Source organism: Poecile atricapillus, chromosome 2 (assembly GCF_030490865.1).
Source record: "Poecile atricapillus isolate bPoeAtr1 chromosome 2, bPoeAtr1.hap1, whole genome shotgun sequence".
NCBI lineage: Eukaryota > Metazoa > Chordata > Aves > Passeriformes > Paridae > Poecile > Poecile atricapillus.
Window position 1 is genome coordinate 92,248,259 of NC_081250.1, and position 124,494 is coordinate 92,372,752.

Genomic DNA, 124,494 nt, shown 5'->3' on the forward strand with positions numbered 1-124,494 from the left:
TGGATGATTAGAGAGGTCAGTCAAGTGCCCCATTCAGCTGTAATTGTAGAGTTTTCAAAAATTCTTTTGACATCAGAAAATATCATATGTTTTTTTAACCCAGCTTTTTGCTATGATTAGTTAATTCATGCAGAATCAGTGAAGAAACAGAATGGGAAATTAAAAGCAGTAGAACAGGAATGTCATTTTGCAGTAGTGATAAGTAATCAGCAAAATCTGTTCACTTCAAAATTACTGATACCTGCCACCATTTAACCCCACATGCACAGGACCTCAGCAAATTTTGTTTAAAATAGTACTACCTTGCAGGTCTCAAAGGTCTTTTGAAAGAAGTGCTGGCCCATGTACACTTTTGCTTCAATCAGTATTCTCTCTTTCCCTGCTCTACCTAGAACACTTCAGAAGATTTTCCTATCTCACAAAGAAAATCTGAACACACTGTTTTACTTAATTAACATTAATTTTGAACTATCATGCCTCGTAAAATCTGACAATCTTCCTACTAAGGAAATTATGTCTACTCTCAAATAGTATTTGAAAATAAATCGTTTTCCGGTTCATCATTTTTGTGCCTGGATCTTAAAAGAGAAGTTTTTAGTAATGAATGGACATATACTTTCCAGTTTTGAGGTAAGTTTTCATTAGAGAATATATAAATTATATAAAACTATATAAACATATAATCTGCCACAAATCAAATAGATTCTCATTTCAGTAATATTACTCAAAACAGGGAATTATTCCAATTACTTATAGTTATTTAAAAGTGGAAGAATCCTTCAGTCCAGGTGTGATTAGAGTTTTCAATCCAGGATCAAGGAAAAACAACCACATGACATCATCCATCACACCAGGTGAAAGTCCTCATTATTTATACACTTTCTTGCTTCAGAAAAGTGGGAAATTGAAATAGAAGAAAAACGTGGTAGGAGAGATGTGGAACTGGTAAAGCAAAGAGACAGTCCTGTGCTGACTTACTGGTGTGAAGGAAGAAAAATAAAGGAAAGCACTCTGATGATCAAAACTTTAAATTTTATGTCACTTCTGCAATTCCAGACCATGAGAGAGCTTTTGGCAGGCTTAGATGTAATTTAGAATTTTAGAAAAATTTCTCTGTAGTACAGTCCTGGTGACACTTCAGCAACACATTCAGAGCTCAGTGTGAAGGATTTGTCCTGTGAAGTTTATTACATAATAGGAAAAAATGATGTTAAACATATTAGGTTGTAACTTTGACATGAAAATGTGCTTTCAGTGCACCTGAATTTTAGCACTGGGCTTCTGGCATTGATTAGGGAGAATGAGGTAGTTCAACTGATCCCCAGACAAACATTTGTAGCATCTTAAATGTTGTGATGACACTTAATGCTTGCAGTCATTTCAGTTCTTCAGCTAATGGTTGTTTGCCTGCCATCAACAACCATTAGGATGGAGTCATAAGCTCTTTGGGAGAGTTAATATTTCTGCCTTGCTTTTTATCTTATTTTATTTTAGGACACCTTTTTTTTTTTTTTCCAAGAGCTTTATTTTTCCATTTAGGATTTCTACAGAAGTTCAAGGTAGGAAAAGGCTTTAAATGTCAATGTCTTGCCTACTGAAGGCTTTGCAAAGAAAATTGTGAATAGTTTCATGTGCAGTGCATCATAACACAAGGTTGTTTGGGTTTTCTTATTTTTTTTTACAGTGTATGAGATCAGGGGAAATGCCTCACATACAAAAACATCAGTGGGAGAAAGTGAACTGAAGATTATTTCTGTGGCCACTGAAATACATAGCAGAAGTCATACATCACCAGGAGAAACAAAAATAAGCTTTAGGAAATTATTCAGATCTCCCCAAAGTCCTTCCATGTACAACTCTACTTTTCAGTCGTTGAAAGCATTATTTTTCCTTATATAATAATCATTATATTTCTGCATGAGACTTTTACATTTGTTATTCATATAAAAGGAAAATGGAAAAACCCACTGGGACAACCAGGTACAGAAAGCTACGTCTGGGTTGATCTTAGTTTGGCTGAAGTTCAAATCCAATCTTTCAAAGTAGAAAGGAAAAATAGCTTCCAGTATTCCAGCATTTTCTGTAAACACAGCAGAATGTAGGTACATGCATCTCAGAATAGCCAATAGCAGGAGTGCTCTGCAGTACATAAACAAAACAAGTTCTCTTAGAATCATATACAAGATCCTTGTGTTCTTTTACAATGTACATCATTAACGAGCAGTCTAGGAGTTTGACCAAACCCTAATATCTTTCCTAATTGTACAAAGCATAGTATCTAGTAGCCCCTTTTGTTCCTTCCCCTGTCCATTAAAAACAAAAAGTGAGTAGGCCAAGGGGTGGTTCTTGCAGACTTCTCTGAGTCTTCGTTATCTTCATTATTGCTCCTCCTTCATACAAACAGTTCTAATAGCCTCCAAGCCCTCTTGATTCTGCAATATTATACAACCTCCTTTTCAAAATAAATGGAAAGCTGCAAAGCTTCCAGCAATATTTCATTTTGCAAGGGTAATCACTGGCTCTAAAAGACTATAATATTATTATTATTATTATTATTATTATTATTATTATTATTATTATTATTATTATTATTATTATTATTATTATTATTATTATTTATGATCTCTCCTAAGCTACTGGTATAGTTTCCATAGTAAGTGGTCTTTGATTTAGTTCATGGTTACCAATGAAAAACCACCTGAAACACAGCAATGCTTCATAAATTGTTTATCAGCCATTTGCCAGTGACACAAGAACTGCAGGTGAAAGAGAAATTTAAGTATATTATTTTTCATGCCTGTGCTTTCAAGCTGTTTGCCTTATAGAAAAAGTAGATGTCCTAAAGCTGATAAATATGACTGACACTGTTAAATACAGAGTGACTTCAGATGTTTTCTTTCAGGTTTGCAGTAGATGTGACCTCACCAGGTAGCAGCTATCAAGCAGCTGTTTCCTCAGATCCTTGCTTTTCACTGTATTTCTCTGCAGGTTCATTGGTCTGCTCTCATCACATGCTGTCCACTCTATATCCTACACAACCTCAATCTACTGAAAATAGAGATAAGTACCATTGATGTGTGAAAGGAAATCTAAGCCCAAATATTTCACCTTTTCTTTTTGCAGCCGGACCCTGCGGGCAGAGATATCTCCATCCGACCAATCTTGGAGCACTGCGAGAACACCCACATGACCATTTGGCTTGGGATTGTCTATGCTTATAAAGGGCTGCTGATGGTAAGCACAGCTTCTTCTGCACAGCACTGACTGCAAGCTGCTATTTACTGATAGGCATGAACTGAATTATATTTGCTTTCCTGATGGCTGGGAGTGAGTAAAAACTGCCTCAAGTACAACTTCTATAATCACATCTGATCATTAGATACTAATATGTGGATATATTCATACATAAAATAAATAAGACATCAGTAGCATTTAAGCTGAATATTTTAGATATACCACAAACAGAAGTTCAGTAATGAAAAGATGGGTCAATAAATGAGACAACTTTGTAAATAAAGAGGTCAAATCATCCAGATTCTTGTAGGTCCTCCAAAAAGGTAGAAATAGGTTGTTCAAGATGTTTGCCTCTTAGTTGCTAATGTATTTGAGGAATAGTCATGAGATGAGGATTAATCTGGGGCCTAAATCAAAATAACCTTTTTGTTGCTGAGGCTCATCTCCATAAAAATATTTAGTAACTGAAACAGGCCTCAGGAATCAGGAACTCTGAGGCTTGATAATATGAAGAAAAAAGAAACTGTATAGGTGACTATTAGTGATTAAAAACTCCTGAGCCTGAAGGTTTTTGAAAACATCTGATATTGACAGCACTGACCAGCAGAACACCTATCTCAGGTTGAGCCCCATCTGGATCCTAAGCCTGATAGACATTATTCTACACTGCCTGAAGGGGTCAATCTGTTCTGTGCATTTGGAGCATGCTGGTTCGTTAGGACACTGGGGAAAGACTGAACCAGCTGCTTCCACTTGGCGTGGTTGCTGCTGCTGCCCAGAGGGAGCTGCTGGTGCCTGGAGTCCTCTTCTTCCCTCTCCTCCATGAATGACTGCTTTGACAAGTCCTGCTGCTCTTCGTGCTGCTTTTTTCAGGCTGAAAAGTCTTTAAATATCCAATAAGAGGTTCAGCAGGGAAGGGTGACAAGTTTTGTTTCTTTAAATTCTAAACAGTTGCTTTGAGGGTCAGACCACTCTGCTGGAATGAGCCTTCAAGCAAGGTGGCACTAACATCAAGTGTCTCAGGTGAGAGCTCTGATCCTTAAGCTACTAGCCAAAAAGAAGCCTTCTCAACTTTCCATTTAATAAAGAAAAAGAAAAAAGAAAAAAAAAATATAAAGACAACTTTATGTGTAGATGCCTCCTTTTCAGAGAATGTCCAAGCAGGCTGTGAAATAAAGAGCTAGGACATATGTGCTCCCTCCAAAGGGATCAGGAATTAGGAGTGATTCCACACTTCAGCATGTCTTATTGGTTGGTCAGCTCAGGGATGTACATTAACTTTGGCATGTAGCACAGCATCAAGGAATTTGTGTCCTGAAGGATGCCACAAGTTGGGAGCCATGACATTGACCAGCACTGGGGCCATGGTAGGATTCAAACAAATGGTAGGGGTTTTTTTGTTTTTTAAATAACTTCATCAATGTTTTCAGTTAAAATATTTTAAATACACATTCTCAGGCAACTTTCTTTGAAAGTTTCAAAGTTTAAGAGGTGTTAGACAGTAGTCAAATCTAGTCCTTTGCCCTAGATTGGTTTGTCAGCATGTATGTTGGACTATTTTCTACAAGGTATGTGACTCTCTTTAAGTCTGCGAGTGTGATTTGCAAACTTATTTTGCAAATGCCATTACATTATTTGACAATAATATGTGCATATATGTGCATATATGCATGCTTGCGTTATCCAATTCACTGCTGAATTCCTTAGTTTGTGGTATATCTGTAATATTTAGCCTAAGTGCTACTAATACCTTATTTATTTTACTTATGCCATTCCTCACTAATTTCAGACACAAAGTGTTTCATAACCACCAGTGAAATACACACTTTTTATTACTCCAGTGCCCTCTTAACACACAAATCACTACATATTTAAAAGGAAGGTACTCATCTGAATCATTTAAATAATTGCTATGATGACTGAATGAGTGATATGAGGACAACAGAATTGATGCATTTTATCTCATCACCAAAGACGTTTCTGTACATGTTTCATACACAAAGATGTTTCATACACACTTTGCCTTCAGAGCAATAAAACATAACCTCTCATGTTACTGTATCATTTTATATAGGTTTAGCTAATAACAAATTCTGTGATTTTTAATAACAAAATATGTATCTAATTTAACATGCTATATATTTAAGAGCTAGTATTGCTAATTAGAGCACAGTGCATTATTTAAGGTGAAATGGCTTGGGCCAAAATTATTTACTGTGACCTCTTGTCTCAAAATGGGAATACAAAAAATGGGGTTAACCTAAAAAAGTTCCTTTCTTTTTTGTCTTGAAGTAAAAGCAGTCCTGTCCGCTCTGATGTCTTAAGCATACTGATGCAGTGAATAAATCATTTAGGGTAGGGCAGGGCACAGAAGGGCAAGAAAGGGCAGGGAATGCAAGGAATGGAAAAATAAGGGAAGGCATTACTTGACAGGATACACTCGTTCCCTCTACATTAAAGTAACCAAACTCTAAAAGTCAGATTCACAATTCTTCAATTGCCTCTGAAGGAATGTCAGGAAATGCTTACTCTGAATGAAGGCTTCTCAGTTATTAGATTCAGATTCCTCAGGTGACTATAGAATTACAGGAAAATTACCATCCTAAATTTTGCCTTTTACTATTTTATTAATCTTCTTAATGACCAATGTATTGGTCTTCTCCAGTTTCTCCATACATAGAGGACTCACTGTTTTCTCCCATCTCAAGTTCAGCTCCAAAAAGGCTGCATACAAGTTCAAGGTCTGTCTGTGTGTACATGTTGACCATCACAGAATTACAGGATCAATTAGGCTGAAAAAGGCTTCTGAGACTTGAGTCCAGCCTGTGCCTGAACACCACCATGTCAAATAGATCAGTTGCATGTTGACTGGTCAGTTGCAGTATTTTGATTTTTGATGAGGCAGACATAGTTGAAAAGCACCTTTCTTTCATATATTCCAAAGGATGATAGAAAGTACACCATTTTAAACTTGCTGGTGGTGCAATATTAGGGAGTCCACTAACATCTTTCTGAGGGGTACAAGTTATTTGTCTCACCTCAGCCAGAACAATACCAGACTGGGCTCCTAGAATGTTTTGCTTATTAATCACACACATAGTAGTCTTGTCTACTGTTTAATTCCTCTCCTCCTGATAATGCTTTGAGTTAACATCACACTCAAGCTGTGCATGTTTCCTTGTGTCCCTGACATGTTATTGTAGGTACTTGTTATTCAGCTACTGAGAAACAGCCTTTTGAGGCAAAACTATATTTTGAGCTTCACTGTTGCTCTGTATGAAATCCTACTTTTGCCCTGTGCTAATTGAGGAGGTTTTAAGCCATAACTAGAGTGACCATTTCTCATACATCATTTTTAATGTGTTGTCCTTAGCTAACCTTGCCAAGAATAAAAATATCAGTATTTCATGACTAAGATAGGAAAAAAAATAATGCATATTCATCATGGGACTTGATAAATGTCAGTAAGAATAAGAAATCTATTTTCTTCTAATGATTCATATTGCAACATTTCACTATAGTTGATATACTGCCCAAAACAACCCTGTAATTTATTTAGGAGCCAAATAAAGTTTTAATTCAACTAATATTAATTGGCATAATGTTCAATCTTAATTTCAAGTCTGAAAGAATCCTCTGTTTCCTGAGGCTTTCTAATTGCTAAGCTGAATTTGTCTTACTTCCAAGCCTTGAACATTGGTGGGTCTTGTATATATGTTATCCCTCTTACTCTAAAATGACCTGATGTTCTTATTTCTAGGCAAATTTCCTTGCATTTGGCCAAATTTCTGTGATTTCTCTAACAATCTTTCTGTGAATTATCTACCATTCTTCCCCTCTGCCTCCTCTGTATCATTTTCAGCCATGTTATTATCTCCTCCAAATCAATGTACATATGGGACAGCTTAAGTTAGAATTTTTTTTAAAACTGTCCTTTTCTTTTCAGTAGCTTCTCATTAATAGTTCTATGTAGAGATCCATCACATAGATTTCAATCAGTTTAAATTTGTTGTGTTGATTTTATAGCATTCTGGATTTAAATAATGATACTGTGCGGTATTAAGACAAACACTATTGAGAAATCCATCTATCCTGCATGAATGTAATTACCTTTATTCAGTCTTGAAAACCCATTTAAAAAAAAATAATAGCAATTTAAATTATATTTCTATCCTTTTTTTTTTTTTTTTTTTTTTTTTTCCCACTTACTGGCTGAGTTCATGTGTCAGCCATTTCATTAATTTGCTTAGATAGAAATTACGGTAATAGCTCTGTAATCACTGGGGCTGTTCCACTTTCTCTTTTCCCATATGGCCTCTTTGTATCTTAAGTGGAGCTTTGCCAGAATTCCAATAAATATCAACAATTAAGCCCAGCAGTCCAAAAAACTTCTAAATCAATTCTTAAAACTACTGCATGTAAGTTATGGGATCTCTGTAATTATAACAGCTTGTCTTGACAGAGTTTTCAAAGAGCTCTGTCTTACTGCTGAAATAAACTGCACTTCACTGTTTTGGCAAGGTGTGAATGGACTCTTCCATCTCTTTGTAAATATCGGATAAAACCCCTTGTTAAGCACATCTTACTGCTATTGAATTTGTCATCTTCCAAGGAATGAATCATTATTAAGATTAATTTTTCTCAACTTACATTTTTTATAAGTCCTTATGAATTCTGTTAATGCCCCTAGCCATTCATTTACCACTATACATTTAACTTACCTTTCCACTATCTCTATTTCAGATCTTTGATTCATAGTCATTATTATGAATTTCCTCTTTTTAACTTTTTTTTACATTCTGTCCAGTCTTTGGCCAATTTTATTGCTTGCTTGTTTTACATTCCATAACAGCCAAAACAATTTTTAAACAATTTTTAAGATAAGAATAGCTTTTTTACACATGTGCAGATTAGGAATGGTTATTTACAGCATATACACAAACATCTTTCAGTTGCTGTTTGTAAATACACCTGTTGTTATCCCTTCTCCCTTCTCCAATGTATTCCTTTGCTGTGTTGGCTAATACAAAAACATTATTTTACCATTTTTTTCATGCACTTGCAAGGAGATTTTCAAAACAGGTTTAGATCTTGGGTTCCAGTCAGTGCCCTGCAGCCCAGTCTTCAGTCAGCACTTGGTGCTCTTGGCTCAGCAGGCAGATGCTGGTTGTGTGACAGGCACCAGTTCGCAAATATCCTACAGAAAACTTGGCCACTGACAGCATTTAGGTACCTGCAGGTGGTACTGAGGGATGTTCTGGCTGTCCTTGCTCGATGTAGCTTCTCACTGCTGCTCCAGGTGCTTTAGCCCTCTGTGTGTGTCGAGCCCAGGAGCTGTGTATGATCAGTATAGCTGTGGTGTGCAACACATGCTCCTCCCTTTATTATTTTACTATTATTTTATATTTTACACTCAATGAAAGATGGATGTAAAGAATTTATTTTGTTGTCACTAAGGAAAGGGAAGCAGTTTAGCAGCTCACCCAGGGAGTTTGATCAGCCTTTGTCCTTAAAAGGTTTCAGAGCCAGACCGGATAAAAGTATGAGCAACCTGGACTGAACTCACATATGAGCCTGCTTTTTGAGCAGGAGGTTGCACTAGATTATTTCCTCAAGTCCCTGCCAGTTATCTTATGAGATTATATCAACCATATTGTTAATTAATTCCTTAATAAAATTAATAAATTTGATGTTTAGAAAAATTGAATAGTTTTCAGATTCTGTTAAAATTCCCAATCATTTTCTGATAATACCTTTGATTTTTAACAGATATATTTGCATTCTTTCCTAATTCTCTTCATGTTCAAAAAGGGAAATCAGAATGACATACCTCCTTAACAATTAACTTTCATGATTCCAAATCATATATATGGTGGGACCCATCTGTCCCATCTTATAGTGATTAGAGAGGAAGATAATTGAGCTTTGTGGTGGGGGAAAGTAGTTTACAGTGGTACCAGATATTTATTATATCTTCAATAAAACATGGATAGTATTTTAGCATCCAAAACCACATTTCCATATGGTTTTGTTGGATAAATTTTTCCCTAATATGACCATAAGGAAACTTCAGAGATATTTTTTAAATGTTGCAGATAGTGCAATATTCCTTTACATGTCTCTTGGCATCAGTTTTTGTACAGCAGAAATTTATTTAAGCTGTAGTGCACACACTGGCTTTTAGCAGAGGTGCTTCACCTCTTTACAGAGCTGTGATTGTGGTAATCTTATGCCAGAGATAATATAAACCTATTCCAAATGGATATTTGCTAATGACCAATTGTGTATTTGTTTCAACTGAGTATCTATAATGTGCTTCATGGCTAAGCAGAATTTTCATGGAAAAAGTTAAATACACTCTGAATGGAAAGAGGGGAAAATATTTTATTGACCTGTTGATTTGGGAGGCTGGAGTATAAAGCAAAATCTGGATGCCTTTTAGTGCTCATAGCTTGGTGCAGCTGCTTTTTTGCCTTGCATTGGGACTAAAGGGTTTTGCCAAGAGCGTTAAGAAGAAAGTCCTTCAGCTGAATAGCTGAATATGCATATCTTGCAATTAAAATCAATATTTAGCTCTGGTCCTAATGCTCAATAGAAATATTAATCTCCCCCTTAGTAATGTCTATCCAGAGCAGCTCTGTGAAAATTAACTAAATACACAGCTGACTCATAGCAGATCAGGGGAGTGAGCAATGGCTAGCGTCAGATTGTACTGACAGTGAAGGTAAGAGGCCTACAAAGGGAATAGTTTGTCTTTCAGCTTTCTAACCTTACTTAATGTACAGGTAATTAAAAAAAAAGTCACTTTTCCATGAATCTTCCTGAAAGCTGCTCAGTATTTTGTACTGCACAAGTCTCCAGTGTAAACATGAAAACCAAAAGTCCTTTTTTTTATTTTATTTTTATTTAAAAATATCTGCAGCCATTTCACTGAAATAAAAATGTGTCTGTGTCTGCGATGACCTGGATTTAATGAATGAACCTGAGCAGAGAAATGCACAAGTCAAGCTTCACAGGCACTTCAGGCTGAAAGTTCTTTACAGGCCAGAGTCCAGAACTGCTTTGGTTTAGAGGAGCCAGGAGGAGAAATCTCACAATAATTTAGCTAGAAGAAAAAAAACCAAAACAAAAATCTCCATATGAAAAATCTTTGAAGAAAAGGCTTGCTTTTATTTTGTTATGTTGCACACAGCAGGGCTACAAGCCACAAGAGAACAGGGTCAGTGCCACTACAATACAGCAATTAGCTGCAAAGTAGCAGGTCCAATATATAGTACTTCCAAAACCATATCCCCTAGTTATTGGCAAGCATGACTTCTGACAGACTTGAGATTTTTCCTCTGGTATTTCTCTGCTCTTGTCAGATATCTTTAGTGTAATTTTCTCTATCTCTTTTTCCTAATGCTGTTCATAACCTAAGCTCACATTATTTTGAAATGAAGCATTTAAAAAATGGTTTAATGACAGTACAGGGCAATGGAGGTGAATAAATAATAGTATTCAATAGATAATAACATTTTAATACATTTTAAAACATTTAAAAGATTTATTTTACTGACCACTAATCTATCTTCCTGTCACGTGACAGTCTGTGCAATCCAATAGCAAATTAGGCACTTGGTTGCATCAATATATGTTGTAGATCTAAGCAATTGTTACTGTGTTAAGCAGTAATTCTCATGAACAAGATTTAAAAATAATCACCTGGTAGAGTTTTAAAAAACAGTGTTAAATATTTTCCAATACATCAACTACAAACACTTTTATTATATTCCCAGGTATCAAAATTTGGTCAGTACAACATTTTTTAAAATTAAAGTTTGCCTGTTGAATGTCAATACATGTATAATTCTCCATACATCTCTTACACCTCTAATGTTTTAATACAGATTTCTTTTAGTGGCCACTAAGCTATCTTTGATCAGAGTGATACAATCCTATTGTCTTCAGATGCTGTTTTCCCCATATTTATACAATTTTCTCACAGCCTTTTTAGGTGTACTGACAACACAGCCTAAACCTACCATACCAACAGCTGCAAAAATAATACTCTAAATCCGTGTCAAATGGAAGCTGCCTATCCTCAAGCAAAAGATGAAACAAACCAATTCTGCCTGTACACCTCCCCATATCTTATGAGAAAATCCAAACCAATATTTTATGTCACTTTCTACCACAAGAAGATGTGTGTATTAGACCATCAAAATTGAGGAAGGCTTTAAATTAATGAATAACAGTGTAGGAAATCTTTCTAGCTGCATTCTTAGTGTCATTGCTTCCAAAAAGGGATTCAAAAAGGACTAAAATTAGGCCATTAGACTTGACAAGAGGCTGAGGTGTCCTTAAATTTTAGACAACAGCTTTCTATAAGGCAATATGTAGCCCTGAGTTGTTCAAACTCCTTTGGAGATGTGTGGAATCCATCAGCAGCCTCAGGATGGGAATTGTGACTGGTATAAAGCAGTGGGGACAGATGTGTCCTACACCTCCCAGAATCCAACACTTTAGGACTCCTAAGAGCTGCCTGCCTCCATCCCAATGTGTATTTGTGCACGCCTTGTCTAGAGACTGTTTAATCAAAATTCTCAGCAGAGATCAGAACATCCCACGCAAGCGCCCAATTAATTAAGACAGTCACTCTCTCGTTACAGTAAATCCAACAGCTCCAGAAGAAGTTTGAGGTCTCCTTCTGAAGCCAAACTCTGCTGTGGGGTTAGGGAGCACATCTCAGGCAAAATTTGGAATTGTGCTTTGTTCTCCAAGCATGAAGCTACGCAGTGGTGATCACCAGTGTCATTGTCTTGAATGAAGATGGCTGCTGATGTATTATGTGTGGGGCTCAAGCCAGTAGACAGTCTGAGAAACCTTCACCAGCTTGAGCCCTCTAGGAGCAGTAGGAGGAGAGACAGCTGCATTTCAAATCCCGGCAGGCAGCCTAAAAATATCAAATAGTCCTTAAATTCCACAGCAGTCTCAAGAATTAGGTGCCCCCAAGCACAATTTGAAATGTAATGTGGGGAAGATGGATGTTTAAAGTTTAGGTACCTGGAGTAAAGAGAAGCTGAGCTAGGTACTATGAGTGTGTTTTTAACTCTAGCTCCCAAGTTTCACATTCAAAAGTTGTCAAGGGATCACAGAAATCTGGACCTTTCACTAGCAATGTTTGCATCCCACTCCTCAACCAAGCCATTTCACAGGATTTTACCAAGGGATTTACAGGATTTTTGCAGTCATAAAACTGAATCTTTCATGTGTGCATATTTTCTGAGCCTCAGGAAGGGGTAAAATAGGAAGGGCAGGTGGAAGAAAATCAAAGCATCGTGTTCCCTCAGGAAGGCTTTATCAGAGGAAAAACCTTGCCAGCCCCCACTGAGGCCTGCAGGCATCTGTGCTAGGCAGACAGGGAGCACCTCTGCAATCACCACTGCCCTGGCAGCAGGATGCAGAAAACTTTCACCTTTTATCCATGTTTGAGTCTCAAAGATGAGCTGTGACTCAAAGATGATGCTTCTAGAAAAGAAGATCTCTCTTCCTGAGGCAAGCATTTTATCCAAAATGCTAATAAAAATTAAAAACAATGCTTCCAGATTTATAGTGCCTCATTCTGAGGAAACCCACTTGCTGCAAGAGCCTCTCCCTTTCTTTAGTTATCATATAAATACACACATATCTTCCTTTCATCCAGAAGATATTTAACCATTTTCCATGCTGTTCTCAATTATAAATGAGAATGGGCCAAACCAAAACCCCCACAACACTCTTCAAACGATCTTTTTTCCATTATAATTTATATTTTAGATCATTTTATAACCACTTCAGCTATAAATTCATCCCCATTATTTGTAATAAGTGCTGGTCTCATGTAAGTATGTTGGCTGTTTTCCCAGAATAATGCTTTAGGAATGGAATTTGTTCATACTGGGGGAAGTGGAGGAGAGTGAGGGATGACTTCCAACCCTAAAAATCTCATTAATAATTAACTATAGTACGATAAGATAGAAATGTTCTCCATAGTTAATCGGGATCTCATCCCTTTAAAACTGTGATGAAGAAATACTGACAAGGATTCCATCTACCCCTTAAAACATCTCGGCCCAGACCAGCCTGTTTGTCAGTTCAGGGCTGACTAAATGTAAATTTGCAGCAGAACTGAGTAGTGCAGCACCAAGAGTGCAGGGAGTGGAGAACAAGCAACCCCAGAAATGGTGGGGTCTGGGGGGAACAGGTTTGTGCCCTGAAAAAAGGTACCACCACTGTATGTCCCCCCATGCACCCAGGTGCATAGAGTGACAATTTGCTTCTGCAGAGCCCGAAAAGGAGTCTGTACATTCCTGCTCTGCCTGTGCACAGCACCAGACCCTACAGCAAAGGAGTGCTGCCTGCATCCTTCCCTATCTGAGGGGTCACCTGGTTTACCAGAGGGGCTCTGAAAATGTATCAGAGGATGAGTTGTTGCTCAGGCACAAAGTTTGATAAGGGGCTCACTAACCTCAGCTGTCCTACCTGAATGGCTGAGACCCCTTGCTGACCCAGGTAGCTGCATACAGACCCCTTAAGAGCATCCCCTTCCCATGCTCTGCCGGCAGCAGCCACTACTGTTCTTCCTGCAATTCTTGGGCTGCTGGGAAGGTGAGTAGAAGAGGCAATGGGCCAGAGTGAGGTATGGGCTCTAGTCCAACTAAAGGAGATTAAACTGAAGAGGCAGGACTGCAACAACAAGGCAATGGAGTGCCCTGAGCAGGACCATCTCCTGCAGCAGCATGTAGAGGCATAGGATAGGAATGTTGCTGAGAAGGATTTGGGTAGGGATTGCAAGGGCAGCTACTGCTGCTGTTGCTGGGAAAGGCTGCCTATGGAAATTTATCTTGACAGGGATTGCAGCAGTGATGGCAGCACTGGGAAGTGGGTGAGCAAATGGTTCTACATCCCTTGCCTGGACTGGGAATCCCCTGCAGCCTGCCATTCTGCATGGGCTGAGAGCAGATGCCTAATCTGCCAAAGCCTCCTAGCCAGCTCTGCTCATGACCATGTGGCAGGGTGACATATGTGCTGTAGGCAAGAGAATGAACTAAGCCAGCAGACAAGCTCAGGGTGGGCAGGGCTGGCAGCTCAGCAGCATGTCCTGGTTGGAAGTGCCTGGATGAGTAGGTAGGTTGCTGCAGCCTGCAAGTGCCTGTGGGAGTGCAAAGTATCTGAGTCACAAGTGGTTGGCTTTGTTGCCATTGTTATTTGAGATTAAAACTAAGCAAATAGTCAAGGAAACTTATATTACTAGTGTCCCAATGTTACTACATAGGTTGAAACACAAGCTTGTAGAGCAAACATCAATCTGCCATTTCCCTACTCTCTTTTGCTTGTCTGGCAACCAAACACTGTTCTTCTGGTACAGGTTATTTGCCATAGGAAAAGACCAAGCAAACAGAAGAACAGAAGGAAAACTATACTAGACAACTGCAATTCGTCACCCAAATGGCATTGCCATTGACCTCCAATTTCCTGGACTGCACATAAATTGAAGTTGTATAAAGAAGAATATTATCTCCATGACATGGCCATGGACAAATGTGAGGGGCTGGGAGGAAGGCTACTAAGGTCAATGGGAGTGGACCTTTGTTCTTTCTCCTTCTTGTCTGTCCCTGCATTCTGATCAGAAAAAAAAGCTAGAAAACATGGAAACCATGTCCTGGACCTTAGTGGTGGTTCCTCTCTCTTTCCTTCCCTTCATCCAATACCATCTGCTCTCTGTCATGCTTCCCAGGGCACCATACACTCCTACAGGGCTTTGCCTAGGCTGCAGGCTGGGTTACCTATTTACAACATCTTGAGTTCATTTTGGCTTTCACTGCATTGCCAGAGCTCCTCTGAGGAATGCAAGAGGAAGAAAATAATTGTCTGCAGCAGTTCATGTTGCAGAAAAATCTAATTAAATTTCAAGGGATGGAGATGGCTTCCTTCCACTAAAGGCTTTCCCCTGCTGAATTGCAAAAGCATATTGCAAATAACAAAGGGGCTAAAACTTAAAAATACACCAAAGGAAAAAGGCAAACAAAAAATTGCCACAAGAATGTTTTATGCCAGAAATCATTAGACAACTGCAATTGAAAGGCCATTACCAACTCCCACTATAATAAAAGACATTATAATTGTAATCTGAACAACTCGGGTGACACTTTCTACATTGTATATTTATCTCTCATGGGACACATCTTGGCACTGCTGCTTATTAATGTAGGTGATAATCATGTAATGAATAGCTGGATTGATAAGAGTATATTGAGAACAGCTGCTAAAAATAGCTAAAAAACAATGCACATTATATCTTTACTGAAATCCTTGAAAAGAAACAGGAAGGGCAGTCTTTAAGAATTATTTAAAATAAAAAATAAAGATAACCATAGCATTTAGAAAATTTTTTTCCAATCAGGACTAATTTTAAGTTTCACATTTTTCTTGTTAGAGCAGGAATCTGTCCTAGTGAGCAAAAAAAATCACATAGGTAATTAGATATTGAGGAAAAGGTAGGTGTATATCTCTGAATTGTAATATCACCTATATTTGTCAAGTTGGAAAACATACCTGTTTTAAATTAGTGCTTTTTTTCTGGATGACAGCCATTTCCTCCTAAAACTATCATAATTTCTCCTTCTTTTACCGTTTCAGTTATTTGGGTGTTTTCTCGCATGGGAGACACGAAATGTCAGCATTCCTGCTTTGAATGACAGCAAGTACATCGGAATGAGTGTATACAACGTGGGGATAATGTGCATTATCGGTGCTGCTGTCTCGTTCCTTACTCGGGACCAGCCCAATGTTCAGTTCTGCATCGTTGCTTTAGTCATAATATTCTGCAGCACCATTACTCTCTGCCTTGTGTTTGTACCTAAGGTAGGTGAATTAGTTTTGCATGGATCTGGATTATTTTCCTGCTGTTCTGTAATTATGATGTAATTTGTACATGGTTATCACCTTTTCAAGTGCAGGGGACAGGTATGAGTTCTTAACTGAGCCCATCTGAAAACTTTGTTCTTTGGACCCTGAAGGAAAAACAAAGCTTCATGACATTTTGGAGAAAATGTGAATACAGGAGCTTCTAATGCCTATATTTTTACTGAAATTGTGACTGGGGAAACAAAAGTTGTTTTTTGTAGTTTCAATGGAATAGTCTCTATTTCCAACTTTCAGGAAATTTTTTGAAAGAGTGAAGATATAAATGGAGATTCAGGGGGGACAGGTCCTGTTGTCTACTCTGCCATGTTTCTTCTCTTCCCTCTTCTTTTTGGTGACCAGTTATAGGTACCAAAGGAATGGCATAAAGCTGTCTCTGGGGAGTTTTAGGTTGGATATTAGGAAAAGGTTGTTCACCCAGAGGGTGATTGGGCACTGGAAAGGGATATCCAGGGAACTGGTAACAGCACCAGCCTGATGTAGTTCAAGAAGCATCTGAACAGTGCTCTTGGGCACTGTTGGCTCTTGATCCTTGGGGTGTTCCTGTGCAGGGCCAGGAGCTGGACTCCCATGATCCCAATGGGTCTCTTCCCAGGATATTCTGAGATTTTTATATACCCTAAACAAGATAATCAAGTTCTCTGTTTCTATACCTACAAAATAATAAGATCTTTCATTTATGGTGGTACAATAGGCTTTGTCAGCACCTATCAGAGGAAAACTATATGTATGCTGCAAATGCTGACACTGAAGTTATATTTGTTATTTGGTATATTAAAAGACTAAGTGAGGCACAGACTGGGAGACGTGCTTTCATTTGCCTTTGCTCTTCTGGGCTCTGAGGACAGGTTCATTGTGCTTTGTTGGAAGAATCAAGAAGATACTTAACAGAAGGCTGGAACCTGATCAGTTCCCTTGCAGAGTTAAGCTTTAGACATGAATAAGACAGATCTTGAATGAAGGGAAAGCTGTTTTTTATGTAAGCTTACTTAGCAAAGCCTCAAGTACTAGGGAATGCATTTGATGGTTTTGAAGTAAAATGTTCAATTGTATTCATTTTAAGTGGCTTGCGTAAACATAGCTGGTTTTAGGTTTTTCAAGTGAGTATTTATAAGAGGTTTGTTTGTCTTTACTGTCTTTATTGGACAATGTTCAGTCAATGTACTGAGCAGATTGTAGTCAGTCAGACATCTGGTGATAAGTGGCATGCTACCTACTGAGGGGCCAAGAACTATGTGTACAAAAGAAACAAGAGAAACAAGCTAATAATATTATATCAAAGTGTAAACACTGAAAGAAATTAGAGGTGCAGACTAGCAACAGAAGCTGATTTGTGATCTACAAAAAAAAAAAAAAAGCAAAGTATTTCATTCTCCAGGACTGACTAAACAAGATGTTTTTGCAAGTTCTGCAATTCATTTCTCAAATATTAAAAATCCATACAGACATGTATAGTCATATTTTTGTTCTGGATCTTAGGGAAGAGTCACAACTTTGTTCTAAATTAAGGGAACATTCACGAACATGCAATAGAATGTACTTTGAAACACTGTAAGATTTAAGTGGGTAAGCCATATGAAAATGCATATTAAAACTCTGATGCCAAAAATATCTCCAAAGAATGTCAGAACTCTCTTCAAAGAGAATTATTAATGCTGTCCATGCCCTTTTCCCCTTTGCTTTCATGCTCCTTTGCCCATCCTTTCATTCTCTTGTCACAGGCTCTGAAATTACTTTTCTGATTCCTTTTTTAACCCCTTCCTCTGATCTTCTTTTAAACCACAATTACCCTACTCTCATTTTTCCTCTCAGTTCTTTTTTACCCAAAATACAAATATGAATCAATGCACCCCAGCATGAAGTCCCTAACCTCTTTCCATGTACTGTCAGGTTTCCAAATGCTTAGCTATTTAGCAACAAAATTCATCATTGGATAAGGTACAAAATGATGAATTTTCTAGATGTTGAAGCAGGGGCTGGAATGCAGCACTTCCAATGCCCATGTGAGTGTTTTCACAGCCGGAGAGTTCTTCTATCACTCGTATATATTGTCCTACATCTCCTCTGGCTGTGCTGTGCCACAGTCACAGCAGGACAGCTGGCAAGCACTCTCCCCTCAGCTCCAGCACAGGTTGAAAAATACCTCATCTGGACACCACAGAAGATTATATCCAACACTACCTAGTTTGTACATCTAGGTAAGATGTTAGTGTGAGAGAGGCACCAAATCTCTCGCCTCAAGCAATTATGTCATAAATTAATACAATCTTGGTGACTTAGGAAGATTTCTGGTGAATACTAAAGCCCATTGCTCATCAAGTACAGGGGATGATAATGAAGACCTGGAAACTGCACTTTCTCATTTATTAAACTGACCAGACAGATGCAAGCAGTAATGTGGTTCTGAGCTAGATGAGTGCCACTACTTTTCTGCTACACCAAGTAAAGTGCATTCCTTTTAACTAATCTTCAGCAGTCTCCTGTGTCAACAGTGCTGAAATTCAATTTTATCCCACAGCCCTTTTATGAATCTAAATAGGCAACTACTCAACGATGTAGACACATTAAGGAATGAAACATGACATTTTCCCCTTCCTTCTTGTCAGCTCCACTAATCTTATTTACTTATAACATGGCAATTACTGTACTTCTCCAGTTAAAGTGGCACTTCGTCCACTGCCATTTTGTTCAGTATCGAGTGCCTCAGAAAAAAACATGAGGAAAATCCCATAGCAGAGTAAGAGAGATCAGAGGAAAAAATGCTCATTACCATCTCCATGTAAAGGTACAAATGTTGATAGGATTATACTGCATCATACTTACATTAACTTGTACACATTCATGTTATCCAGTCAAAAACTTTCCAAACATTGTTAAAACTATTATAGATTTCTGCATTCAAGGTTAATTTGTAGAAGTTATCTGCAGAATTCAAACACCTGTTATGTATATTTTTCCTCTAAGAAATTAACTTCTATGTCTAATTATCTTTTTAAGGACCAAGATGTCCGTGGTTCTTTCCAGAATACTCTTCACTTCTTTAAAAGAAAAAGTCCTAACATGCATTCTGTCTTCATGAAGGAATTTTCACAAGCTTATCCATGTTTTTGAAGCTTCCATGTCCTTCTGTTTTTTTCTACTCCATCCATTTTGAGACAGAACACTGGCCTCACTTCTAGTTGCCCAGCAAGTGTATACCATTTCTGGCTGCAATGACATTAACACATTAATTCTGATCCAGTTTCCTGAAGAGCAGCAAGACAAAATCAGTTCTAGGGATTAAAACATTTATTTTCTGTATTGGTAGCATTTTATGTCTATTTGCAGTTGTCTCTGTGGATATTCAGCATTGATCCTTTGTGAAAATTGAAACTGCACAGATGTAAGACAACAAGATATAAGTTCCACTGACTTAATGGTAGAAAAAAAAATTAAAAACTCATCTTTGTACAGCATGAGCCAACAATATTGCCCATAGACTTTTTAATCTAGTCCACACCATGTGAATGAATTCATTACACCTTGTCCCTGTTGCAAAACACCCAATCTTTAGCTATAAACTCCCAGGTGAAGATGATTCAATGGTAATACTTCTCTTATATTCAGTTTGAACTTAGACCACATCAAATTCCAGAACTTTTATCTTGTAACACTTCTGCCTGCTGCTTTTAGAAGCATTTTAATTACCATTTTTCACCCTTAACTTCATTTTCATATAGTTTTTAGTCTGGGACTTAGGCACATCAGTCATTACAACCAGCCTAATTGGAAACAAAGAATTGTGAGAGTGAAGACACTTCCCTCTAAGAAGGCTCAGGAAGATAACCAGGACCTTAAGCAGTTGGGTCTTGGTTACTTCCAGATGAATAATTCCCAATTCCTCTGAGTATCTCTACCAGCATTTGACCATGTTCACAATAGGATAAGTTTTTTCTGATGTTTAAGTGAAATTTTTTGTTTTTCAGCTTGTGTCTCCCTCCTTTTCACTGCAAAACATTGAGAAGAGTCTGGCTCCATCCTCTTTACTCTCTTCCATCATATTTTGAATACACATGAATAATGTCATCACCCTGCAATGTCTTCCATCTCAAGGCTAAATAATCAGTCTCTACTAGTATCATAAGGGCTGTGACCTTCTTTGCCATTCTTGTGACCTTTCTCTGGTCTTTCTTTACTACACCTGTTTCTCTTTTGTTCTGGGCAGCCCACACCTGGACATGACACCCCAGGTGTGTTCTTGCCCAGGCTGAGTAGAAAGGAAGGATCACCCAGGGTACTGTAAGCTCATACTAGAAGCACTTTCCAGCCAAACAGCCTTTGCGCTGTTTGGGTAGGTGCTTGGGGTGTATTTCTCCTCAAGGGAAGGACTTAGTATTTCCCCTTGCCTAGCCTTAGGAGATTTTTGTTGGCCCAGACCCACTTCCTTCCAGATTGAGGAACAGCATTGGTGACTGGCTACCACAATCCTCTGAGCCTGTCAGTTCAGCTCAGTTTGAATCCACTTCAGAGGTCCCTTGCCCAGTCACTTTATCAGTTTAACTATGAGGATACTCTGGGAGACAGTGCTAAATCTTTGCTTAAGTCAAAAAAAATAACTCTCTTCCCTCATCTACCAGCCCAGACATCTCACTGAAGACAGCAATAAATCAGGTTGGTCAGGCAGGATTTCTCTTTCATAAATCAACGGTGACTGCTTCTAATCACGTTCTTGCTCTTAATATGTTTGGAAATGGCTCCCCAGAGGATTTACTGCAGCATCCCCCACGTACTGAGGTGAAGGTGGAGAGGAGGCATTTCCCCATATTCTTCTCTCACATTTCCTGAATGGAACTGTGACCTTTTTTTTCTTCCAGTCCTCAAAAACTGCTTGAAATCAACTTCATCTTCCAAAAGTAACTGAGAGTGGCCTCATGATGACATGGACCAGTTCCCTTAATCCTCAGGCATACAACTTTTCATGTTGGCTGAACTTGATGTATTCAATTACTTTAGAGATCTGGAATTTTTGAAGGCAATTTTTACCAGTAAAGATTAAGGTGAAGAAGCAGAGCACCTTAGCTCTCTCCATCTACTTTACCACCTGAAAAATTAAATGCATTATCTACAAGCATCATCCCAAGCTGCGGCTTTGGTCTGTAAATACAAGCCAGGGACCATACTCGTCAGAGTCTGAGCAGTCAGATGTCTCTTGACCAGAAGTTAGGGCCTTACTTCATGCCACTGAAGCTCCAGAACAGTTCCAGGCTCTTAAGAATAAGAGGGATCAATTCCAAAATGGAGCTATACCACAAAATTTGTCTGGGCTGTGCATACAAAATGATTGTCCATTCTTTCTTTTCAGACAACTCAGCACCTTTGGATTCATGATTCCATGCATATCCTCTTGGGGCAGGGAGCTCCTTTAGCTTTGTCTGTATCCAAATATATATGTATGCTGCTTGGTAGCATAAATTCTGTGTTCTCTAGAGTAATCTGAGAATCTCTCTCCCCACTGCCAAACAGCAGTAGCTTTCTCTCCTCAGGTCGAGGTGATATTTTCACATTGTCACTGAGTGTTATATTTTACTTATATTTGCTTAAATTAAATATGTTTAAGGTTAACCTTTTTTTAAAGTGGCTTATTTAATTTGTTTGAACAGATTTGGTTTATTTTGGGTTGCTAAAAACTAATTAAGTTTCTGTTATCTCCAGAGTGCAATCTCCCATGAGTTCTCTCTGTTAATACTCCTGCTTCATGTCTCTCGCTGCTTGAGTGTTACTTGTAACAGTAGGAAAGGAAAAATTTCAGTTAAAACTGTTCTTGGGAAGAGATAGGTTTTGCTGATTTTTTTTTTTCTTGAAGAAGGAATATATCCTTTGAAAGTATAAACATATCGATGAAGGAAAAAAATACATTTGATAGAATATTAGATGAAATTTGATAGAATATATTTTAATATATTTAAAATCTGGATAAATATCTTTTGAATGAGTTTTTTCCCAATTTTTTTGAATCCTTCCTTTCTCATAATCATTTTCATTCAATCTATTCTGTAAAGTTATTTAGAAATCATCTCAAGTAGTGCACATGGCAACAAGATCTCACTTTCCTGAGTTTTATACTTGAAAGTCAAAAAGAAGCTCTTGGTTTGCCTTTCAGTATTTTGAGATACAAAATAAATAGCTGCAAAAATAAAACAGGATTTCTTAAGGCTTTTCAACCTTTCAGCTCATCACACTGCGAACAAATCCAGATGCAGCCACACAGAACAGACGGTTTCAGTTCACTCAAAATCAAAAGAAAGAAGATTCAAAAACGTCAACATCAGTCACCAGCGTCAATCAGGCCAGCACATCTCGACTAGAAGGATTGCAGTCAGAGAACCACCGCTTGAGAATGAAGATTACAGAGGTATTGTTTACTGTATATACTGCCTAGGCACTTCACTTTTCATTGTTTTTTGTTGCAATTCTGCAATCTGCTTAAATGCTGATTACTTTTTAGAGAAAAAAGTTAACTTTCCCGGTAGCAATAATAGGAAAGAGACACTTTATATGGATTGCCAACTAGTACAGCAGATACATAGCAGGTGTGATGAAATGAAAATGTGCCTTAGCAAAATGGAATTAAACTTGCCCTATTTATTTGTGACAGGCCAATTACCCTGCTGCTTCACATGGACATGCTGAGCTCCGCAGCTTCAGAAGCATAACCTTTACAAGCGAGCATAACAGAGATCCGCAGCCCCAGGGGCACTGAAGGGCTGTCTTTGTTCCTGTTTATGGTTGAGTTCTGAGGCTGCTGTTGCTGTTATTTCTCGACCTCTCTGAGAGTTTGCTCAAAAACTTGCTAGACAGATTTTTACATCTTCCATGAAACAGAATTACATATTTTCTTAAGGTAGAAAAATACCTTTATGAACATGTAAGCTGACTCTTTTGGCACAAAGGTGGTGGTTTCTTCAGTACCTACTGAGGGAAAGGCTGAGTACACAACGTGCATGAATTCGATTAGAGCTATAGCATGTACATTCATAGTTGTGTCCATCCTTGCTCGGCAGGCCTGAAACAATGACAAACCAGTCTTGGAGACTGCCCAACTTTTGAGAGAAGATAACCATAACTGATCATATCGTAAATAAATTAACATGTTCTTGTCCAATCTGTATTCTTATACCTTGAAGAAAACTATTTTTTTGCAACAGTTATTTCTTTGCCCAGACCTTAAGTAATGACAATTGCCTAGGTAACTAAAAGGTATTTACTCAGGCTACCAAAGAGTACAAAAGTAAAAGTTATCTCTGCCTTGTTAAAAAAATTTAGTTCAGCTTCCCAGGTCCCTTTCATGTGAGAGCCTTGAAAATTTTAATGAAGGCCTGCTGCCTGCTGGCTATTTCTGTTCCTTTACTCTACTGTAGTTTTTTTTTTCTACTAAGCCTCCCAACACAGGATCTCAGCCTGTGCCTTGGAAGTCTCATGATGGTGAGCACAGGTAAGGCTGATCAGAGCAGCCACATTAGTGCTTGCAGGCCCTTCTTTTGGATTTTGCTTAAATAGATTAAATTCCCAGAACCAGAGGGTCCAAATCAGTTTCATTGTCAATGAGATTTGGAGCTTGCCCTACCATGGCTAGAATCTACATCTCTGGCTCATCTAATTTGAGTTGCTATGTTCCAGTTCTATAAGGAATAACACAAAACTACATTCAGCAGTTTTAAAATTCAGTTAAGCTGGTAGTGAGTGGGACATACTCTGGACACCACACCCTGCACAACTGTTCACAAAGAGGATTAGGAAGGTTGTTTCTTGTAATTTTCTATTGGGGCTGTAGACAACTGAGTACAAGTCAGCCTCTGGGGAGAGTACACTGTGCTCTGCTCAGTGCTAAAAGTGCATTCCTGGAAGAGTTGACTGCAGTCAATCACTGGAGGTGCCATAGTTCCCTTATGGCATAGTTCCCTTGCAATATTCTCCTGTTTGATAATTTGATGGATGAAATGGTTATAGCTATGTATGCCACAATTTTACATGTAGGTAATAAATAGTTAAGAGGTTTTCAGACTGGGCTTTCTTGCACCCATATCTTTCTCATTTGTCAGTACACCTGATTTGCTTCTACTGTCAACTACTAAAGCTCATTCCTCTCCTATGCCCTGTGTGCAGTATCACAGCTGAACACAATTTTTCACTTGTAGCATTATTTTTAGAGGCAGTGTAGTAGTGCTACAAGAAAACTGTGTTTGTCACAGGGTAGTAATTGCATTACCACCTGCCTTCCTGTCTAATTATAGAAAGCTCTGCCTCAGTGCTGATACCTGAAGAAAGGACTCTTGAATTTTGAAGGATTTGTACTCTCCTTATTTTGCAGCTGGACAAAGACTTGGAAGAGGTCACAATGCAACTTCAGGACACTCCTGAGAAAACAACATACATTAAGCAGAACCACTATCAGGACCTCAATGACATTCTTAGTATACGGAACTTCACAGACAGCAAAGGTGAGTGTTAATAAAATCCATTTGTAGTTTAACATGCCAAACCTTGGAATAGCAATCTCATTGAATTGGTTTCAGAGCACTTAGAAAGTGCTTTCTTGGTAAGACAGTTTAAATATTTTGGTTGAATTACTGAGAGTATGCAGATTCACATAACAAGCTACATGGTACTCACTGAGTAGTTATTTCTGTATATATGTCTTCTATTGTAAAACACATGGTGAAGTGGGAAACTTTTAGAAGTGTACTTATGTTCCAAAGTCAAGTTTTTTTGTGCTGCATGGAGAGAGGAAAGTCGCAGAATTTTAAGCCCAGCTTAATATGTGCTTGCCTGACTAGGATGCTGAAATCCTGCTTTTGGACACTGCTATCAAGCACATAAAAGAGAAGCATGTAAATATTTCAGTGCTGATTTGGATTCTAAATGCAGAATTGAAGCCACTCATGTATGAAAATTCTTCCCTAGGAACTGATAATAAAGGATTTAATGACAACTGTAATATTCCTAAGTTGTTTCTCCTGTGTCTCCTGCATCACTCCCTGAAGAAATACATGCAAGAGAATTGCTTCCATTAGAGCCATTTTGCTTTTTGGAAAGCAGTAAAATCTGGTGCATAGTGCAATAAAAGTGGAAGCCAGGACACCCACCTTCCATATCTGACTCTAGAATGGATCTACTTTGTAACTTCTGGCAAATAGCTTTATACAGCTGACTATTACAATAGTGTGTGAAAAACTGGATGCTCTGTGTTTGGAATCTGTATTTTGCATGTTGGTAACACTGCAAGGCTCAGGGCTCAGCCTTCCTATTGATGTGGTACCATAGGCTTGATTCAGTGGGACAGAAGTTACTCCTATGAATAAATCTGAAGAATAATTTTAGAACAACAGCAACAGTTCATATATGTTTTTGTAAGTATACTGAAATTTTGGTTGGATAAGGTTACTTTTTCTTGCACCTTTTGTTTTAGCCTGGGTATACAATAGGTTGCATAACTTGTGGCAAAAAGGAGAAAAAGGGAGAGTTCCCAGTGTCTTTTTTAAAAGTAAAAAAAAAAAAAAAAAATAGGGGAAAGGAGGAAAAGGAAAACGTAAATAGCTGCTGGAGGCGTGTGATTATTGGGCTGAGATCAGGAGCAAGAACTAACATCAGTGAGTGGGATGAGGCAGTTTGAAAGGAACACATAGAATGTTCCTCTCATGTCAGATGCTCCAGGAAAAATGATAAATCATGAATAATATTTCAAGCAGAAAAGATACATTGCATTGTGCCAAATGCCCATCTGAGTTTGGGTATGAGAAACAAAAAATGATTCTCAAAAAATACACTGGGTATAATTTTAGGATGGATGCTTCCCACAGCAAGATGCACTCCATTAGCAGTAGGAGGCTGGCAAAGAAATCCAGGATAAAATATAACCTTTCTGCACTTACTTGTGGCTATGTCTACAAAAGACATTGATGCCTAACTGCTGCTTTAAGCAACAGCATCCAAGATCGTCTCTTTTCCTAATTTTCCCCCAGTGCAGCTCCCCAGCTTTAACATTCCTGCTGTGGGGTGCATATTTAAAATCATCCATAAGCATGGAGCCTTAATGTCTAGAGTAGCTAGACAGTAACTATTTATTAGTTGGATTTACAGGACTGATATTCTGCATACTGCAGCTGCTGCTGGACACAATTTTCTCAATGGACCTACCACATAAAGCTCCACACAAAAAAAATGGGATAGGTGGAGAAAGATGCTTTCCCTTGTCCAGCTTTATATGGAAAGGTTAGAGCATTCATTCTCCTGGGAATGAGGAAGACCTGGATCCCAATTTGCAGAAGTGGTTTGAAGCTTGGTCCCACACCTAGTGGCAAATAATCTTTGCATGCATATTATAGTGTATCCTGATTCTGGCACAAGTGACATTAAATATTCATACTTCCAGGCTCTGAGCCACTGTGATCAGCAACCCTTGCTAGCTTTTTCCTGTCCCTCCAATTCCATTTCTTCTGCCTCTTATCTTTCCATATTTTCCTGTCCCTTATCTACGTCTGAATCTCCTGTCTGTTTCTCTCACCATCCCCATTCCCAATAGCCAACCTATGCGCCTAATATAAATTTGCCATTCCAATCAAAATAACAAGACTTTGGAGAATTCACGCTGCTGAGTCACTGCTGCTTTTGTGCAGATTCAAACAGACATCACTTAAATGGTACTTAAAAAAATTCTGGCCCTTACGGCTACAGGAAAGCTAACTCTGAATGACATGACTATGCTTTCTGTAGCTATGCATTTCATGAGCTTTCAGTAAAGGAAAGTACAGAAACTAGAAATTATGCATCCCTGGTGGTGCTTGAGTGAAGCTTCAGAATTGTAAATAATCTATTAGAGTGACCTAGAAGTGACCATCTCTCTCACACCCACTGTGCAACAGGGGAAGCCAGTCCAATATTGGTTTTAAGGTGATGATGAGGTTTGCACCTTCCTTGATCTTGTGAAAAAAGTGAGCTGGGAGAGCAGGAACAGAGTAGAGAGGCTCAAAATAGCAGCTGGCTTGGATCTAAAAATCATAGCTGATAATTTTTCACATTCCCTTTGTGGTTCACTTCTATGTGAATTGTTTTTATAAAACACCTTGCTGTTTTGGAGGAGCTCATATGGAGAATGTCATGTAGCATAACCCCATTGCTATTGCTTACACAAACTCAGGGCACTGCTCTTCACAGAACAGATCATAACAGAGGATTTAGGCAGTGCATCTTGAACAAACCCTAATCAAACTTTAATGTCATAGTACGCTTCAGTAGGCTTCTAATCTATAAAAATTGCCCAGAGTTATTCCTGATTCCTATAGCCAAATGCAGAAGGAGGTTGTTTTATTAATCTCTTCCTTCCCCACCACCCTCATTTTCATCAAACATATGGATTTAAGACACGAAAGTGAAATTACTTTATCCGAAATAGGTAGATACAGCTGTGAACTTCTGTATCTGCCTGACCTCAGGCAGCATTTCATAACTTTGGGATTCCTGGTTAGTTATTAACAGCAACAGCTCCTGGTGTATCCCAGGAGCTCTTTGCTGGCACAGGGTCTCTTTCTTTACAGCCCATTTCAGTACATCTCATTTAAAGAGAGATATTATCTGAGACACTCATTTCTTGTTCACAAATGCATAATGTCCCTGAGACATCTACAGCAATTGGCTATGTAAGAAAAGCAATTAGGAAAATGTGATTTGTGGTTTATGGTTTGATTGCTTTCTTTTAGTGCAGGCTTTTTAGCTGCACTGCTACATAGCTTTGTGTGGTCAAGCAGTTTTCAGCATGCTCCATGCACTATGGCTCTGAGACTTCAAATGGCTTCCCCAGATGAATTTAAAAGGGCATCCCCTGAACTTCATTTCCTACATTCCTCGGATGACTTTGAGTCACTGTGCCTGCTAGTGACCTCAGCTCAGGTCAGAAGTTAAAGTTGCACAGGGCAACATTAACTTCTCAGTTGGCATTTCTGGGATCTGGTGGCCTTTCTGGAGTGGCAGAGCCACATTATAGCCTGGGTTTTAGGCAGGGACAGGGTGTGGGGCAGGCCAGCACTTGGCTCAGGCCACCCCTAAAACTGACAGAGCCATTCAGCAAGAAGAGCCATGCTCGGAGGCATGGCTGTGTTTGCCAGGCTGAAATTAGGAAGAGGAGGACAAGTGCCTCGGCTGTGATGCTGTGCAAAGAGGAAGGTTTTGCCACACAGTTCTAGGGAAGAAATGTCCTTATGTGGTCAAAAACCAGAGCTTCCCAAAAGGGCTCCTTGCACCTATGTCTGTGTCAGAAACAGGAGAGAGTTCATGAAGATAGAAGTTATTTCTGCTGTGCAAGTTTCAGCAGAGATAAAAGCTACTGAAGAGACAAATACTCAGAGGAAAGGTGCTGTGTGGTTTGTGGGAACTGGATAATTTTGATATGCTTGGAATCTTACTATTTTACTCAGCTTCGTTTTGATATTTTAATATATGAAATTATTTGCATGTGGCATAATTCACAAAATCATGGATTGAAAGAGTTTCATATAAAGCAAAGCTCAGAAGAAATCCTGCAGAAGAATCTCCCTCTGGCCAGAACATTTCAGAGAAGCATAGTAGAGAAGTTAAGGAGTGACAGCCATTCTATGGGATGTACAGAAGAAGCAAGAGACAGCCTTGCCACAGTCCCCTCTTATGAGCAAACCCATTTTGCAGGTTTTCTCCCATCCTTGCTCAGAAAACCTTGCCTGTTTTAAGCCAGAAAGAGTCTTTACTCATTGCTGTAAATGAGCTGGGAGCATTCATTTACATGTCAGATATGCCTACATACTGTCACTTGTCACCCCACTCCGATGTTTCCTGGTGTTAGTTTTTCCCCGTGTAAAAGCAGCTCAAAGAAAAACAGTTTTCAAAGGCATGTTGCTCACAAATGCAAAGCAAAACAGAGTTCATCTGTGATAGATGGGGGAAATATTATTTCTATGAAGTTCATGCAATTCAAGCATTAAGGTTGAGATTGAAAAATAGATTCAAAGGTTTTCAGAAATAATGCCTTTAAAGGGGTGCTGTTTTGAAGCAAGGCTATAGTTCCTTTCTTTATAGAGATATATAGAGATATGTATGCTAGTTTCTATGAAGCCTAACAAATGGATTCAATCCTGAAATTGGAGGCTCTTTCTATTTCAACAGGGAGACCAACCTGTCAGAGGTTCAGTACATGCCCTTTTTTGCACAGAAACAAATCTGTAGTAAAGGGATTTTCTTCTGATTTAGAGTAGTATAAGTCAGAGCTGAATCTCACTGGCTCTTCTTTTTAAAAAATCTTCCTCTCAAAACACAACTATCAGAAGATATGATTTAGATTGCCAGTGCAGTGTGCTTACTTCAGGAGAACTTTTTTCTGATTATCCAGCAAATGGTGTGATGACTTTAATTTTTCCTTTCCGTTTACTTTCTTAATACCCTATTCACATTGAAAACAGAGACTGGCTAGTCATGTTTCAGTCCAAACAACAGAACAGGGGAAAATTACAGCAGGTTTTTAAAATCTACCTCTAGCTTTAAAGTTTCCTGAGCTCTTTAGTAAATCAGCAAAGTTATCTCTGCCATATGGTATAAGACCTTATTAAACCACACTTGCTCCTTTGTGAAGCATAATATATGCTTTCTAGCAAAGAGAAACAACAGTAGAATTGAAAGATATTGGATGAAGAGTAGTTCTGTCATCCAGTTCTAAGCCATCAGAGGAATATTGCCACTAAAGTGTAGTGATGAAGATGTTCAATAAAGCTACAGTGTACAAACATCAACAAAACAAGCCTCTAGTTAAAAAAAATATGTTTTCTAAGCTCTTGGAAGAAATTGAAGCATCATCAGTCACCTGGTGCTTTCTGCCTGCAGCTGAATGAGGGTTGTTAAAATGCATGGCGCATTTAAGCCTGCCCAGGTAATCTTGGTGGCAGGAGGTTGCAGAGTGATTTTGAGTCACCCCTGGCAGAGGGAGAGGAGAGCAGCTGGGAGCAGTGACCCTCTGGCTGAGCCCCTGGGCAGTCTGCATCAGGTGTGCTCTTGCAGCTCACAGCTCTGTAAATGGAAGCTGTTTCTTTGCTACAGGTAGGCAAAGGTCCTGAGGTAAAGCCTTCTGGCTCTCACCAACCACTGGCAGCGAGCTTTGTTTTATAATGAGCCCATTGCTGAGTGCTCTGTGAGGCCCTTGAGATGTATTTGTCTTTTCTCCCGACAGCTTTCTGAATGGAAAGTGCTCAGGCATCACTCATCCAGGCTTCTGAGTCCAGTTTGAGGTCTACAAAGGTGAAAATTATTTAGAAGGTGCTTCTGGCCAATGTAATTTCAATTTAAAAGGTAGTTACATCATCCTGGTGCAACTTACTGAGTAGAATCTGCAGTGGCAGACAGTGCCCTGAGAATGAAGGGCGTTTTCCTAGTGACATGCTTAATGGACAGAGGAAGAGACGATAAGAAATTATCAAATACACTGCTACGCTTTCCAGGGGAAACTGGGAAATCAAATGTTTACCACTACCCTTAATTTCTTTTCTTGTAGTTGTCACGTTTATAAAACTAGTTTTCTAAGTTTTTTAAGTGCATATGGCAATAGTGTTTTTTCTTTAAGCTCCAGCTCCCAGAAGCATATGACTAAGTGAGAATCTTGTTCTTCATTATTTAAATGAAAGGTAAATGGAAAATAAAGATATTCTAGTTTCCATAGCTGCAAAATAAAAACTTAACGACTCCTCTCCCAAAATGCTTAACAAATAAGAATTACCTAACTTTTTTTTTTTTTTAATTTTGAAAGAAGCAAATTTAAAAAAAAAACTGACAATTTTAAGTGCATTTTGTCTGTATTTTCTAGATATATATATAAAACCTGCATTTGGTAGCCTTGTATGCAGAAATTTATTCAGTGTATTAAGGGCAAGTCATCTGCAAGAGTGGTAGAAAAGAGTCTATTAAGAATAACACACGGTGATATATGGGCAGTTGGTGTTGAGAGGTGAGTAGGAAGAGAATATATGATTTCTGCTCTACTCTAAACTAAATCCCCCACCTTTTTGACAAGGACCACCTCCTTCTCTCTCTCTCAGCACATCTGAAAGTACATGGAACTCCTTTAGTGTGTACAACACAGATTATTCTATTAAGTAACATACTCCCAAACAGCAACAGTTGCATTTTCCAATCATTTGAGGAAGAATTATATCTTTAGCAGCTTTGTAAAATGTTAAATTGCTTATCTTGGCCAAAGGAGTTAGAACCCTAAAGGAATTAAATTTAGAGCTCTTCCATCCCTAATTACAAGGATTACTCCAATTTTTACTTTGGTCTATATCAAAAAGTCAGCAGTTTCCATTGTCAGCTTAGATCAGCCCAGGACCGAGTGTTGGTTTTAATCATGGAAGTAAAAACTGTTCTTTTCTACATGTCTGTTTATAGACATCACAAGACTTTTATGCAAATGTCAAATTTGATATACAAAGAAATGCAATGTGCCGAAAATTAAAACTGAACTCTTGTGACAGCAAATGCCATACCAGCAAACTCCAGGCTGCCCTGAGATGATAGACTGAATTGCTTATCTTAGCCACTTTGCTGTGCTCCCTTCACATCTAAACCATCACTGAATTCTGCCATCTCTTAATTTTAAGCACTCCTCTTGCACAACTGAATTCCTCAGCTCTCTTTTACTGCCGTTTTTTTGCCCCAACCAAAGAAGTTTCATGTGTTCTGGTCACCTCCTTTCTCACACAAATCCTTCTCTTCACTGCAACATGGGTGAAAAACCTTGTCTCCTCTTCTGAGCTAGTGATGCCCATGTCTGCACTGTGTTGCCTTCCCACCTGCACAATTGTTGGTTGCTTGTTAGGCTTTTCACAGCATGAAGTGAATACTATCAAATAATTGCTGGGAAGGCCATTACAGATGTTGGAGTTTGCCCTCAAAACATTAATACTTCCAGCTTCTTTCCTCAGTTTGTGTTTATGCTGCTTGTTTTGTCCCCCCAGTGCCTGTTGATAACACATATATTCCTAGTATGCTGGGAGCTGTTATTTGGGGCTTCTGAACATGAGCACAACAGAAAAGCAGGTTAACCTTTCAAAATGTACCAGCTTTTTCTCGTAGTTTTCCTTTTTTCTTCACTCTTCTCCTGCTTTTCCCCCTCATACCTACTTTTATGTTCAAATCCTCCAGTACCCTCTTCAAGAGCTTACCTCAGACTCCTCTTCCATGCTGCCTCAATGCCTGCAGCAATCACTGCTTCTCTGTTTGTGTGGCAAACAACTGCTGGTGATGGATTTGGAGCTCTCTGTAATTATTTATGAAAACTGTGAACTGCCCTCATTATTCAGATGCTTTCCATGTGATTTTATTTGGCTTACCACAGAAAGAGACTTTGAAAAAGCAGGCAGGAACAGAAAGGATCTTCTCAAAATGGCTGTGTTTGCCCGTGTTTCTCAGGGGGAATGATGCTGCGGGGTTCAGCACAGCTAGCTGTGGACTCCCAGGACACCTAGGGGAATCAAGAATTATGAACTGTTTTGTTATCACTATGCAGAAAACAAAAGAGTGTAATGACATAATTAGTTGTCGTTGCTGCAGACAGCCTATGGACCAGTCCAGTTGATATGAATCATGTTTCCATGCTAAAAATTATAGCAGTGGCAGACAGTCAAAATATAGCACTTAATTGCCTGTGTGATGGTAGGAGTGTCAAGGGTTTATACATCAATGAGATTATAGTTTTTCTAGGAAAAGCCTTAAGAAGGGTTTATGAAAAGGTTACAATCTCTAACTGCAAGAACAGTATAGTTACATTATTTTTTCACATAGCCCAAGAGAGAGTGTAACATCACTTTTGTCACTTTTCTGTTTCTTCATGGCGGTTCCTATGGAGGAACACATCATCCAAAACATAAGAGTACCAAACTCTCACAGCAAAACTTGAGACTGTATTGGAATATAGGTAGTATGAGTTTACTTTGTGGCATTATGGATATCTGGAAAAAGGTAAAATGAAACAATTTTTAAATAGTCCCTTGGTCACAGTAAAGTAAAATTGAATGTGTTGTCCATCCAGATGGTGAGAAAGCCATTCTGAAAAATCACCTTGATCAAAATCCACCAGCACAGTGGGGCTCATCAGACCCTTCCAGAACAAGCAAAGATCCCATAGAAGACATCAACTCTCCAGAACAGTAAGTATACATCATTACCTTGCTGACAAGACATTAAGTTCAATTCTCACATTTCATCAAAGCCCGTTATTCCCCTTCCATGATTTTTTTTAATGGACAGACCTTCACTATAACCCCCTTTCAGCCAGCCCAGGATACAGAAAGAGCCTGAAACATCAGCAGCAAGGAATGTGAAAGGCACCTCCTGAAGCTCCAGTAGGCTGTGATGCCTCCCTGCTACCAGCTCACCAGCCCAGTGGAACTTAGAGGATATCAGGGGCTGTAGATTCTAAGGTGACCCTAAAGCAAAACAACATGCTTCTTTTCTCTTGCTGGAAACATCCATAGCTTGATGTCCAAAATTTCTGTAGAGAGTTACAAGATGAGCTGTGCCAAGCCACCAGTGTGTGGAGGAGAGAAGAGGTTGTACATATGTGCACAAATGTCTTATGACTCTTGTCAGAAGTCCAAGTCCTTCCCCACACCAGCTAGAGGGGTTCATAGTGTACATAGACATTTTGTTCCTTTACATTCTTAAGCTAGATGAGAAATAAAAAATGTCCTGAGGGCTTTTCAATGTTGCCATAGCAGCTGGACCTGAGTTTTGGCACAGGAAAGCCTGCACTAAGTAGTTTCCCTTAGAAACAATGCTGCAGCTACAAGGAGAGGATGGCACAAAACACTGGCTAGATTTACAGAGGGGAAAGAGTGTTCTGATGTCAGCTTTTGTCTCCAGGAACCTATACAATAAACTTGTGTCCTACCCTCCCCTAGCTGAGCAGGACCTGCCATGGGCCAGAGCTCAGGGAAGAGCCCTTCTCGGGTGTGCCCGGATCAGCTCTTTCCCCACGGCAGCCTGGTTACATGAGCATCGCTACATCAGTGTCTGAGCTAATAGCTGTCAGACTCCTGGGCAATTTAAAAGCTTATTTAAAAAAAGAATAAATTAAACAGATTACTAGAATGAGTCACGTTACATCAGCAACAGCAACCTTGATTGCAGATAGTAGCTACTGTCTTGTATTACCTGGAGCAGGAAAACACGTGGATTTCTAAATCTGTCCTTGCACTCAAAGGAAAAACCCAAACCAAACCTGCAAAGAAGCTAATTCACACACACACATGCACCAAAACGAAATCCCACAGTAGATGAAATATCTTGTAATTTCACAAAAGCAGGGCTCTTGCTGAGAGAGCTCTCATGACTTCATGGGGTCAGCAGAGTGCTTTAATGCATAGCTATTAAAGGCCTGGGTTTTTTTCAGCATCATTTGTCAGAAATAATGTAGTGTGAATGCAGCCTCATCCACATGTGGCCCACTTACATTAAGAAAGATGCTAAGAAAAACACAGACACTCCGATAATCCAATTGTCTCTATACAGATTTAATACAGACAAAGAAAATGAAAAACATTTGGGGATGACCGAACTTCCTCTAGGCTAGTGATAACTGATGAGAAGACTGAGATTTCCTAAAGGTTTTGGAGAGTGGGTCAGTACAAATCCAAACAGTCTCTGATATTTATGGAAAGCAATTAATAAACTCCTGATAAATATAAACAGTGTCGTTCAGCATTTGCACAGTTGTGACTGTGCCAGGTCCGAGGGTCAATGCTTTCCCTAAGAATGAGTACCAAAGCCACACTGCCCAGAAACAATGGATCTTCCAGGGAGGAGAGGTATAGCTGTCTTCAGGACTTCCCTCTTTCTGACAAGAGATTGCCTCTCTCCAAAGTTTGTACTCTTTAAGATATACTTCCACACCTCTGGGCTTGTTTTGCAACTTGTCTGGCAGCACTTCTGTCCTTTGATGGTTGCTAAATGTATAATTTTTGAAAAAAAAAAAAAAAAGGAGCTAAAAGCAAGCTGTAGTTTCTGTCTCATTTCACTTCATGATAGGTAGTCACAGTCTGAGAAACTTATTTCTTATTCAAGAACACAAATCTCAAGGTCATTATTCTAATAAATATTTCCTCTTGGTCGTAAACCTGGGAAAGGAGGATGTCAAGACAATCACTTGCCTGCAGAAGTTTTAACTATTTAATGGCTGTGGGAAAAATAAAACATCCCAGCTTCCTGTGGTTGTCAGCACTCATGAGAACTGGCATCTTCTAGTATGAAAGCTCTTATAGAGTCCAGAAAATAACTGATTTGGGATTTTTTCATTCTTTCTTACCATTAGTGCTACATTTGGCTCATTGTAAGAGTTATTGTTCTTATAATTTATTCTACAACTTTGCCCTTATTTTACAGCTGTGCCCAAAGTAAAGGCACAACAATATACGCACACCTCAGTGAAGGAAGTTGTTTCACATTTGTTGTTGAGGTAATGTTGACGTTGTCTCAATCAGAATGTTGAAAACAATTTTTTTGTGCTTGGCTCAGATTTGGAACCCTGCACCTAGGGAAAATGCAGTTTGTATGACTGTAAAGCAGCCTTAGAGCATGAATATAGAGGGTTCTCAGTTCCCTCGGCAGTTCCTGCTGGGCAGGACCCAGTTGATTTTCCATACTGCATGCAAAATGTTCCATACCCAGCCAGACCATAAGATAAGAGGAGCTGGGTGCTAGCTGCTTTCTTTCCTGTTTACACTGTCTACACAGTATAAATTAACACCTCCAATAGCAGGCAAAGCAGTGCCAGTGCACAGGCATTGTACTTTGATTTCCCATTTTTTAGCATGTTCCCCAGCACAGCTGTATCCATTTGTACTCTCCCAGGTAATGCTCAGCAACAATCCTGGGGGATGCTTAGCTGTGTGGATAGACACTGTACCATGCCAGCACACCTCAGGTCCAGAGAACAGCCTGAAGCAGTTTAAAATAGACATAATTCTTTTCCCAGCAGGATGAGTTGTCTCTCATGCAAAGTCATCTGCTTTGATGAGCATCAAACTGCTCATATCTCCTGATGGGCAGTTCTGCTTATCTGAAGATCACATCAGTCAGCTTATCTGCATGATGGCCACGTTCAATGGTTTATCTTCTGTGACCCTTAAAGACATCCATCTCTGTGCTTTCATTCCTGCATGTTGTCCCTTCTCATCAGTGACCTACATCCAGTCCTGGTCATTAGTTTTTGGCACCATTAAAATTTAATCCATTCTCATTTTAACAGCAACCACATGTAACAGTCTTCCAGATCTCTAAGTAGAGGTGATGACAGATTTCTGCAGGACCCCACTAAAACTTATGATCTTAATAGACTATTTCTATGTGCGGGGTTTTTTGTAACCTTCAAAGTGTAACTTCAAAGCATAACTGGAGCCAGTTATGTTAATTTAAGTAACAAAAAATTCTCATTCAAAAGAGTTGGTTGTGACTGGATCATTGCATTGCAGCCATATGCCTCAGCATGAACAGGCCTTTGTTATTCAGTTTCTTCACCAAGAGTGGTTTATCTGTGATCTATCTATGGCCTTACTCAAATGTGTCATTAAAATAAGGTGGGTTTAGAATGGTTAGTTCACTACTAGCAGAACATCTTGCTCCACTGTAGTCTTTTAGAGCTTCTCCAACTTCCCTGCATTTGCTAAAATTCAACATTAATGTGCTGTAGAATTAACTGAAATAATCCCTGAGTGCTTAGACACAGTTTATACACTCCCACAGAACTTCAGATGTTTGATTGTTGCAAGAATTTGTTTCGGTCCCCCACTTACTGATGAATCTTATTAGTGGTTTCCTATAACAAAACCAAAACATATTTCAAATGCCTTGACCCCCATGTGGTATTGTGCATTCCCATGTGCATTGCATTGTGTTCCTATGTGCATTGTCATTGGAGCTCAAGGTTTTACCTCATTTTTTGTTTTCTTAATAAATGGTATTTGTGTACAGAGCTGAGGACACTTGCCCTAACACAGAATCCGGATGAGTGGGTGCTCTGTGTGTGTGGAATCATCTTTGCTTTCCATCTCCTTCAGTGAAGAAGAAGCTCCTGTGATTCTAGACCCACTTCTACCAACCATTACCTCTCCAAAATACTTGACCATACATATGTTTTCACATACATATCTTTATAGGATGAACAACTTCAAACAAATTCCTAGAGTCACATAATGGTTTGGGCTGGAAGGGATCTTTAAAGGTCAACCAGTCCAATTCCCCTGCAATGAGCAGAGACAACTTCAAGTAGACCGGTAATTCCCCATCCAGTTTGGCCTTGAATGTCTCTGGGGGTGGGGCATCTGAGCCACCTGTGGCAGTGTTTCACTGCCCTCACATAAAAATTAATTATTTTTATGTACTCTAAATCTACCCTCTTTTGTTTAAAACCTCACACAGAATCCTCTTACTCCTTGCAAAAAGGCCCTCTCCAGCTTTCTTGTAAGTCCCCTTTAGGTACCAGAAGGAAGCTTTAAGGTTTCCCTGGAGCTTTCTCCTCTCCAAGATGAAAAACCAGCTCTCTCAGCCTGTTTACATGGAAGACATCCCTCAGCCCTCTGATTTTCTTTGTGGTCTTCTTCTGGACTCGCCCCAGCAGGTCCACATTCTTCTTATGAGAAGAGCTGAACACAGTATTCCAGGCGGGGTCTCACCAGAGCAGAGCAGAGCAGAGCAGAGCAAAGCAGAGCAGAGCAGAGCAGAGCAGAGCAGAGGGGAAGCATCACTTCCCTCATGCTGCTGGCCACACTGCTTTTGATACAGCCCAGGATATGATTTGCTTCCTGGGCTGCAAGTACACATTGCTGGGTCATGTCCAGCTTTTTATCCACTATCACCCCAGTTTCCCCTTGGCAGGGCTGGTCTCATCCTCCAGCCTGTATTGATACCTAGGACTTCCCCCAAAGCATTGGCAAAATGTGTCAGGAGTGGAAGAAGGGAAAATCACTGATATTGGAGGAAAAAAAGCTAAAAAGAGTGAGTCAAGGCACAAAATTTACTTTCACATGAGGCGAAAATACCAGGTTTGTTTGGATTTTGCTACTCGTTTTGTTTTGTTTTGTGTTTCACTCCAGGAGTTTAGTCTGCAGTCTTAATTGTGTGCAAGTCTCCAGGCTACAGTTCTCTGCCCCAATTCCAGGAACCAAGTTTTCAAGTGAAAGTAAACTTTTAAGTACAGTTAAAGCAAAATTTGCCACCCACTGCAGCCCCCACTGGCATAGCTAAATAAACATGCTTTGTCCATGGTATGGCTAACACTGAAATGGCTGAAAAAAAAATCCTGTTCACTTGATTATGCAACTGGATTCTCTTGGAGTAGCTTCAAAAAGCCCTTTAATGAGAAGTCTATAACAGTTGAACAAAGTAAGCATTTCCACTGGTGGGAAAATAAGTTCAGGCAATTCTGCATTTGACCCCTCAACAAGAGACAGAATGACAATCCGCAGCATCAGGCTCATAAGGATTCAGCACAGGGAGACAGCAAGCCATGCCCCCTCTGCAGTCCTTGGGAACAAGGCATGACTTCATTGATAGCATCAGGAAGAGTCGAGCACAGTAGCAAAATAACAATGAACAGATTATGTTTAGTTCCAGGAATGCTTTGCCAGCACTAGAATGATCACCACTGAGGGCTAACATTGCATGAAACTTTTAAAAGGGGTCTGAGGGGGAAAACACTGAGAAACAATGAGAAAGAGTTTCCTGGGTAGGCAGACAACAACTACTTCTACTGCACCTCTGTATAAACAGGCCAAAGTTTGTAGTGAAGAAACTAAAGAGAAAAACTCAAAATTTCTTTCTGTTTGAATTTAAAAGCTATGCTGCTTGGTCCCCAAACAGTGTAATGGATGCCTTAGTATCTGTCTTTGCTGCCTAACACAAAGCAAAAAAGCTATTAAATGTAATTTGAATCAAAAAGGCTGTCCAAAGGCTAGCTTTCAAACACCTCTTATAAAGACCTTTCTGTACATTGTCATTATATCAGATAATGAGCAAACATAAATTTAAAACTCTATTTTTATCTTTAAAACTCTAATATATATTTTTATACAAAGCTTTCTATGGATATTTTTGTTCTGAAATCCAACAGCCAGTCTTCAGCTCAGTCACTTTGATATCTCTCTTCTCTTAAGGAAGTGTCTCTGTGTTTCAAGGGTGAATGACTCCAAATATAAAGCCATCCTGATGATAAAATGACTAAAAACATTTTTTACATTAGCAAACCTCAAGAGGATTTTGATTTTGTGAAAGGTGCTAGTATATCCACAGCACAGGAGTAACAGAGCCCTTTTCTCATGGCACCATGCTCTGCAAGAAAAGGCCTTATATGAGCCTGTGAGCATGACTTAATATTCATTTTTTTAAAAAAACTATACCTGTTATCATGATGCCAATCCACTTGGAAATACAGAATGTTGGGTTCCAGAACACTGAATTTTAGTGTGGGTGCTGAGTAGGTCTGCTTTTAGAATGCCAGCTCCTCAGTCCCATAGCACTGACTGACAGAACTCAAAAGCATCTATCACCTCAAAAGCACAGACCCAAACTTTAAAGATGAACTACTTAAAAGAGGAAAAAAGCATCAGTCCCAAATCCCTCCCACCGTGCACCTGTGTTTGCTGTAGCTGGAGTTGCAGAAGTGCCATCCTTAGTACTGACATCCTTGTGCTAAGTGATGCGTGGCTTCACTCAGTCTGTGACCTCATGCACATCTACACAGTTGGATGGGGCTCTGCAGGCAGTAGATCGCTTTGCAAGGGGTGGGGGTCACCAAGCCATACACCCTTCTTGCAAAATCAAGGTCCTCCCTTTTCTTGGTTTCAGCAGTCTAACAATTAACCTGGATGTGGCTGGGACTTCAGAAGGTTGTGGGATGTTGAGAAAGCCCACTTAGTTTTTTAAGTGTCACGTCTAACCCATCAGAAAAATTCCCCAAGAGGAAAACATCATGGTGGCAGAGTTGAGCATCAGCGAGCGCAGTGCTCTCGGCATTAACCCTGTGGGTCACAGCGGCAGGCCCAGGGAGCTCCCTTGCAGCAGCCTGGGAGCACGTCAGCCATGTGATGTATTCCATCTGCCCCTGGGCTAACGTTCCTCTCCCCGTCTCTCCCACAGCATACAGCGCCGGCTGTCCTTGCAGCTGCCCATCCTTCATCACGCCTACCTGCCGTCCATAGGAGGAGTTGATGCCAGCTGTGCCAGCCCGTGTGTAAGCCCCAGTGCCAGCCCTCGGCACAGACACGTGCCACCCTCCTTCCGAGTGATGGTTTCAGGGCTGTAGGAGGGGGAGATCAGTGCTTCCTGAACTGCTTTTAAGTACTCAATGACTGGACTAAACATCTGACCTTGAACTCTGCTACAAACATGTTACATTGGCTCTTACTGCAGAGGAACTTCTGCTGAGGCCCTCGTCACAGGAGTGCCCACGTAACTCGTGTGAAAAAGCAAAGGAGGACACAAAGAGTTTGATCTGTAGCCTTATTCATGGAGTTTTTATTTCTTCACCTAGAAGTCACTGAAAAATGTTTCTTCCAAAATTTCTACTAGCAACAAGGAGGCTGGGATATATGGATCTTGCAAAAAAGACACTAGGAAAAAAAACAAAAACAAAAACCACTCAAATGTCACAGAGCTTTACGTGGCTGCTGAGAACATGCAATTCTATACTGTATCCATGTAAGGAAAATGTAGTGGTCGAGTTATACCATGTTGGAATAGATACACTCATTTTTACAAGAGTTGTGTTAAATTGCTGGAAACATTCTGCACTGGTTAGTCTTGCTTTTTTTTCATTTCAGGGGCGATGTTTAGTAGGAAAGATGAATTGTGAGAAATGATTCCTCGGGTGCCATTGAGACTCTGCAGTGCTGTGAGCAGGGTCACCTTTACCTTGCAGCTGTACATGTAACCCAAGCAGAGCCTGAAGCTCCAGCTCTGAGTTGCCACCAGCTGGAGAGCTGCTGATTGCAGGCAGAGCACTTCACCCTTCTCCAGGGCAGTGGTAGTGACTGCTGACCATCTGCAGCTTCGCTTTTAGCAAAGTTTCTGCACCTATTTCAGGATAAACATCACCAACCATAACACACTAAACTGTCTGAAAAAGTCCTAGGGCTGACAACTCAGGAAACTGAGGACAGGTGCGTAGTAAAGTCTTAATGCCACAGGATGAATTGTTTTTCCTAGTTTGTTTGAATTGTGTCACACATAACTACAATAAAATTAATTTAGTGGACTTGGGGGGGAGGGATTAGGGCACAGCACTTTGCTGCTGCGGGCAAAGCCTGCAGGGCACATAGATGTGAATATACACTATGTTTGCTTCGTACCTGCGTACGTGTGACAGTTGTAGAGGATAGGAGAGGACAAATCAAAATTTGCCAACAGAATATTTTACCTGAATCCTGAAAGGACTGTGAAAAAAAAAGCAATGGATTTTATACTTCATCTCCTTTCCCTGAACCAAAGTAATTAGGAGGAACGATAGTGATGTACCGTCTGGACCAACTCTGGAGCCAAACCCTCAGGAACGGGTGAGACACACATGCAGCTTCTTTTTCCAAGGGACTGGAAATGTGTCCTCTCACTGCCAGGGCTGTTTGCTAAAAGTAGGGGGAAAAAAACCCACATGAAGCACCCACTGGGCTCTCAGTTTTCTTTAATCAACACTTGTGCCCCTCAGACAAAACCTTTGGAATGACATTGGTACAAAGGTCTACAAATCAGCAATGACTGAAGCACAGCCGAAGGGGTTCATTAGCTGAGGGATTTAACTGCAGCTTTGACAAGCTAGCATAAATCTCCATTAAAAACAAAATGCACCTCATAGTGGCCAAAACCAACATGAATATGCATCTGAATTGTACAATCAGGAGCATCACAAAATATTTCACTTGGCACATACAGTAAGAGAGGTTATGGAAATATCTGTAGCTTTTAGAACAAAAAACCATGTAAGTATAAACACAGATAAACTAGAACTCATTACTCTGTTTAAGCACTAAACACTGACGTCGTCACTCAATGTGTGTTGACAGTATTCTCTTGCTTTATTAATATCATCAGGGCCTGGTTTATTTTAAAAGGAATGTTAATTTTTAAAAAGAGAAAATTACAATATTGTATATAATGTATACACAAAGATCTCTGTAGAAATATTATTCCAATTTAGCAGGAAAAAAAAAATAATTCAGAAGTATCAGACCATTGGAGGTGAATGTGTGTGTGTGTGTGTGTGTCTGTAACTTCGTGAATACTGACTGTGTGACGTTTATTAGGTTTAAACCATGCAGTACATTCTTTGTCTCAATGATACTGTAGTTTCTCCCATAACATTTTTTTTTTTTTACTTTACTGCAGATAACAAGACCAACCAAGTGAATATAGCTATTTACTGTTTCTGTTCTTTTATACTGCAGCAAAAATGTACTGTAAATTTATGAAGAGGCTGTGCCCCAATGGCATTTTCCAATGATGTTAGTGCACAAAATGCTTTAAACTAGACTGGAACTGCCAGAATAAAATGTAAATGAAGAATTTCTTGTATAACCTTATACTGCATGAGATCAATTTTTAATAAATTGTTGCAAATCTGTTTTTATGAATAAAATATATAAAACTTAGCTTTTTGGACTCAATGCCCTCCTCCCCCATTGCAAAATCATTTTTAATGAGATGTGTGTGTGTGTATATTTATAAGCACAGGTATATATAAAAGCCTCCTTGGAGAAAGTGGAATCCTATTAGAACACTACATTTTAATAAAAGTACACATCCTAGTTGTTGAACAGTTTGCATTTGGAGATAATAGATAGATGAGCCTCTGCCCTGAAATACAATTACTGCAGTACACAACAGTGAAGTCTAAGACCTTTTTTAAATGGGAAAATTATCAAAACATGTACTGAACATTTATATCCAAACCACACTTAGCCCACACACTGTTCTGTCTTGCCCCACAGTGAATGTGAATTCAGAAGAAAAAGAAATATTTTACTATTTCACACAAGTTATTGGAGTTGAGCCAATGTTCCAGCTCATTAGTAAAATCTCTGCATTGACAAACGAGAACTTTCTGAGAATAAACACCAATTGCAGCGTGAAGGCAAACACTAAGCCCCTCCATCTAGTTTTGTGAATGTGGTGGGGTTTGTGTCTTAAAGCAGATTCTTCTGCATGCCAAAACAGGAAGAGGGCAGGAATGTTGGACAATGAGAAATAAGAGGAAGGCGCATTTTGAGCTTCTTGCTTTTCAACAGGGGAGCATCCTCAAGCCAGCACAAAATGTCATAAAGCCCAAGATGTGGGAATTAGGACCACTACAAATGGTTTTCCAGTAGATTTCTGATGCATCTTAGAAGTCCCTCTGAACATATGCAAAAAGACATGATGCCGGTGAGGAGTTAACAGTGTGGATCGTGGCTCTCAGTGCAGAACACCAGATGGCAGGAGAAACTTAAACAGACACATCAAAGCTCATTCAAGAAAGGAAAAAGTACAGAACAACTTCAATGTGAAACCTATATTCAACCAGAAATTGTGGGAGGATGTGAAGAACTTAGAATTGCTCATGAATAATAGAAAACCAGAAAAAAGTGAAATATTACTTTAAAGGGTCATGAAAAAAAGAGGGAGATGCCAGCAGAACAACTTTACCTGAACCACTGAGTTTCCACAGCCACAACAGATATGCTTCCTATACAATCATAAGCTTGCCATTGAATTAATGGAAGATTGTTAGTCTTGCAGAAGTACTTTCAAATAAATAAAATCAAGGAAGGTAAGGTAAGGAAAGAGCATTTTCCTTTTTTTTTTTTTTCCAAGCTTTAATACCTTTCCTTTAAGGTTGATAATCAAATATTTTCTGATCTTTTCAGGATTTGTTTGTTCATTACAAGTCTCAGAACAATGTGCCTGTTCTTCCCAAGATTGGATTAGTGTTTCTGCTGATCTTTGGTCAGGATTGCTTGGGTGCTGGAAGTCAGACCAGCAAGGCTTGTCCCAGCATTTCCACAGTACCCTATGGATATCAGCAGGGCTTTATTTTGTTCTCAGACCACAGTCCAAAGGATGGGCTGGTTTTCCTATTCAGCAAGCTGACTCTCCCTGTCACTGACTTGTTTAATAGGGATTTTCTGCTCACTGTCTGAGAAGACTGACAGATTTATTACAATGGTTTAAGCATCATGATTTTTATCAGAGTTCAGTTCTCAGTTACTAACTGCCTTTTCCATCTCTTGACAGAGTGAATAGTACTTACAGCCATTACTTTAATATGCCTGAATATTATTCATGAGTGCACTTTCAAGAGCACTCTGCCTCTTGAGTTGATCAGGACTCTGAGAGCACTACTGTGCTTGTCACTACTCACTCAATGACATTGCAGAGGATCAATAAAGGGTCTAGAGATGCTTTGGAAGATGTGGGGAAGGGAGAGCCCAAGTTGCTGGCAAGGGCAGCCTTTGGTGGCAGTACTGCCACGTCAGTGTTGCCACAGATAACCTGCAGACATTTTGAACCACCAGCTTTGCAATCTGCAGCTGGTTTAAGCTGCATCCCTTGATGATGAAGTGCTCAAGTAGGCCAAATGAAGGGAAAGAGGGAAGGACATGCAGGATGAGAAAGGTAGAAGAGTCATCTCCAAACACTGAGACAATCCTTCACTTCCCCAAAGAAAGTGGCTGCTACTTTCTTTTTTTTATGGATTCTCATCAAAGCTAAGCATCATATAAGGATTTTAAAAAATTCCTTAACTTTAGAGGCTAAATTGAGTAGAGGTCAAATAGATCTGAGGACAGGCTCTGTAGGTACCAGCAGCAAGCAGCCTTTGGGCTGGCTCAGTAGCAGCAAGGAGCATAGCAAAAAGGAGCTCACAAGGCCTTGAGCTTCAGGAGAAGGACAGACACCTTCATGAGCTGGCAAATACTGGCTTTGACCAGAATTGATCCTGTGCCCACATGCAATGAGTGCAGCAAAAGTTAAGAGTGTCAATTACATTTACAACCCAGAGCTGCAACCTCCTCAGGGACCACACCACCCACCTACCTACCACTGCCCTCAGCAATGTGGGATGCCTGCTTGAGCAGAGGAGCTGCTGCTGGTAGCAAAGCATGCCACAGATGTGAAGGTGTCCATTCAGGCAAGTCAAATTGACTGGAAAATAGAGGGCAGGTGTGGAGCAGGGAGTGTGTGTATGTGTGTGTGTGCTGCAGAGAGCACAGGCAGGACACAGAGAAAGTATGAGCACCTCAACATTAATGGCCTGGAAAACACCATGAGCAGCAAGGCAGAGACACCCATGCTACCTCCTGCTTTGGGAATTTGTCAAACATTTAAAAGCAAAAGCCATTCCAAGCACATAAGCACACAAGCGTTCCCTAGCTCAGAATTAATTCTCCTTGGTCCTGGCCCACTCTACCACAAAATCCTGAGCCTTTACATCTGAACATTCCCTGTTTCAAAAGAAAATGGAGCATGATGCAGAAATGAAAAAACTGGAAAACAGCAGGCATGAAAACATGCACATGACTTTGTCTTCATAAAGTGCTCTGCTGTACTGTTACCCAAATGGCTCCTACTCTGCCTTGTCTAAGGGTACTCCAGTATCCCCAAATACCAGGCAACCCCTCCCAGAAGATGGATACACCTCTTCTACAGGAGGCAGGAACCTCACATCCTCACCAAACAAGCTAGCTGGCATAAAACTACTTCACATGATTAAGCAAGCTGTCAACTGGTGATACAAACCAGCATGAGCAAAGAGCAAAGTATTCTCCAGAACACAAGTATCCCTCTTCGGGAAGCATTGTAAAAGCTTCTTTTACTTTGGACACATCATGTACAACACACCACAAGGACAGCTCTTACTACTCCAGAGAACAAAACCATTCCTCCAACCTGAGAAACCCTTCACTTTTTCCCCTACTACACCTGTGTCTGAAGCAGAGAGACAGAGACAAAACAGTAGAGGTGAAAGTCATCTCTTGAGCAGTTCAGGAGATCAAGGCAATATCTCCTGAAAAGGTGCTAGGACCACCTGCCTGAGTGAGAAGGTCATCTGCAAATAGAGGTGCCTCTAAAAGACCTGCTGAGAAGAGCAAATTGCTGAGCATGGATCAGCTTCTCCTCCAGAAAGGTGAAAGGAAGAAATGCGTTAGTTGCTCATCGTAAAGGCAGTCACATTTCCAAATACACTGACTCTCCTCATGGCAAGTGGTGGGTGAAGGACACTAATAACATGGGGAGCAAGGACAGTACCTTCACACTGGGGTTACAGAGGGAGTGTGATGAGGTTAAGAATTCCATAAGCCCCACAATTCATCCTGACTCAACACTGAAAAGAAATCCTCTTCAGTTTGCCTTGGCTCATACTAATGTCACTGGAAGACACTATTTGAGAAATGCAAAAAAGTTCATGGGGAAAAAAAGAGGAAAAATGTCAAAACAACCAACACACACATACAAGAAGATGGCTTGAGAGCCATAAAGATGAAAATGAACAAGGGATTCAACTGCAATCACTTCTGAGGAAGATACATCAATGTCAGCATCAGATATGAGCTCGACTAGCAAAAGATAGTAGTCACTGTCATCCCAGAAAGCTGGCTGTACAAATAAAGCTGTTAAAATTGTCAGAAACTAAGCCAACATTGTCACTAACTGCCTTGGTGTTGCTAGTAACTAAAATGGGAGCAACCTTCCTCCAAATTTTGACCTCAGATTCTAGTAGGCTCAAAGTTTGAAATTCAGTTCAGTACCTCAATATCCTAGGCTGTTTCCAGGCTTTCATTATTACTGAAAGGCTGCAGGAGTGTGCAGCTTGCAAATTACCAATCCTTACAAAAATTTTACAGACGCTGGTTCTTACAGACAAAAAAAGTTTTTTTAACCAGGCTGCCTTATTCAGGGTGGGGGAAGAAGGAATACTTTGTTATTCTTCCTATGCACACATAGTTTATTGTTTTAAAAGGCCTTCATAGAATTTTCCTTTGAGACTATAAACTCTCCAAACTGAAAGTACAACTGGACATCTGTTGCACTGCTGGGTGATAAAGAATATTTCTCTAGTAAGTATCCCCATACTTTTTATTCTTTTCTCTCCCAAAATATTCTATCTCTTCTGCCTTGTTTTAATTTTAAAATGCAAGAATTTATTCACCTGGGAATTAACTGACATTTAAACTTAAATAAGCAATTTATGATGAGAGCGAAGCTCAGCAAAGTGGGAAAAACTCCTGAGTTGTTCCAGCATAAACCATGCAAACAAATAACAGTACTTGCTGCAGCTCAAAACTTTCAGACCTATCTCACTGAGACCAATGAAAAGAATTTCAAAACAAAATAATATAAAAATATTCCAGGTTTAATGGCCCATTGAGTTAAAGGACAGCTTTCAGTTATCTTTGAGCAACCCATCTGGGTTGCCACAACCTGGGATTCAACCTGCCTGCTCCACCCACTGGGGCCCATTTGCTCACTGCTAATTAAAGCTGCCTTCATCCCTGCAGAAAATGGCATGTAACCTTTTGAGGGTGAAGACTTAACTTGAAATTCAGCCTTGCACATATGAATTCTCCACAGGCCTTTTTATTGCCTTGTGTTATCCTGTCCTTCCTTCCATCTCATCTTGGTCTATATGATACTGTCATTTTTTTCAAAACTGCTCCTACTAGAGAACGGAAAAATTTTAATGAGTATGGAAAGACATATAAAGACATTTTTCTAACTGGTCTATAGCAGAGCATTTCAGTGGTAGGAGTGACAAACTGATGAACCTGAAGGCATCTGAAACCACCTGAAATGAGTTTGTAGCAAGTGAGGGTCAACCTCATTTCCCATGCAAACATTGACAGGAAAAGATAACAGAGCCTCAAGCTGTGCCAGGGAAGGTTTGGGTTGGACATCAGGAAGAATTTATTCATGGAAAGGGTTATTAAACATTGGAACAGACTTCCCAGGGAAGTGTTCAGTGTGAGACTGAACGTGGCAGTCATTGCTGTGATCTAGTTGACATGCTGGTCAAAGGCTGGACTGAAAAATCTCAGAGATCCTTTCCAACATAAATGCTTCTGTGACTCTCAGATCTCCCCACACTAAGCAGCAAGTTACTTGTTTTGCCATGGGACAGAAGCAGTTGTGTTAACTGCCCACCCATTCCTCTCAAAAGAAGTTTGCTTTGAATTTTTGTGCTAACCTGATCTAGGAAGACCAATTGCTCCTCTCTTCTTCCAGACTTCAATAAAGTCTCCTGACTGAGTCTTTTAAAAACTACCAAGGTGAAAATTCTCATTCATCATCCTGGACCTGATCAACTCTGCTCCAGCACCCCATTGTACTGCAGGCAGGCAGAGTGGTTGGGGCATCCAGCAGCCAGACCCACTTTAAACTACATTTCTTCACAGTGCAACATTCAGAAAGGTTGCACAGCTTCACACTTCATCTTTATTTTCTTTTTTTTTTAATCTACTTTACTTGCTTAACTCCACATGCTATTTCCATTGTTCTTTGTGCAGTTGTTACTGATGCTGGAACATCTGAGATGTTCAATTTTTTCTGAAAAGGCTGTCAGTCCTTACTTGAGAAATCATGAGGAGCGAACAATTCAGGAGACCCAAAATGTGATAAAAATAATTTCAAGACTCAAAAAGTGACTATTTTAATACAGTCTCCTTTCAAATATGCTCTATTTTTTTCCCAGTGTACGTCAGCAATCATCAAACATCATTGTCTTCTACAATGGAAAACGTGCACACCCAGCTCACAGGCATGCTTGCATTTCTTTTCATACCCTTTGTTTTTGCCTTTTCTTTTTTTTTTTTCATGTTGCTGATTTATTGTTTGTTTGTTTTCAAGCAAGACAGAAATAAAATTAACTTTCCCATATGGGGAACACCAACCACAGAGCACTTGTGTCTGTGCAGTAGAAATGCTCAAGAATAAACTGCTTCTCCTCATCCAGCATGCAGAGTGCATATCCCAGGCTGTGCGGGTAGAAGCTTAAAGCTTCAGTCAGATGAAAGATAATAAAATGAGCTTGGGCCTCATTAACTTACCCTGTTGACGTGAATATTAACATAGATTAAAATCCAAGCTCCAAAAAGAAAGCGCAGTCCCAGCTCTCATCACAGGCAAATTGCAAGCAGTAATAACTTCCTTGAATTAATTTACTTCTTCATACTCTAAAGCTACAGTAAGACACTCAACATAAAGGCCTTCTTCACATGGTTTTGGAAATTTTGTAGCCAAGTGCAATTTCAAGAATTAAATCTCTGGTTATGCACTTTGTTTATGGCTTTGATGAATACCCTGCTTCTTTGGCTTCATATAGAGAAAGAGTCTAGGAAGGCATTTTTCTTTCTTTCAGGACCTAGTTCAGCTTGTATGCACAAAAACATTTATGAACATATCAGAATTTAGACAACCTTGCTCAAATTAATTTAATGGGGTGTATTCAAAATGATGAAAAGATGTTTCTCATTAATTTCTCTCTCTTCTGGAATAATGCTTTCCTTTTACTGATGTTCAGTTCTTTTACTCTGTTCTAAATAGATGTTATATTACCTTCATTACAGTTACATTATTAGTACTACACTAGTTATGCAAATAAAGACTCTTCATCTTATTTTTCCCCTCTGCTATTCCTACAGGGGATCTGTGTTTACAGTCTAGTCTTTGTACTTATGTAAGAAAAACTAAGGCAGAAGGAAGGAGCTGCTGGGTTTTTTACTTACACTACAAACTTCATGTTTATCATGGATGTCAAAAAATGTGTTTGACTTTAAAAAGGGGAAATATTTATTAACATTTTGTTTATAATAAAAGCATTCCTCCTAAAGTTCAGTCTAGTCTTGAGTTGTCCCTTAGGAAAGCATCACCCTCTCCCTGGTGTTAGAAGTTCAATGCATTAAGTGGTCATCAGCAATCCTCATCCAAAATCTTGAGGCCATTTTTCAGTTTTGTTAATCCCAGTCACCAGCTTAATATTTAACAAGTGCTTTCCCCAGAATGCACTGCCTCATTTGACTCCAATCATGAGATTTGTCTGCCACACCACATGAAACCGTTCTGTTCTCTCCTGACACAGCTGACATGGAAAGACACTGAAGCTGAGTTTACCCTCACATTCCCCATGCTGAATGGATGGACTATCTTGGCCAAGGGGATTTTATTCCTCATGGAATTTACCCAACTCTTTAGGATACATCTGCCTGTTTCTCCATCTGCATTCAGGGTTGTACGCTGTCCCTTGTGAGCTGTGGTGGTCTTAAGATAGACATCTGTTCCTGCTTTTGTGACCGAGACATGTCCTACCAGTAGCTTGTATGTCCCTGTAAGACAGCATTAACTCTGCAGAAGGGTAGAGCAGCAGATCATATGATTTTCCAGCATGTGTTTATTTAATTGGCAAAGATTGATTTGGATATTTTTGGTACATCAAGCTACATGCTGCTTTATGCGCTGTAGTTTTCTTTATATTTAATACACAGATCACTGGCTTAGCATACAATGGATGCTTCTGCTGATGACAGTCCTCTGTCATACCTTCTTTCTGACACTGTTCCCGATGCAGTTGCTGTGCACAGAGATGCACCTCCCCAAAGAAGCCTTTCCGCATAAAAAACATCCCACAATCTGCTAAATTGCTTTTGGACCTGTCAGGCAGTCATTTGGCTACCCATAAATTACATTATTCCTTCTTGCTCTACCTAGCATCCTCCTCATGTTTCTTCAGCTCTCTTGATGAGAGCTTCTTCCTTCAAATGCTAAAAAGTCTCTTCTACTTTTCTCTAACTACTGGATTTCATCTTTTTGGTTTATTTCGTGGCCAAACCTGTCATCACAACTGCCAAGTGCATCAGGCCACCTAACAGTTTGCTAGATTACTGACTGAGCCCTTCTTTTGCAGGTGAAGTGGCAAGAACGAAAACCAAGAGCAAAACCTCTGTCAAAGAAAATGTAAGCCAGTAGATCAGTGCTGTTATTGCTATAAAGGCCATGTTATCTGCGTTTTCTGAGTGATGACTGTGCTATCAGGACTACTGGGTTGTATTTTGGTACCTCTGAGCTTGGTTTTCTACAGCTACAGAACCACTAAGCAGTTGGGATCACCTGCTTAACTTGCTCTTTAGCCTAAAGCTGGCAGGTTTCAGTGTGTATGGAAAAGGACCAAGAAAACAGTGATTGTGGTGTAACTACTCCTGTTGGCTTTCCAACAAGAAAGACTGGCCAAAAAAACCAGCAAGGTACAAAGATAACCTCCCCAAGCCAACCCAGGGCTGGAGGAAGAGTGCCCGCTTCCACACCCAGGAGGAAGGAGGAAGGGAGTCCACTCCCACTTCTGAACTCCTCCTGGTGAAGAATTTCAGTGACCAACAGCTCACCTCAAACACCTACTTCTAAAGGAAATCTGGTGCTCTTGACCTTCAGGGCTCAGAAGGGCACAGGAAAAGTGTCCAAAAGTCCACATAAGATTCATAATAAAAAGGAAAAGTGTAATTTTTTCGTCTGAAATCATTCAATCATTTGGAATACCATGTGTCTGATGGACTTCTCCCATTTCCCAGAATTAGCACAAGAGAGCAGAGAACTCACCAGCTCATGTGAAATGAGAGGTATTTTCTGTGCAAAGTCTTTTATCCTGAGAGTTATATAAACTGAATGTTTCAATGCTCCCTGAAATCACCATAGAAAAGGCTGACAATGAGAAGTGCTTTCCTGCTCCTGCCTCAGCAATCATCATTATTTTCCACCATTATATTTATGCCACTTCATCTTAGGTTTACTCTAGTGAAACAAGTTCATCTTCTCTATAAGGGACAACAGGCTGTTGCCTTATTCTGATCATTTTTAATCAACATTTTAGACATGAGCAACTATCTGGAAATCAAAATATATTAAAAAAAAAAAAAAAAAGAAGGAAGAAGAATGGTTTCCCCACTCTTTCTCCTTGAGAGAAAATATTTTTACACATGGTTTTTAGATCAACCTGAGCAATGTTTCAAAAAATGTAGAAACAAGCAAACAAAATTAAGAAAACAAACCAAACACAAACACAAACACAAAAACACACATACACGTGCATTACAAAGAAAAAAAAAAGTGACAGGGAGTTTTCCACCACTTGCCTACTCCTTCTCCCCCAGTGGTTATGCTGGTCAAACCTGTCACTGGGCTAAAAACACATTACTAGCAGAGGGAGAAGACAATTCAATATTGAATCATGGTTATTTCATATGGTTTCCCAGATGGAAAACCATAGATCAGGGTGAGGATTTACTGCAAAACAAAACAGTCTGGAGAAGGAGAAAACATATGCATGGATGCATATATTAAAAGCAATTTGAGAAGATCAATTAGACATTTAGAAAATGATAGGCAATGAAGAATAAGTTTCCACATTTTTTCCAATCAAAACTTTGCATTCAAAACCATTCTCTGGATGTATTGACAATTTGTGTACATATAAGTACATTGATTTTTACAGTGCAGAATTAAACCTCCCTGCTGAAATATTTGGAACACTAAAGTCTTATGTGCAAAGTTAATATTGAATCATAGACACACTAAGATTGGAAAAAACCTCCATGATCATTGAGTCCAACTTCTGAGTGAGCACCACCATTTCAACTAAACCATGAAATTAAGCGCCAAGTCCAGGTGTTTCTTGAACACCTCCAGGGATGGTGACTCCACCACCTCCCTGGGAAGGCTTTTCCCATGCTTAATAACCCTTTCTGTGAAAAAATTCTTCCTGACATCTACTCTGAATCTGCCCTGACACAAGCTGAGGCCATTTTCTCTTGTCTTGTCCTTGGGAGAAGGGACTCAACCCCCACCTTGCTACAACCTCCTTTAAGAGAGTTGTAGAGAGTGATAAGATCTCCCCAGAGCCTCTTTATCTCCAGGCTACATAACCCCAGCTCCCTCAGCCGCTCCATATAGGACTTTACGCTCCAAACCCTTCACCAGCTCTGTTCCCTTCTCTGGACCCACTCCAGCATCTCAAAGTCCTTCTTGTAGTGAAGGCCCCAGAACTGGACATGGGTGTTGCAGTCTGCAACCTCAGGATCTCGTCCAGGGAAGCGGCAGGGTTCTGGGGACCAGCATCAAACACCAACGAGACGGGCTCCCGTTCATGAAACCATTTATTCAGCATGAGAACAAACTCAGGTCCAGAACAGAGAGCTCCGAACAGAGGCACAGCAGGGGTTTTTGAGGGACAGAACCGAGGGTTTACACCTTTGAGGGTGGAGTTCAGGGTCAGGGACCATTAGAAACACACCAAGGGAGAACCCCCCAGGGACTCAAACCCAATCAGAACTCCTGGGCCGCCCTTCACAAGGGGTTTGGGGTGGGACAATGTAACTCTTTGTCTCCCTGAGGCCGCTGCAACATCTGCTCCTTTTTTATTTTTTTTTTTTTTTTTTTTTTTCAAATTTTAATTAGGAGCTTAAAATGTTTCCAAACATACACCTTAAAATCTCACCTCTTCCACAGAGCACCCACTTTGCTTTGTGGGACACCAATAACTCAATAACAAAACACATTAAGCAAACAGAAAAAACAAAATTGGAAACAAACACTTAAATCTCGGACTACGCCGGGCAAATTAAACAGTGATGGTACTTAATGCAAACATAATTTTTTTTTTTTGTTCAGTCTCTTCCACTTTAGGATTCTCTGTTAGGAAGGGTGCAGCTCTTAGATCTCCTCTTACGAGGGGCAGAATTCTTCGATCTCCAGCTTCGGCTCCGGCTCCCATGTGGGCGTCGCCCTTTAGATGATCTCGGTGTAACACTGGCTTTGGGAGCTCGGTTACAGTTTCGATTTCCCCAGAGGAGGTGTTGCCCACCATGGAACAGGCACAGCCCCCAGGGGTGGAGCACCGAACAAAGGGGTGGGAGTGAAGCAGGAGTTACTGGGAGGTTCGGGAAGGGAAGGTTCGGGACCGGAAAAGAAGGAGCAAGGCGGGAAACAAGGGATCCCAGACCGCGTGGCCGGCGCCATCTTGGGAAGGGGGGGGTCCGGGACGGACTTTCCCGGACAGGGAACGGGGAATATGGAAAGACAGGGGGTGAAGGAGGACACGGAACGGCGGGCAGACGGCAGCAGACCCGCATCACTCTGGATGTTCTCCGTCCCTTGCCTGCCTTCAGGAAAACAGGGGATGGGATGGCAGAGACACTGGGGTGACGGGGAATCGGCAGCAACCCCGAGCCATCTTGGCTTTTTTCACCCTTTGTCCTGCCCTTAGGAACAGAGGAAAGGGGAAGGTACAGGGAGGTATACACCAAAAAAAAAAAAGGAACTTCACAGAAGACAGAAACAGTCCACCGGAAGATCCATACCGTCCATAATCGTCCATAATGTTGATATAATCGTCCATAGTGTTAATAGAATCGTCCATAGTGTTGATATCGTCCATAATACGTCTCGTTGGGTGATGTTAGGTGCTTGTCCCAGCGTCTGGTCTCGGCTCCCCCACCTCCGTAATCCCTTTTCTTCCCCCATGCCCGAGGCACTCTCAACCCAGCTTCCCTGCCAGGTACTCTCGAGTCCTCCTTTCCAAGGCGGGGGTCTCGCCGGCTCTCAAGCCATCAGCCGGGGACTTACGAGGTGTCCATGGAGCCGGGTCCTGCCGTTCTCCTGATGCTTCGCTGGATGCCCGCATTCTCCACCATTTGTTGCAGTCTGCAACCTCAGGATCTCGTCCAGGGAAGCAGCAGGGTTCTGGGGACCAGCATCAAACACCAACGAGACGGGCTCCCGTTCATGAAACCATTTATTCAGCATGAGAACAAACTCAGGTCCAGAACAGAGAGCTCCGAACAGAGGCACAGCAGGGGTTTTTGAGGGACAGAACCGAGGGTTTACACCTTTGAGGGTGGAGTTCAGGGTCAGGGACCATTAGAAACACACCAAGGGAGAACCCCCCAGGGACTCAAACCCAATCAGAACTCCTGGGCCGCCCTTCACAAGGGGTTTGGGGTGGGACAATGTAACTCTTTGTCTCCCTGAGGCCGCTGCAACACATGGGATTTGAGGTGTGGCCTCACAACTGTTCAGTACAGGGCTACAATCACTTCCCTGGTCCTGCTGGCTACACTCTTGCTGATACAGGCCAGGATGCCATTGGCCTTCTTTGCCACCTAGGCCTACACTGGATCATGTTCAGCCACTGTCAATCAGCACTCCTACGTCCTTTTCCACCAACAGGTTTCCAGCCACTCTTTCCAGCCTGTAACACTTCTTGGGGTTGCTGTTACCCAAATGCAGGACCAGGCACTTCACCTTGTTGAACCTCATATTTTTGACCTTGGCCCATTGATCCATCCTGTCCAGATCCCTCTGCAGATCCTTCTTGCCCTCCAGCAGATCAACACTGGGTGTTATCTACACTCACTGACTTGATCTCCTCATTCAGATATTAGACAGGGTTTGCCCAAATACAGAGTCTTGGTGAATGGCTGCCAGTGACCAGCCTCCAACTGGTTGTGGCATCATTCACCGTGACTCTCTGGCCTGGCCATCTAGGCTGTTTTTCACCCATCAAAGAGTGCACTCATCCCAGCCATGGATTTTCAGATTTCACAGAAGAATGCTGTGGGAGACAGCAACCAAGGCTGCACTGACGTCTAGGCAGACACATCCACAGCCTTTCCCTCATCCATTACAGGGGTCATACACTCATATAAGCAGATCATGTTGGTCAAGCAGGAATTGTCTTTCCTAAACCTGTGCTGGCTAGGCCTGATCTCCTGGTTGTCTTGTCCATGTGATTGCACTCAAGAAGGTACTCTCCAAAACCTTCCCCAGGTCTGTACTGCTCTGGATGCTGCTTCCAACACTTCTTGCAGATGGGTGTCACATTTGCTAATCTCCATTTGTCTGGGATCTCCCTGGCTAACCAGGACTGACGATTGATGCAGTGAGGCAATTCTGCCAGCTCCCTCAGACGCTTGGATGAATGTCATCTGGTCCTGTAGACTTATGAGTGTCTCAGCAGGCTCAGTAGGTCACTAACTACTCTCCCATGAACTTCAGGTGGTCTATTTTGCTCCCTATCTCTGTGTAGAAGCTCAGGGGGCTGGCTGCCCTGAGGACAACCAGTCTTTCTGTTAAAGAGTAAGACAAAGAAGGCATTGGACACCTCAGCCTTTTCCTCATCCTTGGTGATAATGCTCCTCCCTGCATCCAATAAATGATGGAGATTTTCCTTGGCTCTTTATTTATAGTCAACATATTTATAAAAAATACTTTTATTATCTTCCTTAGCAGTGTTTAGATTGAGTTCTTGCTAAGCTTTCACTTGGTTTTCTCTGTACACTTTCTAACAACCTCCTTGTTAATTAACCTCATTCTTCCTGAGTTGCCTGCCCCTTCTCCCAAAGGTCATAAATTCTGGGTTTTCCCTGAGCTGCAGCAAAAGCTCACTGTTCAACCAGGCTGATCTTCTTCCTCACTTGCTCATCTTTCAGCACAAAGGGACAGCCTGCTCCTGCACTTTTAAGATTTCCTTCTAAAAGTGGCTCCAGCCTTCCTGAATCCCTTTGTTATTAAGGATGGTTTCCCAAGGGACTCTCTAAATCAGTGTCCTGAACAGTCCAAAATCTGCTCTCAGGAAGTTCAGGGTAGAGGTTTTGTTGGTGCCCCCTTCTTTACTTCACCTAGAATTGAAAAATCTCTCATTTTGTGGTTGTTGTGCCCGACAGCCTCTGACCACCACATCTCCCACCAGCCCTTCTCTGCTTGTCAACAGCAGGTGTAGCAGGACCTCATCCCTGTCGTCTCACTTATCAGCTGCAACAGGAATTTATCTTCCACACACTCCAGAAACTTCCTAGACTGTCTCCTCTTTACTGTGCTCAGTTTCCATCAGAAGATCCATCAAGTTAAAATCTCCCATCACCCATATTCTTGAGCTGATAAGACATTTTACATAAATATTATTTTTGTTTATCATGGAAGAATATTTTGATAGGATGTTCTGGGCTCATATATTTTTTGTAAATTGCTGCTCTTTTGGTAAAGCAGAAATGTGGGGTGAACAGCAGCAGCAAGTAGCTACAATTTCCCATCTTCCTACTACACAGCATACCAGGATTTATATCTAACTTCACCAATATCTTTCATTGTCCTGCCCTTTTACATTTTCCTTACTCTGTTGTTGGGGGGTTTTTAATCATTAACTTCAAATTGACATCCTTGGGCCAACTCAGTTTTAATTTAGGAGTATGAAACAAAAATAGCTCCATGAGACAAGAATTAAACAAATGAGAAACGAGCATATGGCAAAACCCAAGCCCTTTTAGCTGCTCTTTGAATGTAATATGATTTATAACAGTGAGGTTATGTGGTAGAGTTTAGAGTGCAAAGCTTACTAAATAATGAATACAGTGCTTCCATGTAATTTTGTTGGCAATGGCCCTGAGCAATTTTAATTAGCTTCACCTCCCATTAACAGCAAGGACAGCTGTGGATGTGCAGCCTTCCTACAAGAGTTCTGCAAGTTGATTTATTTAGATTTAATTTTTTTGCTATCAAAACACATCTCCACCAATGCAAAGGAGCACAGAGGAGTGATAACAAGCAGCCAAACCCCAATATCCTAATCAGACAGAGCAGAGCACCCTGACCTGGCTATTCCCAGGCTCAGTCCACTGTCCTGGTACAAAACCCATCATCAAGATGAGTTTTGATGGGAGAGCCCTTCTGGATAGCCTTACAGACTGAGAAGAAATTACTGCCTTAAGGGATGTGGAATTCATTGAGGCATGCCAGGGAAGGGCACAAAGGGATTTTGCAAGACTAAGTGCAGATTTTAAGGGAGGAACAGTGAGGGACCAAGGAGGTTTCAGGGAAATAAGCACAGGAATGACCCCTCAAGAAACAGGATAAAAGCAGCTGATTGTGTGCAAACTGGTAATTGCTCAGCACACTCATCTGGCTGTGCCTTGTGCCTGACTGCAATAGCCTGTCCTGTCTTCTATTAAACTCCTCTTCTATTTTCCTGGGTGAGGGCCTCTCTGCATTGTGTCCATGGAGGCCCAGCTGCCACTGATCAGGCCAGGAGACCATGAAGAGCAGAACCCCTTTGTCTGGGATGCTAGAAACTGGATAAGCTGGCACACCTGCAGGCATGCATAGGTGTGTCGAGTGCTGTGTAATAATCACTGGCAAACATGGAACAAGACTGTCCAGTGAGCAGGATGAGGTAGTCAGGTCATGCAGCAGCCAGAAGTATGGGCTGGACAGCAGAGAGACCAGGAGGTCTGAGAGCTGGCTGCTGGAGGGATCAGGAACCCAAAACTGACTGTTGGACAGATTGTGGCATCTGGAGGTCGGCTCAGACACATCTTTGCATGTTGTGTGGCAACAGCACTAGAGAGCAGAGGAGCCAGGGACCATTTGCTGGGTAGTCTGTTGGTCTAAGGCAAGTGGCTGGAGAGATCCCTAGTGTGCCTCTGTGTGTCTGAGCACCAGCACTGGATAGTCACAGATGCCATCTGTCACTTGGGGTGATCTTGGTTTGTCTGGTGATAAATGCACAAACAGTTGCTTATTTACACACTTTGCCAACAGTGGGAATTTCTGTCTGGATGCATTACACAGGATGTTTAGCCAGACAAACCAGATCTCATCTCTGCCAGACCTGGAGTTAGTGCCATCCTATGTTTCTCTTCTGTGCTTATCTCATGGCAAAGCCCTTTGGTGGCTTTAAAAGTGCCTGGGACAGGGAACTGTGCTCTCCAAGTCCTTACAATTCCCTGTGTGCCTGCAGGACGTACCTGCCCAACCTGATTGCTGTAAAAGCAATCTCACCTCCACTTGGCTACCAGATTTGGCAGCTCTTGACAATTTCCTCCTGAGATAGCAGCTGAAGGGTGCAAAGAGCTCCCCACATCATTTCCACGAGGAAAGCTTAACAGGACATCTTGCTACTAACTCAAGGTCAGACAGCAGCTGTCCTCTGACACTGACACTGGCCTGGCCTGGCAGAATCAGTGACATTTATGTCTCTGGCTATTATCTGAAGCCTGGTGTTCACCTACAACGTTAGTCTCAGCCGCAGTTCCAAAAAGGCATGGCTTAAGGAATGAGTTTGGAACTCTTGGTCCTTATCCACTTAGTTGCTGCCACAAGAATTTGCATCATTTCTGTTCTTCTGTCCATTTACCTCCTCTGTCCCACTAGACAGCTTCCAGCTTCATATGTTTTCCCTTCAATGCAGAAGCCTTCTGGCAAATCACTACAATGAGCTGAAGAAATTGCTGTAACACCCAGAGAAGAGAGTGTCCCAGGAGCCCCTCGCCTCTTTGCTGCCTCTGCCTGCCACGCTGGTGGCTGGAAAGCAGACCTCCTGCTCACTTGAGAGGCACAGATCCCTGTCTTGTTCCTAACATCAGGGAAATTTGGAGAGACAGTCGTGAGCAGAAGAAACTCATCTCAGGACCAGAGATCTGCTGATTAGATGATGACTCTGGATAGGTGTGACCAAAGAGATTTTATCTTGCCCTTCCTCAAAGCTCAAGCCTCAACACCAGATACAAAGAATTTCTCTAGGGAGTGTGGATAACCCAGCAAACAAACATAGCTCAGAATGCAAGACTGACAATATGTTCCTTGCCTGTCCCAATTTTCACTTATTTTAAAGGAAGAAAAAAATGAATGGGGGTGTTTTGTTATTTTTTTTTAATAAAATCTATTGTGATGTCTGTATTATTACCAGAGATGTGTTACAAGGACCATAAATCTGACCTCACAGTTCTCATTACCTTCTGTTATCTGGTAGCAATTTTGGGTGTTTTTTTTTTTTTAATTTTATCACTAAGGGAATAAATATATTGGACCTATTCTGCTTCAACATACCAATTTGCCAAAGGCTGATATTCTTGGACAGCAAATGCTTGGAGCCCTGCCAAATCGGAGAAGAAAATCAAAATAAGTTTTCTGTTGCTATTACAAAGAGTACTGTGTATTTATAGGTCTATAACATATCCTCACCTCTTTAACAGTCTGTCAGACAGCTGGAAGTTTTCTAAATTACACAAAAATACCAGTTTAAGGTTCTGTCACTACAGAAGCTTAGAGCGGCCAAATCCAGAGAACAGAGCAGAAGTCTACACCAAAAGGATAAGCCAGATGGGAGGGCTTTACATGATGGCAGACTCCACAAAACAGTCTGACTGCTCAGAGAAAGCTGAATGAATTACTGAAAGTTTTTTCCTTAGACATCCATTCATGTTTGATGCGGAATATGTGAGCCCAGATGTTTTCTCCTATTGTATTTTAAAAGAACTCTTGCCACAATGGATAAAACAGCAGCTGGTGAAGGGTGCAATGGCTCCAGCTACTTTGTTGAGGGGGAGAAACAGCCAGTGAAACTAATTAAGGAGAAAGAGCAAGTGGGAAAGGGACTTAAAGATCAATTAGTGTCTTGTATCCCTTGTTTTCCAAAACACTTTCCCCCCAGTCCCAACCCACCATCAAATCAAGAAGTGTTAGCTAGCAGAAGATGCTTGGGTGATGTCTGTACAGCCAACATTTCCTTCCCATAATGACAATGCTGATGGAGCTCACGTGCTTTGGCAGCAGTAGAGATCCAAGCAGAGAACAAGAGGCAGCTTTACAGGACAGTCCTTCCAGCTATTAATACTGATTTATTTGATCATGTCTCCACTGTTATTTCAATGCTGACTGTAAAGCAGGTCATCTGAGTCTTTAGAGAAGTAGCTTTCAGGAGGGAGCAGGCTAGCTTTTGCAATATCACAGGGGTTGTTATAATTTTGGGTACTTTTCATACCTGAGGTAATAAGTAGACTATTCTCCAGTAGACAGAATTAGCAACAAGGACAGAGCATATACCTGAAGCAAGTTAATTACTCAGTACAGGACAAAAACTAATAGCTGTGAAAAAAGCAGCGGGGGGGCTGACCAAAATGTATTTAAGGGATTTCTCTTTTAAAAACCACTTGACCCTCAAAGTAGTCTGTAATCAGATATGCAAAACAGAGCTAACCAAAAAAATAAATAAATAAATAAAAAATCAGAGTTTCTGAAATCTTAAGGCAGGGGGTCTTCCTCTCAAGAAAGGAAGGGTGTGCTGTCTCTAGATAGCTTTCTAATTTAAGAAAATAAGTTCTCTCTATACAAAGATGTTGGCAGGCCTACCTAGCTCTTATCAACTTTGTTTAGGCTTCCTAGCAAGTCACCACATGGTGTCTTTAACTACAGAGTTAAAGAAAGCTTCTAGCTAAATGGCTTACCAAAAAAGATATCTGCTTTTAAACTACCCATAAAATAGGTATTTAAAAATTCATCCAAGCATCTGGGCTCAGAGGTAAAATATATTAGGAGAAGAAAGCAACCACACATATCCTAATGTCAACCATTATCAAGCATTCATGAACCTCATAAGTCTGACCCATCAGCTTCTCCTGATCCACTCCACTCTTTTCACCCAGAAAGTTTTGCACCAAAAGCATCAGGTGCACAAGTGCAGTCCCCGGAGGACAAGCACAAAAGCTATTTCCAAAGTCCGGGTCTCTTCTGTTGAACATACCGTGTGTCTCAGCTTCCTTCAGCTAAACTGTGAGATGTCAGCTTTAATGCTTCAGACAATTATAGCTGGCACCAAATAAGAGAAAGTTGGCCTTTGAGATATTTGAGGATTTTAACCATTTTCTGAGATATTCAATTTGTAATAACAAGTAGCAAACTCAAGATTAATATGTAACTTAGAACATGGGTTAATCCTAATTTTACTGACAGGCTCATTCACACAAGAAAAATTCAGAAACAAAGTAAGCAATGACTTTTAGAAAGACTAAAGCTCTCCTATAGGGTACTGATTAGCAGAAATAGGGCTGGTCCTATTCCAAGAGGTTCTCACTAAAATCTTACACTTAGAAATTTGGAAGTTAAAATGTACTTTCTGGGGGCTGAAGAAAAAGCTGGCTGCAAGAAGTGGCATTATATAAAGGAGTTTTAAGCTACCAGAAAGATAGAATAGGGGAGACAACACGGTATGAAAAACCTGAATCAATCTTAAAACCCAGAGCCACTGTTATTCTCTTCCCATCGCTTCTTCACAAGCAAACAGCAGCTCCACCATCCTCTTTACAAAACAGCCTAAGCAGAAAGTGGTCTCTGGAGGTCATTTGTTCCAACCTGCCTGCTCAGGCAGGGCCATCTAGAACCATTCACACATGACAGGGTCCAGATGGCTTCTGAATACCTCTAAGAAGAGAGATTTCACAACCTTCCTGGATCTTTCTATGCCTGTGTTTGGTCACCCTTGTCCATAAAGAAGATCCTTTTGATGTATAAATGGCATTTTCCATTTATACATCAATTTGAGCCCACTGCCTCTCATCCTTCCACTGGAAAGCAGTATCCTACCTCCAGAGGTCACATTGAGCCAAGGTCCCTGCTGTGCCAAGGGTACTTCTTTTAATCACTGCAAGGGACCATGTCCTGAGGGACACATTTCCATGGCCCCCAAACAGCCTCTCTTGGCTGCCTCCATCAGTGCCTCTCCTACCACACTCTGCGTCTTTATCTTCTCCTAATCAGAAAGAAAAAAGCCAATATAGACCTGCCTCCCCATGTCTATTTTCTCTCTCCAGTCTCCTTCCCTGTCCTGTTGCCTGGATTATTCCTGCTCAGCGCCTCTCTCTTCCCACACCCACCACTTGCACCACTGGCCTCTTCTCCTTTACTCTCTGCACCCTCACATCTGCCCCACAATCTCTTGCAAACTGTTCAAGTCAACCAGAGGTGGGGGTGTTCATGGCAACCTCTCTCTCAGGCAACCCAGGTCCTCACAAGTCTTTAGGAAATTCAAGAGGACTGTACCAAGCAGTCCAGCCTAACCCACCACTCTGATATTTTTATGAGATAGGATCAGGCACTAAGTCACACCAATATTTCTGTTTGTCATTTTTACTCCCTGTCCACTTATTATCTTACTTTCATATTTCCTATTAGCTTCCGCAGCGCAAGTGTCAAATTTAGCAGCCAACATTTTCCCCTGTCTCCACTGGAAACCTTTCTAAAAAAGTGGTGTCATGGTTGTAACAACCTTACAAAATCAGACAGGCTTTAGACAAGAGTTTGCAAGCTGCTGTAGCCGGATCAGCTCTTGTATCCTTACATTCTCCTTTGGAAGACTTGGGTGGATGTCTTCCAGTCTTGGTGATCTGGTAGTATTCATTTTGTCTATTCCTTCCATAATCTTTTCTGCAGTCACTTAGGACTGGGCAATTCAAGGTGTGACTTCCTTATGATGTGCTAATCAAAGACGAGCACTGCAGTCAGGATCCTTTCCCCTGAAACATCCACCCTTTCTGAGATGGTGGGAAAGGAGTGCAAACACTTTGCTCTCTCACACACCCACTCCCTGCCTACTGAAAATGTATTTTTTAATGCCCACACTCAGAAGAGAGAAGTAGGAGTGCTGCAGTTTTAGTATACTCATTTGGTTGAGAATTTATACAACCTGCCTGCTTTCTGCTTCCCCCACCCCAAAGGCTGAGAAAGCCAAGCAAGATGCTTTCAGCTGCTCCTGGCAGGTGTCCCCAGTGGCCAAGGCACGCAGGCATCCCTCCTGCATTCCCCCAGAGCTGCGGAGCCTGGACCAGCCCTGATGTGGGCTGGTGGTACAGTGCAGCCAAGTCCTCTTGTACCAGAGAGTAAAAACCTCAGCTGTTATGTAAAACACACGGATTCCCTCTCCTGGCTGAAGAGGTTCCCGCTTAGCTCCGACCCCTGCCCTGGAGGACGCCACAGATGAGATGTAAATCCACCCTTGTTCCATCAGCAGAAGAGGTGGATCCTGCCAGCTCTGTGTTTCCGAGGACCAGCTCTCGCATACACTTCCACACTTGCGCTTGGGGGTGGGCGGGGTGTCTGCCTCCCCCACCTCACTGTCCTTTACATCTCTCTCCTTCCTCAGAGGGCTGCTACAGATTTGAAAAGACCTAGCTCCACTCTGGGTTTGACAGGAGAAAAAGCCTCCCTTTCTAAGCATCATCTTACAGGAATGTCAGTGCAGACTTTTAAAACGTATATAGTGTTTATAATGTAATACAGTATATTTTGTTGAAGAGAACTGATGTGGATTTCCGTCATTTCATTATGCAAAAAAATAGATAATAAAATATTCTGCCAACCACACCGGCTGTGAAAATTAAATGTTACAAGTGACCCAAATAAAATTTAACCACTTTGTTTCTCATTCTCTCCCAGCGAAGGTAGAGCCATCACCAGCTCTGATCCCTGACTACAGATTATGAAAGCAACATTTCCCATGCATTTCAGCTCTTTCTAAATTTTTAAACAAAAACAAAGCAATTAGTTTGGTGTAGAGTGATTCAGATATAGGATTCTCCTCTGCATTTCTATAATCTCTGAGGAAAACACTTGTTACTGCCTAAATGGTCATAGGTTTGCTGCCTGGATGATAATCCTGATGCAATTTCACACTGATTACCAAGGATTTTTACAGTGGCATAGCACATCAGAGAAGGTTCATAGGTGATTCTGTAGAAGTTTAGGTGATCTGTAAAACCATTTTACTTCCTTACCTTTTCATTTTTCTAAACAAAATTTTACATGGAGCAAAACAGAATAAAGTAAGAATATTAAAAACCATGTTAAGCAGTGTAAGCAGAAAGGTAATGAAAGTGGTGATGAGACCTGAGAGGAATCTACTGATGGATTCTGTTGTTCTGAGAGCAAGACAATTTCAATGCCAGGAAGCACTTTGGAGGAGGGGAGAATTGCTAACAGCAGAGCAGCTCCACATGGCATCCACTCTTCTTCTTAACTGTGTGCACGGGCAGCAGTACAGGCAGTGAAGCACAAAGACATTAGCTAAGAGCAGCTGATGGTTAAACTCAGTACATCCACAATAACCATGAGGGACCACTCTCAGGTAAAGGATTAAAATTACATAGAACAAAATTTCACCAGAAAACCCTTATTTTGAAAAGTAAGGGCTGTGTTTGCTGCTCCTATATCTGAGCTCTCAATGCACTGCTTCTGCTCCAGACAGGGAGCCCATGCTTGGCTTTGTGGAACCTGCTGTGGTCAGATTTGGGTGTTGCAAAACCTCACTTTGAGCTGATTTCTGTCAGCTCTGACCCCACCACAAGTGGGGAGTTTAAGAGAAGATTACAGTCAGTTCCCCACCAACCATTAACCTCTGCCTGCCCTAGACCTTCCCCCTTGCTCAGAGCACCAGTGCACAGCCACTCCTGTTACTCCTCTCTCTTGTCCACAGCTGTCCCAGCAAGAGGCAAGTTTCTTTCACTTTCCTCATCCTTCCCTTCCAGGATGAGATGCAGGACAGTTTCTCCTCCCTCTAAACACAAGGGAAGAAGCAAGACTTCTCCTGAGCACCCTGGAAATGCAGCTGATAATTTTCACCCTGCACGCCCAGGACTTCAGCTGCATGTCTGACATTATCTACTAGGACCTACAAGTGACTCTTTAAGTCAAATAAAATATAAGTACTTGTTCCATCCTTCAAATGAAAACAATTTTATACTTCCCTACAAACAACCAGCTGTTTCATAGCTTCAATATTCAGCTCCTTTCCTCAGCTAGTTAATAGTGTTTGCAGAAACGCTCATCCTTAGAATTGTGGAATTATTAAATCAGAAACAACTCTAAGATTGCTGAATCCAGCCATTAACCCAGCACTGCCAAGTCCATCACTAAGCCATGTCCCTAAATGCTACATCTGTCTTTTAAATACCTCCAGAGTTGGTGACTCTACCACTTCCCTGAGCAGCCTGTGCCAATGCTTGGCAATCCCTTCTGTGAAGAAATTCTTACTAATATCCACTCTAAACCTCCCCCAGTGCTATTTACACTTGTCCTGTTGCATTTTACTTGGGAGAAGAGACTGACACCCACCTTGCATCATCCTCCATCTCCTGGTTTTGAAGGACAGCCAGAACACACAGCAGCAGCACCACCACCACCCAGGGTGCATCAATGTTTAAGCCAAAAATAGGACATTCTCCTATCAGTAAATTTTATTTGTCACTTAGTTTTGAAGTTATATTGATTTAAAAAGAAAAAACAGTTTGGGCCATTGTTTGCATAAAAATGTTTTAGAAAAGTACACTGTATTGGTTTTCAAATTATTTGCTAATATATGCCTTACAAATTTCTGTTCTCTTTGCTTTACATCCCCCTATATTAGGAAGGGACTTTAACAACTATCCTAATATCCAAAAAAATAAGGTAACAGTACAAAGATGCCTTCTGTCCACTCTTGCCATGCTCAAAATCACTGAATTGTCTTAGGGCATTGCTGCAATTTTTTTTCAGAATCCCACTTCATGGGTTGCATAGGATTTCTTAGATGCACAAGTGACTTTCCAGCCAATGCTTGGGTACAGAAAGCCATTCAGCAAGAACACCCTACTCATCCTGTACTCCTAATGAACACAGAGATTTTACCTGCCCTCTGGAAGCTTTACCTAATGGGTAAACAAAACTCCTCCTTCAAAGTCTGCTGCAGTCCTAAGAGCCTCCTGAGAAAAGTAACACCTCTACAGCCACCCTGCAGCCAGGTAATTTCAACTCTGTGCAGAAATTCAGGATAATTAAAGCTGAATTTCCACAGCAGGTACACTCAGCCCACACCTTGCCATCTCCTGGGGAGCAGAGACAACTGTGAGAGAGAGAGAGGCCCTGTGCGGACAGCTCTGTAAAAAAACTGAGCCCAGGGAACACATTTCAGCCATGCATCAGATTCTGTTGCTTCTACATCTGCTCTCTTTCCTGTGTGGTCTGTCTTTTCCCAGAGCCAGGGATCCTCAGCCCTGTGCCTGGCTGCAGCTCTCCAAGGCAGGTGTGCAAGCAGACACTGCTGGCATGCCCGAGCCACAGCTCCCTGACGTGTGTCCTGCATCACAGCCCGATCCTGCTCCTGACCACCCTGAGCTGCATTTAAATGTCTGCCACGCTCCTCGTGCCACTCATCCATCAGGCACGCACACCTGGCCCTTCCTGGAGTCATCTCACATGTCAAGGATCCTTGTCAGCAAATTATGCTGGGTATGTTGCTGCCAGCCTGGGCCAGGTCCCTTTGTTTTCAAACATTTGTTGCCATTAGCATCGTTCATGACAGAAACCTGACACTGTCCCCTGCATTTTATGGTCAGTTTAGATTTTAGTTACTAATGAAACCATGCCAAGCTTGAAAATACGCTTTTTCACATGTCTGGGAATTGAATGGAGACTAGTTGCTCCATCAGCAAGAAAGCTGTTTTACTCTTTCAGGTGTTTGTTCCTTAGCCTGACTGCTAACATCTTGTTTGTACTTTAATTATTGTTAGTTTGTTCGGGAAGTTTTAACTTGCTTGTCCCTCACTCTGCAGCTTGGAGGTGTCCTTTGTGAATACAATCCAGTCTGTTTGTAAGAGAAACTGTAAGGAAAAGTCATAATTTTTCAATAGAGCATCTTGTAGTCATTAAGAAAATAAATTTTAGAAGTGTTTTCAGATAGTCCTTTTAGTGAAGGAGAAATCTGATGCAGGAACAGGGAAACTGTCTGAGGGAAACTGTGGAAGAGAAGTTTAGTGGCATGCTAAATATTTCTGATGGAAAAAAAGACAAAGCAAAGTTGTGATTGGTATTCAGTTCAGCTTCCTGGAGGTCTGCATGTGTTACCCTCTGCATGTCCTTCCCTCTTTAATTATCTTGCCAGCTCCAGTGGCTCTCAGTCTCAGGGTCACCAAAGCTACTTGCTGGTAACCTGATTGCCAACAACAGCAAAAGACTCAGAATTGCCTGTTTTGATTATTGTTTAATTTTCATTCAATTCACAGTCAGTCCATGGTGAAAAGGGCTTCTTAATGCCTGTCTCATGATCTGGAAACTCTCACAAGTGAGTGAAAATAGCTGCCCCTCAGAAGGGAGTAGAAGTCCAGAGCTACTGGTCACTCAAGGACACCCAAATGCCAGCGGTAGCTTGTTCCTCCTAAAAGAGCCTGTCCCAGATGTGCACTTATTCCCCCATCTCCATCACCCTTAGGTGATACTTCAGTTTCTTCTGGTGAAGTGGACTGAAAAATACTTGCTGTGCAAAGATCAAAGTAAAGCAACAATTAAAACTGGGTGAGGGCATTGCTGAAGTTTAAAGGAGAAATGCTGGAAGACATTCACAGAGAGAAATGTGGAGATGATGGGCATGTCATTTTGCAACACCGGAGTTCTTTCTGATGTGTGATTTCACACAGCCTTAACTGGCAGAAAATTTTCAGAAGACCTTTTCAAAATAAAAATTCAGAAATACTCTGAACTTCTTTAGGCACAGCTCAATCAGGCTTGAGTAGGGAGATGAGAAGGGGAAAATTAAAAAATATAATGGAACACAGGCCAGTACCCCTCACTTTGCTCTCTAGCTTTTCACTGGCCACCTGTGAGGTAAGAGCAACTCTAAGACTGCTGCTATTGCAAGCAGCCAGTTTTCCCTGGGCCCTCTAGATCTGGGTGAGACATCCCTGGAAGAAGGACTGTAAGGGAGTAGGGCATGTGAGGAAAGGTTTTGATAGCTGGCCAGTACCTAATGCTCCTCTTGAAATATTCAGGGAAAGGAAATGGTATATTCCTTCAATTGCCTCTTCTCTTTTGCTTCTTGAAACTCAGTCTCAGTGGTTTCCCTGTGTGAGAAATCCTAGCTAACTAGGAATAGCTTAATGATATTTAAGGTCTCATTTTTGTGACATCAACACAAGGACATTGATAGTTCCAAGATGCTAGGGAGAATGAGGTGGTGGTATTACTGCGTAGAAATAGTAATGATCTCATTCACAAGAACAGGGGAGGGCCAGAGAGATGTGCCATTTCATGAAAAACTGTAATATCAACAAATATCTGTAACACAACTCCAAAGAGTCTCTCAGAGCAGCTTTTAAATAATTGAAGAGAGAGTTTAGGTGCTGCTGAATGATGATGCTCTGGGCTTTCAGGCCAAGGTTTCTGAAGTTTACTATAGACTCCAAGCAGGGAGTGCATTCTAGCTTGAAAACAGATCTGAGTGAGCATCGAGCTGCCCTGGGATCAAAGTTTGTTAATATTTTAATGTTTCTAACATGACGCAGAGTGCATGAGAAGGATAAGCCTTGGGGACCATCCTGCTTAATTTATGTAGTGAGTCACTACCAAAAAGCAAGGCTGTAGTTCTGCCTTCCTGATGGCACATTAAATTCTGCCTATTCTCAATAGTCCAATACAGAGGATTAAAACAACCTCTTCTTCCCCTTCTACATTTTTAACAAAGACAATAGAAAATTAAACCGGTTCAGGACAATAATAGGCAATCAGGAAAAGATGTTGGAGCTGACTGTCATTAGCTATACCGCTTTTCAGTCTAGTATAGAGATAAATCAGATCAGCATTTGGCAAACAAAACAGTCATGCTGGTGCTGGAATAATTGCATGCATTGTCAGAAATGCAAGTAAAGGCCTTCAAATGTTCTGCCTACTTAACATCAACTCAGCTTCACTTAAAATAGTCATCTTCATGATCAAGGGAAAAGCAACACTGTGAGGCACAAATGGCTAACAGGAACCACAAAAAGCTGAGCAGAGCACGTGTGATGGTCCCCACCATGGGACATGCAATAGCAGGCTGGCTGCCCAGCTGCAGGACACACAGTGGACAGACAGGGAGAGGACAGACCTCTCAGGGCTCTTCTTTGCCCTAACAATGCCAGGCAAAGCACCGGCTCTCCAGCTTCATGGGCAGAGGGATCAGGACAAGAATCTCCCCAGTGAGAGGGTGATGCAGCACAGATTTCTCCTCTAAGTAGAAAAAAAAAATTGCCAGCCTTAGTCTGCAAGCATTAGCTGTGTCGTGAGCATACTGAGAGTCCCAGTTTCCAGATAGCTTTGGATGCTGAAAAGCACTGTGCCATCAACAATGGTTTTGGCTCTCCTGCTGTCCCTGCTGCCTCTTGTAATTCTGTTTTGCTCAAAACAGGATGCCAAGATGAAGTTCCCAAGACAAGTCATTTGGGGCCACTTTAATAGTAAGGCAGCTGATGAGAAGGGCTGTACCTGTGCTCCTGACAACAAACTTCCTGCAAGTCACACAAGTCCTGGGAGGTGTCCCCCACCCACAGGAGACCATATGGACCACAGTACATTAAAACAGCTGCTCCTTTCTCCCCCCCAGTACTGGCATTAAGGAAAGATCATCTGTGCAGTGGGCATTTAAACTCAGTTTTAGTTTCTGGCCTCCCAAAGCAATGAGTTATCTCGTCCTGCCACAGCTGCTGCCCTGCAGTGTGAGTGCTGGGTTTCCATGGCTAGGGTGGGAGCTTGCAATTTTTTTAAGTGAGTTGAACACAAGAAAAGGCTGTGAGTTTGGCTTGATTACCACTCCCTGAACCATCTCAATGTTACAGCTTCTAGTGGCAAAATTTACACTGAATTCACCTATTTTAGGTGAGCTTTAACCCTCAAAGAAAAAAGGGAAAGCAGGTTGATGTTCTCCTCTGATAAAGCAACAGACCTCAATATATCAGACAGCCTTTTTACCTGGCAAAGAAGCAAAAACTGTGCAGTTCTGTGCATACTAGTGAGTGGTTTCCACCTCATTATGGAAGGCTGTATACACTGATATAAGGTTTTATCCTACTTTGAAAAGACACAAGAATCTGATTGTTTTGCTACAGCTTTATTCATCCCATCACAACATGATTCCCCAGAAGATTTCACTAAGAGTGATGCACTGTTCTGTTTGTGTCATGAAAAAGTGGCATATCTCAGAGATGGTGAAACATGATGCTGGCTTGGTGTTTGTAAAAGGCTCCACAGCAGCCAGACAAGCCAAGGGCTTTAGGAGGCAGAATGACACTGTGGGGACCAGCAAATCCTGTGGCAACCTGGAGAGCACTGTTGCCTGAAGCTGTCAAAGAAGCACCAATCATTGATCTGGGCCTGCAGTGGATCTCCCAAAATAGCCTGGTACTGACTATCCTACTGGAAAAGGGGATAGCTCAGCCAAAAGCCTGCAAGCATCTGGCACCAACCTGCCTCCACATGTCGTGAATGCCTGCTAGCAAAGCTTCATATGGCCATTATCCCATGAAAGGTTCATTTGCATATCTGTGCCACTTGGGAAGTGAGTATTGTTTATATTAGCTAAGAGCTGATGACAAAAAAAGGAATGTCTGCCTGGGACATGGTGTGCTTTCAGAAGCCAAGGTGAATTGGCTTGAGACATGGCAAACAGCTCCATGATTTGAACATGGGAATGGCACCACAGCCAAAGTCATAACTGGCCAATGTCAGATGTCAACAAAATATTGTACACGCCTAAAACAGGGTCTCCACCTGGCTGCAGCACAAGATAGGAAGATGTCTGGAAGAAAAAGACCTCAAAGAACAGCCCAGCTGTAAGAAGACTGGGCTTGTCACCACTGCCAGCTGAGGAGATGGTGCAGAATATGAATCTCAGATCCAAAAGCACATTGACCTCTACGCTGACCTCAGAGCCTACTGCACCTGTCAAGAGCTACTCCTATCACAGGATAAACTACGTCCTGGTGACTCAGAGAGCACACATGGCACCTTAGAAGGAAACAGGGATACGACAGCTTCTTCAAAAGCATATGTTCACCTTTCTCCCACGCCTATGCAGAAGCACAAGGTGCAGAACATGTTCCACGCATACATCATCGTCATCACCACAGCACAGTGCAGTCTGCTCCCAGGAGGGGCAGGGATGTTGCAAACATTGAGCCCATAGGCAAATCTCAAAACTCTGCAATGTCTTCATCTCTTGTGATTCTGCCCATGCTGAAGCTGTGCTCGGGCTGAAATCAAGTATTTTTACCTGCCTTGGGTGGGCTCTTTGGCTGGGTCTGGGGCAACAATTCTCACCCTTAATCAAACAGCTGCTAGGGGAAAAGGGGGATAGGGACAATTCTGGGCAACATTTTTCTAACATTTGTTTCCTCTTAGAGGCATATCAAACACACTTTTTTATTTGCTTCCTCAAGACATATGGAGAAAAGCAGGTACTACTTTTTCACACAACTTCTCTTGTTTCTCTTGTTGGTTAAGTGACCACATTTTGGTGTCTTACAGATGACCAGTCAATCCCACCATCACTGTAACAGAATAAGACTCCAACACTAATAGTACAACCTTACAAGTCCCTTTTTACTTTTGCAGAACCTCTTTTAGCCACATTACAGTGAGCGAATTGTGGAGGAGTAAGAGGAGATGTTTCCAGCTTGTTTTGCTTTCTTAAAGACCTTTCTGGATAACCTGGTTAACCACAAGTCACTGCTCAGTAACTCAACAGGGTACAATATCCCCTCCTACATTATTCAAAAGGACAAGCTGAACAGCAACTGCACATTCCTCTAGGCTTTTAAAAATTCAATTATTTGTTTGTTTTTAAATCTGCAAAATCCTGGGGAGACTTTTGCCTCTCTGCTGATTTTGTGGGCAAGGACAGCTGGAAAGGGTTTCCAGCATCTGCCATGTCTGTGGGGAGGCTTTCCACACAGTGTGAAAGCCCCTTTCCTAACATGGCTGGAAAGGCTCTCACCAAATCACAGGAGTCACTCACCAGTCTCCTCTGTTTTTACTGAGTCGATAAAGGAAATTATCACCACCGTGATTGACTGATTCTTTGATGGAGCTGCAAAGACGCAGGAGGCATGAAATCAGCTGCTGCACAGACGTCCCAAGCATATGCTGCCAGTACCTTCAGTCCTGGGTTGCAGCTACCCTGTTATTTTTGTATTGGATTTATCCTTTAGCAGCAAGTGCTAATTGTTCCACACCAGGCTGCAATGCTGAGGCCTCTGCAACTTGTCACTGCAGACCAAAATGATATTAGAAAAATCAATTTATTACTTAAATAAGAACAAAACAGTCCAGAGGCAAGATACTACACTCTGTCACAAATATCCAAAAGGTAGCATCATGAGCCTCAGATGCTTCAAGTAAGAGAGTTTTGACTTGTTTCAAAACAAAAAAAAAGATAATTATTTGCCAGTTCTTTAAATAAAACAGTTTGGTTTTTTAGGCACATCCAGACAAACATAAACAAATAAAAATATGCAAAACCAGTAATAAATACCTCTGTATTGGTAGAAATATTGTAGCACTGGGGAAGACAATAAGTTCAATGAAAGGAAGAGTACAGCTACCATAAAAGGAACATTTAATTACAGCAGGACCCTTCAAACTGGAAAAGAAATCCATGAGTAGGAAAAACGCTAGAGGTCTATAAAAACAGGAATAACAAGGAGACAGTGAAAAACAGCTAATCCTTTTCTTTTCTAATATAATAATAAGGAGGCATTAAATGTTCCAAACAAACAAGAGATGCATCTTCTTATTGGCACAGACTTACCCTGAGGATTACCCACTAATCACAGGGGAAATTATGCGTTTGCATGGATTCAAAAAGCAATTAGACAAACCCATTGAACAAAAAGGAAATTCATCAATAGCTAATAGGCACCAGGGCTCTTCCTCTGGTTGAAGATGTCCCTGAAACATCAGTCACTGGCGTCTGGGAGAGTTTCATCATATGATCCACTATGGTCATCCATCACTTAAAAATCATAGAATCATGGGATGGTTTGGTTTGGAGGGGACCTTAAAGATCATCACTCCTGAAAGCCACATCCAGCCTCACCTTGAACACTTCCAGAAATGGGTCATGTACAACTTCTCTGGGCAGCCTGTTCCTGTGCCTCACCATGCTCAGAGTAAAGAATTTATTCCTAATTTTTCATCTAAATCTACCCTGTAATCTAAATCATAGCTGCCATCAGGAGGTATATGAGACCTCATGAGCTTAATCATGTCCCAGGGCATCCACATGGTTAGACAGCCTTTCAGAAAAAAAAAACAAAAAAAACAAAACAAACAAACAAAATAGACTCAAAAAATTAGGCCCAAATTTACACTTCAACAAGGTAAAGTAATAAAATGAAGGATTTTTTATTTCTTCTTCAGATTGAGTTGTTGGGGTGAGGGACAATGTCTAGAGCAGACAGTAAGACCCAGTGTAATTAGGAGGTGCTCATTATTTTCTGAAGTTTACAGTTTCTCAACTGCAGAACAAAAATGGAAGAATACTTTCAAAAGAAATGCTTGCCACTGAAACAGTGAATTTAAACAACTCAAGGAGACCGAAAACCTGAATATATTTATATATTGAATAAATTTATAATTTATTTTGCGTTTTTGGGTATGCATGACAGACCCTGCAAATACATCCTTTTTCTTATATTGCCACCTGGTGGTCCTGGGCATGTGGAAGCAGCCAACCCAGTGATTTTTCAGAGCAATTACCACAGTTCAGGCATATAAAACAGCATCCATTTATTTCCCTCTGAGATAGAAAGTAAGCAATTTTTTAAATCTAGAATTTTAGGGGTGAGGGACTGTTTGGGTTTACAACCAATATAACAGTGTCTGCATCAGCTCTCAATTATCTAAATAGATGGCTGCAATGGCCACCCCAAGTCACAGGGAAACAGTTAAGACTGACTGCAGCTCTCCCATGAGCTCTGGACACCTGCCTGGGCTGGCTGCCTTGCTCTCTGGGGCCAGGCACCCTACACTCAAATGGAGGCAAGCGATGGAGGGAGCTTCCAGACAGAGCCAAACCATCTTTCCTCTGCCCTTTTCACCCGACCAGCGGCAGAGGCATGGTGTAAGAACATTTAATTAGTATCACAGGAGCTCTTCTGCTCCCAGAAGCATGCCACGTGGCCAGAGCAATGCCTGAGCTCCCATCTGGTGGGGATGTTGGAACACACTGCACAACAGGTATGGGGAAGATCCCAGCCCTGCAGACACACATTAAAATCTGCAGCTCTGTCTTGGGATCACATCACCACCACACACAGGAAAGTGCATGCAAAGGAATAGTGTAGAAAAGTGGTATGCTAAAGAAAAGGGTTATACACTTGGATCCCTATGAAAGGAAATTGTACCACAGACTTTAGATACTCAGTCTTTTGTAGAGACCATGGGCACTTGTCCAGTTTTGGGTTTTCCCAACACGGGAAAGATGTTAAACTGGAGCAATTGCAGCAGAGGGCCACTGAGGGAGAGGGAGCTGGATCAGTTGCCCTGTGGGGGAGGGTGGAGGGATGAGCCAGGCTCAGCCTGGAGAAGGCAAGGCATTGTAGGTACTTGGTACTTGATGCTAAGAAGGAGATGGTGAAGATGATGGAGTCCAGCTCTTCTCAACGAAGAGATGAAGGAAGGTAAGAGACAAGAGATGTTCAGAACAGAGAAGTTTTCACCATGAAGACAGTCAGCAGTCAAACTGTGCAGTCTCCATCTTCTGAGACTTTCAAGACCAGACTGGCACAAGCTCTGAGCAGACTGGTGTGATTTCACAGTTGACCCTGCCTGGAGCAGGTTGGAAGAGAGACTTCCTGAGTTCACTTCCAATTTTAATAATCACATGATCCTATTGCTTTGTGAAACATAATCTGTTTTTATTTCAGCTTTGAGCTAGCCATTTTCAATACTACTAATATATGGAATATATGGAAATGCACTTCTGAGCAATTAATCAGACACATAACTCCTGTTTTGAGCTATAACAATACCTTTTACAAGATAAAACACACCAATTTTCTTTTTGATGGGTAGAAAAAATTGAAGCTGCCATTTGTCTAGCAGTAGCTAAGCAAAACCAACATTTATACCTTTTTATTGTCTTTAACAGCCTACATTTCATGTACCTGTAACTACAGGGGAGGTCTGCCAGCCTGAATCAATGCTCACCAGCTGCAAAGGGGCTCCCACTTCAACTAGTCCCAGTGGATTTAGTGACCTGGAGCTGTCAGTGAAGGCACAGCAATGCCTGTGATATAAAGAGACTGTTTGCACACACCAAAGAGGCAGAAGTTTGACCAGAATACTCACAAGAGGCTTCTGTATCACAATTTTAGCACCTGTGAAGGTCAGACAGACCCATTCTGAAGACCTACAAGCACCTCAGGAGCTTCCCTGCACTGCACCTGTTTCAACCTTCCTGGCTGAACTTCTGCAGAGTGAGAATCATGTTGCAGCTCAGTGCTCTCTGTGGAGAGTGGTGAAAACTTATGGCATCCAAAGAACTGAATACAGGACTGCCTGCCATGTTAAAGGTAAAAACTTAAACAGCAGAAAGCTACCACACTCTAAAAAGCGTGTCTGCAGAGTTGAGACATTCTCTCAGAGAGGCACATCTTTATATGATAACTCACAGGAAGGAGACTCTCCAAGATTATGAAACAGAGAGACAAATGTAATGATTGCTTTATCTTGAAAAGCACTTGGAAAGCTTCCCTTGGGGAGACTGCAGTCAATTCATTTTTGTAGAGAAAAATTCCCCCCACTGGCAGGTAGACAGCTTATGCTTTAGCAAGGGAGAAGGGCATGCTGCTCACACGTATGCCAGTAATTTGCTGTCAGGGAGAAAGGAGGTAATGATGCTGGACAGGCTGTGTAAATACCAAAAGCCCAAAACCTAGCAAAGGAAGAATCAGAGACACAGAAGGCAGAACGGAAAATACCAAGAGGATGTTATGCTTGATACATATGAATTCTCCCAGGATCATGTATTAGGAAGCACTGGATTATTTTACAAGAACAATACGAAGAGAGAGATGTTGAGAAAATATGAATTAGTTATAGGAGTATTTAGAGGCCTGCAGGAACAGAGAAGGGAACCAAGAAGGCAAAACATCATCTTAAAAGAAGAGGGGGTGAGTACCAACAGAAAAGCCCTTAGAAAATATAAAATGAGGCAGGACAAGTTTGGTGTTAGCACAAGCTTTTGAGGCAAGGGGAACAACTCCTCTGCAGTAAAAAAAAAAACAAAACCAAAAAACTGTTTGCTGCATCCCTTGTTATTTCAGCTGGGATCTGCTGGAGTCTATATAAGGGTGACACCACCATAACACAGCGATTACCTCAGGCACACCTCTCCTCATCTGTGCAACTGTAATGTTGGCTGAGTCCTGCAAACACCAATTACATGGAGCAGCTCTCCTCAAGCACTTCAAGCTCAAGCACGTCTGGTTGGTAAAGCTACCCCAGGATACCCCATTATTGTGGTACAGCACTGGGATTTGTCACATGATCTACCCTAAATTCTGTCCAGAGAGAGAGAGGTCATTTCTAGTTTTATTCTTGCATTGCAGCATAGGATGAGTTGCTGCAGAAAATGACAATGTTTGGATATGCATTGAACACAAACTGCTCAAATACTAGAGCTGGTCACACAAGGTGACAGCAAGAACTGTGCTTAAGCAAGAGCACCACAAGCCCACAGCGCCCTCAGCTCCCTACAGCAAACATAAAAGCAGGATAGGAGGAATCTGGTGGTTGGCATAGGGAAATAAAGGCAGTCCCTGGCTGGTGGAGAAAAGTGTCTGAAGGGATATCCCACAACTGTTGGAGGGTGTGCCAATACACAGGACAAAAAATGGGAATGTTTGGAGGGTCAAGGGCAGGGCAAGTCATGGGTTTACAATGCCCTGCTGCCTCAAACTACCACTGCAGAGCCTGATAACAGCAGCTGACAAAAGAGCAGCCATGGGGCATTGCTGAACTGTGCTCAACAACTCCCACCTCCACCAGCTTCCAACACACAAAAGGCAAATTCTGATTTTTGTCCTGTCAGTGATTTTGCCTCATCTTTTGTACAGCTCCAGATGCTCCTTAAAACAGAGCAAGTAATATTTTTGCTTCCCATTTTGCTTATTTTAAAGTTTCCTTATTTGTAACAGCCACTTCTTTAAAGTGAGATTTGAGTCTAAATGAGGACACAGCTGCATCCTCCTCTTCCCTCATCTCTGCATTAGCTGCAGTTGGCAGTGAGCCTTGGAGCAGTCTCACTTCTTCACGTTAAATATTTTGGAAAACAGAGATTAGACAGTTACCAAAGTGATGCTTTCAATATCTCAGAGTTCAATAATTGACTTCCTTGAAATTTTCAACTGCTTCTAGCGACTTCTGAAATCTCAGCCCACAGGACAGACAACAGCAGGATAACACTTTATTTAAAGCTTAGCATGATGCATAACCTGCTTCCTCTTTGCCATTTCGTAACTGAAGGAATTAACACAATCGATAGCTTGGCAGCAGTGTTTAGGGAGCTTGCCACATGGAGCCCAGGTAGGAGTTCCTTGGGCTCAATGTCAGCATCCCACATCCTCCCAGCTAACACAAACAGCTCATTTTGTCCTCCCCACCCACTGGACACCCCAGCATGCTCACCTCTAATGTCAGTGCTAGAATGGCTTGTTGGTCCAACACAGACCAACACAGAGGATGCCTACACCTACATCCTGGACTGAAAGATTTAAGATTGCTTTGGACAGTCTCAATAACTATTTGAATTTGGTTATAAATAGCAAGACCCATGCCATTTCTTGCTTGCTTTGTCACACACACCTCAACTGTAACACAAAATAATCCTCCTCCTTTAGGCCTGATTACATAAAAGTTTGTTCACATCTTTGACCGCAAAGTCTCTTCAAAACTAGCATACAACCAGTAAATACTGATAATATGCATCCAAAATCTTCATGGGATGGCTTTACCTCAGATGCATCAAAAGGTATTAGAATGTTCTTTACAAAACTTCAGTTTATCCCATCAATTTTCTCAACTCCACTTTCAGCGGCACTGTACAACAAGCAGAGAATTTCAGAGCACCAGGTACATTGACAGCAGCTCACTTCTTAGTATTTTTTACATGCTGATTTACACTTTGAAAAGACATGTGTGGATTTATGAGAAGATAAAGGTGTATATAAAAGTCACACCTACTAAATGCATAGCAAAGTGATGTGTGAGCTAAGATAGTATCATACATAAAATTAATCATGTGTTGAGGTGTCTAACCTCTAACTTAATTGAAAATTAGAAGTGTCTATTATAAACATTTAGACTTAGGAGACCAACAGACTAATCTGGTACATGAAAAGCTGGAACAATGAATGTGATTGAGTCACCAAATCCCAGGGGTAACGGAGTGGATTACTAAATTCTCTAGTAGCTGATGCTTGTTTAATGACAGCATTTCACAAAATAAAAGAGAGGGACAACTAATAGGATGTTTCATTGCCACCTATACCCAGAAGTGGCCACATAACAAGATATACTACTATTGGAAAGAATTGTATAGTATTATCATCAAATTTTAAGATACAAGATTGCAATTGTGACACAGAATAAAGTCCCACTTTTGGCAGCTTTTAGAAACCTCATGAGTGATAAGTTATGTCTTTCTCTTGCCAGGATACAGTTGTTTAAAAATTACCAGACAAGTGAAATACTTTAGTTTGAATATCGAAGCATTCGTGTACAGAAAGCACTGGGTACCACAAGTAAAATGTAGCAAATAATCTTTATTAGTAAGTAATTTTTTTTATTCTCCTGTCCCCATTTTAAAGATTTTTTTTTTAATGGCTGAAAATGAAGAGCTAAAATACAAAACCTTTCAAGCCATAAACACTTTCAAGGCATAAACCATAATTACTCTGAAAAAAAATATAGCCCACTCTGAAAGAGCTGCACTCTTAATCTACATATCCAACACAGCAAAAAGTTAAACACAATTCCAGTTACCTCTGCACTGTCATTTACAGCTACCAAGTAGTTCTGGAGTAACAATAATTTCATTCTCAAAATTTAACTAATTTCTAAATTAGACTTTGGAACCAGATACAGACCTGCTGACGTGAAGTCCTGAAGTACTCTCAGTCTATTAATACTCTATTTAAATTACACTGTGGGACAACTAAGTTAACTTGTTTTCACCAGAGCAAAGAGGGAGCCCTCAAAAGTTAGGAGAAGCCTAAAGGCATTGTAAGGAATGGCTGCCTCCTTTAGCTCCTGCGTAGTGATAAGCTTTTCCAGTCCAAACTGGAGGATAGCCCTCCAAGAGTCTCAGGGGTGGCTCTTCTATCACACCCTCCTCAGAGAGGGCTCACAGGGGAGACACTTAAAGATTTAAGTCATCTGTGAATTCAGCTTTAAGCCCCACCTGACCAAGAAGCAAGAGTTCAGACTTGCACAGCAGAATAAAGGAACAAAATCAAGCAGGCCTGTTCATAGCATCTGAACACAAACTACTCCTTCTGAAGCCAGTTGGCCTCAGACTTGGACCAAGGCTGTAATACACATTCAAAGGCAAAGCTTCATGTTTAACCCTGATCTCTGGCTGCACATGCTTGGCAGCACTGGCAGGCTCACCAACAGTAAAGTTTAACAGCAAGAGGAGTTAAAAAAAAAAATTCAGTACTCCAGGTGGAACCTCAAACACAGAAGAACCCAAGTATCAGCAGCTTCCCACCTACCCTTCAAGTCACAGCAAACAAAGCTCTTTCATTATCCTCCCATGCCCCACCCCACCTCCCACCCCTCAGTTCCAGGATATTCACCAAACAAAGCATATACTTCCTATTCCCAGAAATGCAGGACTAGAAAAATATTTGACATTTCCAACTTCCACCAAAGTTACTTTAGTATGTTACATGTCAGATATTTTACTTTCCACAGCAGAAAACAGAAAATTCAATAATCAAAGTGGCTAAAAGTTGAAATAAAATGCTGTGAATCTGTTTGGCACAAACAGGCCTGCTGTCTTTGCTAAAGAGCAAATCTGTTGACATTGAATATTTTAACACAGTGATCAGCTCCACAACTTGCAAGCTGTAACCACTTGCTGCTGTTCTCGTCATTATGTCCAGCTCTGCCTGCATGATGTCTCCAACATAAGCGTTTCACAGCAAGAGCATGACTTTGGCTGCAAGAAAAAGAAATCCATACATAACTCCAAAATGTTAAACACAGTTGGGCATGTGAGTGTAAACATCAACATTCATGCAATTAGTACTCTTCAGTTAACACTACCAACTGAGGAAAAACTGACTTGTGACAACCAGCAGGTATTAAGCTCTTATTAAGCAGGGTCATTAACACTAATGACGTTTTATCCTCTCACTCATCAATAATTCAAACAGCTATTGATTTTCAGTTTTACCACATTAAGCTGAAGGTCGAGTATCTCAGTTGCTTAGATATGACAGATTTCTGGCTTTTAGCCTGCGATTTCCTGTTATCTGGTGTCTCTTTCCCATTCACTGCAAGCACACGCAGGCCAAAGTCACCATCAGCTTCCATTTCTGTTACTCTCAATGCCAGTGTTTGATAGAAGAACACAGGGAAGTGCTTCAAGTGAAACATTCCAAGTCCCTCCACAAAGTCTCTCTAGCTGTCACCGCAGCAATCTCACATACAGTTTGTCATTCCTTTGGTTTTTTTGGTGGAAGCTGCTCTCTCAAAAGCTTGCTGTCATTCACTCCAGAATGTTTGCTGATGTACATAGACAATGACCCTTTCCACTCTCTCTTCAGTGTTTTCTATCATCATATCTATGACTAAAGGGAAAGCTTTTCTCTAAGTAGGGTCAACAAAAGGTAATACTTCTTAAAGCATCTGCATAGCATAAAGTATTTTGGGGTTTAAGCCCACTCTGGTTTTTGTTCGTATTTGTTGGGAGGTTTTTTTAATACATCTAAATAACCAATATTTTTACTTCTGGGTTTTGCTTTAAGACATCTTTAGACTTTCAGGGATCAAACTTTTCCTAAAAGGATAACAATTTTTGGTGTAGAAATAAACTAGATTCATATATTTTATACTATAAGAAGAGAACTCTAGCACCACTAGTCTAAAGAATAATATTTCATTGCTCCTAACTCTCTTCAAAAAACATACCTGTTATCTATCTCAACAGTTGTGGTCCAGTCAGCCAGTGTTGGTTCTTTCCCACTTTGCTTCCATGTGTACAAGATAATCTTCCCATTCTCTAAGCCTACTGCAACAATGTATCTATCAAGAGAATAATTACATTAATTTCATTAGAAATTACAGTAGACAGTTCAGTGAGGTCAGTTGTAATGCAGAACAGAAAGAACTAGCAGTCAAGCACTGTTGTTGCACTTTGCCCTTTAAATCTTTAAATTTACTTTTCCATGAAAAAAATTAATACATCACAGCTGCTTCACAAAAAAACCCAAAAAACCAGCAAAGCAGAAACCTGCTACATATATTTGGTTAGGGAAAAATAATAAGGCTATCACGACACCAGATCAGTCAATGTTGTTGGAAGAATTAATCTCTTTCGGTGTCATAATGTGTCTCTCCCCTCTCCCACTTTCATTTTCTCATTACACTGCTTGGAGAAGTCACCATATACCTGAAAAGGTGGCTAGGAGAGAAAAAAAAAAGTAAGGTCATTCAGTTAAAGAATGGTCAAAACAATTGACAGGTAGATTTTGGGAGCTGTTTAGCCACAGGAAACTAGTTGACTTAATGGGATAAATACTTATTTCAGATTAAACACAAAACAAGATTACAAAAAACCATCAATACCTTCCATCAGGAGTAAGCACACGGCTGATACTAACAGCAGTCACAGAATCCCCAGCATCCAGAACTGTTGAACAAGGCTTGATTGAATCCAGCTCATTCCCTTCAGTAATCACTGACAAATCACACTGGCCCCAGATAATGACCTGTAAGAAAAAGAGTCCTCTGTGAACTTCCACTTTAATCTTCTTGTAAATGCACACACAAAAACATAAGGAATAACTTAATTAAAATAATTCCAGGGCACAGTGGATGTCTCTAAAAATGGAAAAAAAAATCTCTACCTACAAAGATTCGACTTTGTAGGCAGACTGTCTGATTTCATTAAAGTTACTGACAACAAAACCAGATTCTGTTATGAAAGTTAAAGAAAAACTTGAGACCCATAGATTTATGCGACATATGCTTGTCTTACTGCATGAAAAAATGAAGGGAGAATGTCCAACTGGCAGCCCACGGTCTTGTATATACATATTCAAGCACTTTATTTAGCTTATGAAATATCACTGATTTCTGTGTTAATACATGCAATAAGATTTTTGTGTATATATAAAATAGGGGCTCATTAGAACACAGTGTTTGTTATTCTAAAAGACATTTAAAATAACTCTGGGCTTCCTAAATTCCTTTAACATTAATTACCTTTTTGTCCCGACTACCAGTAATAAAATACTTGCTATCTGGAGTCCAATCACAGGACCAAATGATTCGACTGTGAACAGCTGTATTTTTGTCTGTGTATGCACAGCAAGTGAAGATTGGTCCTAGAATAAAACACGTAGAGTAAAAGCCTTGTTTCAATACTTTACATATTAAAAGTGATTGTTACTCTTACTTAACTCTATGTCAGAACTGCAAGAATACTTGGACATTATTCCACTCATCTTTAAAGCAACTAGGAATACTTAGGACTACACAAATATTTTTATTCCAGCATTTACCACAGCAATAACTAGCACCTGTTCAAGACCATATCAGTAAGCCCTTATAACCCTAAAACAGTAGGAACAGTTCAATCTTTTAAATGCATTTCTTTTTCAGAAGAATTTAAGTCCAAGTATAACATCTTCAGGTTATTTCTATCAAGTTTTTTTAAGAACACTGACTTCAGAAGTTTTTGAATAGTGCAATATTTACCATGTGTTCACTTTTCCCCAGTAATTTCACTAAAGCTCCCATTTACCAGTAAAGCCACAACTGCTCAAATCATAATGGCCCAGTTGTAAAGATAAACATGTTCCCAAAGAGACAAGCTTGTATTTCAGCATGTATACAATCAGGCACTAAATCTGATCAGCAGATCAGTAAATGGGAATGCTTTTCCTAAGTAGAAAAGGTTGTCATTTTGGAGCATAGACTTTGAATAACCACTTCTTGGGATGCCAATAGCAGCAGTTTTGCTTTACACTGATAATGATGTTATTTGTAGACAGAAGGGTCATTGACGAACAGATGAAAAGAGGATTTCCTCTACTTGCTATGAGTATTCATGATCCTTATCCTGAAACGTTGTGTAACTACTGTGGACAGTATGCCAGGCTTTAGAATAGAAGTCTGAATAGAACAGAAATTCAAGCCAGGATACAACTGGACACTGTCTGAAGGGGCCAAAACTCACTGCCAAGTCTCTAAGAACATTCTATAGAGCCCAGCAGTGTTTATATGCTATTAAGCCAAGAGTGCAATGATAATCGCTTTCAGCACAAGCATCTGTTCTAGGATTCTATTAAAGTATTCAATAGCAATCTCCTCATGATTTCACAAGCCTCAAAGTCTTAATGAGGAAGTCAACTGAATCCTTACTATCAGCTCTTTTTCCAGACATAGCCAGTCCTAGTCAAATTAATCAATTGTGCAGGATTATCAGAAAGCCACACCAAAGACAGAGATTAATCCTGTCAAGAGTCTCAGAGTGTCATGCCATGCAAGCAGGGACAAGGCAGCCCATGTTGGATATGGGTGCAGCACTGAACCTTCTGGCTATGCCTGCACAGAACTCTGTGATGAAGGCACTCCTTGACAAAATGCCAATCTGAAGTTCAGCTTGTATACTTAATTTCAGTAAAGCAAACGTACAATCACATGCAGAAGGCATGAGGACAGCAGACTTCATTACATCCATCAATTAAACACCATCTAAAGCCTGATTATATTCTTCCCTGCATTATAATTTCCTTTCTATCTTTTCACACATTAATTGCATTTCTTAAATCCACAAGAGCTCACAACACTAATAATTCTTCAAAGTTGTAAGCAAAATGTCCATTAAAATATTTTATCAATTCTCTTCCAAGTATTTTGCAGCCAAAAATACCGAACAAACTGCCAAGTCTACAAATGTGTATATCCACTTCACGTATCTTACCTGACTCTGAGGAATCTTGTTTCCTCCACAGTGACCAGTTCCTGTCTCTAGAAACAGCTAGTAGAAAGCTGTCATCAGGAGAAAATGCCAGCTGAGTAACAGTCAGATTGTGAAAAGACAAACTCTGCAGTTTCTTCCAAGAAGTAGTGCTCCATAAAATAATTGCTGCATGTTCTTTTTTGGAAGCCTGTATGGATGGAAAAAAATATCGGTGCGAATTACCGAGAGCAAGTACAAATGTCACACATTTCAAAGCACTAAGATATTAGACAGCTTGTTTTAGGGCTTGCAATTAAATAAGACACAGCTTTCCTCTGGGAAGTTTCAACATTGTTTCCCTACTTTCCTCTAATGCTGACAATAAATCATTAAGAAAACATTTCAGACCTATATTGGTTAGAAGTTACTAATATCATCAAATGAATCATACACAATTTAGGAATAATAACTAACTGGAAATCCACCCTCACCTTTGCAAGGCAACTGTCACTTATACAAAATCTTTCACGTTTTGTGAAACAAGATAATTCAGCCCTAGAAATTGGATAGCACTTTTCACTAGGTGGTGCTAGAAACTTTTCTTACCTTACATGCTGAGGCAATTACAGTGTTTGAACTATTGCAAGCAACACAAAAAATTTCATATCCATGTCCATATCTGAAATAGATGTGAAAACAAATTTAACACATCACAGTCGTTTCTGCAGTATGTATCAAAGTTGCGATATCAATTTAAATCCCTTTTCAGTAACAAAAGGCACCTGCCAGGAACTTCTCACCACTGTTTCATTATTACATCTCAAATAATTTGTTCAGCTTTCAGTTTCAACTTCTGCACAAATTCTTCCATTAAAAACTGGCTATAGAAAAACCTCTCCAGCCCATTCCATAGTCTTAAAGCATCAGCACTGCAAAAGCTACCCTAATGACTAACAAAGTAGATTAAAGCAGCATTTAATGTATCCTTATTTTTTTAAAAAGCAATTTTAACACTCCAAATAAAAATCATAAGCCACATATCTGAAAACCACTGAAGAAATATGCCACAAACGTGCAGTGAAAGGGTGCCTAGTCTGTAAAATACTGCTAGATTTCTGACCTAAAGGACAAGTATCATTTTGGAAAAGGAAAAAACCTCTGTAAAAACCCCCAAAATTTCTAGCCTTCTCCAGAAATACATTTTTTAATCAGTCTTTGCACGAGCTCTGCTGAAATCCAAGCTCACATATCCAGACTGGTATTTAACTAATAAGGAGGAATTCCATACAGACTAACACAAATTAAAATCAGTCACAAGAAAGATTGCAAGTAAAGTAGAACTGGAGATGCAACCTATAAACAGTAGACAAGAATCAGCTCAATACCAGCTGGGTGGGGTGGTTTCCTATTATTCTCCTAGTTCTGAAGAGATGGGCAGTTCTCTTCAATTCCTTTGGTCAGCAGTGTTAACCTCTTACATAGGTCTGATGTTCATGAGACTTCACTTGCAGCCAGAACAGCCATCTACTTAATGACAAGTTACTGTCTGGATCTGTTGAACCGAGTCCGAAGCATTGTCACTGGGCATATCCCATCAACAGACTGCCAAAGCCACGTCTGAAGACTGGAAATGCACTGGCTTTTATGAAATGTAACTGTGCCTGGACCATTTAACAGGGAGAGGGGGACTGGTGTGTACCCCTAATGGAAATGTTAAGTTGTGAATTTGAGTGTACCTTATAATTATGAAGGTACTACTGCATGTCTTACTCTTAATTTGCCACCAGCAAGTGTTTTATCATAATGCTTACTTTTAAAGCACATTTCTGGACACTGTTTTGTAGTGAAAACCACTGCAAGCCAATTTTCTAAAATTAAAAAATATTTATTGCATCAAAAGAGTAAATTTCCTAAAATTCAATGATGGGAAAATAACCTGTGAAACAAATCCTCAGTTGTTTTGGTTTTAATCTCCTAAAAGTAGTATTGAAGAGCAGTTGATAGAAACATTTCAAATTTCTGTATGCAATGCTTCTTTTGCTAAACAGCAGTGCCAAAATGTAACCATTCTTATTAAATTAACAGAAAACATAAAATATTGTCTCTTTTAAAGTTACATCAGCAGGACTATCCTAGGTCAAACCAGCAGCTGTATAGCTCATTGTTGTCTCCAGTAAAGAGAATTAAGCTATTGGAAACAGGAGATGCTGTCTTTAAACACCATCTATGAGCCTTGACAACATAAGAGCTACAATACAGTCCCATCCTCTGATAAACAAAATCTGATTTCTTCACTATGTAGTACACCACCATATAAAGGTTCACAATGGAGAGAAGTAACTGCATGAACGAATCATGAAATTATGTTTTCAACCACAGACAATTTTGCCTCAGCACTGTACAATTCATAGCATTTTTTTAATGCACAGGTAGAGTGACTGGACTTTAAAGTGTCCAGACAAATGAATACCGTAATTTGCTAGCGTCAAAAAGGATCTCTTCCAACTTCCAAGTGTATTACAAAAAATGTACATACATATAAACATATACATTTATGTCAACACTCAACATGCTGCATATGAACTTTCTATGATAATTTTCCAAGGCGATAAAGATTAGCATATTCTCACAAGATTTACCATATTTTTAAAGTTATTACATTATGTAAAAAATTCAGCAAGTTCTTCATACTAAAACCTCCTCAAGCAAACCCTTTGCAAAACCCAACACTAATCCTTCAAAATTTGGTGTCAGTTTAGAGCTAGGAACACACAAATGTCAATGACAAACAAGCTATTTTTAGCAAGTCAGTGCCTCACACTGTTCTTCTGCTGCTATGGCAACTTGAAATCTACATTACGTGATTTCATGTTACTTCTTTCAGGATTACTCTGAGCAAAAAATCTGAAAGTCTATGAATGCTTTACATCTTGTTGCTCTTGCATAAAATAATCTATATCATTAGTTGTGTTTCTAAAAACAGAAAAAATTGCTCAGAAAAAAGTCATCTGAAGACTGTCATAAAATGGAGTTATTTTAATGAATGCAGAATATAAAGGCAGATAAGCAGTACTCCCATAGCATAGTATAAAATATTAATGTCCCACTAGACTTTGTGGAATGTCAAAAGCAAATGAAGAATTTTGGCCTTGACTCCTTCTCACTATTTAAACATCCCTTACCAATCTACTTATGTGAGTGCATTAGCAGCCATAGAATGCACAGACGAAACAGTTAAAGTAACAGTTAGAAATTACAAAATGTGCAGATATGATTTAACATCCACTGGCTTTCCTCCTAAAATCATTTTTTAGTACAAACACAGTAACAGAGCTTAAAAGCATTCAAAGCAGATTTGCTGCCCAGCTGAAGGCAAAGATGCTATCCCACAGAACTCCCCCCTTGGTCAACTGAAAACAAGCTGCATAGTGTTTTCCCAAAGCTTTTTATTTCCTCCCTCACAAAACTGGTAATGTATAGAAGTAGCTGTAACCATCAGCAAAGGCTCAATATTCTTGTTCCAGTCTGAGATCCCTTTCAGGAGATTCACATGAATAAACCCACAAGAGATTGAGATCATTCAATTTCTTTGTGCTATACTTTGAAGATTGATACTAAAACTTTGAAGATTGTATAAGTATAGCCTCATGTTACTGGGATCCTTAGGGAACAAAATCAGGTGACAAAATTCATGCGAAAATTGTTGTGAATTTCCAAAAAGGAAGAAAACACAGCTGCAGAATTCTAAAACCCTGCAACCTCAAAACAATTATCATGACCACATAAATCCATTATCTTTGCAACTGACAACCACTCTGTCAGCATTCAATACCTAAACTGGGATTGTAACCATCTTACTCAACATTTATCACTTTGCTCTACCACTAGACACGCATCCTGCTTTGGCTGCTGCTTCCATCTATTGCACCTTACAACTCTGACAGGCATTAGGGGCAAGCTCCTCCACTGACGCCTCAGCCTCTACTTCCACACCACATCTGCAAGCCTGTGCCATGAAGTGGATCGTAGCAGAAAACTCCTTACACAGAGAGACTTTCATTACAGACAAGGTTTTAAGGAGAAACAACCAAGTAAAACAAAATTGGGACACATGAGTTCTAACTGCCATTTTTTTCCCTGTTTACTAATTTCTATATATAGATAATTTATTTATTTTACAAGTAATACAGCACACACAAAATCAAATGACATAGCAAAATAGGAAGAGTTACAAGACCAGGCTACATTAACATGTTGCAACAGCTTTCTGGAAATTTTGCAAGATCAAGAAAAGGAAAAATAAAACTTACAACTTCTGAATTTCAGGCCATAAGGTATTCTGCAGTAAGTGATCCTCTGGTGGAGGTTCTAAAAAAGATTTGTACAATTCAAATTTGATTTTTTCAAATCAGCTAAAAAATGCTCTAGGTTTATAGCCAATGAACCCCATTCTCTGTTTCCTACAACAGAAAATATTCTCATACCTGTAAGGATCAAGGGCTGAAAATAAATCTCTGGATACTGATTCGAAATGGTATTAAATGATTCCTCATCCTCATCTGGTTGAACAGCCATATCTCCTATTAAAGTAAGGACTTCATTAGCTAAAGAACACACTTGAAAAGTGGGAAAATATAAGGACTTATTATACAAGTAAAAAATACCTACATTTTTTACAAGTAGTTGAAACTAGGTTTCTCCGCTTGCAGAGTTACAATAATATAAATACTAGAAGCTAATTATTCTAATGCATATGAGAAGATTTTTAAAAAATAATAATCTAACCTTCATTTTAACACTGACCTCTCTCCATCAGCACAATCTTTTAGAGATTGCTAAAAAGAATTGCGCTGAGCAAAGAAGTCATCATAGTTCAACCTGTGTTTCCCCCATGTTAAATCTTTCCTTCTGTATTTGAAAAAGTTTAAGACAGAAATCTCTGATACAAGTGATGAGCTCCTAAATTTGAAGTAGATCACTAAGTGAAAACCCATATCTGAGCAAGTGTATCTACAACTTGCAAACTTCTGCAAAACATCTAAGGGCTCTGTCCTTACCTTTAGGCAAAAGTACCAGAGGTAACCAAAACTAGTTAATTGTAAGTTAAAATTCAACTCTGTCCTTCATTGTAAAGTTATTAAGAAAAAGGTACAGAGATGGGGAACAGTTCCTCTCAGATGGAATCTAACTTTTTGCCAAATATACGTCTCAAGCACAGCAGTTTCAAAAAGAAGATCCAGAAAAAGCAAACCAAAGACTATCTTCTCATTCATCCCATCTTTGCTCTCAAAATGAAATGAGCAACATTCATCTGAGACCACTATCTGATCATGGCTCACCATGAAGATTCCTCTGCAGAGTAAGTGAGAACATGTCTGCAGTGTTTTACCCTAAGCCATCAACACTGACAGCCCCACATGAGCAGTGGTGGATGATGCAGGAAAGTTCTATTCATGGTGCTGCTTCTAGTTGGACCACATGAAATCAATGCAAATTCATTATTCTGTGTGTGGCAATAATGTAGAAGGAAGTTTTGTTCCCTCTCATTGGAAGAACTCATGAGAAAGCAGGGGAAACAATCTTTGCCAAAATATATCTCACAAGTTATTTGAAGTACAACAAAGTTGATTTTTCTCTCACAAATGATTTAGGAAAATTTGGCTTACTGCCATTGAAGACCCTGGAGACAAAGCTTATTAAAATGTTTCCTTTTGTAGATCACACCTTCTGAAAAGCTTTAAGCAAAGAAAAAACAGGTCTGACCTAATTTGTACATTCCACTACAGTGCATTTTTACCAGAGACTTTATGGAAAACCAGACCTCTAGTCTCATTCCCAGTCTCAGGAAAATACTTTTTATCATTCTAAGGAGATGTCTGTCCCTCCTTCCTTGCTCCCCCACAATGTAATCTCTGCTGCCTCTCAAAGATATTAGTTACTGTTGCCTAACTAATTCTGCCTTACTTGTGTTTTTACTTTTAAGCACCATGTTTAGGTGCTAGCAAAGAAAAAAACACTTTGTATGATTTGATTTCTAGATTCTGAACTTGCTACAGTCGAGCCTACACTTAAAGACCTAATATGTACCTTAAAACAATCCCTTAAATAATTCCCACATGAAACACCACAACCATTATTTCTCACTAGCAATACCTTCAAAAACAGCTTTATTGGATAATCCCAAAGCTGGCACAGTTGCACCTTCTGGAAGTTCAGATGACTCCTATATTAAAGAAAAAGAATAAAGGTTACACACAGATTGTCACATAGGCTTGGATTTCAGAGGCCACAGCTTAAGGAATCCCTGAGAGTTTCTAGAGTTACTTTCCTAGAGAAGTGAAGGGAACACTTTGAAAAACTCTTGTCCAGAACATACCCTGGACAAAACAAAGACCAGTACTATGGAAGGAAGGAAGGAAAAAAAACCAAAAACAAAAATAATGCTTTTCTAAGGCCCCAGCTCAAGGATTTTCTTCAATGCTAATTGCAGGTTTTCTTCCACAATTATATTCATTCTAGCACATACATGACAATTAATCTATTAACTGAGAGCACTGCAGTTTTTAACACAATAGAACTGGGAAATCATTGTTCTGAAGTGAAATAATAAAGCAGCATTTTGAAAAAGAGAACAGAGGGTGACTGCCTGTGACCACGACTTGAAACACAACTCAGTAAATAGTACAGAGATGTGTCTGGAATATATGTCTGTTTAAAGGAGCACAAGGGAAAGACAAATCATCAGACAGAAAATAGTTCTATAATGGTATAGGGAAAAGAGCAAAAATTTAGAAAGGGTAAGTGAACTTGGGGTCCTTTGCGTAGAGATAAAAAAATATTTAATAGCTGTAAACCCACTTCCTTATGGTATCATAAAAGTTGAAAGAAAGACTGTTTTACAGAATTAAATCAATATTTTAGGTGACAGCTTAAAATGTATTTAAATGTTCATAATTAGATGAGAAAATGTATGAGACCCAGACAAGCATAAGGCCTCTAAAACAAAAATTGGTTCCTCATTACAATCCAAAGTATAATACAATCCCATGGATTTGAACTGAATATAAACCTATTCAACCCTTTTTGAATATAAAGCTGTTTTTTGGTTTCAGGTACTTTTCTGGAGAAGGCATTTAAGCCAAATTAAAAAAAAGCTTCCCCACTTCAGTGATAAAAAGCTTTCTCAGAAAACAATTTTAAGAAAGCTATTTAAAAACAGCTGTATAATTAGAGCTCGTAAAGCCTTCCTCTTTAACCAAAACCCATCTGAAACACTTTGTGATATGAATCAAAAAAGAGCACTCAGAGAAAGTTGATAAGAAAAGTCTATATAAAGTGAAATAATGACATCTGCCAGCCTTATAAAAGCACAATGTTATTTGTACAATCATCATTAATGCAAATGCTTACAAAGTCTTATGGAATTAAAGCACTAAACAGCTACTTACATAACTTCCTGCCATTGACAATGATTCTATTTCTATCCCAGATATTTCAATCATTAAATTAAATGGAAAGGCTAATCCATCTCTGAGAAACTGCATAGAAAACCCTGCTTTTGAGTGAGATATTGAAAGAGCATGCAAAGCACTGTACAGAGGCAACTATCTTGAATGAGATCTGCTCTACAAGATGCAGCCAAAATTAGAATTAGACCTTAATGCAAATGGGAGCAAAGAAAGGACAGCAACACGGGACAGTTGACATACCCACAAATAAGAACTGGAATGTAAAGGTCTCAAGAAGATTTCCAATGCCAAGAGGACATAAAGTATCAATAAGTACATATTTATAAATATTTGTGTGTAAGAACTAAAAATAGTGCCAAAAGCTTTATGCTATTTCCAAGCATGCAATTACAAAAAGAAAATAGTAATACCAACTCATAACCACACAACAATAATTAGATCTAGACAAGACTACAACAGTCCTAAATTAAGGGAAAACACTTTAAAAGGCTTTGTTGTTTGCTTGATCCCCAAGTGCATACAGCAGTCTACTTTGCTTTGAGTTACTTAAAACATACTGACACTCTTTTTAATCTTCTGACACAAGGTCTTGTTTGGTTACAAATAGAATCTGTTTCATATGACAACACCACAAAAATATATATGGAACAATACACATGGAAGCAAGCAAAAGGGAAAGGAACAACAAGGTTATGGTTTCAGTATGACCAAAAGAATTTCTATGAAGTTTAGTGCAACCTGACATTTTCTGAAGCATTAACTTATTTCACATCTAAGAGGGTTCTCTTCATTTAGCATTGCTTCAGCATACTTACATGGGAGCAGAGCTTCTCCATTGGGATACCAGTGATGTTACTGAAATTCTCTATAAAATTCCTGGGAGCACGAAAAACTCGAAGGACTTTTTCATCTGCTCCTGACACAAACTCAAACCGGCCAATCATTGCCAGGCAGCGCAGGTCATATCCATGTACTTGAGGCCTGGCAATTTCATGCCAGGTTACCTAAGAATGAGCAGACACACAGCTAAAACACCGTTCTTAAACAGAGCAGCAGAGCAACTTAAAGTTCAAAAAAAGCACCACTACTTGCTGAATTTATTAACATAAAGCAAAGGTAGGCGCAACCTTCTACTGATGAGCGTAACACTGGTGCTCATGCACCTCTTTTTCCACCAAACCATTCCTGTAATTAGCAAACTGTGTCCCTGCACAGATGTGTTTAAGGCACTTATTGTGACTTCTTTATGCTAGACAGTCAGGAATAGGACATAATTTTCCAAAGCAAAAAGAGGTTTGTATCCTACTACTTTCAAGACTGTAGGTCAGAAAGACCTAAGAAAGGTAGTGATAATTATCTTGCTTCCTTCATCTTTCTTTGACAAAGAACAGCAGCACTGCTGCCAGCAGGCTACAGGTTCCTACTTCCCACTTTTCTTTAAATACTTGATTTAGGTGAAACCATTTAATAGAAGCTTTGCAAAAAACTGACAAAAGCATAATAGATTCTTGCAAAAAAAAAAAAAAAAAATCTGAAAAATCTGGGTAATTGTAAAAGTGTTTTCTTTTTTCCTACTTTCCTAAAATACTCTATCCACTCTTCAAGTGTTAATCCAAGTAAACAAGAATTAACAGTTAACCAAAACAGAGAGACAAGATAGTTTTACAAGAATATTAGCAAAAAAGATATTGAATTATTTTAATTTTTTTCCTAAAAATCTGACTTACTCTACACATAAGAAAAATGACTCTTCAAAAAAAAAAAACCATTTATTTTCTAGCAAATGCGTTTTCATGAAGAGCTTTTTCCTAGGTGCCATTTGCTACTTCACCCAGATGATGCTTCAGTTGGAAAAATCCAGTGTGTATTTCTGACTTAAGAGCTAGCAGAACCAGTATCAATTGAAATATCTTAGACTGCTTCAGTATTCCAATGCCTGTAGCCAAGACAAGATATCATATGAATATAAGCAAAAGCATTATATTGCCTGTAAACTGTACATGTCACCTGAAAAATTCAATTGAGTTTTGAATGTTGAAGTTTCTGACAGGACCTGAATGGGAATTTGAGACATCCTACAAAATCTCATGATTTCACAAGGCTTGATTATTTTTCAGTGAGGAAAAAAAGCATTCATTCTTTAAAAAAAGATAAAATCAAACAGTGCAACAAAACCCTCTTACCCTTTACTGGGTAGATCTTTGCATACAACACAACACATAGCAAAAATGAAAAAACCACAAAAAATTCAAACCCCAAAGAGAGGGTTGTATAAGTCATGCAATAAGTTTCTTCTAGAAAAATCAGGATGCAAATTTGCATGACAAATTGAAGCTGATGGTTATCCCTCTTTTCTGATATTTTGATATCAGAACTGAGACTTTAAGAAAGGATGCTTATTTGCATTCAACACTTAGTTTCCTTTTAATAGGGAAAAACATTAATATGGAGCTGTAATACTAACTTTCCATAAATATCTGAACTAAATCCATTGTGTCTTGTTAAGACAAACTTCAGATGTCACCTGTTGTAATTTTTCAGATGCTAAACTCGGTGTGAAAAAGAAACTAAGACATTTTAAAAGCCTGTTATCCAAGTTCATGAGCAGCAGAACTAAAAACCTTCCCAGGGTTCAGAAGTCCTGAATAAACCTCTACAAATGACCCATTTCTATTCCAACTCTCCACTTCACCCATCCAAAAATGCTACTAAGGCTTTCTCCCACACCTCAGGCAGCAGCAAATATTTAAACTACTTAGATTTACACCTGGGCAAATAAGCTGCGTCAGAACAGGAAGGCAAAGTATAAGAATTCAGTTCATGCCAAATTTCGATATGAAGACTGCAATCATTCTGCTAAATCAATTGATTCAAAAGTTTCAAGACAAGCTGTGCAGATAAACCATACAAAGATCAATTCTTTCTAAAGATAGGATTAAAATTTAGCAAGCAGCACACATAATAAAAAGTGGTACTTCAGTAGGTCACAGAGAAAGTGATATTGACAACTCTTGAACGCTGACAACTTACACCACATGCTAGTCCTGAACTTTGTTTCAATATATTTAATGTATCCCTCCTGAGTGAAGATTAGGATAAAAACCAGGGAAGGAAACTGGAAATGTCCTTCCTACAACACAAGGCAAAGCATAGCTCTTGAGCTTGAATTACCACCACTCCTGTGTGGCCTGGAAGAAGGAAACCAAAGAACTGATGCCAAATTCACTCTCTCAAAAACATCAGACCTCTTGTGCTGGTCTACAGTACAGAAGCTTTGATGAGATGGCTATAATAGCTTCCCCCAGTCGATGGCACAGGGCTTTATATGACTACAGTCTAGCTTCTGCCAGTTTCCTGAATGGAACATTGGTACTGTTCTGCCAGAAAAGGTTGTATTTGTAGAGGAGGAAAATGCATGAGAAACAAGAAACAGGAACTTCTGAATTCCTATACAGACCTCCCCCCAACCCACTGCAGGAGGAGTGAGCAAACCGCTGTGTGGTCCTTAGTTGCTGGCTGGGGGTTAAAACAGGACAGGTACCAGCTGCACTTATGCTGTTCAGATAATCATTCTAATAAAAGAGAGCCATTAACAAATTAATGTTAAAAATACAGTGAGAACTTTATTTAGATTATGTTCATGTAAAAAAGCACAACCAAAGCTGAGTTTCTTTATGATTACCTACAGCAGTGTAGCCAGTTGTTAAACACTGCAATAAGTGCTTATTAGTTCCAGTCATGTATTCCTCCTGAATTACTGCAGAGCCTGTTTTCCAGGACTCTGGAAAAACACTAACTGAAGGTAATCTGGACTTGGACTCAGGACTGAACTGCTATAATACTGTGTGACTGCAAAAACTCTGCCACTAATATTTTCAAAGTGAAAACAGCACACACTCAACTACCAAACCGAGCTGTTTTAAACAGATGATAGCTTGGGGAACTTTTAAGGTTTGAATTATATTCAGACAACTTGTTCCAAATTCAGGACTGACCAAGCCCCCTTAACTGCACTCACAAAATCCTTGAAGATCATACCTCCATCTCTTCTTTCCTTTTCCATGGAGCAAAGAGCCTCGTAGTTTGATCAAAGCCCACACTGATGATAAACTCTCCTTCTGGATCCCACTTTACATCCTCTACACTATTAAAATGTCCTGAAATCACAACTTCTGGAGTCCATTCTTTCTATTAAAAGAGTTCCACAAAGAAGTAAGGACTTTTTGATTGACACATTCTATGCAAAATAAAAGTATCAATGTGCTAATTAAGAAAGGAAGAAAATGACATTTGTGAACAGCAAATTATTAGAACTCAAGAGAGGCTGAAGAGACAAAAATACTGATGTATTGCTCCCATCTGAAAGAAACTTGTGTTGTGAACTGTGAACAAAGCACAACCACAAAGGAGTTCAGTCTATTCAACTGACTTTATGATCCTCACAGGTAAAAAACAGGGTTTAGAGCCTGGAGGATTTCCACCTCCCTTCTGTGCAGGAGTGAGACTCCTACAGAATATTTCATTCAGAAAAGGACTATTTCACTCACTAATTTTAAATTATACTGTTACACTTTTCTATTAATAACAGAAATTTACCTCAAATTACTTAAAAGTACAATTTTTTTAATTTAATAAGACTATTAACAAAAAAAACAACATACCTTATTAACTGTAGACTGTTTCCAAAGGTGTAGTGCTCCATGAAAAGCATGAGCAATGATCATTGAACCATCGGGACTAAACTGGCAGTCAAAAAATCCAAGAGTATTGCCACCCACTTCACCTACCCGTACCTAAATTAATGAAAATAAGTGAAATATCCTTGAAAATGGCCTTCCATTCCTACAAAATAATTCTTACTTCATGAGATGAAAAACTACCTATAGACAAGAATTCACATTACACACACAAACACATTCAAAGAATATTTTAATTGAAAAGTTGAGAACTGAAATGCCATGGGGATTAAAGCTGCACGCCAATCGAATGGAGCCTCCCTTCATAGACATCTCTAGATAGGATCCCCCAAGGGAAAGAAAACACTACATCAGATGACGTGCAAACCCAAATGTTCTGTTTCAGTCCAGCCTGTTGGATGCAAGTTTCTTATCATCTGTTGCCTGGCTACTGCTCTGTTGCACAATACAGAAAAATGGTCCAAGGAAACCATAGCTCCCAATTACTTTTTTTTTCTTACTTAATTTCCAAGATTTCCTAGCTGATTTTCACTTCCCCGTTTCCCCATGAACACCTGCAATTTGATCTATGCTCCTTCTGTGGCACATTCTGGCCTCTGTTTTGTGCTTCTCTTAAGACTTCTATGTATGCATGCATACACACAGGCCTTCCAGTTGCTCTAGTGCCCTTCCACTTTTTAAATTTTATTAAAAGATTAATAAAGTTACATTTTCAAGTTCTATTTAAGACATAAAACCACAATTTCTTTCTCTCCCCCATTCTTTTAAGATCAAAATTAAATGAACCAATGTCCCATTTTAAATGGCACTGCACTAGCAGTTCCATTTTATTAGCATTCAACAAAAATACTACTCGAAGCGACTTTGATATGCCACGCTAGAGGCAGAGTTCTAGTTTCACCCCTGAGCAGAGGGATGAATTTCTGAAGACATCTTGTTCATCATATCATGATGAAAGAGAGAAACTGGGATGTTCCCCTTGTGCCCGTCCTCCCTGCAGGCTTCCAGCTCAGATTTCCCTCTCTTGATGCAAAATGGATTTTCGCAGTTAAAATGTCTGGTCTGAACTTGAAGCTTCACATTTGTGGTCAAACCAATGCAAAGAGAATGTAAAATTAAAGAATCACAACTTGAAACAAGCTTTATTGCACAACACATTTTTAGAAGCTTGTGAATTTAGCCACAACTATGTGTTACACCTAGGGACATCAGATGGTGTCTCTATGTGATTGCCCTTTTTGAACTAAATTCTACTTCAAGCACAAAAACATCAGAACTTTTCAATGAAACAGAGAAAAAATTAAATAACCTACTGTAATTCTCACTTTTTCACCCAAGAGATGACTGGAACTTTCCTTGTAATATAAAAGGTCACAAACAATGGCAGCATAACCCAACACAAACAACTTCAACTGAACTACTGCAATTTGGAAAAGCAGGTCAGCTGAAAAAACATCAAAGCACTAGAGAAATCTGGTTGTACTGCTTGTTTATTTAGGATGATCCACATCAGAACAGCATTCAGAATACTACATGAGTGACACACGAGTATTCAGCTCAAATGGAAGAAAAACCTAATGACACAGCCAATGATCAAGTTACTGTGAGTAAAACCAGGCTTGTGAATTGCTTGTCAGCTGCTCTGTAGTAAGTGCTTAGGTCACATTCCCACAAGGATGAACTGCAAATAGTTCAAGAGGGTTTCTTCTTCCTCTTACCAGGAGTACATAGCATGTGTTACTATGCAGCTCCTGCCTTGTACTCTGTGAATGAGAGTTGAGCACAAACATCCCTATAAACTCCTCAGTATAACAATAAGAAATCAAGAAAGCAATAAAAATCATAGTGTATCCCCTTTTTTTTAAACACAGTTTTATTCACAGCATAGCATCAGAATGAGTATTTTTGCAAGAAAACACTTTGCCTTTCTGTGCCAGAATTTTAGAGAGTTTTTGTTCCCTACAGTACACACATGATGCTAGAAACACAGCTTGAATACATTACATATTGTGAGTAAGACTGACACTTGCCTGTTCTAGCCAGACTCCAGATTCTTTATCAGGTTCCCAGATGATCACAGTTTTGTCCATTGATGCAGATAATATCCTCATTGGTTGTTTCATGCTGCCATCTACAGTACAAGGAAAATTATTACCCTACAACCTAGGAGCACATTTTCTAAAGAAATTAGGTGATTCTGAAATACAAACACATTAAAAAAATTGTTCAGCATCAGAGATATGCAATGCAGTTCTTATATGCCAAATTTACAGGCTCTACATTCTTGCCAGGCATTCTTTAGGAGATAATGTATTCTCAGCCATAATCACCCAAAGAAAAAGTAAAATATGTACATGAGAACAACCATATTCCACAGTTTTCTTATTTTGAACTTACTTTGAATTAAATATAATTTGGAGGAAAAGCTAGAGTTTCACAAAGAGAATGCATAGCAGTTCTCAGTTCCGTTCCTTAAGTTTTACTGAGAGATTTACAGTTTAAAATAATTACCCAGTAATCACTGCTTGAGTTTTTTCCCCACACTGAGAGATTTACAGTTTAAAATAATTACCCAGTAATCACTGCTTGAGTTTTTTCCCCACACTGTTTCATTTGCTACTGACTTCAGCAGACTCTAGAACCCTGAAACACATAGAGTAACTCAGGACTGCTCCCAAATATGCAGTGAAACACTCCAGAAAAGAGGCCAACACAGAATGGGAAAGAGGGAACTGGTTCATCACCAGTTGTGAAACCTGTAGGAAAACCACTGAAGAACTTTTCTTGCTAATAGAGATATTGGCAGGCATCTCATGAGGTGATATGTTTGCAACAGATTTCCCAACCAACCTTCTGCATTGAGAATATGTCTCTCAGATCAGTTTGCCTCTAATGAAATCTATTTTGGGGATCCCAGCATTGGGCAGGCCACAGAACACAAGCAGCTTCATGTATGCAGAAGCACCTGGAAAACTTCATGGTCTAACAGGACAGTTTTCAGATTGCCGTGAAAGGCTGACAGGCCTACATTGTCCCTAAAACTTTTTCTAAAAGGCTAAATTTTTTACTGGTGTCTAATTTAGAAAAAAAGAGAAAGGTTTAAGGACCAGATAACTAAACCAATATTTTTAAAGCAAGTCCTGTGTCTTTCACTATGTATTTTGACATTCTAATGGCACTCTGCTATTCAAGTGTTGTACATACGCCAGCTAAGCTGTCCTTTGTACTGCTGAAGTCATCTGCCACCAGTAACTCTAAAATGCATCAGAAAAAAAGACATCTTTGCCAGTACAAATATTCAAGGGTGTTCTGATTGTGCAATGTCAAATCAAGAATCTCCTTCCCTTATACGCCAAGTAGACACATAACAGCAAATCAATACGCAAACAAGTCTGTCAGAATTTAAGGATTTCTAAAGAAAGATTACTAGAGCAAAATGCAAAATTAAACTATAAATAACACTGCTTCAATGGGAGTCTGCACTAATGCCTTAAAGTTACACACTGGAGAAAACTGACACTGCAGGAATCGACACCACTAAAAAGAAAGGAGAGCTCTTGAGGTAATCCTTACCTTCTGAAGAACAGATATTTCAAATACATGTATCAAGGTAACCTATTAGCGTTATTAATTCATACTGGTTAACTACATTAATTTGTACACCACAACCAACACATCAATGACAATAAAATCTTTACAGCTCTGTTTTTTATTTTCATTCCTTAAAGAAAACATGAGTACAAAGCAACATCTGTTTACTCATAAAACATTACTTGCCGAATTTAAAGACTGTCATCATCTACAGGAACAAGCAAACATGCAAACACAATACAGAGACACGTGACTGTACCCTATGTATAGGACACTTAACATTAGTGATGTGTTTGATATCTTCTCACCTTTGGAAAACGAAGGTTGCCAGTGAACTGCATACACCCAGTTTTCATGACCAGCCAACACAGACTCCAAAGAAACTGCATATGATATGTCACCATCTACCACAAACCAGAGAAAAACATATTTCTTTCTAAAAGCCAAGAAAGACCAGGTCATTTCTGATATCTTTAGTAAAAATAATCAACTGCTTTCAACATCTACCGATATCTCAAAAGCTTCCTGACACTGAACAGCTCCTTGAAACTCTACTTTGGCACAAGCCCTGAGTACTAGATTGATGATCACAGGTCAGTGTATTGCCTCAGAGGGGTCTCTCACAAGCCCTAGAGAACTCTCAAGCAGCGTTGAAATATATGCTCTAAACTGGCATTATGCATATTCTTACGCATATTTGTGTCTCCAAATGACTGAAAACACAAGCATTAAGATACTTCAAACAATGAATCAGGATTTGCAGGAAGTATCATGAGCACTTTTTACACATAATATCATATACACTTCATTATATTAACTAGGTTGCTGAACAATTTATCCTACAATGTCAGCAATGCAAGAATCTGATGTTACCATGCTTAAAAGCTTGTTAAATGACCATAAAGTAAGCCTGCACATACTTATCTGTTCTTTCCATTATGTTTCTAACAGCACCTCTTAATTCATTGAGCTAGAAAGAAAATTAAAGGTAAGCTATTAAACTGGAGAACTCCACAACAGCTTCTCTCCCACAGACAAATAAGTGTCCTACACATTGCATTTGGAATATGCATGACAATAACAACTCATGTTGGTATTAAGCTCCCTCACTGCTTTACCATTTCTTGTAATACATCATTAACTTTTGTCTTTAAAACAGTAATTCTGCTATTTTAACAGCTAAAGATAGTGCAGTCAACACAAAACAAATCAAATTAGGTGGTAACCACCTTGTCAGACTCCCTGGAACCATGAAAAAATACACAAGTGAAAAGTTGTGCCAGAGAATTTTACTGCTGTTACCTACCTTTAACAGTAAACACATTCTCTTTCAGTTTTATGGAATCATCTTCAGTTTCTGGAGGTTTCTTTAGTTTTGTACATACTTTCCAAATTCTTATCAAACAGTCCTGAGCACAGCTTGCTATGAAAAGGTCTTCACCTTTTTGTTACCAGAAAAAAAAAAATAAAATAGAACTACATTTTCATTGCAACCACTGCCATGATTAACCTACCATCTTTCTACACACGCACTTAACAGCACTATCCCAATTTTTCCTACTGTACACAGTATCATAAAAAAAATCCACTGTTTTATTTCAAAACATCAATTCAATTTTCCACTCAAATTCTCTATTATTTTATAATGCAGTATAAACATGTTCCTGCTTGTAAGATGCGGAAGATATGGTAAGCACTGTGTATGTTATACTTCCCTACTATTTATGGCCTTTGCTTTTGGAATTCTATCAGTCTCAATATTTGTCAAAATCTCCTTTCATCCTTTTCTTTCTCCAGGTTTGTATCATCCTCCAATTTCATTTTTTTTGTGTGTGCCACTGCAATAACTATTTGATTAGTTGATGTCTGAAAAGATTCTCCTCTTAATTTCCCAAAAAAAAAAAAAAAGGGGGGGGGGGAAGCAGGAAAAGATAAACATACTATTTCCCTCTACTTTCCACACTTGGAAAAAGCAGCCAACTCTTCTTCACTCAGATAAAGACATTTGTCTATTGAAACTGACAAGTTGCTAAAACTCCAATTTGTTTGCATTTACCAGTCAGGTAAACATACTTGAAACAAGCAAAAAAAAATGTTTTAAAAGGATATAAAGTTTTATCTTTATTTTTAATATTAACTACCACCATCTAAGAAAAACAATCACAACCAAAGAGCTTAGGTGCTACAGTGCATCAAAGTCATATTTTGGAGGGGTAAAACACTAGTACTGCCATTAAACCACTATTCCACCTCATTAATCTTTCATACTGACCACAGACTGCCCACTCAACGCCTCTTATCCAATCTTCATGGCCAGGGAGTATTAACGTTTTCTGAAACTGAATAAAAACCAGTATGTTATATCACAGAAAACCACCTAATTACCATGCACATACCAGCAGTAAGTTTTTTGGGTTTTTTTCCAAGTCTTTTATATTTATAGCTTCTATTATTTGAAATAGGGAAAAAAAATAAGCCACTACTAAGGACTGTAATTTACACACAGATACAAGATGAGCATTTTTGGTTTTACCACCATTGGATAAGTGCATGTAACATTATGGCACTTCCTACATATGAGCAGGAAAGGATGTGAATTTAAGGTGCACACCTTCAAGAGGCTACAGTCTCTCTATGAAAAATTTTATTTTTTTTTAAAGTTTATCAGGCTTACTGTGGTACACAAAGAATAACAATGCAAATTTGACATGACAAGTAATTTCTCATATTTGTGTGAAGTGGATGCAACTGCAGAGGATGAAGAAAATGAATACAGGTAAAATCAATTATAAAAAGAAGAGCAAATGCTTTGAAATTATTTCAAGAATAAATTTGTAATAGAATATGATTAATAAGAATCAGTTATGGTACTGGAAATATTCTCTTTGTTTCTTAAGTTTATTGACAAAATTTCTAAGGAAGCTACACATCAAGAACTGCTGGTTATTGTGATTCAAGTACAACTCTTTACTTCTTACTTACAATTTAACCCATTTCTGCTTTTCTTTGCCCAGAAACAGCCCTACTTCCATGACATTTTTTTATTCCAAGTTGAATTTTAATGCCTGAAGTAACTGTTAAAGTTAAAACACTAGTGTTATTTAGTATTAATAACTCATCACATTATTTCTGGCATTATATTCTACTAAATCCCTTACCTAGGCCTACTTAGAGCTATGACTAAATGACAGCCACTGCTACCAGCACAAGTCTGCAACTGAGGTCTCTCTTCCAATGCATGACAGGAAAAAAAAAAAATAAAGGAAAAATTTGTATGTGTATGAAAAAATCCATACTCAGGAATTGGTACCTCTCTCTTGGTCCAATATTTCTGATATTCTCCAAAACAACCTCCCCATCAAAAAATATTACTCTGCCTCTCCTCATCACACATCTGCAGTCACAATCATAAAATGGTTTAGTTTGGAAAGGACACTAAAGATCATCTAGATACACCCTCTCCAGCCATAAGCTAGAGAGACCAGACCATTTCCACTAGACCAGACTGCTCAAAGCCCCATCCAAACTGGCCTCAAGCCATTCCAGGGATGGGGCATCCACAGCTTCCCTGGGCAACTTGTTCCAGTGCCTCACCATGCTCACAGTAAAGAATTTCTTCCTAATATCTACTCTAAACCTATCCTCTTTCAGTTTGAAGCCATTTCCCCTTCTGTAACTACATGCCCTTGTAAACCACCCCTAAAATTGCACAACTATCTATAGATGAGATACATGACCAGAACAGGATACATGATCAGACCAAGCTGATCATATACTTCCAAATCAGAAAGTTCAGGTCTTAAGAATGTGTTCTCACAGCTGCCTCATTTGGCTGGTCACTTCTGCAACCACCGTCACTTCCAGGTGGGGCACTCCAGACAGATGTTTATGTTAAACACCCAACAGGTTATGTGTAAAGGCAGGAAGGAACAGCCCAGAAAGTGAGATGAAGATTTTTCTGAGGATGACATGCTTCTGGCAATGCATAAAAAAATGTTTAGCAATTTCAGATAACAGATTAAACACATTTATTTGTTAATTTATATGATCTTTGAAAAAATGCTATGTGTTTTATAGTCATCAAAATTAGTTGGCGAGTTTATTTCTAACTGAAAGACTGGTTTAGGCTGAACTGCTGCTACCATCTTTCCCTTTCTTGGTTCCTTTTACACCAAACAGCGTGTGTATCTCCTGAAACTTGACCCTAATATTAATCTAAACACATACCTAATCTTTTTCCCTTTTCAAGGTGTTGCAGTGTAGGGATTTTTTTTAATTGCCTTCCTCATCTTACATCAAAGAGATCTATTAAGAAAAGCAGCCATTTGTTTTCCTTTAAAAGAGTAAAACTAATTACTTTGAGTTTATTAATACTAGCCCAGATTTCTAAGTCATTTCCCAAACAGGTTTTTAGGTACTACTTAGCTTTAAGTCAAGTATGCCATTCTTTTTTTGCTGCAGAACAAGCATGCTTAACCAGTCAGCTAGAAGTCTGTACTAATTTTTATTTTTATATGCTTACATTGAATAGTCTCATTGAACTATTCACATGATTTAAGGTAGAGGCTGCTGAATTTAATTACCTCATATTGACTCACAGCAGTAATACCAGCACCAGATGGTGTATGAGGCCTCATTGGTGAGGAGATACACCCAAACCTCTGTAAATGCATCCAGTCCCTTAAACAAGAAACTCATGCTGTTGTCTTTCCCATCCCTATGTCATCCTCCACCCTGCACCCATCTGAGCAGTGTCAGTACAGTGGCTGGAAAACAGAGGTGAACACAAGGGTGATTACCATATACAGAAGGATGATGCCACAAAGCATGAGGAACACAACATTCTTAGTCATATGATTTAGTTTGAGGGGGTCTGTGAAGAGCAAGGAGTTGGACCCAGCAATCCTTATGGGTCTCCTCAAACTTGAGATATTCTAAGATTCTATGATTCAGTCAAAGTTTTCAAGAAATTGTTTCCCATAAAAATAAAAACTGTTAACTGAAACTGAGCAAGGAGTAGGATTTTTAGTATTGTTTTTGCCCTTTTCTTTGAAGTCTATGTCTCCTGGCATCCTATATTCGTTTCTTCAGATGTATTCAGTTCTAAAATTGAATCAATATAAAGGTTTGTGCAGATGCACATTATTTTTAGGTGATTTGGTCAAAGTTTCCATTATTGTCTAGGCTATATATACACCAGTAGTTTGAGCTGTCATTCTTCTCTTTTTTACAGATATTGTTTTTATAGTCTCATATTTCTTCTGTTTCAGTTTCCACTTGGTCCTCACTGGATACAAAAGAAGTTACAGTACCAACAGTTAAATCTAACAAAACCTCCTGGTCTGACTCTACTTCACAAGCTTTCCCATGCCTCTTACCTAATCTCTGAATATTGCTGCTTAGCAGCAATGTGGTCTCTTTCCTTTCAAGCAAAGAATAAAGTTGTTCTGTAGGTAGCACAACTAGTGAAGCTGTGGACATGCCCAGCACACTCTGCACAACTAACCCTGCCCACACTTTGGGTACATCTCTTTCAGGAACAGGTGAGTAGCAGTTTGGTGAATTTGGCAATAGTGGTCCAAGTCTTCTCATTTTTCCTCCAGCAGACACTAGATGTGGTATCTCTCCTCTATGCAGCTATTAATCTCTACAGATTAGAAAGAGCCTGAATTATCTGATTCATCCCCCTATTCCACTTCTCAACTATGCCAAAGTATTTGAGTGGAATCCAAAACACACAGTGCACCACCTTGTCAGAAAAACAGAGCTCAAATAGAAATGTTTTGGTTTAAAAATCTAATTTAATCTGCTGGTTTACTTACTTGCCCTCCACAGGCCACATCTGTAGATGTTGTATCTAAAGCAGGAAGACATTATTATGGTTTCTGAAAGATTTTTCTCTGGATACTTTTATAAGTCAACACCCTCTTCCAACAAGTCACAAAAGCAAAGAGTTAATTTTCTCTCTACTATTTAACACAGTAAGAGATCTGTGGGTAGGGAGTCTCAAAAGATGCAAAGTATGCCCACTCAATTTTAAAAACCAGTTTTTAATGAATAAATACATTTTGACTGTAAAATTAATGAGTTTACCAAAAAGTAGCCTGAATTAGCTAGGTAAAGATGCCTCGTCCTCCCTCAGAGCCCTTTAAGTTTCATTAGAATACCCTGTTATGAACAAAACATAGAAGAAAGGGATGAAGTACTTATTCTACTGACATCAACAGGAACCAAAAAAATCTTATTACTCTACATGGCAGCACAAACTGGCAAAATTATCTAGAGCTTTTATCTCTCTCAAAAAAAAAAAAAAAAAAAAAAGTATTATCTATTCTTTAATCTCTAAAGGGAGTGTGTCTGAGCAAATGCAACAGACTAAGTGGTTCTAAATATGCCATTTTCAAAGAGGTGTTCTAAATGGTAGCTTCACTGGTGCAGTGGGAGAGCATTTTGGTTTGAAGACTTTTTTTAAGGGAGTGAGAGAAAGAAATAAATTATACTGAGTTCTGTTTTGGAAAACAGTCATTCAACACATGCTTTAGAGTCTAACAAAACTTCTGAACAGATGCAAGAGAGGACATAATGTTTTTCTACTGCTGAAAAGCAATATTTATCTGTATGAAAACCTAAAAATTGCCAGCTTCCAAATACACGTAACACATGAAAAATGTGTGCTTTTATAAGATCAGATACTCCTAAAAATATTTTTTTTTGATGTTCAAAAGCAGTCAAGCATAAAGGGCATACTTAGCAACAAACAAAATTCCTCAGATAGAGGTCATAGCAGTTTTTATTATAAGAATTTATAGAAAGAAAGTAACATCATTTCCATATGAACAACTCAATGCCTGGACACTTAATATAGAAAGACAGTTGCAGCCACTTTGTATCAGTAGAAAGAGAAACAGGCTATCTTCACATAGGGGAAAACCAATCAAGAAATACTAACACTTTCATGTACTGAATTCAACTTCAGTCTTCTGTATGTGCATTTCATCATTACCTAGAAAAATGGCTGAACTATTTGAAAAAAAGGTTGTTGTATGCAATGGCTATGTAGAGACAGAAAAGACTTATTAAAGAACTTAAAAAAAATCAACAGCACATTTGAAAAGAAGCAGAAGAACTCAGTAATGCTCTGAGCAAGAGACAAAAATTGTAATTACCTGACCATTCTGCTGTACAAACAAACTTATTTTGCAGTCATCACCACCACAAGCCAGTATTGGTACTAAAAAGGAAAAGAAGATCTTAATTTTTAACAAGATCTAATATTCTAGGATACAGAAAAATAAAAATAATGTAAAATCAATATAGAAATATGTCAAAATATTACAATACTAACAGGCAAGGTGATAACACTTTCTCAATGCTTTCTACATTAGCTACCTAATAAATTAGTATCTTAAGAACACAGAACTCAAAAGTTATTTTTACATGCAAATAATATCTATAAATATTTAAGATGCTGAAAGGAGTAGTTTGCCTCAAGCCCATGTATCTGTAGGAAGTTCAAGTATTAGAGTTTTCAATTAACTATATTTTGTTGATATCAACAGGCAGGACATAAAGAAAATACACAGAAGAAGGAAGGAACAAAAACAAATTACTCAGAAATAAGGTAATTCAAGTTCCTAAACCAATTAAGACAGGTTTAGATGGAGTTAGCATAGTTATTATACAGCAAATAAAAAGACAAAAAATGGAAGACAGATTACTATCTGTACCCAAGAATACGAAACATTTTTCACTCAAGACTACTCAAGTCTTGAGTAGTAGTTGACTTCCACTGGCTAACTTGCAAGCCTCAAATTTCTTCTCTTGGTGAAATTAGAGGCTACTGTAAATGCTTGAGGAAATGTAGTTTATGATTTTCAGAAAACTAATTCTGTGTTTAGCTCCTTACTTAAGAAATGCAGATTGTTCTCAAGAGAAAAGCTTCTTTGAATTTCTCTGCAGCTGAAAATTTTAGCCTTCATAAAGATTTCTGAGCAACTCCTAAATTTATCATAGATCATTTTTCCCTGAAGATCATTAAAATTCCAAATTGCCATTTGAGATTAATGTTTCTGACAAATGTTCAGCAGTGGTATTTTTAATAATATATTTTAAGCTACTTTATTTAGATTTCAGAATTAACATACTCCTCAGCTATATGGACTACTGTATCAGGTTTAGGGAGAAAACACTGACTATGCTTTATTTAAAAGGCCCTTTACAGATTTTACAGGAAATATTTCTATACATTTATGGTTCAAAATCTAAATTGTTTATTGGCAATTTTAGCAGCAGAGGTAATTCGTATTGAAATTGGAACAAAAAAAGCAAATGTCTAGAATTTTTTTTTTAATTCCATACAAAATGAAGTTTTTTGTGCAAATTGAAATTAAGCAAAATGAAAATAATTTCAGTTCTCAAGAAAAATAAAGAACTATTTTTCAGTTTATGAGCACTGTACTGCTTTAGATAACTAATCTGAACCGGGATGAGAAGAGTTCATAATAAAGGACTGTCCCACTTTCAATGTAACTTTAAGCAACACTGGTTTTGGGACTCTGGAAAACAAAATCCTTGTTATTCCACCATTAAAAGAAACATTTAATTTTAGGAACTAATACTATAATTTTAATTTATGGTGTTTTCCAAATGTAAGGTTACTTCTCTTATATACAACATGATTTCAACATTGAACAGATGCACTACTAGAGTGTTACACTGAGAATTTCTTACCTGTATAGTATCATAAATGAAGGTATAACCTATTGTTTTGCAATATGAATGTTATAGACACCACAGGCACTTCACTTCTAAAGAATATTCACACTTGCAGTAATGATTTTAATTTACCCTCAAACCTTTTAACTTCATCTCAACAAGCACTTGTTAGTGTATTTATAGGAGAGAGAGGTGTAAATGTTCTTTCATGGTGCAGATGCTGCTTTTGATATCAGACATGCTCTGAAAACTGACACTGGCATTTCCAAATGGGACAACACATCTTGATACAGCTTTCATAGCTCCCAGAATTATCAAAGCCTAAGAATAAAGTATGCTTGTAGACATATAATCAAAACAACACATCAGTGTGGAACGCATGCAGCAAAGAGCTGAAAATTCCATATACAGTAAGAAAATTTTTTCTTAAATCAAAAAAGAAAGCACTTTTTCAGTTGTGAGCCTGGCAGGTCTCCATCCAGGTGAAAGCCTCTAATGATACTTAAACACAAACTCAATTCAACACATGAATCTAGCTTAAGGATACATCTGCTTTATTAAAAATAGCTTCTACCTATTTGCACAAAAAGAATGTCTGTGGCAGCCTAAAACATCTAACATCTTTTCTGTTAATAGAAATCTACAAAAACCATACTGAGCAGTCAGGTTAAAGTAGTTCAGCATCTCATTTTTTTCCACATTTAAGACTGAACAGGTGACAAACACAGCTTCAGAAACTATGGTTTTCAATGCAGGCCTTCAGATTTTATCTGAATCTTGCCCCTCAATTCAAACAACAAAAACAAATACATGCAGTAGCACCACAAGGAGCAGGTGGAACTAACAGCATCATCCTATCCCATTCATTTACAGCACTGTTACCCTGTTTTAAAGCTTTCCATCTCAAGAGTTCAACTAAACAACACCATCTGCAATTTTGAAGACATTATAATCAGTCCGTGTTTTACTAAGAAGAGTTCAGAGAAGATCTTTAGATACAAGAATCAGCTTAAGCAGATTTCATAGAAAACAAAAACTGTGGCACACAGGTCTGGAGACAGTCAAATTAAAGCCCCTTTGGGGGATTTCTTAGATTTTTCTTCCTGCATTGATATTCAAGATGTGCAGCTTTACTTACCATCGCTGCCAGGCAAGAAGGATAAGCAGACATCCATAACAAATCCATTTCCAAACTGCAGAATTTCAATGCATTTAGCTGGAAAACAGGAACAGACATCATTGATCTCATACACTGTAACTATTACAGTTACACTGTCATTTCCTTCTATATTATATAGTTAAAATTTCCCATCCATTTTTAATTTAAGAAGCTGAAAAAATCTACATTTTTTTTCAGAAGCCTAAACAATAATATCATCTTCTGTGAAGCCATAACAATTCATCCAGTTAGTTGAGTTAGAAGATAATACTAAGTATTAAATCTATACAGCTTCACTGAGGTAACACATCAGAAGCAATAAATATTATAAAGTATATCCTGTGGCAACAGCATTCACAACACAGGGAGATAAAACTGAATCCATTTGCTACAACAGCAGCTAGAGAGATGAGCAAAAACCTGCGAACATCCCTGAGATCCTGGAAATGGTTAAACTAGAGTAAGCCATCCAGACCAAAATAAACAAGAGTATAGCCCAAAAAAAAAAACTCTCTACAGCAGAAGAATTAGACCTCTGTCACTGTAACCCACACCAGCAAGACAAAATGGAAAAGACAGGACTTCATAGGGTTCTTTGGGAGTACCAAAAATGCGTTCTGGAACATGGGACTGTAGATTGGCAACAGCCACCTCTCTCATGTAGGCAAGGCAATATAAAATCCTCAAATACACCAGAGAAGGAAGAAAGTAACTAAAGAAATGCCGTTCACTATAACTCAACCAGCAAATAACACCTTAAATCTCTATTATCTACCCAATGTATTTCTCATGTATTTTAGAATGCTGTTTTCCTGTATTTCCATGCAAGGGCCTAGTGCAACAGAAGGTCAAGATCCCGTTATCCCAAACATCACTGAACTCAAGTCAATAGAAAAAAAACAAGTGACTTGTTAAACCTCACCTTTCTAATGCCAGCATTAATCATTTTACTACCTAATTTTACTTCACACATGCATACAGCCAGTCTGCCTCCACATTACAGAGCAAAGCAATGGTTCAGATTAGCATAATCTGAATACATATTTTTTTAAAAAAGTAAATTCAGGCTGCACATCCCTGATGAAATAGAAAGAAATCATTCTGCAGAACAAATCTGACCCAAGGCTTTCAAAGAGTAATGCAGTGCTTTGATGTACTAAAGTCTAAAGAAAAATCAATGTAGTTGCATTGCAAGATGTTAGTATTTAACACCTAACGGATAAGCACTCATCATTCTTATTCAGCCAGTATGTTATCCCTAACTTTAAAAAAATGTTACCTTCAGAACCATGCCAAGACCAGATTCTCACAGTAGAGTCAGAGGCTGCAGAAGCTATCAGCAGATTTAAATCAGGTTCATCTGACTGGTAGACAGCGTCCACAGCAAAAACAGCTTCCGTGTGGCCTTTGAGAGGAATGCTTTTCACAAGCTGAACACATGAGAAAATTTTACGAAGTTTTAAATTCCAGTAACTTATGTAGGAGAATTTTTAAATCCTTTTTAGGAAAAAACATAATACTGAAAATGTGTTCTATACCTGCAATGGCAGTGTGTCTGCCAAGCTATGCCTAAGCTAGAGCATATTCCAGGAAACCCAGAGAAGAGGTACAGCAATGAATATTAACTCAGTAAGATTTTGCTCAAAGCTGAACAGAATTAAATGCTCCTGTGTACACTATACAAACCTCACCCTTCCTTGAGAGAAGCTGGAAACAGTATAGAAGTTAGGAAGAGCAGTTTTCCTTCCTTTTCCTCATTCTCTTGTCCCTCACCCTAAAGAACATCTCAAAAAAAGTTTGGAGAGCCTTAGTGAAGGAGACAGAGCAGAGAATACAATGGAAAAAGCAGCAGCTACAGGAGCTCTAGCAGCAATGTTTAGTATATTTTCACAAACCAAAACAGCTCTGTACTCCTTGAAAATGCCAACGTAAAAAAACAAAACCAATATATTTAGACAAGGAAGACAGGTGATTCAATTTTCAATCTATTCCTCATAAACACAAAGATCAAAATGACAAGCTTTTAATTCTGCAACAAGAAGTCCTCCAGCATTTATCCAAATTTTATCATAGACAGCCTTGACACTTCTTTGCAAAATACAGCCTGGTAGGCCCCACTACAAATTTTTCATTAGTTCAATACAGAACTTTGTTTTTAAGAATTTAGTCTAGAACTGCCATTAAAACATGCACATTTAGCCACATTCTTTTGAAATTATTGCCATATGACTGTGCACCACATCAGCATAAAAAATTTATTAAAAAGTCTGTAAGTTAACTATAATAAATGCATGAACAGTTACAATGGATCAGGACCAGAAATAACATTTCTGAGAACTTTCCCCCATCAAAGTAGGTTCATTTCCCCCTACAATACATTCTCATGCAATTTACAATGCCAAGTCTCATAACCTCCTTTGAGACAGATGATGAAATGGGTTACCTGCACAGCCATTCATAATCCAGTGTCTAATAAGAAAGACTTTAAAAGCTAGATAATGAAGTGTTTTATTCATCAAAATTTGAGGTAATTCTGAAGGCTCTTTCACACAACACTGAATCTTTTGCCTTGCATTTTACAGTGCAAATAATAAATCAGCATGTCTCCTTACTTTTCTCCATTTCTCTGACAAAAGCCAATTGCTGCACAGATTTTTTTATTTTCATTTTTGTTAAACATCTACTCCAACTTGGGTATCTTCCTGGTAAGACTATCTATATACAAACGCCACACTGTTGCACAGATTGACTGGAAATCACTAGAAATGGATATAAGGAAACTAAAGGGTACAGAAAATGCCAGCTCACAATGGGCCTCATGGTTTCAAGGTTTTAAGGTGGTCTAAACAAAACTGCCATGTGAGATCAGAAAGCTGATAAGTCAAGAACAGAAACACAGGGTCTTTCAGACACATAAACAAATCCACTCAATTACTGACAAGTTAGTTAATTTCTTTACCAATGCTGATTGAAAAAGATGAACCACAGAAAAGAAGAAACAACATATATAGTAAAACAGCAAGACAGAGTAACAACATTTTCCAGGATATACACACTGGGTTCAATTTTAAAAAAACTCCAAAAACACTCAAAGTGAAACTAATAGTATGAACCAGAAATACAGACAAAATAGATAATTTGTGGTATGTGAGGAACTAGTGCAGAGGGAGGTTTGAAAAGAGGTTATTCCTGCTTACCTGATTATTCCATGTTACTGTATCTTTCCATTCCCAAAGAATAAGTTGTTTATCAGATCCACCAGAAATTAATGCTGTTTCAGACGCTAAAAAATATGTTTTGGTTAGTTTGTTACAGCAACATAAGCAGTTCTGCTAGTTACTACTCAAAAAATATCACTGGTAACCAAAGCTTTCACCAAAATAAATTATGGTTAATAGAAGATACACTGTGCAAAACACGTTAAGAGCAACAATATTTCCTAACAAAACATAAAGAGAAAATTTACAGGACTATTTAAAGTTCTGTATGAAAGTGATAAAAATACCTTTCCAAAAGACTCACAAATCCAACAGTGTAAATTAATATTCTGAGGTTTTGTTTGGTCTTTTTGGAAGATAGGAAAATAAAGCAAGAGAAATCTAAACAAACAGAATTCAAAGCTTCACAAGAAATTTTAATTCCCAAGTTCCCTGAAAATAGTTTATTTTCATATTTTTTAAGAAGAATATGTTTTAGTGCAACCTGTTGAAAAGATGGCAGTTTATATCACTATTAAAAACTAATGTTTGCACCTCAGTACTCATCAAAAAAAGGAAGCAGCGTATTACATTGACAGTCTAATCAACAGTCACTTTTCTCTTTTTCGGAGAGTTTCCATAAATGCCTAAGGGCAAAATAGATGCCTATGAAAAGCCTGCACTAAGCAATGTTAAATCCTGGAATTACTATCCAGCAAAAGCCTCATAAATGTCTCAAACGTTTCTATCTATCAAAAGATTCTTTTTTACGACCACATAACCTCTATGCAACTTCAGAGCTTCATACTCAGAGATTGCTGAAAAGGCACTGGAAATCGGTTTACAAAGTCAAAACACACAAAACTCCAAACCTTACTAAAGAGACTGATAGCAGAACAAGCAGCACAAGCCATCGACCTGTGTGAGCTGCCGCAGCACCAGGCAAACATCCTCCTGGGGTGCCCTTGGCTGTGGGGCCGGGAGCAGAGATCCCCTCATCCAGCAGGCAGCTCATCTGGGTTTGGCAGGTCACATTCCTACAGACCCACCTGTTAAAATGAGGCCAGATCTCGAGTACTGTGCCCAGTTCTGAGCCCCTCAATTCAGGAGGGGCACTAAGGTGCAGGAGCAGGTCCAGAGATGGGCAATAGAGCTGATAAGGGTCTGGAGCATGCATCTTACAAGGAGTGGCTGAGGGAGCTGGGGGTGTTTAGCCCGGAGGAGGCTCAGGGCAGACCTTATCATCCTCTACAACCATCTGAAAGGAGGGAGTAGACAGGTGGGGCTCGGTCTCCTCTCCCAAGTAGCAAGTGACAGGATGAGAGAACAGACTTAGGCTGCGCCAGGGGAGGTTTAGTTTGGGGGAAAATATCTTCGCAGACAGTGTGCTTAGACACTGGAATGGGCTGCCCAGGGAGGTGGTGGAGTCACTGTCCCTGTAGGTATTTAAGGAAAGCAAGGACGTGGCACTCAATGCCACGGTCTAGTTGACACGGTGGTGTTGGGCCATAGCTTGAACTCGATGATCTCAGAGATATTTTCCAAACTAACCGATTTTGTTAAAATCACTACTGGGAAGCTGGGCTTAAGGCGAAAGGATGCACTGCAAGCGTCGCAGTCCCCTATTTCCTTCAGTGTAGAGCGCAGCCACGCTGTTTCCGAGCCTCCCCCGTCCCCTCTCCCCCTCAAGGGCAGCAGCGCCCGCGGCCCGAGGGGAACCGGCCCCGGCCCCACCGCGGCACCGCGTCCCCGAGGGGACGGCGGGTGCAAGGCCGCGCTACTCACCGCGGTCCCGCCGGCGGACCCACCGCACGCAGTTCACCCTGCCGGTGTGGCCGCGGAGGGCGGCGACCGCCCGCCTCACCTGCGGGACAGACGGACAGCACCGAGAGTGAGGGACTGCTCCCGCTCCCGGTCCCGGCCCCACCCCAGAGCGCATCAGCTCACCGCCGGGTCGTAGAGGACGACATCGTGGCAGCTGCCGAAAGCGACGAGGCCGCAGCGGCCCCAGGCCACGGCGCCGCCGCCCGCCCGGTTGGCGCAGCAGGCGATGTGACAGAGCGACACGGGCGCCGCCATCTTCGCCGCCGCCGCGTGCGCGACCCCGCGCGGCTCCCATAGCAACGACCCCGCGCGGGGCGGGGCCTGAGGGGGCGGAGGGCCGAGCGGGGCGGGCCGATGTGGGGCTTCTCGGTGGGAGTTCTAAACTTCTTTGCAGCTTTTGCCGGGACCTCAAGGGTTTAAAAAGTTTACAAGTTTTCTGTTTGCTGGTTTCTGTGAAGAAGTTCCCCCTGATGTCCAGCCTAAATGTCCCCGGGCGTAGCTTAAGGCTGTGTCCTAATCCTGTCGCTGGGTGCCTGGGAGAGGAAAGCGACCCCCACCTGGCCACAATCTGTTTTTAGGGAGTTACAAAGTGCATTAAGGTCCCCTTCCGAACCTCCTTTTCTACAGGCGACACAACCCCAGCTCCCTCAGCCATTCCCTGTAAGATTTACTCTCTGGACCTTCACCAAGTGGATTCCACCTGAGCTGCAGCACAGCTGAGTACGAGATCGTGTCGCTGCTACCTGCTGTTTTCATCACCTGTGAAGCCAACTCCTGATCAGGAATCATGCTCAAATTAAGTCTCTGACGTCGGGATGTATTTAATACTACCGTGTATGATGTCCTAAAATTACTGTCATGGAAAGCATGAGAATCTGCAACTGAGCAATGGCCAGCCTGAATGTCTTGATCTGAATAAGTTTGAATACCTCTGCTTTTCAGGGAAAAAAAGTTGAGAACAGAGCAATTAGTGAACTCCATCTGTTACTGTTACCTTTTTTTTTTTTTTCATTTTTTGATATATTTATTGTCATTCCTGCACAAGAAATAAAAGTCAAATCAAGAAAAAAGAAATACTGCAGTAATATCCTAGTTTTACTGGCATGGTCACTGGCCTTGAGAAACGGAATCAAAATACAGGGTATTTATTACACTGTATAGAAGTGCTCAAATTTTATCAACCACTTGGCTTCACAGGTTCAAGGACTCTGCCAGTTCACAGTAGCCACAGGTAGCAAACAGCTGCCCCACAGGCTGAGTAGGAGCCTCAGCAGGACCTTCAAGACATCCACTCTGCCTCCAAATGTGCTGCCTCACACATACAGAAGGCCCTGGAGCAGAAGCCAGGTTGGAGTAAAATGGAGAGCTCAGCTATGCAAGTATGGGAAAGAGAGGGGAACAGGGATGTGCTTCCTGTCCCCAAATCCCACCTAGGATATCCTGAAATATTTGAAATTGAACTGGAAAGCTGAGAAGTCTAGGCTGGAGGGAGAAGCTGGCTTTATGGGGCTGTTCAGGAGGTGGGGGCAGGAAGAGAAAGCAGTGAAAAGCAAGCAGGCATCAAGAGGAAACACTCTGGCTAGCGCATGGAACATTTTGAGCCCTAAACCTCTCCTGCCAGGCCTTTATCTCTCCCGTGTATTCTTGAATCCTGGCTGTCTGCAGCCCTGTAACCTGACACAAAAACATTTCAGATAGGCACAGTTGTTTTCCAGTGGGTATGAGAGGAAGGAAGCTGTGCCTGATCACACACAAGATACAGCCAGAAATGTTAGCTGCTAGGGGAACAAATGACTCCTTGCAGAAAAATGCATGGATCCAGTCATCAAAGCATGCCTTGACTGAGGAGTGCTGTCTTGAGCTGCCAAGGATGGCTGCGAAGCAGTCAGGTTGCACAGCAACCCCTTCTCAGCAGACCTTGCCAGGGTTGGAGTCAGGGCTCGGGCAGAAGGAGGTCGAGCACTGCCAAAAAGCTGGGTCATGTTATAGGAGTTGCGTCTGTTGCTGTGGGAACAAAGCTGCCTCTGGCTGCGATTGTAGGCATGAGCGTAGGCTTTTCCAAGATGGATTGGGTGAGAGACTCCTCTGTGACACAAAAAGTTAGGTAACCTGCTGCTTTTGCTGTCCTGTAAACAGATTGACTGGGGTGCTGCTTGTATTGGAGAGATTAGGGGTTGTGTCGTGCCTGAGGGTGCAAGGTCATTGTGGCCCCATGCTGCAGGGTTTTGCAGGGCTTGTCCTTGTACACCTCAGGGTGCTTTCCAAGCCAGTTTGAAATACCACATTGTGGAGGGCTGCTAATGCCAAGTATTGACAGTGATTGCCTCTTTTCCCCCAAAAAAAAGTCTGTCACTGTCACCCTGGTGCCACCCTAACAGTCCAACACTGAGAGAACTGGGATAAATCAACACAGAATATGGAATTAAAAGTGCCATGAGGAATGCTGTAGCAGCACCATGGTGCATGGCTAAAAAAGCACAGGAATCTGGATTTATGTCAGGACAGATCAGCCCAGATGAGCCCAGTTTCTTACTTGTCATAAATACTCAGTCTGACCAAGGCTTCATTCAAATAAGACTCTGAGGCCTTGGTCAAACCTAAGAAAGTCTTTTTGTGAATTCTAACATTACAGGATCTCCTCTTGAAAACTGAAATATCTGGAGGATATTGTATGAGAAGTTTAGAATATCAGATAATTACTATAGAACCAATATGCCTTTTAGGAGCACATCCTTTATAAGAAGGAATAGTGATGGTCAGTGGTATTACAAGGATAGAAAAGGACATACTCTAGACTTGTCAGCTGCCAGTCTTCACTCATAGCTAATGTCCTCATGAAATTAAAATCTTTTGTAGAGGCCCAGAGAAGCGTGTGCTTCCTTCCCCTTAGAGTGGGTCATCACATCAGTCCTTGTTTTCCTTCATATTCCCAAAAAATAACTTCTTTATTTTTCAGAAATATAAATATATGTAAAAATGATCTTCCTCTTTTCTCCCTTGGATGGATTTTTTGAGGCACAGGAATAACTCAGTTCATTGAACGTCAGAGATGGTTATTATGGTGCCTAAGCAGACTTCAAAAGTCACTCCATAGTTTTGTTCATATCTTTTATGTGTCTCAGTTTGGTTCTGCCAATGGAGGTACATCAACAAGCTCTGATAAGGGAGATGCTACTTGAACAAAAGCTTTCTTGAGCTTAGAATAAAGACACCAATTATTTAGGCATTGGAAAAATTCTGTTCCAATAGTAATTTAGTAGCAAATTAGTAATTTTGTATAGTAATAGTAATATTGATGGTAAACTCATGTTTACAAGTGAGATTTTGCAGACAGAGGTGGGTTAGTGCCCTTCATGTGCTCCCTATCCAGCTCAGTTATGCCTACAACTTTATGAGAGAGATGGAGAAAATACAACAGTAATCCAAAAGTTACATTTAGTGTTTAATATACATTTCTAACTATGTCTAAACATTAAGATGAAAATATAATAACGTTGCAGATATGTTAAATCAACGTTTAATGCTTTCTTTTGTTGGGTGAAATCTTCTTGATGTACAAGAATGTGTTAATAAAAAGGAGACATTCTACATGAAACTATGAAAAGCAGCAGTCATATGTTAGATTTACAGTTAATTATATGTAGGTAAGTTCTACAGAGGAAAGTTCAAAAGTTGTTAAGTGAGCAAAGCCAGTACTTAAAGGTAGGGGGCCTTGTTCTTGTAAATTGTTGAACTTAGCCTATCTTTATGTGTCTTCATTGCATACATGCTTATGAAGTAATCCCTAATGAAATTGCCTCATACACAAGTTACTATTTGATATTTTTACTTGAGCTTGTTTGCCTCCAGAAGCAACCTGGATGAGTAGTGCCTGGTGAATGAGACAGCTATTCAGGATTTTAATGTCTCCTCATTAGCTATATTGTGGCCCTAGGCTTAATTTTTTGTACAGTAGTCTTTTCTAGACAGCACATAATTATCTTTTTACATAGCCTTTTTTTTTTTCTTGTTTCTTTTTTGGTAATTTCTACTGCCACACCACCTGAATGTCTCAGGAAAACTTTACGAGATTCATTTTTCTTTAAGATAACTTTTAGGCAGAGGGGTATTATTATATTACTTTCCTGTGATCAATTTCTGCCTAGATCAAAATTCATAATAAAATCACAGACTCGTAGAATGTCTTGGGTTGGAAAGGACCTTAAAAATCACCAACTTTGAAGCCCCCGCCATGGGCAAGGACACTTTCCACTAGACCAGGTTGCTCAGAGCCCCATCCCACCTGGATTTGAATACTTCCAGGAATGGAGCATCCACAGCTTCTTTGGGCCAGCTGTTTCACCTGAACTGTTGGTGCCTCAACACCAGCACAGTACAGAATTTCTTCCTAATGCATAACCTAAACCTGCTCTTTCAATTTGAAGCCATTCCCCCTCTTCCTATCACAACTCTCCTTGATAAATAGTCCCTCCCCTATTTGCTGTCATTTCCACCCACTTTAGGTACAAGAGGGCTGCTCCAGGATGTCCCCAGAAACTTCTCTAGGGGGTCCTAGACTTCTCTAGACCGTTCTCTAGGCTGAACAACCCCAAAACTCTCAAGCACCATAGATCTTTAGGAGTGAAATGGGTCTTGTGGAAGACAGAGAATAGCATTCAGGACACTGACAAACCATCCACAGCATCCTTTGCCTCCAGCTTGGATTGAGAACATTCAAAACTTGGAAATCAGATTCCAGCCCTGGGACACTACTGATGGCTGTGCTAAGGTTTCATCTGAGGGATCAGAGCTGGAGCATTGTGAAAATAAATGTTAAACAATAGCAACCAAACCATAAAGATGGGTTTAAAGAACTTCCCAGCTTCACTGAGGATATCCTGTAGAGCAGCTGAGAACAACTCCATTGCCTTTGATATCTTTTAAACAGATCCAGCCTCTTCCTTTTTGCCAGCTGTGGGATCTGTGTTGGAAGGCATTCCACTGCATGAGGAATACTAATTTGTAGGTTTGCTAGGATTTCCTTCCCTGGAGCGTGCACCTACCAGATTTGATGCCAGAAAGAATGATCAAGGAGAAGTGTCATTCTCAAAGTCACTAACTGAGTCCATTAAAATTCAGCATCAGACTATTTTTTAACTGCCACTGGAACAATTTGGGAATTGTGGTTCTGCGTTCAATAAAAGTTAAGATTTCTAGTGTATCTTGAGTATAATGTAAGCCTGGGGCATCCTTTCCAAATACATTTCTCAAGATAAAAAAGTAGATATTGTTACTTGAATGGATTTAATTTCAAATATTTAAAGTATGTTTTTAGAAACAATTTCTCCTATAATTCATCTCACTGAAGATTGAAAGTTGAATGATGCTGGTGAAAGAAGTTGAACTGAACAAATCTTAACTATAGCTATTTCCATTTTTCTTGAAGGCTGTATTGTAAGTATTCTATGAATAGCTTAAATCCCCACTGCCTAAATGGATTTCTGATTTTCTAACAAAAAAAAAAAAAAAAAAAAAAAAAAAAAGAACAACTAATTATTTAGAAATATAATTCTAAATTAGTTCTCCAAACAATGACTGTAATTGCTGGCTGAAAGAAATTCTGCATAAAATCTCCCTGATATTATTTTTTTTTAAGGAAGACCTAACACAAACATGACCTAGAAAATTGCTTGGGAAGAAAAAAAAAGAGTAAAAGGATGAAACAGCTTGTCAAATAATCAAACTGATTATGCATTATGTTTTTGAAACAGAAGCTCTAAAAAGAGACATGATAATGGGCATTCATTCCGGAGGGCGTACGTGTACAAGCACACATGCACACACACACAAAAGAAAAAGTACGTGGAAATGCCATCTGGAATAATTAAAGTAATATTTTACACTTGAATTCTGTATTAGCAGCAGTTCTTGTAGGACTTGTATAGGATATTGTTCCATGCCATAGAATAATATCTCCCAAACCCAAAAATAAGTTTTGTAATAATCTCCTGATGCATCTCTTCATGCTCATTTAAAAAACCCAAACCTAATACATTGAGTTAATATCAGTTGGTGGTTTCATTTCTACACACACACATTTATCATGTAGCCACATCCACTGCATATATATTTAAAATGGGTTTGATAATGAAGGGTGTTGCAGTCAGCAACCTCAGGATCTGGTCCAGGGAAGCAGCAGGATTCTGGGGACCAGCATGAAACACCAACGAGACGGGCTCCCGGTTCATGAAACCATTTATTCAGCATGGGAACAAAGTCAGGTCCAGAACAGAGAGCTCTGAACAGAGGCACAGCAGGGGTTTTTGAGGGACAGAACCGAGGGTTTCCACCTTTGAGGGTGGAGTTCAGGATCAGGGACCATTAGAAACACACCAAGGGAGAACCCCCCAGGGACTCAAACCCAATCAGAACTCCTGGGCCGCCCTTCACAAGGGGTTTGGGGTGGGACAATGTAACTCTTTGTCTCCCTGAGGCCGCTGCCACAGAAGGGGTTTTGTACAAGTTACGTATCTCCAGAAGCATATGCCTGATCCAAAGCCTTCAGCTTTCTAAAGCAGTCAGAGATTCCCAGTGTTTGATGAGGCTTTGTATCAGAGATCTCGTAACTAACACTAGAAGCTGGCAACCTTTTTTATCTGTATGATAATGCCACATTTCCCTGCTCTTTGTCATTGTCTCACTCACAGTAATTTGGTGAGTACAGGTAGGAAAATTGATAAACTTCTATCCTGCTGGTCTGAAGCTGTCATGGGTTTCAGCTCAGGGGAAGTACAAACAGCATTTAAGTTTGTATGAGGAAATTCCCATTCCCAATGCTAAGTTCTCAAAAGCAAATGTCTGCTGAGTCTCACAGCTGCAGAGAAAAGTGGAACATGACACAGCATATCCCATGCTCATACAGCAGCCTGCTTGTGTTGGGTGAAACTTCCTCTCCAAGGAAAGATAATGAAAACTCTGTCAAAATTCGTTTTTAAAATGGGGGGGATTTTTTTTCTTTTTCTTTTTTTTTTGCTAATGGTGTACATTGGTGTACAAAGTTTCTGTAACAGACAACAATTTCTTTGGAGAATTTGATGAACTGCTTTACCACACATTATAGATGAAATTATAAGGAAGACTTGAACCTGTCCCTCAACACAGTGTGCCCTGTGCCATTCAAGTTGGTGTTGGCATCACAGGTGATTCTGTTGCTTTTCCCCTGTCACCCACAGCAGGACACAGCCCTGTCAGATGCCACAAGCCACAGAAGATAAATAAAAAATACTTTATTTTGCAAGGGGGAAATGTGCTTTCTCTTTGATGTGGCTCAGCTTAAATAAGCGCCTCAAAGGAAGACTTCATACCATGCTAGCATTAAGAAAACATTGCTAGTAAGATAAGTATTTCCTACAGAGATATAAGACTGAATAATAGTTGATGGTAAAGAAATTTAGAAGGGAAAAATATTGAGTGAACATGAGGAAAAAATTCCTTCTGATAAATCAGTTAAGGCATATCAGGAAATTGCAGTGTCATGAAAAGGATCTTGTGATATCTCCTCAGATTTAAGGTAGTGAAATCTGCTTTGTGCCTAAACCAGGAGTTCAGCCTCCTTCTTCTGTATAATAATTCTGAAAAACATACTCTTTGGACATCAAGCAATTATTTTGATACCTAAAATCAACTCATTGAATAAAACAGAAAAAAATGAAAATTAGTTTGCATAAGAAAAACACCATGAAATGGAAAGAATATGAAATATGAAAATATAAAAAGTTGCATCATTTTAACCATTTAGAAAAACACATACAACATACAGCTCAAACATTGGTATTGCCAAGTGCATTATTTTTCTCACATGCTAAAGTGTTTTGATGAAAGGTATTTTGTCTACATTTCTAGTCATAAATTGAACCATTTAAATTAAAATACTGAAGCATGGATGTCTAGAGAATGAGGGCAAAAGCAATCTCTGCACCAGTGAGCCTTACAGGTCATTCTTCAAAGAGCTTTGCATGAAAGAAGCAGGCAGAAGGGGCATCTACCAAAAGCCTGCAGTGCATGCTGAAATTCACTCATGAGAATCAAACTTCTGCACACTCAGCAGTAATAACACTCAGAGAGTAGATCCTTACCTTTCATGCTGCATTAACTGTCAACAAAACCAAACTTACAGAAGGCTAGGGTAAACTTTTACCTCATTTTGAGTGCATGAAAAATTGTCATTTCACCAAGGAATATGATCAAGGTAAATTGCAACGTGCCTTATACTTCCTTCCTCAGTTCTTCCATTCCTTCCATCCAAAAACTCCATTATCCATGTGATCAGCAGCAGCAAAACTTTGCTCTTGCCAGGCTTTCCCTACAGTCCAAGACATGGAGAGCTACATCCTCCTGCTTATATGTATAAATTGTGGGGAAAACAGGTTGGAGAAAGAGATCCAGGAATTTTGATTGATTGATGGCAATTTGAATATGGGTCAGCAGCATGCCCTGAGCCAATCACATCCTGTGGTGCGTCAGGCACAGCATCGCCAGCCGGTTGATGGAAATTGTTATCACACTGTGCTCTGCACTGGTACAACCTTACCTTTAATACTGCGTGCAGTTTTGGGCACTACAGTGTAAGAAGGATTATCAGACTGTTGGAATGTATCCAGAGAAGGCAACCAAGTTGACAAAAGGTCTTGAGGGAAAGACTTCAAGGTGTGGCTGAGGTCACATGGTTTGTTCATTTTTGAGAAGGGAAGGCTGAGGGGCAGCCTCATTGCAGTCTAAAGCCTGCTCAAGGGGGGCAGTGGAGGAGGAGCTGCTGAGCTTCTCTCTCTGGTGACCAGCA

The 124,494-nt window shown here is 39.9% G+C and overlaps 2 protein-coding genes across 2 annotated transcripts in view; one reads left to right on the top strand and one right to left on the bottom strand.

The window, feature by feature from the left end:
* GABBR2 (gamma-aminobutyric acid type B receptor subunit 2) overlaps positions 1-41,303 on the top strand; it is a 466,358-nt gene extending 425,055 nt beyond the window's left edge. The window contains exons 14-19 of the mRNA XM_058831970.1: positions 3,124-3,234; positions 15,895-16,119; positions 22,388-22,570; positions 24,527-24,656; positions 33,254-33,371; positions 40,354-41,303. Coding sequence (XP_058687953.1) covers positions 3,124-3,234; positions 15,895-16,119; positions 22,388-22,570; positions 24,527-24,656; positions 33,254-33,371; positions 40,354-40,519 — 933 coding nt within the window. The 3' untranslated portion in view covers positions 40,520-41,303. The remainder of the gene's footprint in view (positions 1-3,123; positions 3,235-15,894; positions 16,120-22,387; positions 22,571-24,526; positions 24,657-33,253; positions 33,372-40,353) is intronic.
* Positions 41,304-79,623: 38,320 nt separating this feature from the next.
* Positions 79,624-115,956, bottom strand: ELP2 (elongator acetyltransferase complex subunit 2). Its single transcript, XM_058832900.1, has 22 exons — positions 115,800-115,956; positions 115,638-115,716; positions 113,853-113,938; positions 111,935-112,085; positions 110,635-110,712; positions 107,948-108,012; positions 103,054-103,120; positions 102,088-102,222; positions 101,090-101,185; positions 99,221-99,321; positions 97,155-97,286; positions 96,532-96,681; positions 93,309-93,497; positions 91,178-91,247; positions 89,509-89,604; positions 89,335-89,392; positions 85,631-85,703; positions 85,046-85,232; positions 83,323-83,444; positions 82,684-82,826; positions 82,027-82,140; positions 79,624-81,052 (listed from the first exon to the last, which is right to left on the bottom strand). Exons 1-22 carry the CDS (start codon positions 115,929-115,931, stop codon positions 80,896-80,898), a joined length of 2,481 nt encoding a protein of 826 aa, XP_058688883.1. The 5' UTR covers positions 115,932-115,956; the 3' UTR covers positions 79,624-80,895.
* Positions 115,957-124,494: the final 8,538 nt, after the last annotated feature.

Coding starts and splice junctions, on each gene's coding strand:
- ELP2 (XM_058832900.1), bottom strand. CDS start 115,931: ATGGCGGCGCCCGTGTCGCTCTGTCACATCGCCTGCTGCGCCAACCGG. Junction 102,223..103,053: donor CGTTGAGTGGGCAGTCTGTG/GTCAGTATGAAA, acceptor GGTAACAAAAAG/GTGAAGACCTTTTCATAGCA. Junction 89,393..89,508: donor TCAGCCCTTGATCCTTACAG/GTATGAGAATAT, acceptor AATCTTTTTTAG/AACCTCCACCAGAGGATCAC.